Here is a 138,229-nt window from a genome sequence, read left to right as displayed (position 1 = left end):
TTATATATATAAAATATTAAATGCATGAATTATTCAAAGAATTGTAACCAAAAATAACTTTGAAATTGTAATTTTTTTTTATTATATACATGCATGAAAAAAAATAATGAAAATAATTTATTTATTTTCATCAATTTTTTGAAATAATAAATTTCATAATTTTTATTTTGTCCTAATCAAATTGATGCGTAATTAAAGAGATTCTATTTTATTTTTGTTTTTACCACCAGTATCCGGCCCACTGTACCGTTTAAACCGGTTCGGGGATCAGTTCTAGAGTCAAGTGGCATCGAGTAATAATTAATGAGATTCTTGATTTCCTTTGAAAGTTTTTATATTAAATATTGACTTCCTATAAAAGTTTTTTAATTAATTAAATAGAAACAAATAAATAAATCACTTTTTTTTAAAAATAAATAAATTTTATTCCATAAATAAATAAATCACTGAATAGTCAATACAATAAAAATAATGAATTTTTTTCATAAACTTATACCGTAATTTAGTTACTAAATTCAAACAATATACATGTTCAAATATTTTAGGGGTTTGAATTCCGACCCATTCCTAATAATAACTATTAATTGGATTACACTTATAAACACCTTTTTTATAAGAATGGAAAACAACTTTAATCCTATTATTTAATATGATATCTGAATTTAATTATTTATTTTATAAATTCATTAAATTATAGTAAATAAAAAAGAAAATAATTTTTTGGTAAATTATAAGCCTAAAAGCATCAATTTTATTTTTGGTAAATTAATAAAGGAAAACAAATTTGGAATAATTTTCTTTTTTGTTGCATCTTCCAAATTTGTTTTTCTTTATTAATTTACCAAAAATAAAATTGATGCTTTTAGACTCATAATTTACCAAAAAAATATTTCCTTTTTTAATTTACTATAATTTAATGAATTTATAAAATAAATAATTAAATTCAGATATCATATTAAATAATTGGATTAAAGTTGTTTACCATTGCTATAAAAAAAAGTGTTTATAAGGGTAGTCCACTTAATAGTTATTAGGAAGGGGTTGGAATTCAAACCCCTAAAATATTTCAACACATGTATTGTGTGAATTTAGTAACTAAATTACAGTATATGTTTATGAAAAAAATTCATTATTTTTATTGTATTGACTATTCAGTGATTTATTTATTTATGAAATAAAATTTATTTTTTTAAAAAAAGTGATTTATTTATTTGTTTCTATTTAATTAATTAAAAAACTTTTATAGGAAGTCAATATTTAATATACAAACTTTCAAAGAAAATCAAGAATCTCATTAATTATTACTCGATGCCACTTGACTCTAGAACTGATCCCCGAACCGGTTTAAGCGGTACAGTGGGCCAGATACTGGTGGTAAAAACAAAAATAAAATAAAATAGAATCTCATTAATTACGCATCAGTTTGATTAGGTTTTCATCTTCAAAAAACCTTCCATTTAGGTTTTAGTCTCCGACATTACAAAATTTGTTATGCTATCTCCAATGGGGAGAGTTTGGCTCTATTTGGTAAAAAATAGCTGATAAGTTAGCTTATAGCGGATAGCTTATAAGCTAGCTTTTAGCTTATTGCGAATAAACTAGTCGATTGAATTTGTAATTTTTGGTAAAATTAACGGTTGAACTAGCTTATAAGTATGAAATTAGCGGTTGAACTAACTTATAAATATGAAATGACATAATAAAAGATTGAAGACATACTAAATTAGCGGTTGAATGTTTAATTAATATTTAATTTTTTTCAAGTAAGATGATAGGGGTAAAATTGAAGATAAAAATAATAAACTATAAGCTCATAAGCTATTTGAAATAGCGTTTAGAAAATAAGTTATAAGCTCTTTTTTAAAAACCGTTAACAAACAAAGTTTTTAACTTATAAGCCATGACACCCCAAGATCAAACAACACACTGATTTTAAAAAAATCACTATTTGCCATCTAGCACGGGAACACTTCACCAAGTTCGCATTCTAGAAAGCAAACTATTGTCGTATATAGCACTGCCCTATATACCATGAGGTCTTACTATTATTAGAGTCAGAGGAGGGGTATAGGGGGTTCGTCTACGCAGTAATGTTTTGCGTCTGTAATAATAGTTTGCATATTTAAACTAATTTAGGTATATGTCTGCATGATTATGCATTTAAATTTGTCAAAACAGGTTCAGTAATACGCGAAAAATAGTTCATGTCCAGTTTTGGACCTTTGGTCTGGGATGTGTTTGCTAGCAAGGTTCGTCACATAGCAACGAACGGTGAAGGTTTTCGCCGATTAACCAACGAACCCTTCTATTATAGACAACAATATCAGCAACATAACAAAACAGTAACGTCGACAAATTGAATATAAAAAATTTTCTTTATATTTCTGTCTAATCTTTTAATAATTTTTTTTTTAGTATTACATCAATTTAGATACTTCTAGTTCTAGGTTAACGTAACAATATGCTCAACTTCTATTTAATATAATAAGGAAAATGCTAAACAGTGCCCACTGTTCTTAAAATTGAGTGTTAACTCGTAAACTCGTACGTTTACGAGTTTAGGTATGAAAAACTGGTTAAACTCGAAGGTAAACTCGGTTTTTAGTAAAATGGTGGGAAAAACGACTTTAACCGAGAACTCGGAGTGAAAACGGTAAACTCGGGTGAGTTTACATGTTTTTTCAAGTTTACCATTTCAAACTTTTCTGGCCCAATTTCATTTTTTTGGCCGTTAGACAAAAAATTTCCTACACGTTTTTCAAAAAAAACACTTTTACTTTTGGTTAAGTAGCCTAGCGGCTAGAGTCTCGCACATTTAAATGTGGAGAAATGTGGAATCGATGTTCGAACCCCGGCCACTCCAATAATGTCCCCGGTAGTTCGAACCCCGGTCATGTTAACTTGTGCCCTAAGGACACATGTTAAGCTACCTAAAAATAGAAATATAGCATTTAATGATACAAAGAATTTAATGTTTAGATAATTGAATACACCACAAGTTAAATAAATGTTTTCCACATTTATCTTCTTAACATGTGCCCTTAAGGACATAAGTTAACATTCTCCTATAATTAACTTAGAAACTTATGAATCTTCTTATTTTGAATAGATTTGGGTGTTCAATTATATGATTTTGTTGGGATAATTATGTATTTTGATGCATGTTTATGGACATATGCTGTTTATATGGTTATTTGGTATATTTTGGCTTTATAATTAAGTTAATATTTAGAAATATTGACATTTTTATAGTATTATATTAGTATATATGTCATATACATAATAATTTTAATATTATTTTAATTTTAGGTAAACTCGTACGATTTTACTATTCGAGTTTACTTGTCGAGTTTACCTATGCAAAACGAGTTAAGGTAAAAACTCTGATCCTGACAACCTGCCCCAGGGGCACTCTTTAATTATCTTAAATAGTAAGTTTTTGTTAAGATTTTATGGAAATGTGTGAAGTCAACGCATTGGAAATTAAAATGTTTCACTTTTTGAATAAATTATTTCTTTAAATGGAATGCTTAAAGAGTGTCCCTAGAGCACTGTTTAGCGAGACTCATATAACAATAAAGTCCTAAATGGGATGTCCCCCTGGAAATCTTTAGGTGTCAAATGGAAGAGTTGGGCCTATAAGTGCAGGCCGGCGGCACTTAGCTAGTGCATGTGCATCTTCTGTTTTTGGTCCAACAGAAGCCAACTTAGCTGCTCCACCATCCATATTTCCCAGCATTACGCCAAGTACACGGACCGAGTTTTGACTCCAGTGCAGAGAGGTAATGTCCCATTTGAGTGGCCTTCGTTTCAGTTAGTCATATCGTTTCCAATTTGACCACAAAAAGTGTCTCATCAATTACAATATTGTTCCTAGCCATGGTGACGAAAGCAGGCCGATAGGAACAATAGGAACAATATATAAAGCTTTGAAGTATGGATACTCCAAAATTCAAGTCATAACCGTACCTGGTACTCTTGATACTCATGGGTGAGTGCAAACTACGTACCAACTTTTTAAAAATGAAAATTTGGGTAATTCATTTGGGTACACGTTTCTTCCTTCGAGAATTAAGCTTTTCCAACCTAGACTAGACTTCGACAATAGAAACGACGGTGTCATAGTTACTTCATCTGATTTGTAAGTAGAGAAATGACGTATAACTATTGAAAACAAGGGTCTCACACTTTAGAGTCATAGAGAGCATTTGAATGATTATTGACAACTAGGCTTCAAGTTAAATAACAAAGACTGGAGATCAAAACCACCATAAAGCACGTGAATGACTTGCAAATGTTAACGCGGGACATGAAAGGAGCAGACAGCCAAATCAGAACAACAGAAAAAATAGGAAGATCAGACAGGATATCTGCAAGATGCAAAGGCAGCCGAATGGCCTACTACATGAAACAATAACAATGATGTGGGGCACACTGATAAGGGCTCATTGAAAAGAACCTTTTGGGCTCTGTCTCATACGGGTGACTAAGAGTCTAGTGATGGAGTCACCTACCAGAAAGGTCGCCAGGGGTAAACTGTATAAAAATGCAAGTACTTGAGAACACGGTTGATTGGGGATAAAAAACAATCACGAGCACACCAGGTAGGCATCGTTTGGGTTGCCACTTTAAAGTCTAATACTATGAGACAGATTGAAAAGAGGCATAGCCAGAAAATCATTGACATGTGTAATGCACAATAAGAACAAAAACATATATTGATCTCAAAGAGAATACACAGGTCCTAGTTTCCCTAATTAACGCGTCTAAAATGAACCCAGACCTAACTAATCACACTACAAGGAATTTTGATGCTAGATTAAGGTAACGTAATAAAATATGAAATACAAGTATTAAAGTAATTTGTTTATTAACGTAATTAAATATGATAGTGATTGGTGGAAGTGTACTTTGGAACCGGCGGTTACTTTTCCGTCAAATCTTTATACAAGGCTCTTAGCGATTTACTCCTTCAACCTTGTCTTTTAAGTGAGGATTTTCGGAGAGTTTTAAAAGATAATTGGAATTCCTTGGCGACCTCAAAGGTTAAAACTTTTTCTTGGCAACTCTTTCTTCACCGCCTACCAATCCATGGTGACTTGAACGACAGGAATGTCCTGAGCATCGGTCCTGACTCCGATTGCCTTTGGTGTCCGGGAGTGGTGGAAGTTGAAGACCGTCTGTTTTGTAGATGCAGCTTCATCTCTTCTACTTCTGGTTCAAAGTCTCGGAAAGGATTATCTCTCATTTGGCATTCAACTTTTGAAAATTTGGGAAGCTAGGAATGAAGTAATTTTGTATTCTAAACCGGCGGAGGTTGACGAAACAGTTGAGGCTATTAGGCTTATCTCTTGGAAGTGGTTTGTATCTAGAAATCAGAGGAGGCGGTTTGGTTTTATGTGTCGACTACAAATCCTCACCTTTGTTTTTAATCCTAGTCTTTTTTGGGTGGCTAGAGTACCCCATTGTACTTTTCTCAGTTATGGGTCTATTACTCGTACTTTTCTCATCTCATTTAATATATTTTGCCGTTCAAAAAGAGTAATCAAGATTAGTATAACAATTTTTTTCTTGGAAACTAATTGCCACTATTTGTTCTTTTATACTTACAGATATAATAAACATCACCAAGAAACCACTGGACTAAGAATAGGCAGAGCAAAAATTCCACAAGTTAAAAACAACAAAGAATATACCTTCTTTCAAAGGAGTCAACCATATATGGAAACTTCGGTTGTATGCTTGTCGCTTTCCGCAACCACCTATTACCCAAGAGTGCTTTGTCAACATTATAATGGAACTCGAGTTCCGCAGCTTTCGAAATAACTAAATGGTATACTAGGATGGCCCATTTCATCGAGCACTTCTTGAACCTGTTAGGAAAAATGAACAAGAAACTTAACAATTTTCCAAGAAAAATAAATATGGGTATTAATGATACGTACACAACTTGTTTATATTCAATAATAAGATATAGTATTAGTAGGTATCCCAGGCTATGCTTTATCCATTGTTATCAATCATGCCCCCCCTTGTATGACTTGAATCACATGTGAAATCGCAAATTGGTAAGATCATAGTGAAACACGAACAAGATCGTAAAGAACGTGAGATCTCTTGCGATCCCAAAAATGGGCCTTTCCGAGCCAGGGACGGGGGATCCCCTAAACCCGTCCTAAAACTCCCAAAAACAACACCTATCTCCCTCCACTTGAATCTCTTGACCCTCTCTACTCATCTCTTAACCTTCACACATCTTACCCCACCACTCTCGAGTTTCAATCCTCTTTGCTCATCTCATATCTTCAAATCTACCCTCACCGCTTTGCTGTGCTGCCATTGCTTGATCTGCATTCAAATTCATTGGAAATGGCTTCTGTGAAAGTTGATAGTGGGGATGGATGGCAGTGGCTCGTGATAGTGAGGCTGCTGAATGTTATTCTGATGGTTAATATTTTAGTTGAATGTGGAACGTATGTTATGTATCTGACTAATTATGACTTGTTTTGGATGTTTTGGTTATAATACTTCACTTTTAACTTTGCTTTAATGTTCTTCTTTATAGGTTTTTTTTTCATATTTAGTAGCTATTAAAAAAAACTTATGTTCATATTTAAAATAAATGGAACAATAAAAAAAAAAATACTTGCACTTAATATTTAAACTAAATGGAACAATTGAAAATATGATCTCTTTTTAAATAGGAAAAGTACTACAAAAAATCCTATACCTATTTACACTATATAGCCCTACAACCCTTCAGTTTTATCACAATCTAGCCCTACAACAATAACAAAAGGGGCACTCCACTCACTATTTGACCAAATACTCCACCTTACCCTGTAAAATTGCCACCAACAAAAATAAAAGTCAGGCATAAGAAACAATTGGACAGAAAAATCATTATTATACTCCAAGACATATAAGATATAAAAAATAAAAACCCTGGAATGAAAATGAAAAGAAGCAGAAACATGACCCTGCATACCCTCCTTTGACGAATAGATTCGGCTTCATAAAAGCCATCACTGAGAGATGGAAAATTAACGGCTAGAACACCTTTCGGAGGTTCCGAGGTTATCTTTCGGAATATCATGCGACAAGAGAAGATATGACAAGAGAGAAAGCGAAGAAAGATCAGTATGCAGCTTTGATGAACGTTATGTGGTTCGGAAAAGAATTTAAGGATTCAAATTGTGGCTAGGGTTTTGATTAAAACCTCATTGAAGTATAGATTAAGTAATGGGATCCGTTACTTGACTTGTGAAACCATGTGCTCGAAGCAAAATCAGATTGCTTGCACAAAGAAAGTGGTCAAAGATATATTAAAAACTTAGAAAGAAGGTATATTCTTTGTTGTTTTTAACTAGTGGAATTTTCACTATGCCTATTTTTAGTCCGGTGGTTTCTTGGTGATGTTTATTATATCTATATAAGTATGATCTCATATACAAGTTAATGGTAAATTCTAATATGGACCACTTCATCAAGTGGTCCATGGTGGACCAGTCATGAATAACATTATAACGAATATGAATTTTACAAAATCCACCGTTGGATTGAAAGTTTATATCATATAGATCATCCATAGAAAAATTTAGGAAAATTGAAAATCATTTGATATGTTATTGAGACCCATCAAGATTAACGGTTTATTAAATACCGTAATCTTATGATATAAACTTTCAATCTAACAGTAAATTTTGTAAAATTCGTATTCAGTAGATCACTTGTCCACGGTGGACCACTTGTGAAGGTGGTCCACCGTAGCATTAGCCACAAGTTAATGCCCTCGTTGCTTTGGTATTTGTTTAACGTGGGTTTTTTTTTTCCTTTTTGAAATTGAAGTTTACAGTTGTGTATGACGTTATGTTTTTGAGACGAATATTGAAGTGTATAATAATTAATTAATGGTCATTAATGTTCCACTATTATCTTTCCCACCCTTGCAGTCAAATATGAATGAACGTGAATACTGTGAAATATTTGGAAAATAGCCTTATTTCTTTTACTTGTTTCCAACTTTGCCTCTATAGTCACAACAATGTAAAGGGGAAATGAAATTGCGTAGACACAGCGGAAATGTTAGAATAACATCATTGTCGTATTCTTTGCGAGAGAAACACAAATACAAAAAGTTGCATCTGTTTATGACCAGGTATATGAATCTGAGTTATAAATGAATCTATCTAAAATCCATCGCTCTGCACTGTTTTATTAAAAATATGAGGGATGTCAATGAATTGCACTTTGAATTGTTCAGAATTAATTTTAACATCCTTATGTCAAAAAGATCTATAATGTTTTTCCTTAAAAGACGAATATAACATCTCTGCATAATATATATATTCTATTAAACAAAACTAATAATAACGTCATACACAACTGTAAAAATAATAATAACGTCATACACAGCTGTAAATTCAATTTCAAAAAGAAAAAAACAAAAACCATGTTAAACAAAAAGCGGAACTTGCGTAAGATAGAAAGATTGATTATCCCATTTCCAACGTTCTGCGCCTTTTTCCATTAACTTGTATATGAGATCATACTTATATAGATATAATAAACATCACCAAGAAACCACTGGACTAAGAATAGGCAGAGTGAAAATTCCACTAGTTAAAAACAACAAAGAATATACCTTCTTTCTAAGTTTTTAATATATCTTTGGTCACTTTCTTTGTGCAAGTAATCTGATTTTGCTTCGAGCACAGGGCTTCACAAGTCAAGTAACAGATCCCATTACTTAATCTATACTTCAATGAGGTTTTAATCAAACCCTAGCCACAATTTGAAACACTAAATTCTTTTCCGAACCACGGAACGTTCATCAAAGCTGCATACTGATCTTTCTTCGCTTTCTCTCTCGTCGCAAGATGTTTGGAAAGGTAACCTCGGAAGCTCCGAAACGTGTTCCGGCCATCAATTTTCCATCTCTCAATGATGGCTTTTATGAAGCCGAATCTATTCGTCAAAAGAGGGTCCGCAAGGTGATGTTTCTCCTTCTCTTCTTTTTTAAATCCAGCGTTTTTATTTTTATTTTTTATATCTTATATGTCTTGGAGTATGATAATGATTTTTCTGTCCAATTGTTTCTTATGCCTAACTTTTCTTTTTGTTGGTGGCAATTTTACAGGGTAAGGTGGAGTATTTGGTCAAATGGTGAGTGCCCCTTTCGTTTTTGTTCTTGTTGTAGGGCTAGATTGTGATAAAACTGAAGGGGAAAGGGCCAATGTGATATATTTAATAATATTTTATTTCTTTGTTTATTTATCGTTCAAGGTTCGGATGGGATGAGACAGATAACACTTGGGAGCCTCGAGAAAATTTAGTTTGTGCTGCTGATCTTGTTGAAGATTTTGAGAAGAGGTAATCCCTTATTCTCTTGTACAATATTTACATTTTTCTTTAGATACGGTAATTATGAGTGATGATGAATGATATATTTTCAATTATTGTGTTGTGTTTGCTATGAATATGAATGTGTTGTCTATAAGCATACATGGACGACTGCGGTTGTCAGAAACTGGACTTCATGACAGGGCTATATAACTAAAAATTATAATAGCATGTTTTCTTGCATCAGAAAAGGATCGGAAAAGCATCGGATGCTCAAACGCAAGCATGATGATAGGTCTGCCAATGCTTCGGAAGAGGATACTATGAAAGCTTCCGAGAAGAGGTAATCACTTATTTTTCTGTACAAGGTTTATAATTTTCTTAGATTCGGTAATTATGAGTGAGGTTGAATGACATATTTCAATTTATGTATTTGTTTTGTGTTTGCTATGAATATGAATGAGTTCTGTATAAGCATATGTCGACAACTGTGGTTGTCAGAAACTAGATGGACTTATGACAGGACATTAAAATTATAATAACATGTTTTCTTACAAATATTTTTTTCTTCATTATTTTGAAGTTCGTCAGCAAGTTCGTCAGCAAATAATCGGAAGCTCAAAAGCAAGCACGGGGAAGGCAGCAGTCCTGGCACAGCCAACCATGCTAATGACGATAATGCACAAGCGTTTCCGAGGAGGTAATCCCTTATTCTTCTCTACAATGTTTACGTTTTTCCTTAGATTCTATAATTATGGGGAGGACGAATGACATTTCAATTTATGCAGTGCATTGTTTTCTTTTGCTACGAATATGAATGGGTTGTGCATAACCATAGGTTGTGCATAACCATAGGCCGACAACTGTGGTTGTCAGAAACTTGACTTAATGATAGGACTTTATGATTAAAATAACTTGTTTTCTAACCAAAAAAAATTCTTCATTGTTTTGAAGGTTGGCACCAGGAAAGTTTTGGGGGAGGCAGGTTGTGTACGAGCAAGGTGGTAACGGGACTGAAGGTCGGCCTGTTTGTAGTGAGTAGTGGCTGCTAAATGCTATGGTAGTGGTTATTACTGTAGTTAGATTTTTGTCTTTGTCTCTTATGTTATGGTTTTTTTTTTTTGACTTGGGATGTTTTGGTTCCGATACTTCAGATTTAAATTTGTTTGAATAATGTTATCATTTATTAGTTAATTACGTTTAATGGGGGCATATCTAGTGAGAATAGCTATTTTATGTGAGTAAGAGAAGTCATTCTCAGCCATTAGATCAAAGTAAATGACTGAGATTAGGATTCTGAAATCAAAATATAACACTCATTTTCCTCTAGGTTATATATATATTAGTATAACTTTTAATAAGGATCTTAATATATTTTATGATGTTGCAACCCCCCCTAGGTTCAATCTTGATCTTGACAACATTGTTTTCTATAACAAACATCATCATCATCATTTACTTGAATGTCAAACAATTACCAAATTAGGCGATACATTGAAATGCTCAAATTGAAAACTGTATTCCATGTCAGATTGTTACTCACTAGTCACTACATTGAAAATTTCTTCCACAACCATGTACTTTCATTAATCAATAAAATAAAATGTTCAAAAAATTAGTCATACCTCTGGAGGCTCCCATAAACTATCTGCAATTTCCTCAACCACTTCTGCCGCCAAGTTGTCATCAACCACATCTCGCCGCAGCAGAATTTGCCGAGGTTGGATTAATGTATGGAATTGTTGATCAACAGCTTCTTCAAGAATGTTATCAAGCATATTTTTATCAAAGAAGTAGGGAGTATACCTATTCAAACCAAAGCAATAATGTCGGCATAAATATTCTGTTGCTTTGGTAAAAAATACTACATTTGCTCATTTGACGCAAATGTTGTAAATACATAAATAACACTATTTTAGGATAAAATATTTCATTCTTTCTTTCATTTTCTCTTCACTACACTTCACCATGATCAGTCATTTTTGGGAGAAGATTTTATTTTCATTTTTTTATTATCAACTATTAAGATTAGTCCACGTAATAGTATTTGAGCCCGTCCTTTAAAATCATCAGAAATAATAAGAGTGAATCACCATTTTATTGCATGATATTGTGGGTCTGGCAATTTATCATTCAAATTTACGAAATGGAAAAATAGTCCCTCAAATTGAAGCCTGTCATCCAATTTAAATCTTTCATCGTCTAAAAGGGACATAAATGCCAAATCGATGTTGTCAATGACATGCTCAAATGGAGTATATTTTCATAAATTTGTTTATGGTTTCAACTGAACTTTTTATTTTGTAATCCAGATTCATCAAAATTGATTGACAAAAGGACTAATTGATTGATGATCTTCAATTTAATGGAATATTTACTATTTTGGAAATTGGAGAAAACAAATTGGTCATCCTTGAAATAATAATAATCAGCATTTTTCTCTTTCGAGTTTCAAGTAAACATAATGGGATAATTAATCAAAATAAGTTCAAATCATAATAGCATATCAAAAATCAATATTTGTAAAAAACTGCTAAAAGTACTGTAGAACTAAGAAAACCAAAGAAGAATCAATGGCAAAAAAAAGGAGGCTAGTCTATGGCAATTATATTCTTGCATGTGTAAAAGAAACATGAGAAGGGATATCCCTGTTGAGTTACTGCTCTAAATGAGATTTCAAGATATACAATAATCATTTTACTGATATTACATTTCGAATAAACAACTTGTAAGCAAGTTCTATGACAACAGCACCAATTCACACAAAACCAACTTAGATGAGCAATACGTACCGTTTAATTCCATTTGTAGTTGCTATTGCTATATCCATCGACCTTTTTCCCAACACCATTGTGAGGGATTGTCTTCAGAAGTTTATTAGCTGCCTTGACCTGAAGGTAAAATATTTATAATAGGTAAAGATTGTAGTCAAAATGTCAAATAAAATTAAAATATGTGCAACAATGAAAGAGAAATAATACCTGTTTCTCGTTTGGAAAAATGAGGCTTTTCCTGCATGGTATGTAGTGAGCAACATTATAAATCAAACAAAAAATAAATCAAGTAAGAATAGAATATTAACATATTCAATTTCATTCTCTGGAACAACCATCTGCATGTATATGCGTCACTACGTCTTTCTAAACGACCAAATAAATAATGGATCATATATAACCCGTAAATGCACTAACTCAAACCAGCACAACTACATCTCAAATTGCAATCTGAAAAAGTCAACCGTACCTTGAAATGTTCATATGCTAAATCAAGACGGCAGGCACCCACCACGCCACTTGGTATATTCAATTTTTTGACATATGAAACTAAGACGATTAAAAATTAAAAAAGGTCAGTATTTGGTGTTAATTGCTAATCAGAGATCAACATTGATCAAAACATGTGATTGTAAACATATAATGATAAAAGTACAAAATATAGCCTGTGTTCAAGGGAATATTTTAGCACACAAAATGTGTAGTGCAAGGATCAGGTTCGGTCATAGAAGGTCAGAAATGTCTAATTCAAGTATGAGGTTCAGTCACAGTAAGTAGGTCACTTATTTGCATTGGAAAGCTACTTGAAGTTCGAAAAATCCCTTTGGAATTTATTTACTCATGGGCTTTGAGTTTGTCTCTTCACTTTGGAACAACGGTGTATCATTAAAGTTTGGAAAAGTAGGCAAGTAAAATTTTATGGCAGTATACATGATATGTCACACAATCCTGCCTATGCTAGCCTTGCTATGCATAGCTGGTCCGAAGCCCGGATAAAAGGAGAGGGTTGTGTTAGGCAAACAACGGCCAATGTAAAACTTAATCCAATCTCTATGACCTAGATCAAATACATTATATTGTGAATGCTAGGTCATTGCCCTGAAGCAACAATGCACCGTAAAGTTAGAGTAGCCCCCCACCACCAAATTGGTACTAGAGGGAATCGAACCTGAGACCTTGAGGATGAGTACATTCCCAAGTCCCACCGGACCAAATTGATCGATTATGTTACAAGCAATGTCTATAGATTCTCACCTTAGATAGCACAATGGCAGGACAATCGCAATTCTTCCCCAGCGATCTCCTCAAAGCCTCGATTCTGGCCCTCACCATTCCATTTTCCCCCAGCACCGTATCCCAATACGATCTTCCTCGTACATCATTCTCGTTTTGCAGATCTATCAAATCACTATAGTCAGTCCTTTGCCAATGAAGAAGACTCCTCATATACTACGTTGCTGAAGGTCTTCTAATCTACTTTGGATTTTTCGGTGCGTTCGGTTTTTGCAATAATCTACAGAAGAAAGAAAATGATTGAGCGGTAGGGTTTTTATTTTCTGATTTTTAATATAAATAAAAAATCTTTACTAATAAATATTTTTGTTTAAAATCCATCATGGTGCTGACATGTGGCTATTCGTTAGTCAACTAACACTTTTTGTAATGTCGAGGTTGGAGATAAATTATAACGAACATAAATAAAACTAAAAACCTAGAGTACAAGGAAAGAGAAATGACATGATAAGTTTTATAATGGTTCACTATTAAATGATCAGTTAGTCAATTTCAGCACTTACAGAGTGATTTTTCTCCCTAAACTAAGAGAGACTTCTTCAATCATAATCAAATTCAATCGATTACAATTATTTAGGTAAAATATCTTAGATTTCCTTATTTCCCAAACTAGGAAAGACTTCAACCTCACAAAAGAGGATTTCCATCTAGTGTTGCACATCAGGACTTTTTGCCTTCCAAGAAGGAATACCTTGTTGGGTTACAAGTTGTTTCCACTAATGGGCGGTTTCCATAATCTTTGAGTTTTTATCAATGTGATACAAAGTAGGGTTGTGCACAGTTCGGTTTCGGTCGGATTTGGCCCAAAAAAGCCAAAACTGACGAACCACCGATGGCAATATTTGAGACCCATTTTCGATTGTAGCATTGTGCGGGTTTTGACGGATGACGGGTTAACGGGTGAGTTTACACGGGTAGCAAGGGCACAACAAAGAATGAGAAAGAAGAATATAGAGGGTTCATAACTGTGTCGCATCTCCAGTAGAGAGTGGTAGTATCGTCACTTTTAATATTTACAATCTCCTTTGTAGAACAATTGAAGAAGATAAACAGAGAAACGTACTAATAAATAAATAAAATGGACAAGTAGCAGACAATTATGCACATGACTTCTTAATAAAAAAATAAATTTACTAACTAAAAGTAGAGTCACATCAAAAGAATTGTTTTTCTTTAAAACACTATTCAATCTCTGCAAAAGACAACTCATATAGATAGGGTCTTTTGACAACAATATTCAACAAATGATACGTGTCCCAAAAAAGGTAAAAAACAAAGTCAAATTATGCAGTTGTGGAGCAGTCGCCAGTCACTTTCACCCATAGTTTTAAAACTCGGACCGGTGATCAACCTGGTCGAAGCTCTGAGTCACTAGGTTAGTGGTGGGACCAATGAGTCACTGGTCGGACCGCATGATTGTTGACCCGGTCTTTATTAAAAAAATATATAATTATATTAAAATATTGATCAAATATAAAATTAAATATAAATATTTTTTCAATGTTTTTAAATAAAAAATCATATGTTCAAAAACTCCTCATTCTATCATTATTTTTATTACAATATACTTTCTAATATATATATATATATATATATATATATATATATATATATATATATATATATATATTTTAAATTAAACAATATTTCAAAAATGAAATATACAGAAAAAAACTAACAATGTCTTTTATTATTAGGTATTCATAAAACAAAACAAAAAGATGTAACATAATATTAATAGGTATTCATAAAACAAAACAAAAATGTTAACATAAGTCTCATAATTGTGCTGGCTGGGGTTTTTATGTTACCTATAATATAATAATTATATATTAATTAGATGCATTATTATCACAAAAACTTAATTGGCCAACTCGTAAATTTTCCTTCTTATCATCTAAAGACCCTGTGTGTTCAACACCTGGCAACATTTAGAATATTTTGAAAATTTATTTATGCTTAACCCGTCCGGTCCGGTTTAGTCTGGGTTTCTACGGTTCGCAGTTCAACCGGACATCCGACCGGGTCACTCTGGTTTTTACCGGTTCAAATGCAAAATTGGTCCTGCAACTGTCCCAACCCGTGTACACTGCCGGTTCCCGGCCGGTCCGGTCCGATTTTAAAAACACTTCTTTCACCAATGTATACTGTAAATATTAGCAGTCATGTTCCCTTATCTGTCGGATTCGGTCATCAATAAATTTAAATTACGGGAACAGAGCCCGCCCACCAATACTCATGTCAACCTAATTTTTATAATCTGAAAACCCGCAGACCCGATTCAACCGACCCGAAAGCATGATTATGGATACAGGTGTTTCGATTCTCGGTCGGATCATGTTGATGTGCACACCCCTAATACAAAGTCATGCTCTAGGATTCTAACTTTCATATATAGAGTATCCAATGAAAATCTTATAATCAATCTAAATTGTATTAATGACAAACTTAGTTGATTTTACAATGATCTAAGTTACTCTCAAATTGAGTGGATCTAACTAAAGCTCATAAATCATTTATATTCTAGGTTTTTTACGATTCTCCTAGAGAATCAATTAGGATTTGGATCCTCTCCAATTTTTTCTCTCGTGTTGGTTATATTGTAGTAATCTTAGCTATTTATTCACTTTTCTTATATATAAATGTTTTTTAGCTCTTTGTGATTTACCAACCATTGGATTAAGAAAATGAAAGACAACATGAGAGAGAAAATTAGAGAGAATCTAAATCCAATCAAGAACATGTCTTTTGCATATCAAGAGGTTGAATGCTTAACATAAACATAAATGCATTCATTAGATTACCTCATATATTTATCATATTGTTTTTGTGATGCCATCATCCTATTATGTGCGTACTTCACACTTGAAAAGCTGTTGCGTAGTCATGATTGCACATTATTCTTGATGCAAAGGATGGGAGAACTTCTTGAAGGTTTACACAATAGACCTTTGTGTAACCTTGGTGGTTTGACCGGTGATTTCCTTTCACTCATCAGAAGTTGACCATGCACCATCACCACTTATGTTGGTGTGATTTTCATACAAAATCTCTCTCACTCTCTCTCACACACACACATATCATTACAAACAACTCTTCTATTATAGACGAATACAAAATAGATATGTTGTAATAGTCGTTGTGAGACTAGCTCGTTGCAGCACGGTATGGAACTTGTCTGCAAAATTTTATCCTAACATTTTTACAAGGGGTACTGCAGAATATGTGCGAGCCCCCTCGAACGGAAAAATAAATTTTAATGAGGATTTAGTTAACCCTTTTTTTTTTGGGAAAAGCAAAGGGAATAATAAAGGATTTAGTTAACCCTACATGTACACATCATGGATATCCTGCTTTTATATGTAATATAGAGTTGTATGTAACTATCAAAAGTCACGACGATGTCCACCAAAAAGTTTTCTATTAGTTCAGAAATGATCAATATGTAAATCGAAACAAGTGATTGCCAAGATCCACGGGGAACATATACCGGATAATTTAGGTTAAATTTTTTATCTTAATTTTAAAAAAATTACAAATTACAAAAATATACTATAATACAATAATAAAATTAACATAATAAGAAAAAAAATTAAACATTTACTATATAATTACAAATAAAAAAAATTCATACAATACTTTAAGTAAAAAATATTAAAAATAGAGAGATATCTAGTGCATGGCATGAATATCATCCTAGTATACAACTAATTAGAAAAACAAATAAACTATGATTTAGGGTTTGTTTGGTACGTCCAATTTATAGCCTATTGGACTAGCTTATAAGCATGTTTGTTAAAAATGAACGGTGTTTGGTAACGAGCTTCTCTAACTAGCTTATAGCATATTTTGAAATGCTATTTCAAGTAGCGTTTGAGCTTATAGCTTATAGCTTTTTACCTTTATTCCATTTTTATCCTTAGAGCTTCTCTAACTACCCACGTTATTTCTTTTAGGAACTGAACAATAACTGCACTTGCCTTATTGATTTTTTTTCAACGGACTCCTTTTGTTGAATTCATGTCAATGTTTATATTTTTATTTTTTTTTTACATATTTACCATTTTAAATAAAACCATATAATTTTCCATTAAAACATAAAAATATAAAGATTTGATAATAAAGTTAAACAATATCAGTTAAACAAATCTCAATTAAATTTTCATATATCACATTTATAATTTTCAAACTATAATTTTAAATAAATTAAATATTTAAAATAAATTATAGTTAAAAATGTTTATAAATATAATATTTAAAAATTAAACATACATGTACTTTTATGTCATTTTATATTTATCAGCCACTTGAAAAACTAATTTTACCAAACACTTCAATTTAAATCAACTAGCTTTTCAGCTATCAGCTAGCTTATAGCTTAATTTTACCAAACAGACCCTTAGTGTTATAACTACTTACACACCCTTGAACTTAACCTTGAAAACAGTTTATATCTATTTAAATTTTCTTACTAAACTTATACGTAAGTGTCACAAAATAAGCCATAAGCCATAAGGGATCTAACTTCAGGCTAGTCTGATGGATAATACTTTCATTTTTTTTTTTCACAGAACTAAGTATAAGTTTCTAGCTAGTTATTATTCTGTAATACAAGATTTTTATTCAACATCCCAGAAGTCAGAAAAATGGGAAACATTGATAAATTACATAGATGATGATGATGATGATGATGTACAACATTATGATCAGACATAATCTCAAGATTGATCATCCAACTTTAGTTAAACAGTAACCTGATTTTCCCAATCTTATTTGTTTGGAGACACCAATAAATATCCAAAACAACCTCCAAATGAAACATTCTTCTTGACAACAAAAAGGCTTTAGTTAGACCCTCCTCGAATCAAATCCAATGTGTAGTTTGTGAGTTTTCGACCAAAATGAGAAATGGTTACCAAGCAAGTTTTAGTTCGATCCTCCTCAAATCCAACGAGGATTTCCTCTCCTTCCAACGCTAGAATAGTAATCACCCACATTAGCTACAAACAATGGATCCCTATCTTCTAATTTGCATTGGTTGCTACCACCACCAGAAATATTATCTAGTTCTGTCTTCTCCAACTCTTTTGTCAAATCATCCATTGTTTTTTTCAAACTAGCTTTACTCATCTGACCTGCTTCTTCTGTAGAGAGACCAACCATTGTAATTTTTGGAATTAAGGTATTTTGTTTCAAATCTTCTTTATTTACACCATTTCTGGATAACCCTGATTTTTCAGGTGAAGGTTTTGGATCTGGGTGATGAAACCAATCACCAAAAGGTAGCCTTAATTTGGAATGATGGTCTTTGGCTGCTTCAGTGCTGTCATCCAAATTATATTCAGAAGAGTCTGTACAGTCAGTTTGTTTAGCTTCATCGTCGAATTTAGGATTATCGGGGCAGCTGCTTGATCCTGTAATTCTCAGAAACGATGCTTCACTTCTGCATGATTAACAAAAAGTGTTACAAAGAGAAAACATAACATTGAATCAGACAGTATTCTTGTCATTATTAATTAAAAAATAATATAGAAACAAAAATAAATTTCGTTAAATCAAATTGGCTTCAGAAAATTCCCCCCGTTTTCATTTCCTGTTTTCCAAGTAATTAAAAAAGAATCATCTTGTTTTCATACAGAAAAATAGTGAAATTAATAAATAGTTGTTTTCATTGCTTTTTGTACGAATCTTTGGAAACAGGAAACAATGAAAACTAGATGGAATTTTTATAATAATTAGTGAAAATAAGAAATGAAAAAGCTATTTTCTCTGTCTAGACTTTCCATTTTCACTCTCCAATCCTGTTCATTCTGCATCTATAAGAAATGTTTTTAATAAATAGAAAAAGAAGTTCTTTGTGGTTTGCACAACAAATCTTTTTTTTTTTTGGTACATTGCACAACAAATCTATTTAGATGAGGTGCTCAACATCTCAAAAAGAATTGTCAAAATTTGAATCAGAAGCATATACTGAACTTTAGAAAGTACAATTATAAATTGTATTCAAGTCATTGAGGGAGAAAATAGAAGCATATACTGAAAACCGTGTTAAAACGTGCTGCAAACAACAGAATATATATTTTTAGTTTCACATATATACAATGAACCTGGACCTAATCAATCATTTGTACAATGAACCAGAATATTAAACTAGGCTAAAATAAATTATTTGACCTGCATAGAGCAGATTAGACTAAGCTGTAGCCAGAGTAGGGATAATTGGAAAACCCAAAATCTGACCAATGTAGCACTCCAGAGGTAACCAAACAATATGATTATTTTTTTTGGCCTAAGACAATTTAATTTTACTGGGGCTATATAAAGCTATGAAGTATGGATACTCCAAAATTCAAGTCATAACCGTACCTGGTACTCTTTTGATACTCATGGGTGAGTGCAAACTACGTACCAACTTTTTAAAAATGAAAATTTGGGTAATTCATTTGGGTACACGTTTCTTCCTTCGAGAATTAGGCTTTTCCAGCCTAGACTAGACTTCCACAACAGAAACGACGGTGTCATAGTTACTTCATCTGATTTGTTAGGAGAGAAATGACGTATAACTATTGAAAACAAGGGTCTCAAACTTTAGAGTCATAGAGAGCATTTGAATGATCATTGACAACTAGCCTTCAAGTTAGATAACAAAGACTGGCACACAAAACCACCATAAAGCACGTGAATGACTTGCAAATGTTAACGCCGGACATGAAAGGAGCAGACGGCCAAATCAGAACAACGGAAAAAATAGGAAGATCAGACAGGATATCTGCAAGATGCAAAGGCAGCCGAATGGCCTACTACATGCAGCAATAACAATGATGTGGGGCTCACTGAAAAGCACCTTTTGGGCTCTGTCTCATATGGGTGACTAAGAGTCTAGTGATGGAGTCACCTACCAGAAAGGTCGCCAGGGGTAAACTGTATAAAAATGCAAGTACCTGAGAACACGGTTGACTGGGGATAAAAATCAATCATGAGCACACCAGGTAGGCACAGTTTGCGTTGCCACTTTAAAGTCTAATACTATGAGACAAATTGAAAAGAGAAGCATAGCCAGAAAATCATTGACATGACATGTGTAATGCACAATAAGAACAAAAACATATATTGATCTCAAAGAGAATACACAGGTCCTAGTTTCCCTAATGAACCCGGACCTAACTAATCACACTACAAAGAATTTTGATGCTAGATTAAGGTAACGTAATTAAATATGAAACACAAGTATTAAAGTAATTTGTTTTTGGAACTGTGGAATCTTATTAGTGGGATTCCCATTCATATTGATAGTTATTGGTGGAAGTGTACTTTGGAACCGGCGGTTACTTTTCCGTCAAATCTTTATACAAGGCTCTTAGCGATTTACTCCCTCAACCTTGTCTTTTAAGTGAGGATTTTCGGAGAGTTTTAAAAAATAATTGGAATTCCTTGGCGCCCTCAAAGGTTAAAACTTTTTCTTGGCAACTCTTTCATCACTGCCTACCAACCCATAGTGACCTGAACGAAAGGAATGTCCTGAGCATCGGTCCTGACTCTGATTGCCTTTGGTGTCCGGGAGTGGTGGAAGTTGAAGACCATCTGTTTTGTAGATGCAGCATTGCAGGTAATGTTTAGCGTATAATCTTTTGGTAGATGCAGCCTTAACTCTTCTACTTCTGGTTCAAAGTCTCTGAAAGGATTATCTCTCATTTGGCATTCAACTGTTTGGAAAATTTGGGAAGCTAGGAATGGAGTAATTTTTTCTTCTAAACTGGCGGAGGTTGACGAAACAGTTGAGGCTATTAGGCTTGTCTCTTGGAAGTGGTTTGTATCAAGAAATAAGAGGAGGCGGTTTTGTTTTATGAGTGGACTACAAATCCTCACCTTTGTTTTTAATCTTCTAGTCTTTTTTGGGTTGCTAGAGTACGCCTTGTACTTTTCTCAGTTATGGGTCTAGTACTCATTGTACTTTTCTCATCTCATTTAATATATTTTGTCGTTAAAAAAAAAAAGAGTAATCAAGATTAGTATAACAATCCTTTATTCTTGGGAACCAATTGCCACTATTTGTTCTTTTATACTTATAGATATAATAACATCACCAAGAAACCACTGGACTAAGAATAGGCAGAGAGAAAATTCCACCAGTTAAAAACAACAAAGAATATACCTTCTTTCAAATGAGTCAACCATATATGGAAACTTCGGTTGTATGCCTGTCGCTTTCCGCAACCACCTATTACCCAAGAGTACTTTGTCAACATTATAATGGAACTCGAGTTCTGCAGCTTTCGAAATAACACTAAATGGTATACTAGGATGGCCCATTTCATCAAGCACATCTTGAACCTGTTAGGAAAAATGAACAAGAAACTTAACAATTTTCCAAGAAAAATAAATACGGGTATTAATGAAACGTATACCTCAACTTAATCCGTTTAGAAAAATGCAACACAACTTGTTTATATTCAAGAATAAGATATAGTATTAGTAGGTATCCCAGGCTATGATTTATCCATTGTTATCAATCATGCCCCCCCTTGTATGACTTGAATCACACGTGAAATCGCAAATTGCTAAGATCATGGTGAAACACGAACAAGATTGTAAAGATCGTGAGATCTCTTGCAATCCCAAAAATGGGCCTTTCCAAACCGGGGACGGGGGATCCCCTAAACCCATCATAAAACTCCCCAAAACAACACCCATCTCCCTCGACTTGAATCTCTTGACCCTCTCTACTGATCTCTTCAACTTCACACATCTTACCCCATCACTAGTCTCGAATTTCAATCCTCTCTGCTCATCTCATATCTTCACATCTACCCTCTCTGCTTTTCTGTGGTGCCATTGCTTGATCTGCATTCAAATTCATTGCAAATGGCTTCTGTGAAAGGTGATAGTGGGGATGGATGGCAGTGGCTGGATAGTGAGGCTGCTGAATGTTATTCTGATGGTTATTATTATAGTTGAATGTGGAACGTATGTTATGTATCTGACTAATTATGACTTGTTTTGGATGTTTTGGTAATAATACTTCACTTTTAACTTTGCTTTAATGTTCTTCTTTATAGGTTTTTTTTCATATTTAGTAGCTATTAAAAAAAAATTATGTTTATATTTAAAATAAGTGAATCAATAAAAAAATACTTGCAGTTAATATGAAAAGTACTCCCAAAAATTCTATACCTACTTATATTTAAAATAAATGGAACAATTGAAAATATGATCACTTTTTAAATAGGAAAAGTACTCCCAAAAATCCTATACCTATTTACACTATATAATATTAATAATATATATATATATATATATTGTGTTTGAATGTGAGCATATACAAAGAAAAAACAGTTTTCTTTAGAAGACAACTAAAAGAAAAGTCAGGCATAAGAAACGATTGGAGTGAAATATCATTAGCATACTCCAAGACATATAAAGATATAAAAAATAAAAACTAAAACCCTGGAATGAAAAAGAAGAGAAGGAGAAACATGACCCTGCAGACCCTATTTTGACGAATAGATTCGTCTTCATAAAAGCCATCATTGAGAGATGGAAAATTGACCGCCAGAACAACTTTCGGAGCTTCTGAGGTTATCTTTCGGAACATCTTCCGACAAGAGAAGATATGAAGAGAGAGATAGCGAAGAAAGATCGGTATGTAGCTTTGATGGACGTTCCGTGGTTCGGAAAAGAATTTAGTGATTCAAATTGTGGCTAGGGTATGATTAAAACCTTATTAAAGTATAGATTAAGTTGTTACCATCCATATACAAGTTAATGCTCTTGTTGCTTCTGTATTTGTTTAACGTGGTTTTTGTTTTTTTCTTTTTGAAATTGAAGTTTACAGCTGTGTATGACATTATGTTTTTGAGACGAATATTGAAGTGTATAATAATTAATTAATAGTCTTTTTTTTTTTGGCTTTTCACCACCAGTTTAATCTGTTTCGGGGATCAGTTCTGGCATCAAGTGGTTTCAGCTCCCTCCCGATCGCAGTTGCGGGGATCGAACCGTGGTCCTCCCTACCATGTTCAGCGCCAATCACCACTGAACTAACTAACAATTGGTTAACTAATGACCATTAATTAATTATTAAACACTTCAATATTCGTCTCATAAAAATAATTTCATACACAACTCTAAACTTCAATTTCAAAAACAAAAAAAACAAAAACCATGTTACACAAATACATAAGCAACAAGGGCATTAACTTGTATATGGATCGTAACAGCTTAATCTATACTTCAATGATGTTTTAGTCAAACCCTAGCCACAATTTGAATCACTAAATTCTTTTCCGAACCACAGAACGTTTATCAAAGTTGCATACCGATCTTTCTTCGCTTTCTCTCTCGTCATATCTTCTCTAGTCGCAAGATGTTCCGAAAGATAACCTCGAAAGCTCCGAAAGGTGTTCCGGCTGTCAATTTGCCATCTCTCAATGATGGCTTATATGAAGCCGAATCTATTCGTCGAAAGAGGATCCGCATGGTCATGTTTCTCCTTGTCTTCTTTTTTCATTTCAGGGTTTTTATTTTTATTTTGTATATCTTATATGTCTTGGAGTATGATAATGATTTTTCTGTCCAATCGTTTCTTTTGCTTGACTTTTCTTTTTGTTGGTGGAAATTTTACAGGGTAAGGTGGAGTATTTGGTCAAATGGTGAGTGACCCTTTTGTTTTTGTTTTTGTTCTTGTTGTAGGGCTAGATTGTGATAAAACTGAAGGGGAAAGGGCCAATGTGATATATTTAACAATATTTTATTTCTTTGTTTATTTATTGCTCAAGGTTCGGATGGGATGAGACAGATAACACTTGGGAGCCTCGAGAAAATTTAGTTTGTGCTGCTGATCTTGTTGAAGATTTTGAGAAGAGGTAATCCCTTATTCTTCTTTACAATATTTACATTTTTCATTAGATACGGTAATTATGAGTGATGATGAATGATATATTTCAATTATGTATTTGTGTTGTGTTTGCTATGAATATGAATGTGTTGTCTATTAAGCATAGGTCGACGATCGCGGTTGTCAAAAACTGGATGGACTTGATGACAGGACTTTATAATTATAAATTATAATAACATGTTTTCTTATATCAGAACAGCATCGGATGCTCAAACGCAAGCATGATGATAGGTCTGTCAATGCTTCAGTAGAGGATATTGTGAAAGCTTTCGAGAAGAGGTAATCCCTTATTTTTCTGTACAAGGTTTATATTTTTCTTTAGATTCTATAAATATGAGTGAGGTCGATTGACATATTTCAATTTATGTATTTGTTTTGTGTTTGCTATGAATATGAATGAGTAATAGTGGAACAGTAAATATCAACGCCTTTCTCCGGTATTTCTTCGCTCATTTGCGGAGAAAGGAAAAAGGTAGTAGGGTCCATGGTTTCTAGTCTCGTAATTCTTTGCTGAAAAAAACAGGAGAATTTTGCTCTTTCTTGTGTTGTTAATCTCAGATAGCGGCGCATAGCGTCGACCCAAAAAAATGCTATAGCGGTATAGTGGGTAGCGGAATGACCGCTACTGTGAAGACCAAAAAAACATGTAGGAATTAAACATAAATTCCAACAACATACGTAAATACTAAAAAATAGAAAAATACACAATATTAAAGGGACTTTCATACTTAATAATTATATTAAATATTGTCATTTACCATTAAAATAGGTTATAAATAAAGACTAAATAACATTTCATCAAGTTCTAGAAGTACTCAAAATGACATCCCATTAAAATAAAGCATAAGCAAGTTCTAAAAGTAAGCAACATGACAAGCCATTAATCTAAAATCATGCTTCCACAACTGCATCTCCCTCATCGTCACTTCTAAGCTCCACCACATTAACATTATCCTTGCTCATCACTTGATTCAAATTCTTCTTCATCCAGAGCGTTGAACAGAGTAGTCGATTTGGAGAAAGGAGAGCGTTGAAGGAAAAGAGGAGAAGAGCGTTGAAGTTTTTGAGAAGCGTTGAAACGGCGCATGATTAGTGCATTTTGATGCACACTCTTCTACTATTGTACTTGGGAAATCCTATAGTTTATTCTATTATTTTTACTATTTTAGTGTGTTTTTATATTTAAGATTGTTTCTAGCTTTATTTTATTTTCGTACTCTATTTTTCATCTTAACTTTTAATTGACACCTTCTTCGGAGCGCAAACGAGTCGTTTATTTATGTTTTACTTCCAAACTTAGTAATAATAATTAAAATTCGGGTTAAACATATAATTTTCGGCCCGATGCTTTATAGCCCAATTCCTCAATAACATTAAAAGGAAAAAACGCAGCCTAGGGTTCATTCATTTAGTATCCACGAAATTCACAGAGAAAATACGGCTGCTGCTCATGGAGAACTAAAACTCTAGATCAATTCATTGGCGAAGGGTACTTTATACAGATTCTTGAGGTTCTATGTTAATGTCAAATTCGTTTTATGTTTTATCAATTTCATATTATTCTTGTGTGAATTGATTTGTCGTATGATGCTTAATCATATGTAGTTTCGTTTTGTGCAATTCATTGATATTTTGTTCAACCGATTTATTGCTTGTTTAGGTTGGTTGAATAGAAATTGATAAAGTCTATGATGCTTAATTATAGGTTTGATCAAATTTGGATTTAGATTAATTATGTTATAGACGCTTGTTCTGCCATGGTTAATTGAACTAATTGATGCTTAATCAATAGGAATTCGAATAGAAATTACTCGACGCTTGTTCGGTTAGTTTCTATCAAACAAGAATAAATTCATAGAACGAATGATCTTTTGAAACCTGTGATAGAAATCCAAAAGTACTGAAGCTAATAGATTGGTTATCTTTATCATATTGATTGTTTCTCTTTAATTGAATATCGTTTCCAACCAAAAACCCCAATTCAATTGTTATTTATCGTTTCCTAACTTTATGATTTATTTCCAAAATTAGGGTTCTCATCAATTTTTCCCCACAAAAGGAAAAAGCGGCTAGATACCACTACAAAACTAGCGCCGCTATTAACATCATAGGCTCTTTCTTCGCTTTCTCTCTCGTCGTATCTTCTATCGTCACGATGTTCCAAAAGATAACCGCGGTAGCTCCGAAACATGTTCCGGCCTTAAATTTTCCATCTCTCGATGATGGCTTTTATGAAGCCGAATCTATTCTTCAAAAGAGGGTCCGCAAGGTCATGTTTCTCCTTCTCTTCTTTTTTCATTCCAGGGTTTTTATTTTTATTTTATATCTTTTTTATATCTTATACGTCTTGGAGTATGATAATGATTTTTCTGTCCAATTGTTTTCTTATGCCTGACTTTTCTTTTTGTTGATGGCAATTTTACAGGGTAAGGTGGAGTATTTGGTCAAATGGTCAGTGCCCCTTTTGTTTTTGTTTTTGTTTTTGTTATAGAGCTAAATTGTGATAAAACTGAAGGGGAAATGGTCAACATGATATATTTAATAATATTTTATTTCTTTTCTATTTATTTATCGCTCAAGGTTCGGATGGGATGAGACAGATAGCACTTGGGAGCCTCGAGAAAATTTAATTTGTGCTGCTGATCTTGTTGAAGATTTTGAGAAGAGGTAATCCCTTATTCTTTTGTACAATATTTACATTTTGCTTTAGATACGGTAATTAGAAGTGATGCCGAATGATATATTTCAATAATGTATTTGTGTTGTGTTTGCTATGAATATGAATGTGTTGTTTATAACATGTTCTCTTACATCAGAAAAGGATCGGAAAAGCATCAGATGCTCAAACGCAAGCATGATGATAGGTCTGTCAATGCTTCGGAAGAGAATATTGTGAAAGCTCCCGAGAAGAGGTAATCCCTTATTTTTCTATACAATGTTTATATTTTGCTTTAGATTATGTAGTTATGAGTGAGGTCGAATCACATATTTCAATTTATGTATTTGTTTTGTGTTTGCTATGAATATGTTAGATAGTCGGTTTCTCTGTCAATTGGAACTTGGAAGTTAATGTCAATGGGCAGTTATTTTGGACAGTTAGTTATTATTAACTAGCAGTTATTGTGAGCAGTTATTTTCTAGTGTGTGTATTTTCGATTGTAAGAAGAATAAATAGGAAAGGGGTCAGACAAAATAGGATTATCAGAAAGTTATTAAGTGGTTTGTTAGGGGAGAGACCCAACTCTCGAACATTTGGGAAGGGGAGAGGCCAAGCTCTTGAATCTTGGTGTAGTTATCCAATACTATTTCCTATAATTATTGTAATGTGTCTATGTGTAATATTCAAATCATTCTCCAGAATTATTATCGATAAAGTATTTGTATTGTCAATCTGTTTCTCTTTAGTGCCGGTTTCTTTGAACTGGTATCAGAGCAGTTGCCTTCCGGGACTGCATCATGGTGTCTGCACGAGAAATGGAGGCCAGATTGGAAACTCTGGAACGTGGATTTGAAGGTTTGTTAACAATGAGAGAAAATGTCGAGAAAATTCTGGAAGAAGACCGTAGAGAAAGGCTGGAAGCGTGCCAACAAGTTGCAGAATTGACGGCTTTAATGTGTCGCAATTTACATATGCAGGGGGAGACACACGGTGATGGCGACCAGACTGACAGCGACGACACGTCGGTGCATCACGACCATAACAGGCCGAGCGAAGAACGTTGGAGGAAGTTAAAAATTCCGGTGTTTGAAGGTACTGATGCCTACGAGTGGTTAAACAAAGTGGATCGCTATTTTGAACTGAAAAAGTTTAACGATAGGGAAAAATTGCAAGCAGTGATGGTAGCGATGGAAGGAAAGGCTCTTGCTTGGTACCAATGGTGGGAGTTTTCTGCCCAAAACCCAAGTTGGGAGGAATTTAGAACTGCTGTCCTTAAAAGGTTCCAACCTTCAATGATTCAAAGTCCTTTTGAATTATTGTTAAGTCTTACACAAACGGGAAGAATAGAAGAATATCGGGAGCAGTTTGAATTGTATGCGGGACCCCTAAAATGTACTGAACCAGCGTATTTGAAAGGAATTTTCCTAAATGGACCCAAAGATGTGATAAGGGCTGAACTCAAACTCCACCCTGTAGAAAAATTAACTGAATTGATGGATTATGCTCAACGGGTGGATGAGAAAAATATGTTATTAACCAAAGGGAGTATTGAAACAGGTTCAATTGGAAGATCAACGAGAACTTTCAATAATTCCAAAACTATAACTTTGGAGCCAGAGAAGAAAGTACAAACAACCCAATTTGTGGTTGGAAGTTGTGTGGGAGAGGGGAATAGTTCAAAATCTTCTGAGGCGGTTAAGGGACAAATATTCAAGAAATTAACTGATGCAGAGTTGCAAGATCGAAGGGTTAAAGGACTATGTTTCCGGTGTGACGAAAAATTTGGTCCAGGTCATAGATGTCCCAGCAAACAGTTACAAGTCCTGATAATGGCTGAACACGAATATAAAGAGAGAAAGCCGAAAATGAGGTGGTTGAATTCATGTTTTGGGATCCTGGTGGACACTTACGTAATTCCTCACCTTGAGGACAAGGTGATTCTTCTAGGGCGGGAATATTGTTAGATAGTCAGTTTCTGTGTCAATTGGAAGTTAATGTTAATTGGCAGTTATTTTGGACGGTTAGTAGTTATTAATTAGCATTTATTGTGAGCAGTTATTTTCTAGTGTGTGTATTAGAGGTCAGACAAAATAGGATTATCAGAAAGTTATTAAGTGCTTTGTTAGCGGAGAGACCCAACTCTCGAACATTTGGGAAGGAGAGAGGCCAAGCTCTCGAAACTTGGTGTAGTTATCCAATACTATTTCCTATAATTATTGTAATGTGTCTATGTGTAATATTCTGGTTTAGAATCATTCTCCAGAATTATTATCAATTTTATTGATAATAATAATATTACACATAGACACATTACAATAATTATAGGAAATAATATTGGAAAACTACACCCGGTTTCTATCAGAATATGAATGAGTTATGTATAAGCATATGTCGACAACTGTGGTTGTCAGAAACTGGATGGACTTATGACAGGACTTTAAAATTATAATAACATGTTTTCTTACAAATATTTTTTTCTTCATTATTTTGAAGTTCGTCAGCAAAGAATCGGAAGCTCAAATGCAAGCATGGGGCCGGCAGCAGTCCTGGAACAACCAACCATGCTAATGCACAAGCGTTTCCGAGGAGGTAATCCCTTATTCTTCTCTACAATGTTTACGTTTTTCCTTAGATTCTGTAATTATGAGTGAGGATGAATGACATTTCAATTTATGTATTTGCATTTTTTTTTGCTATAAATATGAATGGGCATGGGCTGTGCATAACCATTGGCCGACAACTGTGGTTGTCAGAAACTGATCGTAATGATAGGACTTTATGATTAAAATAACTTGTTTTCTAACCAAAAAAAAATTCTTCATTGTTTTGAAGGTTGGTACCAGGAAAGTTCTGGGGGAGGACGGTTGTTTACGAGCAAGGTGATAACGGGGCTTAAGGTAGTGGAGCCTGTTTGTAGTGAATAGTGACTGCTAAATGCTATGGTAGTGGTTATTACTGTAGTTAGATTTTTGTCTTAGTCTCTTATGTTATGGTTTTTTTTTTTGACTTGGGATGTTTTGGTTCCGAAACTTCAGATTTAACTTTGCTTTAATAATATTATCATTTATTAGTTATTTTTAATAGGGGCATATCTAGTGAGAATAGTTATTTTATGTGAGTGAGAGGAGTCATTCTCAGCCATTAGATCAAAATAAATGGCTGAGATTAGGATACTGAAATCAAAATATCACTCCTTTTCCTCTTTTTTATGATTTGGAAACGTTCAGTGGGAATAGATTGGAGTGTTAAGGTAGCATTCCTATATTTTATGATGTTGCAACCCCCCCTACATTCAATCTTGATCTTGACAACATTGTTTTCTATAACAAACACCATCATCATCATTTACTTGAATGTCAAACAAATACCAAATTAGTCAATCAGTATGAAAGGCTCAAATTGAAAACTGAATTCCATGTCAGATTCTTACTCACTACTTTGAAATTTTCTTCCACAACCTTGTACTTCATTAATCAATAAAATGTTCAAAAAACTATTCATACCTCTGGAGGCTCCCCTAAACTATCTGCAATTTCCTCAATCACTTCTGCCGCCAAGTTATCATCAACCACATCTCGCCGCCGCTGAATTTGCCGCGTTTGGATTAATGTATGGAAATGTTGATCAACAGCTTCTTCAAGAATGTTATCAAGCATATTTTTATCAAAGAAGTAGGGAGTATACCTATTCAAACCAAGCAATAATGTGGGCATAAATATTCTGTTGCTTTGGTAAAAAATACTTCATTTCCTCATTTGACGCAAATGTTGTAAATACATAAATAACACTATTTTAGGATAAAATATTTCATTCTTTCCTTTTTTTTCACTACACTTCACCATGATAGCCAGTCATTATTGGGACAAGATATTATTTTCATTTTTTTATTATTAATTATTAAGATTAGTCCACGTAATAGTATTTGAGCTGGTCCTTTAAAATCATCAGAAATAATAAGAGTGAATCACCATTTTGCTGCATGATGTTGTTGGTCTGGCAATATATCATTCAAATTTACGAAATGGAAAATTAGTCCCTCAAATTCAAGCCTGTAAACCAATCTAAACCTTTCATCGTCTAAAAGGGTCATATATGCTGAATTGAGAAGTTGTCAATGACATGCTCAAATGAAGTATATTTTCATAAATTTGTTTATGGTTTCAACTGATCTTTTTATTTTGTAATCCAAATTCATCAAAATTGATTGAATTGATAGACAAAAGGACTAATTGATTGATGATCTTCAATTTCATGGAATATTTGCTATTTCGGAAATTTGAGAGAACAAATTGGTTGTCCTCGAAATAATAATATTCAGCATTTTCTCTTTCAAGTTTCAAGTAAACATAATGGAATAAATAATCAAAATAAGTTCACATCACAACAGCATAATGCAAAAAATGCTAAAACTACTGTAAAACTAAGTAAAGGAAAGAAGAATCAATGGCAAAAAAAAAAAAGGAGGCTAGTCTAAGGCAATTATATTTAATCACCGAGAAGAAAAAACAGAATTTCTGTTCGTACATGTGTAAAAGAAACATGAGAAGGGATATCCCTGTTGAGTTACTGCTCTAACTGAGATTTCAAAATGTACAATAATCATTTTACTGATATTAAATTTCAAATAAACATGTAAGCAAGTTCTATGACAACAACACCAATTCACACAAAAACAAGTTTAATGAGCAATATGTACCATTTAATTCCATCTGTAGTTGCTATTGCAATATCCAAGTTCTGAGCACTAAACACAGGCACTCCATCGACCTTTTTCCCAACACCATTGTGAGGGATTGTCTTCAGAAGTTTATTAGCTGCCTTGACCTGAAGGTAAAATATTTATAATAGGTAAAGATTGTAGTCAAAATGTCAAATAAAACTAAAATATGTGCAACAATGAAAGAGAAATAATACCTGCTTCTCGTTTGGAACAAATTGGAACAAATGAGGCTTTTCCTGCATGGTACGTAGTGAGCAACATTATAAATCAAGCAAAAAACATAGAAGTAAGAATAGAATATTAACATATTCAATTTCATTATCGGAACAACCGTTTGCATGCAATATGCATCTCTACGTCTTTCTAAACACCAAATAAATAATGGATCATATATCTCAAATTGCAATTTGAAAAAGTTAACCGTACCTTGAAATGTTCATATGCTAAATCAAGACGGCAGGCACCCACCACGCCACTTGGAATATTCAGTTTTTTGACATATGAAACTAAGACGATTAAAATTTAAAAAAGGTCAGTGTTTGGTGTTAGTTGCTAATCAGAGATCAACATTAATCAAAATATGTGATTGTAAGAGAACAATTCAAGGAAAAAAGGAATGTAAACATATATTGATAAAAGTACAAAATATAGACTGTGTTCAAGATAATATTTTAGCACACAAAAAATGTGCAATGCAAGGATCAGGTTCGGTCACAGAAGGTCAGAAATGTCTAATTCAAGGATGAGGTTCAGTCACAGTAAGTAGGTCACTTATTTGCATTGGACAGCTACTTGAGGTTCGAAAAATCCCTTTGGGATTCTTTACTCATGGGCTTTGGGTTTGTCATTTCACTTTGGAACAATGCTGTATCATTAAAGTTTGGAAAAGTAGGCAAGTAAAATTTTATGGCAGTATGCATTATATGTCACACAATCCTCCCTATGCGCCGTGCTATGCATAGCCGGTCCGATGCCCAGATAAAAGGAGAGGGTTGTGTTAGGCAAACAACGGCCAACGTAAAACTTAGTCCAATCTCTATGACCTAGATCAAATACATTATAATGTGAATGCTAGGACGTTGCCCTGAAGCAATGCACTGTAAAGTTCGAGTACAGTGCCAATTGAGCAAGGACCGCTGCATCGACGCCTAGAGATATGATATATGAATAAAATAGAACGTTATGGTGTCGTTTGATCCATGTAGCTGACCCCACATAGTGGGATAAGGCTTGATTGTTGTTATTGTTGTTGTATGCATTTATGTCACATTAATGCACTTGCTTGGAGCCAAATGCACAAATCTTTAGGGGTACCTTTTTGCCACTAAAATTATGAGATAGGGTGTTGTTTTCAGATTACTATTGGTGTAGTGCACATGGCTGCTTTAATGGAGTTGCCATTTGAATATGCAGAGATTGGTCAGTCCTGTCACATACTTGATTCTTTTGTCGTGTTTTTTATGTTTTGGAAGACCACTTAGCTTTATTTTTCTTGAGTTCACTCAAATGAAATTTCATTTTATATTTTAAAAATAAATAAATTAAAGCCGAACCCCATCCCATCCCCTAGCCAAACAAATAAGAAAGGAGTGAATAACAACTAACCATCAGCTTGTTAAAATGTTCTATTTTACAAAATAAAACTGAATAAGAGACTTTTTCATAACATCAAAAAAGCTAATTAGCATTCAAAAGGTGTTTGACTAAAAGCTGAATACATAAGAATTAAGCTTATCTATAATCAGAAACTGATCAGTAAGGCCAAAAGTGCATACATAGACAGTAAGTTAAAGTCAGCCGAGAATCAGCGATGATAATTAAATAACATCACAACCATAGACTCAACAAGTTATAAAGAAAACTTTAAAGAATATGATAAGAATAAATGGATCGATAATGTTACAAGCAAATTAAAGGACAGTAAAAAGGGGTACTATCGATGAGCTAACCTGCATCTCCTAGATCAATAAAAAAGCGAAATACAGGACCATTCCTCTCACTCTTGGTGATTGATGCAAACATTTTTTTCAGCCACTCTGGGGTTCTGCAGAAAATAAATTACATGCGGAAAAAAAATTATGCCTTTAAAAAAATGATGGATGGTAACAGCTTACTCTATACTTCAATGAGGTTTTAATCAAACACAAGCCACAATTTCAATCACTATATTCTTTTAAATGGTCTTAAATATATAATCAATGTTCCCCAACACCCAAGCATCTTGGATTTCCTAAGCAAGATGCCCCGTGTTCATTACATCGGTATGAGAAATGAGATTAGCCTTACTCTTAACATCTCTATTGGATGCCTAGATTTCTAAGAGAAACTAAACACTTATAGTAAAAAATATTATACAATCTTGCAACAACTGTCAGGTTTTAAATAACAGCTTATCATATAAGCTTATAAGCACTTTTTGGCAGTGTTGTCAATCGCTAATTACAGAAAACAGCAGTTTATTCAAATTCTGCTATGCTATAGCCACTATTTGACAAGGCTTTGTGCGAAATCGCATATCGCATAACCCCTTTGATCGAAGTCATTCTGGTGTCTAAAACCGACCACGACACTGTCACGTGCGAATACATTCAATTGATTTATTTTCTCAAAGGATAATGCTCTTTATTACGAAATCATCAAAAACAAAATACACGAACTTGTTTTGTCCGTAGATCTAAAACGCATGATTTCCATCAAAAGTGGCTTAAGTGCTTTCAATTTCTTTAAATCATTACACATTGTATATTCTTTCCCTTCTTGTACAAATACCTTCGTCATATTTAGCAGTGCTGTTTCTCAAATTATGACCGGTGGTGACGACGGGTCAATGTCTTGTTCGGTGTCTAGTGTTTGTTTGGGTGCTTCATAGCAAATAACATTACTAGATCCAAAGTGGATTCCACAAACTATTTTTTACTTAACTATGCAATAACCTAATCAAACTTATCATCTTATCCACAAATTAACAAAAACATTACAAAATTACAACAGCAAAATAAGTTACAACTTTAATCTTAATATTTAGATGAAGTGTCAAACACCGTTTAAACTCGCGCGCGCCACACACACACATAACTATCTAGGTTTGAACCCATGTCCGACCTAACAATATCAACATTATCAGTTGAGTTAGGTCTTATGTGCAACTTTAGTCATAACTTAATTTGACAAAGATAACATCTTAAAACAAACACAATCTTCAATTTCTATTTCAAAGCTGAATTGAACAAAAGGAATAACGAAAATTGGAATAAAACTAAACCTTTTAGTGATAAATGGAATATCAAAGTGAGTAGAAACAGCCATGAGACCAGTTCCAGAGAGGTCACACATACTGAAAACCTGACCAACAAAAGCGGGACCACCACCACCACTTTTACCATTGGAATTGAGTCTCGATACTCTAACCGATTTAGCGGAAGGACGAGTTGACTCGGCGGTGGAGTCGAATGTTACGGCGGAGAGAGGTGGCGCGAAGAATAGAGGGAGGGAGATTGTGGAGGGAGGGAGAGGTGAAGGTGGAGGAGGAGGTGGATTGAATAGAGAGAGGAAATTTGAAGTGGTGGATTGGAGGAAGGAGGAGATGTGGTTGTTGTTACGGCGGCGATGAGGTTCGGACGGTTGAGCCATGCAGTTCGCATGAACGGACGGATGGGATTTGTGTTTGGGTAAAGGGATTTCTTGGTTGGTTACTGTGTTGTTTTAAAAAATTGAAATTTTTTGTGGTGTGATAAGTGTTTTTTTTTGTGTGTGTGATAAGTGTTTTTTGTTTAGCAACTAAAACAAACAAATAATCTTTGTAACAAGTTGAATTATGGAAAAAAATATTTCATTTAATAAGATAAATCTAAAATTCATAGGTGGAATTTGATAAACTCCTATCAAGAGGCAAGGACAACAAATAATTTGAATAAGAAGATTCTAGTCTCTTTGAAGCTTTAAAATAAGATGAAAAAAATGTAATATCTTATGTCCTTACAAATATTGTGGTATTGCTACTTTTATCGGTAGCAATCGCAGAAGATGTTTAAGTTGTTAATCACATTTCATTTGTGAGATAGGAGTTAAGGAATTTTCTTCCTCGGATCAAGTAAATATTCCTAAGAATCGTGATGAAACATCTGATACAAACTCAATTGATATTTTCTTTCGACAGGAGCAGCACGAGGATGTTGTGGTTGATTCGCTTCCTTTTGGGGCTCTATATATGACTATAGGTATTAGATTCTAATTTGTCAAATTTTAATGCAAATGTTCCTCGTGACATGCAAGTTTTAGGGCTTGCTCAGTTGCTCCTAGTGCAACCTAACCAACTATGATTTTGTGAGTGTTTCATGAGCTAACATAGTTCAAAAGGACGAGAATGTTGATTTAGATGAAAACACTAATCAATAATTTTAGTTTGTAGTAACAAGAAAAAAGAATAACATGGCCTAAGATAGTTTGTGCTTTGTTGGTTGTTTGTTTGCAGTTCGTAATTTGGTTCAAATACATCTTTGAATTTCATCAAGTCATTCACAAATTGGTTTCAATTTTAGCCATGTGGAAATTAGTGTTTTCGCGAAGCGGCTAATATTTGTGTTGGTTATTGGTCTGTATATACTCAAGTAATAGATATAAAGAATCGACTAACATCGATCAATGAGAAAAATAATCATGTGATTGTGTATTTGTGTTGTTACTAAATCAATACTTATGAATGTATTATAGAGTTGGGATCCTAATTATTTTCATTTCTTCCATGAGTATATAGTTTTGGAAAAATAAATGCAAAAATGTAACATTAAACGAGATTAAATCATTTTCATACATCCGAAAATATTTAAAAACTTTGGTAATGGAAAAAATGAAAATGGTTGAAAATGGAGAGGATTCCAACTCTATTTTATAGTTTGATTTCTTTTTTATTTGATATCTTTCTCATGTAATTAATACTTACGTTGAAAGAGATTTGTTCAACAATATAGATAATGAGTTGGTTATTCAGCGATTCCAAAATAAAACGGCATAGCAAACAATTGTAAAACATATATATGTAATTGTTTTAGTACAACGTAATTTTTTAATATATTATATAATTTTTAAAATATTGATTTAATTTTTTTTTAATAATTTGCACCCCTATAGGCTGATGCTAGCAAAGGGTTCAAGTCAAGGTTAGTGCTTCAACTCGTCTGCATCACCGATGCCCCTTTTGCTTCAGAGTTTGATGATGTTGATGATGATGGTCAAAATATCGAGGAAGATGATGATGTTAGTGGTGGTGGTATCTTTAAAGTTTTCGATGTAAATTATCAAATAAACTATAGAGTATAAGCTCAAAATATGTCTGTCAAATTTATGCATTATTTTCTATGAACCGCCTCACAACTGTAGACACATTTTAATTTGAAAACAAAAGAGAGAATTGTTTTTTGTTTCTTTCTAGGAGTTTTTTTTTTTGAATAAGCTAAATTAGTGCACTCAAATTGGCACTAGAGAATTGAACCCGAGACCTTTCTAGGAGTATTTAATCATCATGGTTTAAGAATTTGAGTACAATGCAAATTTTATGACCAACAATATAACACAAACCTGCACAACTATATCCTAATCAAAGCCTATATGCATTGAAAAATTACCCTACAATCTCCATATATTATGCTTTGAAATTTTCAAGCCAAAGTACCCACTTCGAAATCAGCATTGATACTGCCTCGACAGAAGAGCATAACAACTTATGATCCTGGAATTCACCGAGGCAGGAATCTGAAGTACTAGTTACATTTCTTGGTTTGTAAATGATCTGTTACCCTCATAAATCATAAATGAAATGTCTACCACCAGATTCTCAGGCTTACATTTTTTTTGAAACTTTAAAAGCATGTTCTCCTAGAGTGTCTTCACCTATCTCCTAACAAGGTGTAGAAGTTGGACGCCGATGTAATGATTCTCACTTGTAACTAATAATAACCGCCAACCGAAACTTATCTTCTAGTCATAGTAAATTGTCTTTCTGTTGTTATATATCTAAACTTGGTTCTGTGCTCTCAGATGACTCGTCAAAAATCTGTTCAGGTTCCATGCGTGTTACATCAGCATCTTGTTCGAACTGTTCATCATCAGTTAACTCTGAAGTCTCTTCTGAACTATCATCCTCTCTTAAGCCTGAATTTGGTTCAAAATTGTCATTCTTTCTTATGTATTTGTCGACATCATTAGACTGAATTTGCGCCTTGATTTTTACACGCTTTCCTTTGATGTATCTATATTCCCATCGGGGTGGTGGATATTTTTTATGTAACCTCTCGTATTTGTCCATCATACCTAGCTCCTTGAAGACATCGCCAACCATTGAGACAACAGATATACTAGGTTTAACAGTAAGCTCCTCCATGTCTGCAAATACCTACATGAGAAATTAAGTATTGAGCTTGAATTCAATTCATAATACATCATTTGTTTGTTTACTATAATATTATGTGCTTTAGAGTATATGTTTTTACTAGTTTCCTCGCATAACTGTAATTAGTTACATTTTGCAATCAGTTATTTCGGTCCAATGATTTCCCACTGAACTCAAATTATTTTCAAACTCCTGTTATCTATTGTGACAACTTTAGTATAGTATATTTCACAATCCAGCCCTATATTCTAGGACCAAGGATACGAAGCCGTACGTTTACTTCTTAAGATAGAAAATCATCATCTTAAGAGAGAAAATCATCAACCAGAGTCTTCTCATCTACCACACTATTTGTTTGTTTACTATATTCTGCATGTATCATATATGTGCTTATTAGTGTATAGGTTTGTAGAAGTTATTGTTTGTTACAGTTGTTAGATTAGTGAACTAACAATTAAGGCCATGTTTGTTTCAGATTTTCCAGCAAAAAAAAATCTATTTTTTAAAAAAAAAATCACTTTTTTTTTATTTTGTTTCATATTTTTTCAAAAATCATTTTAGTAAAAAACTCATTTTTCTCTTCAAAATGAAAAGCTAATAGCTTTCTTCAAAATCTATTTTTTTTAAAACCATTTTCTAAAAAAATAGATTTTTGTGATCGTAAACAAACGGAAAATAACTTTAGATTTTCTTCAAAATCTCTACAAAAAAAATCTCTGTTTTTTTTCAAAAAAAATCATTTTTTTAAAGCTTAAACAAATAGGCCCTAAATCAGTTAACCCTATGCCGAGTCTATAAATAATGACACTACTGTATTCTAATGTAACAATCAACATTCCATTACAGATTCCATAGAATCCTATCCATATTACTTTTCCCTGAGATTTTATCATGTTTTCCCTCATTTTCTTACCACCTTCACCTGCACTGAAAAATCACAACATATGTGCGCTCATTCTTAGAATAGTACAGCTGAAAAGTCAAACTCCTCTCGCATATAATTAAACCTTAACTCTTTAAATATCTAAGCGTATTGTGCTTTGCCTCCATTCCATTCACATCCTCTTCCATCTCCAGCAAAGTATCCGACAAGTTGTTTTCATTTCATTTCCTATCTCTGCCTCTGTTCTATCCTATCCTATCCTATCCCTTTTCTTTCTCTGTTTTCATTCGGTTCTTTCCTCTCCTCTTCCTCTGTGTTTTCGGTTTCTTTCATCTCCCTTCCCTGATCAGAACAATGTCAGGTTCAGCAAACATACTTTGCCATCCAACGGAATACAGAGGTCTTGTTAGCTGATTTCGGGGGATTTCTTGGCTGTATATTTAGAGAGAAAGAGCATCTTTGCTTCATTAATTAGCATGTCTGGGTTATGCAACTCTGCTATATTTACAGTCGATATATTATTATTTATAATTGTGATTGTTCTCTTTCGTCTCCAATAACTTATCTTTTATTGAATATATATACTTTGGCATATGAACTTTGAATATCCAAGAATTTGACAATTTCATGGAATATAATGAAGTAGAAAACCAAAAATACTACTCAACTATCTATAAGGTATATCAGAAACACATTATAAATACCTCAAACATCTTGTCATGCATGCTTCTTTTGCGGTAGATAGATATCATTTTATCGAAGAATCTACGAGGCAAGCTTGCCGTGTACTGCATTAATAACTTTGTCCAAAGCTCTTCTGCTTCATCTAGTCGATCATCCTCTGCTAAAGCATTAAGTAATGTGAAATAGCTTCCCATTGTCTTTCCTTGACCCTTGCTTAACATCCATTTTGTTACCTATAGTGTGTCATAAGTAATTTTCATAATTTTATGTTAGCTCGGAAGCTATCCTAAGAATAAGGGAAAATAGTAATAAATAAAATAAAATAAAACTCAGAAAACAAACTAAATATAGGCTAAACATAAACATTTTATCTATAGATATATCAAACCACTCGGTCAGTACAACTTAAAAGAGACACAAATATAGAAAATAACGAACGTATAAAAATTCAGCACTGTAGTAATCACGGATCGCAGAAAATAATGGTTTATTGAAATTTTGCTACATTATAGCACCTCAATAATGAACATAAAAAATCATAAGGATAAAATTGTTATTTTGAAATACCTGTATTATCCGCTTCCACTCTTTCTCATATTCTAGAGTTTTGAGTACCTTTTTCACCGTAATTAAAGGAAATTCTAGTTCCCAAGCGACATAGGTATCAAGAGCTCCGTAAACTTCCTCTTTCACATTTGAAAGTTCCTTAATCTGTATACAAGACAATAGAAATATTATTTTTCCACAAATGCAAATCATCCAAGGAAAAACCAGACTGAAAATTTATGTATAAAATGAGAGTTCCACCCCTGCTTTTAAAATAGCTATCACAGTACTAACAATTGTCCCTCTCAACAACAATAAAAACGTAATATTACTTTCTTTTTTTATTTTGCTATTGGCCTAGTAGTGGCCAACACATGCTAAAATAAAACACACACGGGGAGGGGAAAGTGTGGTGACCCTAGATCGAACCCGGAATTCCACATAAAATCTCCTCACAGCCAAACCACTAGGCTGTAACAATGGAGTAGTAATATTACATTTTAAAACCAAATATACATTGTACCACATAAATAATTCAATCAGTTACCAAATAATATTGACCAAAATTTTGCATTTCATATTGCTAATGAAATTGGGAGTGTACCGATTTTATCAAAAGTTTACATGAAACCTTAAGAGTTAACCTAAAAGAAGACCTAGAATTGGAAACTCTTAGAAGTTAAGATGAGTGTTTGACAACCATGGCGGTAATGTTTGTAGTTGCATCGCAATTCTAGATATTGTTTAGAATCACATATTCAATTGCAGTTTCGACAACATTAAAGAGAGTCTACATCGCAACCTAGACCGCAATTGCAGTTTATTTAAAAAGCTGGTTCCCACATCCAAGAAATTGGACTCAAGTGAGCTCCCCTTGGACGGATCGTTCGGGAGAACCCAAGTTCGATTCCTGGTGGAACAATTCTTGGTCAGACTTTACTTATCTCGCATCAGAACTCTAGATTATCGAAGCCCCTTCGTCTGGGAACCAGAGGGTTAATACAAGGAAAAAAAATCAATTCCACCATCACAATCACTATAGCATCACACTTCTTATGGAAGGCATGCTAATGCCGGACACGTGCCAGTGTCCGACTCCGACATTGACGGTTAGGTTCAATTAATTCATTATTTTTGTCAATTTTTTACCGATGCCAACGTCTCAGTATGTGTCTAGTGTCTATGTCATTGCTTCATATATCACAAATTTCCAGCAAAGTTAACAATATAAATGAATAGAGCAAATGCAATGAAGAACTTACAGATTGAACAAGCTTAGCAGCTTTAGAAATGGTACCAATTTTTTTATTAGTCTTCCAAACTCGTGGATATCTTGGTCTTGGACCTTTTGCAGCAGCACATACCTTATAATAAAAACAATAAAAATTCAAACAAAGTCACAAAATTATTTCATTTTATATAAATAAATTATATCTTAAAAAGTAATAAGTTAATAACTATAGAACTAAGAATAAGAATATTACCAGAAAAATGCTTCGTGTACTTTTTATTTTAATTTCTTCATATGATTTAGCTATAAGTAGAGGCGAATTAGTGAGTGCAAGCATTATGGATTTTGTTACTGTTTGTGGTGGCGGCGGTCGATAACTGACTGCGCCGGTGATTTCCGGCAAGCTTTTGGTTTCAACGGGGAGATGAGTAGAGTTCAGTTTGACTCCGACTTGCTGCTGATACAAGGCCGGTGAAAGCAGCAGTGATTGAAATTGAATGATGATGCACAAGGAAGCACCTAAGATGAAAGAAGAGAGCTTTAAAGAAAGGAGAAATATGGTAATGAATTAAGAAGATAGAATGATTTTAAAATACAAAGACAAAACCAAAACTCATTATAAAAATATGGACTTAAAACATATTTTAGCTTTTTATAATATAGCATAAGCCCAAGATGTAGAAAAATAAGAGTATATTTTAAGATAATTTCTGACGTCTTAACAACTCAACTCATGTGATTCTCAAGATGACAATGAAAATTGATTGATGTAAGCAGGCTTATTTTAATGGTTGGCCTCAACAAAATGATATTACTTTATTGTTTGGAAGTGTTCTGGTGAACACTCAAGGGGAGTTGTATTATTAATAAGTTTGGATCAGTGATTGACCACCCATTATTTTTACAATGAATATGCAATGCTATTTATAGTCTTTTGATTTCTTCTTCTCCAAGCTTAGCTTCCTTATTTTTCGGTAACTACCATCTTCTCCGGCGAGTCCACGTTTAAACAGGGGCAATTATTCTTTCCTTCGTCTCGAAGCTATGATAAATCGTGGGATGGTGATGATTTCTTCCTCGTGAAGCTAAATAGTTAAGAATCTTGGAGAAGGTGATATTTTGGCGTGACACCGACTTTTGGATTGCTGGCGCCACATGCTTTCATTCTCACCCTCGTGTCTTTTAAATTTCATGGACCGCCTTTGATTGGGCTTTGCTTTCTTGGATCTATTGAGCCTAGTCAATTTTCTCTTGGTCCATTGCCCAGTCCAGGAAGCAATGTCGAGAAAGATGGATCAAACTTTACTGTGATGATACAAATAAAAGACCAATGAACCTTTTAGGGTGTGACGGTCTTGTTTAAGACAACAATTTCATCTTTTTGAGTAATTTTGCCTGTATAATTGATTCCTGTGATGCCCTCCATGTTGAGATGTGGGCATGTAAATCGGAATGGATTTGGCTAGAAGACAAATAATTACTCATCTTCAAGTGGAAAGTTATTCGAAGGTGTTGGTTGAAATGATAACACGAAATAGCAATGTCAACGAGAATATTTCGACCTTGATTAGACGTATTCATGATCTTACCAACTTGTCCAAATTAATCACACTTGGTGTGAAGGAAACAAATCAACTAATTGGTTAGCTAATTACGATCAAATTTTAAATTCTTTTGTTTTGCATGTTTTGGAGACACCTTCTAGAGAGCTTCAGAGTCTCATTTTTTATGATATTTCCGATACTTGCATGCCTCATAGTGTTCGTTTAGTTTCTTAGGACATCTATTATATATGCATCTCTACTTATTCACCTTTAAGATGAAATTTTTAGTCACTTGATTATTAGACAAAAAAAAAAACTTTCGGTCATTTTAGAATTGATCGAGTTTGGTCTGTGTGAGCGTGTGCATAAGTCAGTTGGTATGGACATTGCATGCAATATGCAAGATCAGAGTTCGAACCTTGATATTCGTAGGTTTTTATTATATTTTAAATGGTATTGTATAAATAAAATAGAAAAAAATCATTTATAAAAAATATAATAAAGTTAAAATAAAAATAAATATCAGAAAGTTGAGCATGTTTGCGGCTGCATCCAATCACGACGAAGACAAATCCAAAAGCATAGGGTACCTCATCTCCTTCTTTCTTCTTTCCACAACTATGCATCTCTCATAACATAGCGTAATAATAATAATAACACTCTTCCATTTCCAAACAAACCAACTATGATGATAATCGATCCTCCTATCGCCGCCCGTTTCCACCTCGCCGCCACCGCCACTCGCTTTTCCTCCGCCGCACCTCGTACTCTCCCTCTCTCTGTTCCATTTTCCTAATTTATTCTATATTCTCTGACTACTAACAAACTAAAACGGCTTCGTTTTGATTTGATTTGAGTTCAAATGGAGTTATTATTACTACTACTACTTACTGGTTAATTAGTTATACACTTGCTCATTGATATTTGTCACATTCTTCGTTTGGCAGATAATAACCGTTCAATGTGGACTACGGAGGATATGAATGGCGGATTAGGCTACGTGGCGTCGTGTCGACGACTCGCTTGTAGCTGCGGTTTTGATGTGCCTTGGTATGGTTATTTAAGTGTATGTTTGGTTCTACTGCTGGAGGAGTCAAAATTGATTCTAAAAGTTTAGAATTCATTTTGACATTTTGGTTGCAGTTGAGTAGAATTAATTTTGACTTGAAGCTAGAATATTGAGATATTGAAATCAAACACAATAACTATTCTTGTGATTATGTTTTTTTTTTTTAGCTTAGTGGCTAGAAAATCCACCGGTGGAGTGTCCGGGGTTCGAACCTCGGATCCTGCATAATATATGTGATGTCCCTACTAACTGAGCTAAGCTCAAGGGGACGATTATGCTTTTTTTTTTTTCCTGGATGATTTAGTTGTGAAATTATTGAAATCAGTTACGGTGGTTATTCTAAAATAAAAAAGGAAGTAAAAAATCACTGCATTTATTGAGGAAAATTATAGTTTATATGATATATTTACTAATTGTATGAACTATTTTCTTTTGATCACTATTATTATATGGTCATTTCTTTGATTTTCTTTATATGAGTTTTTGGTTAACTCAGTCTTGTCTTGCTTAAACCCATTCTTAATAAGACTTAGACTTTGTTGAGTTTCTTTGGGTTTATAGTTGGTTTCATGTCTAAAGAACTGACCCGATGAAAAAATTAGTGCAAGGTGAGCGACTAGCAAAACCTGTTTTAAACCGTCACACAAACATCCCTACTTGAGACTGTTGAGTTTTACGGATAAACTTTTGTGATAGTACCGATTTGTTGAGATAAACTTTCATGTAAGATGCAATTCCCTAAAGTGGCATAATTTCGAAACACATTTATCTTTAACCTGAACAATGAATTCATAAAGCAAATTTTGCGACTTCTTGTTTTACCTGTAATGTATATTGACAAATTGTCTACCTTTCATGTCAAAAAATACTAAATGTTATGAGAGGAAATAAATAATAATAAATGGATATAATTACACAGGATAAGAAGTAAAAAGTACCCGGGCGCTCCATTTACAAGAAGAAACAAACTTCTGAAGAATAGAATTCGAGTATCATCAGAACATCCTGGCTCAGATCAGGAGCCTGTAAAGAAAAACGAGAAGCCATCCTATCACCCATTTGAGGAAATAGCTGCTTCGACATTGGAGAATAGTGAAGATGTTAGACTTACTGCAGCAGAAACAAGTAGAACTGTTATTGAGGTACTAATTTGTATTACTTTTTCTAATAGTGAAGTAACGTCACAATGAGAAAATCAAATTTGGCAAATATTTAGGTTTTCTTATTTCAGTGCTATTTTTGTTCAATATTGAAACAAAACTGTACTGCTTGTTTTAAATGATGGCTAGACAATAGACATTATCCTATGCGGCAACGTGTGTAATGTTCTTACATGAAGGAAAGTTAATAATGATAAATTTAGATCCTAAAACCATAGTCAAGGTCTCCATTTCATTTTAGCAAATACTGTTCTATGCTGTGCTCATTTAGGATTGCCTGCCCTCGAAAAGGTATTAAAGATAAATAGGAGATTTAATTGGCCATTTAAAGTATTATTCTTTGTTTTGAATCCATGTGTTTATTCCATAGTCACCTGATTCACAATTCGCTTTGGTATGTGGTACGGGTGTATGCGGTATGCAACTCTTGAAGTGTTGTTGGGTACTTGGGGGTTATATATAGCTAGTATGTTATTTAGATTCGTTGTATGTTCTTCTACTATTTTAATTGTTACGGTATCATTAACTTTTCATCTTGTCTAGTTAAAAATAATAAACTACATCCTAAAATAAAAATATAAAAACCCAACAGCTAACAATTATAAGATAAGAATAGTTCCACATGGAAACTTTGCAGCATACAACATAGTCCCCCCCTCTAGTTTAAGCTTTTACACTAATGTTAAATTGTTCCACATAAAAAGTTTCTAAACTATAGAAAGGATGATTAGCTATATAAAAAGGCAGCGCACATTGCACCAGGGAAACTATTGGAAAATATATTACACTGGTTCCCATACTCGGTTTATGGTTACAGACCAGTTTTTGTTCTGTGAGCTGTTCCCGTGCTCATTAAAACCCGAAGTGAACTGCTTCATTGGTTCATTATTTTCTGCAAATTGGGCACGGATTTGTGCGATCGAAGACCGAATTGTGTTATTATGGTTAACTCAACTGTTAGAGCAAACTGCTCCATAGTTTTCCTTTCTGGTGCAGCCTGATTTGTCTTATTGAATTTGCAGAAGTTGCCAAGATTGATGGCAAGTTTGCAACCCTAATAGAGAATATCAGAAGTGTGAAAAGTCTAGTTATGAAATAATGTATAATTTTTGTTGGGATTTGCTTAATGTATGTGACAATAACCCATTGTTTCTTTTTACAGAATTATTGAAAAATATGTCAAACGTCACTAACATAATTTTTACTGAATGTTGAACCTTTTATGACCTCAACTGATGTAATGAAAATTCTGTATTTGAGAAAATAACTATATCTAGAAGCATGTCAGTTGCTTTTATTCTCTGTCGAATGCATAGCTAATGATGATTGTGGCATATCATTTATATTTATAGGTTAACAGCAAAGCAACAATGGTGTTCTCAACTTATGTTAATGATGATTTTCATGAAAATGTTGTTTGGCCAGATTTGCCTTATTTGACTGATGAACATGGAAGTAAGTGATGGCTATATGATTGTCCTCTACTATGTATTGAGTTTCTTGTGCTTGGGAAGTTTCACCCCCCTAATTAAATTCTACAAGCATTGCAGGTATATATTTTCAAGCAAAGAACGGTGAAGATATTTTGCAGTCCCTAACTTCAGAAAATAATTTTGTGGTATGACCATGTCTCTAACTTTGTAAGTAATGGTATATAATTTTCTATGAAATACATACTAACAGTTCATTTGAGGCATTCACACATACTTACAGTTTTGTGTACTTTCCTTCTACTATAACAAGTAGACAATGCACTTCTAACAGAAAAAAAAACCAAGTAGACATGTACTGAGGAAAACTCATGATACCTAGATTTGATGGCCTGATTCTTTTATTAATGGCATTTTTTAAGCAAGCAATTATAAAATTACCTTCATTTTGTTGATGTTCATTTGTTGATATCAAGAAACTTTAATTTGCTACCTTTTGGGCTTTTACAATAATTTAATATCCTCACCTTTTGTCTTGTTGTGTTTCATTGTACTATTTGATGTATTAAGCCATATCCATGATTTGTTTGCTACAATGGCTTAAGTATATTTCTCTTTCATCTTTCATTTTATTTTTCAAATCCTTTTGTTCTAATCTCAATTCTCAAGTTCTGTTTCACTCTACAAAGTTTGCATATCTTAAAAGGGTTATGGATTGTCTTGTTTGTGTTGTTGTAGCAAGTCATAATTGGTGTGGATACCATGGAAATGATCAATGAGATGGCCTTATCAGGTCCATCAGAAATTGACTTTGGGATTGAAGAAATTGATGATCAAGATACTGATGATTTAGATGACAGCGATGATGAAGATGACGAAGATGAAAATGAAGATGAGAATGAGGATTATGACTCGGTCTGAATTTTTCATTGTTTTTAATGTAATTATGAGGCTTATGTTCACTTCTCAACTGTAATCATACATTATTGAAACAAAATAATATCCACTATTATTCATTTTCTTGTTTGCAGGGATGGATGGCTATTCTTTCAGATGAGGATGAAATGGATGATGATGACGATGAAACACTTGCAGACTGGGCAAAATTGGAGACAATGCGATTTTCTCATCCAATGGATTTTGCTAAAAAATTGACCGAGGTAGATGTTAATGTTACCTAATTTGTGGCTTTTGGAGACTACATTTTAATGCCTTTTCTATCGCAGTTTTACTTTGATTTTATTGATATTAATTAACTCCATATTTTTATTACTACTGCTACTCTCTATCTAGATTGCTTCAGATGATCCAGTTGATTGGATGGAGCAGCCTCCGGCTTGTGTAATCTTCCAAGGAGTTATAAGACCTGCATTTATCGAAGAAAATTCTCCAATACAGAAGCATCTAACTGCCAATCAATCCAGTACTGCCGACATTAGTAAAGCCACAGAAAATAAAGACGAAAGTATTGGTGCAATTAATGGTCATGAGCACAATACAGAGTCATCTGAAGATAATACATCAAAACAGGTGGAAAATAATGGGAATAGTGATATACCTATAGATGATACTTCCTTCTACAGATTGGAGATGGTTAAGATTCAAGTGTTCTCTGCACATGGACATCCTGTAAGCTGGCTGATTTGTATGTGTTTGATTGTTTAGAGACATGTTCTAGGAACTCGTCAAGTTGATTGATCATGCACTTTGTTCATATATTGGTGTTTTATGATGCAATTTGGTGACTTCTTTAGTCGGTAATCATAGCCAGTTGGCTAAGAAATGATGGATATATTTTGTTTAAAAAGGAAAAATACAGAAATAACCAAAATAGCTTTTATAAATATTGACCTGACATTTTGACACCAATGGTATTTTTCTCCCGCAACAAGCTCAGATTGTTTCTCTAATTAATAACTCAATTGGTTAGAATCTTTAAACAGATAGGCACACAGATAATTCAAAATTGTGCTAATTACCTGGAAATTTATGATGTTTCTATTTGCTGGCTTTTAGAAAGAAATATGAGGTAAATGACCCATCCCAGGGTTAAGTTTGCATGATATAAGAACATTTCATTTGTTGGAAACTAAAATTTCTGTTCTGATTCTGCGCAGATTATCCTTGATTTGGAAGACTACATGAAAGCTCAACCTGATGCTATTGCAAGGTCATCTTCCAAAATTATATCTCATTTGAAAGCTGGTGGAGAATCAGAAAAGACTTTGCAAGCCCTTAAGTCTCTCTGTTGGAGGTGTAAGGGTATTCAAGTGGAGGTAATAAGCTCTTGGAATATTTTCTTTGATGCACTTTTGTTGAGTTGTTTTCTCAAATAAATCTCTTGATAGTTGCCACGGTTAAATAGTTTTATGACCGAATTTTGTGTATTTGGTTTGGAGTGTCATTAAGAAAGTTGTGTCATTCATTTACAACCAAAGGTACAAGTTAATGCAAGATCTGATTCTACAGCATTTCACTACCATGATTTGCTAAAGGACATCTATCTGTCTTGAAAGTAGAAATGATTAAATACAATTTTGGAATTTTATTACCTTCCTCGTCATCTTTTACATTCTTTTTAGAACACTTAAGTACAAGCATTAGTACATTTGCTATGTTACAGTCAGTGATCAACTTTGATTGCAATTCATTGCAGGAGGCACAAATTATCTGTGTGGACTCCCTTGGGATTGACGTAAGGGTTTGTTCAGGAACTCAAGTTCAAACACTGAGATTCGGATTCAGGAAAAGGGTACATCAGTTGTTTCTCATAGCTACAAATTTAAATGCCTTTTATATAAGTCATGATATCGTTTGTATTATACCACGAAATACAAATTCAAGGTAGTTAAGTATATTTGTCAGATTTAGGGTTTAGTAAAAGGCTGGTTCAAAACTTTATAGATCACAATTAAACTAAACTTTATAATTTTCTGAATTGCTCCATTGTGTTTAGATTTTGTGCTGAGAATTTGTCTTACCTTGACAAACACCACCTTCATATAGCTGATTTTAGTTTAGTTTGTGCATGATGTTGCAACTTACTTAATGTTTCTAATCTTCCTAATATTCACGCTTAAAATATCATTATTTGCAGGCTACATCAGAATACAATGCTGAGAGACAACTCAATGATTTACTATTTTCAAGAAATCACCCAAAGCAACCAAAAGCGAAGCAAACACATCAAAATGAATGCTAAAATAGTAAAATGTCACAAACCGGACAATTTTTTTGTACGGCTTGTATGACTTCGGCCAATGATTGTGTACAGTAGTGAAGGCAGGGTAAAATGTCCCATGCAGATGACAATCAGGTTGTGTAATTTTTGTTGCATTAATCAATAATTGGAAGTAATGTTTTCCTCATTTGCTTTCATACTTTATTTGTTCAATTTTGTTGTTGATTAGTCTAATGCCTGCAAGTGCAAGTGCAACAAGTAACTAGAGACATTAGTCATGGGGACAAATATATTAGTAAGCTTTTTAAATTCTAATCAAATAATATAATGTAATGCGATGCAATGCATGAGTTGAGATCCTCTTCATTTCTTAAAATAGTAAAAACAGGTTTGAAAACTATAATTATAAAAGGATCTATCAAACAAGTTTTTTGGTTTATTATTTCTAAAAATTGAAAAACAGTTTTACAAAAGTGAACCAAACAAGGCCTTCATATGTTCTTTATTTTATGGCAAATGCTAAATAGTGCCCCCGGGACACTCTTTAAGCCCTTAAATAGTAAGCTTTTTAGGGAATTTTTATCGGAATGCGTAAAGTCAACGCATTGGAAATTGTAGTGTTTAACTTTTTGAATAAAAAGTTCCTTTAAATGGAATGCTTAAAGAGTGCCCTGGAAATGGACTAAAATTACGTGCATACAATTTTTGTAGGGATGAAAAGATGCAATTTTTTATAAGGACAAAAAATATGCACCGGCGATGTAAATATTTTTTACATTGTTAATCAATCCTAATTGTTATGGATCATTAAAAATATTTCACTTTAATCACATATACCTTAAATTCAAACATCGTATGCAAATTAATCTCTAAAAACTTATATACTTTTACTTTTATTTTTTTAAAAAAATGGGGGATGCAAAAATATTTACTAGTCCAAAGTGACACTAATAACCTTTTACAATCGAATCTGACGAGATTTGAACTCGGCACCTTTGATGTTACAAAGCTAAGCACTTACTAATGAGCTATAGCATATATATACAACAAAATACAACCACTGATAGGCTGCAAATGCATGACTTTATCGTCGTAATAAAATGTATCGTGTAACATACCGGATTTTTGATAAAGAGTTTGAATAGAAAAATTTTATTTATTTAAAAAGTAAGACATTTTTTTTGTTTACAAAAGAATAATAATCATCTAAACTTATAAATAATAAGTGTACAACGGAAAAATATTTACATATTTATAAAAACTCATTCTTTTATCCCCGCACGCATACAAGCAACATACCAACTTCAGACATCATCTTTAGTACTCATCATCTTTTATCGATGTGTGAAGTTGGTATGTTGCTTGCGGGGATAAAAGAATATGGGTTTTTATAAATATGTAATTTAAATGAAATACTTTTCCGTTGTACACTTATTATTTATAAGTTTAAATGATTTTTATTCTTTTGTAAACAAAATAAAATTTTTCTATTCAAACTCTATAAAAAATCCGGGATGTTACATATTGCTTCCCCAACTTGTGAAGAAAAGAAATATAGATTTAGCTAAAAAAAATAGAAGCGTTGGATATTTGATTTGTTTTTAGGCAAATGCTAAATAGTGTCCTAGGGGCACTTGTTAAGGATTCAAATTTAGAAAGTTTTCCTTAGAAATAGTGTAGTCAATACAACAAAAGTTTATATTTTAATGTTTTCCATGCACAACTTTTATTTTATTTCTTCTTTTGGTTCCTTAACTAGTGCCCTGGGGGCACTGGTTAGTAAGACCCTTTATAAAATACTAGTTTAGAGCCGATATTAAATAAATATTGTATCATTTTTGTTTTGATGTGTTTTGTTTTTAGCAAATCTACTGGAGTGATCTCTAGAAAAGGATGTTACAAATCAATATTTCGAAAAGATCATAAGGTTGAAGAAACATGCACATCAAAACATACATGAGAATGATGCCACAAGAGTTGAGACACAATCATGAGATCCACTTGAGAATGGAGGAAACATCAATCTCAAGCATAAGTACACATACCAGAAGTAATCTCAAGCTCAGAAATGTTCTGCTATGTCAGTAGAACACGAGAATGACATCACAGAAGCTGCAAAGCCTGTCTCAAGATCAAGTTTAGATTGATCTCAAAGAAGCAAAAATGAGATCAATATACAAAAGATCAAAACTTGTTGATATCAAGATACAAGCATTGACAAGGTGGAACAAGGTCTTTTCAATCAGTTGAAGTCAAATGGCAAAGCTCGACGTACATGAGAATGTAGATCAAAATGAAAATATCAACTTTGAAGTTGAGAATGGACATGAGAATGAACTTCAGAATGACAAATTTTCCAACATGTAATGTTCAAGCATCGTGGAATCATGATCATCCTTTCAATCTTCAAATTTGAGATAAGATCATCAGAATGGATATGAGATTAATTATCACATCATTCATTTTCACAAGAGAATGAAGAACACTAAGATGAAAACAAGAAGTTACATTGTTTCATCACTAAAGGACAAAAGTAACAACTAATTTTCTTGCTTGATCACCATATCCTTTTGCAACTGTCAACTAGCTTGCTATAAATAAGCCATCACTCAAAGGCGATAATAAGTCTTAAGAAAGAATCTCATCAAAGCTAGAAAGCATGAAATAAAGAAGAGATTGTCCATTCTTAAGTACTTAGATCAAATTAGCAAACTGTTGGGGATTTAAGATGAATTTTAAAATTTTAACCCTTAGTGGAACAATTCCAACCAGAAACTACAAGTTTATGTGTTTACCTCTAATCATTATTACTTTTTTCACGACTCTAAAGTAAGTCATCAATACATTTTAAGGGCAATTAAGTAAAAATCACATTCTCTTTAATTATAACATTTTTTTATGTTAAATTATTACATTTTTCTTAACTTGTGTGAAATGATCTAACAAGTCATCTAATATGCAATGGAGAGAGTATTGATTATGGTTTTGGTTTTTATTGGTATAAACTATTGTTATTGTTGATTACTTAATTCATAATTTAATTAGTTTAATAGCAAATTGATTTTAATTAATTATTAAATGTGACTAATAATATAATTCCTGGCTCAGTTGCCATGCAAACACCACATCACTAAAAATGTCCATGTTGTATCCTTGAGCACATCCACATCGCAATTCTATTTGTCCAGTCATCAACTTGACGGCAAAGATCGCTCCTGCAAACGGTAAAAATTCTCGTGACTAAATATTTATTAAAATTCAAATAGGGTTTAATCTTGAGGTCGCATAAATATAAGGATCTCAAACATATTTAATCCTTTATAATATTCTAACATCCATGATTTGAATTTGTAAAGAAAAAGGATGAGATAACAAAATAGGTTCTTAGAAAGTATGGTGTACAATGTGCATCCTCCTTCCTCTCTATTTCTCTTCTCTTTTCTCTCTTTTTTTACCCTCCCCTCTTTTCTCTCTCTAGTCCCTCCCTTTTACTTTCTGCAGGAGAGGATCCAAAAAGGCCCAATAGAGGTTCAAATGGTGAATGAATCCTTTGCAGCTGGTGTGCACCGCGCCACAGTTGTCGATGATCCAAATCCGCCAAGAAGTGATCACACTTTACACGGGCATGCAAAGGTCTTCATGTGCCCTGCACAACCATGAAACATTCTGCATGGCCTACAACCCTTCAACAGGGATGGGCAGTAGTTTTGACAGTGCAAAAATTGAAGTCTGTATCTCCAACAATTGAATTCATTTTCCTTCAGTCATTAAGCTCATTTTCCGGATTTTCTCCCAAACTTTTCTGCTTTTCAGGATCTCATCTTTATGTTGCTTGCTGCAGATAAGTGCAACAAACTCCTTTTCTGGCGCCAATCATCAAGTGGAGCTAATTTTGTTGATCCGGCATGTAGAGAGCCACGGAAACTCCTTTCATCCACAAGATCTTATGTAGAGAGCCACGAAAACTCATTGGCGAGCTGAATTGTGCCGCTAACATCCTGAATTAGTTGAAGTATATGCCAGTTCAGCCTGGGATGCAGTCCTTTCTACCGCCAGCCACCACTCATCATCATCATCTCCATCATCAATTTCCTCATTCTGTTAACACATTTATGGAACAGATATTTAATGTTGTGTTCATATGAACAATTAAGATAAATAAAACACCTTCAGAACAATCATGCTCTAAGATAATTTAATTTTTCCGACATTGAGTTAGTACACATTCACTATGAACACACACCCCACACCGCATAGGGAAAGGGTGAAGGGTCATTTTTCACTCCGCAGGGGTGAAGGCAGGATTTTATCACACCCTTGCACCCACTAGTAAAGGTGTCTTCACCAGCTGAGCTTGTAGACACGTCACTCATTTGATCCTTACAGCTTCAATTCAAATTTAAATAAGTCCTTTAGTTCAAAACATATTAAATAAAGGGGATGTGGTTTCAGTGCCATTTTTAAATAAGATAACGAGGGAGCCTAATGTCCATTTTACTGTAAATTGTAACATTGGAATGCAAATTAAGACAGACTAACCTTGGTGTTTAGTTCTGTTGCCGTTTGCTTATTCTCCACATCCTCAACTACTTTTATGGCTTCTAGCCACCAAGAATCACTGGAGTTGTCCTCAACAGTGTCTTCGTATTGTAGAAGATTGGGTTTGTTGTTATCATCAGGTTGACTTCCCCACCCATCATCTACTGGATATTTATCATCTAACATCTCAGATGAACCAATAGCAACTGAAGGATTGGAGAATACGTGAACTGGAATTGGTCGCAAGGGAGACCGATAACCTCTACAGTCAGCATCGTGACATTTTTGATAATACACTGCCCTTCTTAGATCAACAACGTATATCACTGGACCAGAAAAATATCAAACGTATTAGTAAGTTGCAATTAGAAAAAAAGAGAACATAGTAAAATGAAGGCTTAAATATGTTACTAGTCCCTGCAGTTGTAGCATATTTTGGTTTTGGTCCCTGCAATTTTTTTTGTTTGGTATTAGTCCCTGCACTTTGAGAAACTTTGTTTTTGGTCCTTGACATTAGTGAGTCTGTTAAAAAAAAGTGAAAGTTAACGGAGTACCACGTGGCACAATTATAATTTGTTATTTATAATTATTTTAACAATAATAATTAGTGACTAAAATGAAAGAAAAAAAAGGACCAAAATCATGGTTGTCTTCTTCTTCATCGCCCCACCCACCAATCCCCCATCACCATAGAGACACCATCACCAAAATCATGGCTACCTTAACTCATCGAATCACCACCACTCATAGTTCATCAAAACCCTTCAAATACAACAAATTAAGAAACCATCGGCACTCATATGGAATCATGAACCAACCCACTCTACCCTATTTCAATTCATTCAAAATTGGACTGCAAAATTTCGAAATTTATTCATCCATTTGCGAGCAGAGGCTATAGAAGAACCGGTTAGAGTTAATTTCGAAGTTATAAGTTCAATTCACGTTCAATTTAAAACTCAAGGTTTCACTCTTCCCCTTTCACAAAACCTTCTATTGGTGTTCATGTTGAGCAGACCCACACTCCTTCTTAACACTTGTAATAATATTAACAATGGAGGTGGTGATGGTGAAGATTGGTGATAAGGTGGTGATGGGGGGCGATGGTAGGATGAGGATCTGTGTTTGTTTTTGGTAATGGAATCTGTGTTTGTTTATTCTTTCTTCTATTACTATTAATTAATAATAATAAAACAAATTATAAATCAATTTTGTTATTTTATTTAATTAAATTTTAAAATAACAATTTTACCATGCCAAGTGGCATAAAATGATTGGGCCACGTGGTACTCCAGTTAACTTTCACTTTTTAACAGACTCACTAATGTCAAGGACCAAAAACAAAGTTTCTCAAAGTGCAGGGACTAATACCAAACAAAAAAAATTGCAGGGACCAAAACCAAAATATGCTACAACTGCAGGGACTAGTAAAATATTTAAGACTAAAATGAAAGACATAAGAAACACCATTTCTTACTGCAGACATGAGATTGGTCCCCAACATGCTAAATATACAATCATATCATAATCATAATAAAAGGAATCTCAACCCAAAAAGTGAAAACTCAATCAAGAATCTTTAACATTCAGACATGGCCAAAAAGTATTTTCAGGAGAAAAATAAGTGCATACTCTGCAATCTGCATACAAAAATAAGAACTTGAAGGAGATTACCGTTATTGCTTTTATGCTGTCTGCCAATTCGCTCACAGTATCTGTTTTTTGTCATGCTGTAGACCATCAGTCCAAATTCAGAGAATAAATACCAACTATGAATTTTTCCTATATATTCAGCAAAGTAACACAGTCAGTAGAATTACACTGAAATCTCAAGATAGGGACAGGTACCTGTCAGATTTTATATTGGGCCTAACTCAACTCTACAAAACCGGCTTGTAAAGTGAGGGTTGCCCAAGCTAGCTATATAAACACTACACAAGCCATATCTCTAAGCAATATGGGACTAAATCCACCCCTTCACACCCAACACAATGAAGGTGTTGGAGGCTGCAATGAAGGCAACCCAAATGCCGCAATTAGGCGGATGGCGACGGACCACAATGAAGGCAGAATTTCCAACAGTACCCAAGTGTTTTTTATGCGGAGAAAGCAAGCAAAAAAGTTCAGACTAACGAAATTTGAAAGAACTTTATTCTCGCAAACATCTCTGACTCCAAGCCCAAGGGAAAGTGGGACGAAGCTGTTACCGATGGATATCATGGGAGTTTGTGAAGATTTGCGAGGATAGAATACTTGCACCGGTGCAGGTATTGTTACTGAAACTCGTAACGGTAAAACAAATTCACACTCATTTATTTTTTCCATTTATTGCTATCGAAACAAGTTTTGATAACAATCACCTGGTATATTCCCAACAGAGGCAACCGATAATATAAATTCGTCGATAAATGGGAATGGTGACTTTCCCATGAAGTATGTTCCCGAAACATCACTTGTGCAAGTATTCAATGTAAATTCTGGATGCATTTGGACAGAGTTTCCAACATTATAATTCAACTGTCAAAATCAAATAAGCAGCAATCATTAATTTAAGGAAATAAACTTTATAATGTTGAAAGATATGACAGCCTTAAAATTAAACTGAGAAGAAATAAATAGATGCAATGGAAGTTTTACCTCTGTATCAAAATGCAGAGTCTTCACGCAATCTAAGTCTGGTTTGCAGACCAGAAGCTTTCCACAATCAACATCCATGTTGCAGATCAAGGAAGCCATGAACATGTCTTCTTCACTCTGTCACTTAAACAACAAAACTGAAAAATAAATAAGTGTCCGTTCTGTAACTCGTATAAGCTTATAAGCTTATTTGATAATATAAAATATGTTTGGTAAAAAGTTTTTTTTAGACCTTATAGCTTTTTGTATTTTCTCCCATTTTAACCTTTTATTTTAATATTATTACTTATTCATTTTGTAAAATAAAATAACTGACCACAAACTCAAGTTAAACTGCAGACATTTGTAATTTATTGCTTCATGTTACTTTCCAAAATCCTGCCACAGTAGTTCTTTTCCAGATTTCTTTTTTATCTTTGACTAAAGAGATACTACCCGTACATGAAAAATATAAATACCACTCATGCTGCTCTCATTCTCAATTCTGGATTTCTCTGTATCAAATCATCACAACATTTCATATGATAAATAAGACCATACTTAAATTCGCCAGTATACATCTTAACATAAAGAAAAGAAATGGACAAATGGAGTTAGGATCCTCTCCATTTCCAATTATTTCCATTTCCTCCATTATTATATAGTTTTGAGAATATAAATGTAAAAGTGTGATATTAAGTCGGTTCAAATATCATTTATACACCCAAAAACATTTAAAAACTTTGGTAATGGAAGAAATGGAAACAATAGATAATGGAGAGGATCCCAACTCGGACAAATGGTATTATTTTTCTTCAGATAAATCAAATTCTTTTATCTTCGCATAGAGATGATTTTTGGCTAAATTAAAACATGGAGTAGTGCTCTTAAGGAGTGTTATTATTTTATACAAAGTAAAATAATTTAAAAAACATGGACTTTTATGTCATTTTATATTTTCAACAGCTAAATTTACCAAACACTTCAATTTCAACTAGTTAGCTTTTCAGCTATAAGCCATCAGCAACAAGGCATCAGCTATCTTTTCAGATATAAGCTAGCTTTTGAGCTATCAGCAAGCTTATAGCTTAATTTTAGCAAATGGAGCCTGAGTATATATAAATACTGTAGTTAGCACATGGTAATGTATATATTTTTGCCTTTCTTTAAATAGAATAAGATACTACAACTCCTATCTGTCTTCAACAGAAAATCTTTGCTTCTCAGGTCAAGAACTAACAAAAACACACGCCAAAATCCTTTCTAATTGACAAAAAAAAAATCAAATGGTGACTGGTTATTCCCCATTTTTTATCTTCCAGTCGAGTCCCATTCTATTATATGCAAAGAGCAGTCCGCAACACTGACACTAGTTATTCCAATTTTCATATTTTTATTATTATTATTATTACTTCTTCCTTGATGAAAATCCTTTCTTGATAAAACTATTTTGATGGTAAAATTTGAAACCGCTAAGCCACTAGGTTTGGTCTAGTGGTGAGGGGTTTGGGTAGTATGCTATAGGTCCTGGGTTCGATCCCCAATTCATTGTAAACAAAAAAAAAAATTGAAACCGCTATATTACGTAAGAAAAATGCCATACCAAGTTTTTGCACTTAAATCTCTCTGTTGGCAAAAGAATTGAACTTTTTCCTGCCTTTGAAGATAGATGAAGACGGAAAACACGATTCCGAGTATATACAGCAGTATCCACAAAAAGTTGGTAAGCAGATTCATCGGTACTTGAATCTTTTGCTATAAACAATTTTTCACAACGTTTATCTTTCCCCCTTGCGTTTAGAATTCTTGAGCATATCTGTCAATATAATCAATAGTTGATGATTCTCCAAAAGAAATACTACAGAGAAGATTGTGTTATCAGCTAGTATAATTATCCTTTTTGTAAGTAATTTCAAAGCTTTGATAATTACTAAATTAAAAATATATATAAAATGACTCATTATGTGTGTTAACCGATTAAAGAAAATGATAGAAAATAATACAGATAAATTAAATCCCTCTTTTATTCATGAGAATATAGGAATCTCTACTGAAATAGTGGTTACCTTACCACAACAGAAAAAGCAAGAAAACAACTCTTAGTTCCCACTTCCCAGAAAAGCAGGAAAACCTCTCTCCTCTCTCTCTCTCTCTCTCTCTCTCTAAATTATTACCCTTTTCCAGTTTCTATTCCTTTCCATTATTCTCTTCCATTTCTATTTTTAAGTCCCCCTATTCCTCTTTGCCACATGACATTTTCTTTGTGTAAATTTTTTCAAGGCCTCGGCTCATGACTAATTTGGTCTACCAGTCGACCCATTGTAAATTTCTGATGTAATTTCCTATCAGAAAGATGAAGATGAAGAGTAGTGGATTCTCATGAATTAATAGGATATCACCCTAATTCCAAATTGGCTTAATTAGTATTTTGGTCCCTTAAAGACATTTTAGGTTTCACAATGGTCCCTTACAGAAAAAAAAGTTTGAATTGGTCCCTTATTGATATCTCTGTTAGTCAAGTTAGTCCCTGCCGTTAACTTTTAACATCAAAAGTTATTTTTGTCTAAAGTGAACCATTAGATATTTTTGTCCAAATCGGAACCATTGGATCTTGTATGTATATTGTTCGAATGATAAATCATCAACACCTAATTTTTTCCCCTTTCTTCATCATCTTCATTCATTTGTTCTTGATGTTCTTCTTCAACATCTCATAAACTTCAACAAAAAAAAAAACAAATCCAGATCTTCAAACAAATCCAAGAAACACAACTCAATCCATAGAATTTAAATTAAAAAACACATAAATTATTTCAACCCATCAAACTGAAAAGTTGAAATAAAAAAATAAAAATAAAAAATCCCTCTTCTTTAGATCCTTTGTAAGATATGGAAACTTCTCATCTTGTCAAAATCATTCCATTAGCCAAAATCATTCTCCTAACCAAACTGCTACTTCAATACCATCGCCATCAATGCTCACGAGGTTCACAACTTCAGCTAGCTATTTCACACCATTCATCATCATAACTTGGTGTTTTCTATATACCCAATTTTTGCAAAACGAAACCCACCCATAGGATGTTAGTGTTACAGAACCAAAAAAACATGGTCTTTATGTGTTTTCTTCCATTTCTCACACAAGCAGTTATTTTGAAATCAACAACAAATTTCTCACACAAGCAATTATTTTGAAATCAACAACAAAGGTTATCTTAAGAAAAAGATCAAATGGTTATAATTAAAAAATTTAATGAGGTCTATGGTGGACCATTTACAGTGTTAGTCCACCTTATACATTTGGGGTTAAAGTTTAACGGAAAGGACCTTTTTGGCTAACGGAATGTCTTTAAGGGACCAATTTAGACCTTTTTTTCTTTAAGGGACCATTGTGAAACCTAAAATGTCTTTAAGGGACCATTTAACTAATTAAGCCTTCCAAATTTTATCTCTAGCTTTGATGGGAAAAGATGAGTAAACTTGGACTTACTTCTGAAACAAATGCACCTGCGTGGGAGTTATCCTTAAAAGCAGCCTTTGGTATGCGAATTATTAGATGGCGAGAGAACTTATCTACAAGTCAAATTAATAAGAAATTATAAGGATAAAGATAAGGATCATTATACATGGGAAAACATTAGAATCCTTGTCATAGCAATACCTAACAATTGCTCCATTTTGAAAGCTAAAAACATATAGAACACTTAATTCAAATATAAATGTGTAATTGGCTCAATGGTAAAGCCCCTCAGCACTCCACACAATTACAAGGGATTGAATTACCTATATGGTGCAAATCGCATCAATCCACTAGCACATATAAGGAATTATAAAGTACTGAGAGAGAGCCAACTAGATAAAGCATGCAATTATAGAACCAATGAAGAGATGAACACCGGTTCTCGTGTGGTAATTAATATTTTCCAAAGCCAAACTGTCAATGCGAGTGTATGCAGTTTAACTATAAACTATTCCCTAAATCACAATTAAGAAACAATAAATAAAAGAAAATTTCAATGAAGATGGAACCCAAAATAAAAGGCATATAAGCAAGCAGAAAAATCTTATTCACTATAGGTTTCAGAACTACAGTTTACAAATGGAATAGGCATGAAGAAAAGCCAAACCTTCAGTTGAAGAGTCGAGTTCTACTATCCAATCGTGGTCTCCATGGATTTCATACTTTTCGTGTAAGGCTTCTAGAACTATTGATATCAAAAGATCAACCATTTCATCTCCATTCTTTCCTACGTTGACTCTTTTATTAAACTCCAAATCAAAATAAAGGTGGCATGGTAAACCCTGGGAGCAAAGAAACTTTTAAGACTGGAACAAACATGCATATGGCGCCCAGACCGCTCACATGACAATGTAACGACAGAACCATTTTTTCGTTAAATCAGTGAACATAAAACATGCAAGACTATTTACCTCTTGAATCACTTCATAATGATGACGGGATTTTGAATCCATGTTTTTGTACCTGAGTACAGAACTCAGCAATATGAATATACAGAAACAAGGATCTTAGTCATAACTAATCAGTCGAAAATGATGATGATTCAGACGAGAAAGAAAATTATATGAAGGAGACCTTCGCCAGAATTCTGTATATGTAGACGCAAGGAACCTTCTCTGGCCATTGAAGTGATCTTGATAACTAAAGAGATGGACATCTTCTTGTCCTTTGGCAAAGTTTATTGCTTCATCCTGCCTTGGGAATGTGGACCATACTTCCTTCCTAGAAAAATAAAGCTTTGATTCAAGTCATATTCTGATACATTAAGTACAAGAAAAGTAAACAGGTGGAAAAAGTAAACGGGTAGAAACCAGCTTCGGAAAAAGACCTTAAGTTCAGTTTTTTCCTCTGAGAGAGATCAATACGTATCTCATGCAACAATCTCCATAAACGGGTCGGTTTTTTCGGAGGCACACCATGAGGAGAACCGTAGAATACAACTGGCGAGATCTGCTTCCGATTACTAGAGCTTTTTGCTTTAGCTATTGCTGATTTAAGCTGAAATGCAAGAAAATTTAGTTGACACGAAGATGAAGTATGAGCCAAGTAGCACCAGTAATGATCTTGTGCATTATATAAAAATTAAAAAATATATGTAAAGAAACAAATAAAACAATTAAACCATAAGATGACAAAAGATACATACATACAATTCTCATAGCATTTGAAGACAAGTAGTAGTTAGGAAAAAGCAATAATTTGACAGCAACATTTTGTAATTTGTTCAGATTGTTTGGATAAACAGCTTAATTAAGAACTTATAACATAAGCTCTTAGTATATAAGTGCTTATGTATCAGCTATTTCTATAACAAAATATAAAATAACGTTTTCCATATACACTCTAAATTGTTCTCATAAGCTATCATGGAGAGCATACAGAAATAAGCTCTAAACAACTTATAGACAAGTCATAACTTGTTTCCATATGTTCTTCCAAACAGTCTCACATGCTCAAATAAGTATATCCAAACAAATCTTACGGAACAACATAGGACAAAACAACACAAGACAAACTTCGAACAACTTATTGTCTTGTATGATGTTTGGTGGACAAAATATAATTTTTTTTGTTACAACTCGTACTTGGGACAAAAAGTTGTGATGTAATTTTGCGAGAGACACGAATTTCAGTTTTTGTTCCCTTCCCCCCAATGTATCTAGTCTCAGAAACAATCTTAAAATCAAACACAATACAACCAAAATTGTCCAGTCGTAGCAGATTAAACGCAAAAATGTCAAAAACAAAAGAATTAGTTATTAATTAATAATTTAAAACTCTCAAAAACAGTTTACTAACAGAAATAATTACTTTCTCAATAGAAGATTCCACATTTGTTGTTTTGATGCAAGATAACGGAGTTTTCTCTTCTCCTCCAATTGATCCTGGATTTGAACATTCTCCCGGTGACCCATTCTTTGGAATTTCCTTCTCCAATTTCCTTTTCCTCCTTTTTCTTTCAATCAAAGCAGATTCTGAACCAACCATAATTTTTTCATCAATTATTTTTTTTCATTTTTAATTTCATACTCAGCAATAAGAAAATAATCAGCACTATTTTTTATAACACTAAAAAAAATAAAAATGAACACTATTAATTCACAAGGAAAATGAACCTTATAGTTTCCTAGGGTTTGTTTCAATTTTTTATCGAGAAAAACAAAAAAAAAAAAGGAAAAAAGAGAGAATTGAAAAACTTACTAGGGGGTGATAAACCGCATTTGAAGCATGCGAACAAACGATCAACATCGTTCATGTTGTTGTTTGAGGTTGATGACATTTCAATTTTCTGTGAAAATGAGAATTTGAATTTTCTGATTGTGGAATTTTCGATTTTCTTTCACTTTCCCGTTAGGCGGGAATTTGAATTTGCGGAAGAATTCACCAAAAAAGATAATTTTGCGGAGGAATTGAGATGAGAAAATTAATCATTAGGGCCCCCTTATTGCTCACGACTCACGACACGAGCCATGAAAAATCTATTTTTACCTCCATAAGCTATATTCAAAATCATTTTTTAAGCTAATATTTATAGCGGTTTGTTTAAGCTTAAAAAAATATTCAAAAAACATCTATTTTTTTTAGAGATTTTGAAGTAAATTTAAAGTTATTTTCTGTTTGTTTACCAACACAAAAATTTATTAATTCAAAAAATGATTTTTAAAAAAATAGATTTTGAAGAAAACTATTGAAAATGGCTTTTCATTTTGAAGAAAAAATGATTTTTGAAAAAATCTTAAACAACCATAAGTAAAATAAAAATAAAAATAAAAATAAAAAAGTGATTTTTTTTAGAAAAAATAAATTTTTTTGAAAAAAAATAAATCTGAAACAAATGACCCATAGTTCGAGATTGATATATTTCTTATTTTTTATCTTATGTTGTTAAGTTATAAGCTAGCCCCAAATTATTATTATTATTTTTTTTTATTGCAGCTTTATATTATAAAAAATACAAATTTGTCTATAATTAGAATTGAACTTAAATTCCTTACTTATAATGAAATCTTTCAACCATTATAACATATGTTTCAATTGTGAATTAAAATTAGAATATTAATATGTTAATCTTGTTTCCAATAAATTTAAACGCATAATTAATCACAATTTCTATTTATTTAATGTAAAATCTAAAATGTAAAATACTTTTAACTTTTATTTAATATATTAAAGCAGGATACGGTGTCGGTTTCCCTCCTAAACACTCAATCAACCCGCCTAATCACTACAAGAAAATAAGTACTTTGCGACGGTTAAAATTGCACTTTGCGACAGTTGAAAGTGTCACAATTGCTCATCTGCGACGGTTGTCCAACCGTGGCTGATTTGTGTGTTGCAAGAGAACTTTGCAACGGTTTTGAAAACCGTCGCTACAACTGTCGCAGTTCATGTTGCAACAGTTTCAAACTGTCGCTATGTTATTTCCATGTAAGATTAATAGTATAATTTGCAACGGTTATAAAGCCGTCGCAAACTTGTTTTTTATATATATATATATATATATATATATATATATATATATATATATATGTTAATTTAAAACAATTTTTATTCATTTTAATGGCTTATTAAATAATAGTTACTATATCCATAAAGAAATTAAATTGCACAAATATATAAATATAAACAACTTAATCTCATTTATATAATTCATTAAATATTGATAACATCCATACATCAAAAATTTAATTAAAGTGGTTAAACATACAAAATATTATGTCAAAATAAGTTCAAAAAATATCTAAATATTCCCTAGTATGTTGCTTGATAATCCTTAATTAATGCTAGCTAGACTCAAAATGTCTACCATCTCTTGACTCTTCATATTCGGTTACCTGGAAAAACATAAGTATATATTAGGATACTTTAAAAAAAACGAACAGAGATGTAGAAAATGACTTAGTTCATGACATAATTCCACAAGATAATGGTTTCTTCAAACATAACATAATGCATCTCTTTTTTCTTTTTTTTTTTTTGAAAACTTGGTATCCGGCCTTAGGACCGACTAATCCAAGGGGACCAATTCCACCACCAACTTGTGGGGGGCCATTTAAGGCCAGAGTTTTTTTTCATCTCTTTTCTAAGCACATGAAATAAATGAGTTACCATACAACACTCTAAACCATACAAACACAAATAATTACAATGTCAAAGTCACTCAATCATTATCCTGATTGTGCCATACTATGTTAACAAACAAAAATAGAAAATAGGCAATGGCACATTGTTATCAATCATAAATACTTCCAGAGTTCAATTCTTCAACATAATATTTAATATGTTTGCATAAGTACAGGGAAAAACCAACACAGACAGAAGCAGGATCCAATCATGAAAAATTCCAATTAGTTTCAATCTCAAAGCTATGATACTAATAAATAGTTATTTACCATTTCCAATTACACAAGGGAATAAAGAAGAACCAATTTCTAACCTCAATTTAATCACTAAAAACAACAAATAAGAGAAATAGACAAAGCAAAAAACTTAACTTCAGCACATTGTAAATTCACATATCTAGCAGAAAACCATTAGCAGTCAATATCAGTTTGTCTTAACATAGCAGTCAAGTACATAACACAACTATCATAACAGTTCAGCATTTTAATGGAAACTCGGTTCAGTCTATGTTTTAGAATATGCAGAAGGGATAACATACCATCCGTAAGGAGTTCTCAGTGAAAGATATTGATCCGCCAGTATGGACAGACCCACATTTAGCAGAAGCACGATTTTTCTTATTTCTCATTCATCCACAAGCTCTTTCCAAGCATCCTTGCCTATCCAAGATAGGCGTTTGTGCTTGTTCCTCACTTCCATGTATATCTCAGAAAGACGCCTTGAGCCTTTGGATTCAAAGATTTCTTAATCTGATAATCATGTTGATGCAGCCAAGCATAAAAACTCTACAATATTACATTTTGAAAAAATTAGACTATATATTCATTAATATTCACTATAAATATACTAGCGAGGGAAGAAGCAAACAAACCAGCCCATAAATATACTAGCGCATAGGGTTGCTGATATACTAGCCCATAAATATCTTAAATTCTCATAATTACAAACTAAACATATCTATTTTAGGGAGAAGATATGGCTGCTAGGTAAGATGGCTGCATAGGTGGGAGACTTTTTTGTTTTGAAAAGGATAAGAGAATTAAATTAATAGGTGTAAGATATGCCAAAAACAAGGATACAAGATTAGAATATCCCCACTGTCAAAACAAGAGGCATGAAACTCCCAATTACTGAAAGAATACACCAGAATACGTTAAAACAATGAGGATAGAGAAAAACTAGTATCATGTCTAAGATATCAATAAAACAAAGTCTATGAAGCTCCATGGCAGCACCAAAACTGAATAGCAGATTGAACACACAAGGAGGCACAATTCATACCAGAGCTGCATCAAAACTATGACTACACCAGGAACTTCAATGAAAATCTTCTAGATGATGGATATCTGTCACCTATTGAATTTACTCTCAGCCAATTCCACTAGATTAGATTATTAAAACTTCACAATCAATGCCAGCCGCTCCTATTCTTCAATTATCAAGACACAATGGATGTTCATAGGTGGGAGACTTGAGAATGATTTTCAATTATCAGAGTTTATCTATTTACTTTCTTACTCCCAAGGGAGCCATCCTCTCTAAAAAATTCTTACTTTTGTCATTTTTAGGTGTTGAGTTTAGCAAATAAAATATTGAGGTATCATAAAATATTGTTATACATTCATCCGACAATCATGACAAATACGTATTAAAGTAATAGCAATGTTACTTTCAAGTCCAAACTCATTCACAATTCCAGCAACATAAAGAATTGTGAAGTAGAAACAATTCAATAAATGTGAACTAGTATCATAGCTTTTTTCCCTCTCTTTGACCACATTCTCATCAAATGATATAAGCAAATATTGTGATAACACATTCAAATCTCAATTAGCAACAAGCAAACAAATATTTTAGCATATGTTAGCTAGGTAGAAAAAATACAAACTCAATTCCAAATCTTCCTTGCTGATATCACAATAGAAAGAAAATAGGTTCAAAATAGGATCACAAAGGAGATCTACAAAATAGGTTCAGAATAGAAACCTCATCAACAATAAGATCAACCAAAAGCACTTTTCAAGTTGTCAGTACATAAGCAAAAGACCGATCAATAAACGCACAATCCTTGCACACAGAAGATGAAATGCATTGACAAGTAAAGGAAACAACTCATCATTCAAAAAGGAGATCTACAAAATTGGACCTAAGCAATGGAACGACAAAATTGATTAACAAAATTCTCAAATTCAGATCTTCTTTAAAAACGTGAAAGTTTAGGACACTAAGATAGAGTTTTAATATCTTCACAATAGAAAGAAAAAACACTGAAACAAAAATAGATACAGAAGGCAAAGATAAAACAAGTCTCTAAACAAATAGATACAGAAAGTGACCACCAAATTAAAATAACTAAACAAAAACCAAAATCACCAAACCACCCCAACAAGGACACAAACCACACCAGTGCGGAACTATAAACCAAACTGCAAAACTACCAACAACACAGCAGAATTACAACAAAAATTGTCCCTAAGAAGCATAAAACAATCTAGAAAAAACACCAGTAGAGTAGCAGAAACCACACAACAGAGGAACACAGTGAAACAATTCCAACAACGATTTGAAGACATGCTCAAAGGGAAGGAGGAAGCAGGGGAAAACAAACCTGAACGTGTAACATGACGGCAATGATTTCTACAGTTGGAACGATAATAAAAGAGAAATTAGGGATTTGAGGTGAAGAGAACAGGACGACAACGATTTCTCTTTGGAGACATCGATGAAGATGTTGGAGAGAACGAGATTGAGAGAGTAATTTAGGGATTCGAGGCGAAGAGATCGAAGAAGACAACAAAGATCGTGGTTTTGGGATTTAGGGATTTGGTGTGAGTTTTTTGATAAACCGTGTCAGGTGAGCAAAATAATGTTTTTTTCTCTATGTTTTTTTTTTTATAAACCGGCAATAGCCAAAATAATGCAACGGTTAATATAACTGTTGCAAAATTTCAAAATTAAACCAAAATATTGCAACGGTTACCTAACTGTCCCATAAGCTGTTGCAAAATTTCAAAAATAAGCACATTGCGACGGTTCTAGCCAAATCGTCGCAATGCAAGTGTCGCAAAGTGACATTTTTTTTGTAGTGAATTACAACTAGCTTTTAAACTTCTTGCATTTATTTTTAAAATTATTTTTTATTTTTAATTCATATTAATGGACAAATATTAGTTTTACTTTATTTATCAATAAAAAAAAATCTATTTTACTTTATTCGTGAAAAAATCAGTTTACTTTACATTCAACCTATAAAAACATTTTAATTTCCCGCTTTCAGCAATTTTATTTATATCATTCGACCTCATTACAACTCTTCCTCATTCATTCTCATTCTCATTCACTTTCGCTACATCTCACTTTGTTCTTTGTGTTTTTTCTTTTGTTGAAAGTTCTTATTAGACTATTATTGTATTTATTAGTCAATGATTGTATTTGATTACCAATTATTGACTAATCAAATACAATAATAGTCTTATAGTTCTTTCTTATACTAACAAAGATATTGACTCAAGTGGTTAATGAGCTTAATGAGCTGCCCTAAAACAAATCGTTCGAAAAAAATCGAGTTTGATTCCTGGTGAGAACAATTATTTGTCAGACTTTACTTAACTCGCAGCCGAACACTAAATTATTGGGACTCCCTACTCCTAAAAACCTGAGAATTAATAACAAAGAGTTATTTTCTACTTTACCACAAGTTAACTTTTTATTTTTTTCGCTCATATAGTGTGGATATTTTTGATTGAAAAATTATATCTTTCATGTAGAAATGACAATAAATATAATAGTTATGGGTAGGGTAATATAGTACATATCTTTGTATCGACAATTTAAAAAACAATGCATATTTAAACTTATAGTATATTCGTATGGATAACAATATATCTTTGTATCCGTACATGTATCCTCTAGGTATTTAAGTATTCATATCCGCACTCATTATCCGCGTTTTTGAGTTACTATCAAAGCATACAGGCATGTTAGATCTAAATAAGTGCCGCTCCTTGTGCGAAAGCCCTCTTCATTTCCAAAAAAAAAAATTAAATAATTGCCACTCCTATTTTAGAAACTTCCATTTTAATTTCTTTTAACTTTTTTTCTATAAATGTCATTTTTTTGAGAAAGAGAAAAATGTGTACTGTGAATTTTAAACTGATTTTTTTTGTTGAGGTTGATGACAACACAAAATAATTTTGTCTACCTCGCTGTTGTTTGGTGTTCGCAATACCATAAGTCGATCTTAGGTCTTAATATTATTTTTGTATATTCATATTTTTCTGATTATCGTTAAGTATAACCTATGATACACAGGAATTCTACGGATTAGACATGTCTCAGTGTAGATAATGTGTCGATGGAACAGTGACACTTATAATTATATTGAATTGTGTCATTTTTTTAAATTACAATCAGTCAAAATAATATATATGTGTTGTGCCCAATATATGGGTATGTGCTTCATAAATTATAAAATTTGTCCTAAATAAAGAAGCAAACTTGTCCACACAACCTCTCGTTGACTACATTAATTAATTACTACTATGAAATTTGTCCTTATCATCCGCATTTAATTTTATCATAGAATTATACAATTATATTATATTTAAACTTTTACTTGTTTTCCTTTTTTTTATTGAAATTTATTCTTTTACTTATTCAAGCATTATAATTAATACAATTTCATAAAAAATGGTTGACTTTGTTTCTTCCATATAACAAAAAAAAGAAGGTAGCATTGAAACAATTTGCCTATATAAATATTTTCCAGAAGAAAGAACATAAGTATTATAATTTATAACTAATTAAGATGGAAACAACAAGACATTTTTCTCTCAAATTTACATTGTTTGTTGCTTTATTGATCATTGCATCAGGTTTGACAAAATATTCTTTTTGTTTTTTTGTCAGAGAGTCTAGTGATTAAAAATTCAATCTTTTTAATGTATAGTGGAATGTCCGAGGTTCGAACCCAACCCCTTCATGTAAAATGTTGATGTCCTCACCAATTGAGTTAAGCTCACGGGTCACAAAATATTATATTCTATTCATCATAACTTGATTTCAATTGATCTCACCCATCAAATCTAAATTTTGCACTTTAATTAATTTGTAAAACATTTTTTTATTAAAGATATAACATTATTCTTAATTTCATGTATCTTTTATGTGCAGATATGTGTATGGAACATGTAGAAGGAGGAATCAATGGTGAGATTGTAACCCCACAGAGAGTTACAGATTGTACGGCAGATTGTCCAAGCTCATGTCAAAATGATAATATGTGTTCAAATTGTTGTAATTGTCTTATAGGTATTAGTGGTGCTCCTCATTGTAGAAAAAACACATGCACTTGTATTTTAATTCCACCAGTTAGTCAATTCAATAATGTTCGTAATCCATTACTGACAATTGCAAATTGAGTTTTGCAATGGTTGTGTGTGGATGAGAATAATATATTAAATAAATACAAATAATTTAAGGATATGTTGCTTGTAGATTTGTGAATGAATTATGTGCCCCACAAACAAACATAATTTTTTTTTCAATTTGCTTTAAGCACTTAGGGTGTGTTTGGTAACACAAATAAGCTAGCTTATAGCTTATTATATGAGCTTATAAGCTTGTTTCAAAAAATTAGAGGTGTTTGGTAACAAACTTTTTGTACTAGCTTATAGCTTTTTTCCAGATGCTATTTCAAGTAGCATTTGAGCTTATAGCTTATAGCTTTTTACACTTTATTCCATTTTTACCCTTTAATTTAATAACTACCCACTCTAAAAAATAAACTACCCACTATCAATTATGTAATTTTATATTTAATAACCACTTTAAAAGCTAATTTTACCAAACACTTTAATTTCAATAAGCTAGCTTTTCAGCTATCAGCTATAAGCTAGCTTTTCAGCTATCAGCTAGCTTATCAGCTATCAGCTAGCTTATAGCTTATTTTTACCAAACGGACCCTTAGTCAGACCATCTCTCAACCGATGTGAGATTTCTTAACAGATTCTACTTCCTCTGTTTGTCAGAGTGGAATTTTCCGCAATAGGTTTAGCATACCTACCTTAACATTTTGTTAATTTCTCTTTTTGTGGATTTAGTTTATGTCCTCCACTTTCTTTGTACTTCGATTTTCTCTTTTTATTATTGTTATTCTTATGGCGTGTTGTAAATGATTGTTAGTTTTCGGTGCCAATCTAGTTTGGATTATTTTCTCTATTGTGATGACTTTGCATGCTTTATATTGGTTTATATAAATAAAAAACAATACTTCAAAAACAAAAATAGCTCCTCATAGTATGACAAGTATAAAGTTCTATGAAGTATATTTTTTCTTAAACGATTTTAATATATATATAATTTACATATATTTAACAAAGAAAGAATTCTGTCAAAAAAAAAAAGAAGAAGAAAGAATAGAGAGTCTAGAGAGATTTATGTCATAAATACTCAATAAACAAACATGAGATGAGACAGAGAAATTAAAACAATTGGCACAAATTTGTTAGCAGAACCATGTGAGAGCTAGTTAGTTTTAGTTGGAAGGAGAAATTGGTGAAGTAAATGTAGGAGTTGAAAATCGAACTCGAGATGCATCTGAACTTCTCCTTTGTTGATGAGAAGTTGAAGCTCTTTTGGAAGAACCTGATGTCCCTCTTCTTGGATGTTGCAATTTGATTGTGATACTGAAACAAGATATATAGCATAAAAAATCTAAGACTATAATAACTAAAGCAATGTGTTTATGGAATTATAAATTGTACTCACTTTTGATGGACATCAATATATTGATCAGTTTCATCCAATATATCTTCCTTGAATAATCAAAACAATTATGTATTAGCATCCTTATTTAAAATGCAGAGATAAAAAAAAGTAGTAGCTGTATTATACAAGTTAATATTAATTAACATCAACGGTGTACTTTGTATCACCGACACTTATGATCAAATGTGTGTTTGGTGTCTGGCACAACATATGTGAATACATTTAATTAATTCATTTTCTCAAATTATTAATAGTATCAATGTGTCAGTGTTAGTGTCTGTGTCGGCGATTCATAGTTAGTGCCTACTGAATTAGTACTATTTATCTATGCAAGGTTTGTGTAATGCTATGAAGAAGTGACATGACACCAAACATAACACTAACACATAGACATGAGTAGTAGTTTAAGAAAATAGAATTGATTAAATGCAACCACACGTGTCGGTGTTGTGTTTGACACCATTCAATTTGAAGTGTCAGTATATTAATTTGTATAAATCAGCAACCAAGTAAAATTGTTGGCTATCACTTGAATTGAAAACCAAATTTCTACCAAAGCCAGTTGGTCAAAGTGACAAGGAGTTTGATTTCTTTAAGTAAGATTTCAGTTCGAGTCTTGTGTATAGAAAAATTGACTCTAAAAAGAGATTTACGATGGATTCATACGACTCGACTCGTATAGCAGAGAGGGTCTAGAAGAAGAATTTTTTTTATAGTATCTATGATAGACAGTAATTTAACCTGAAGTAGCTCTTCCATGACATCTTCCAAAGTTATAATCCCAACAACTTCCTCATCAATTAGAAGAGACTCCATATTCTCTAAGGATATACTTGTGTCATGTTGTCTTGATTTATGCAGTGGATCTGACTCACTACTCTCTTGAAGCATGGTATTCTTCAATGTTGCACTGTAATATTCTGATTCTTCTGATGCCTCAGTTGAGATGCTAATATAATCATGTGGTAAAAATGAGCCAAGTCCTGCAGTTCATAGTTATAAGGTTAGATGTTTTTTATGCAAAAGTTATTTAGGCTGAAGCATATAAAATGCATAAACACTCCAAACACTATAAAAGTGTGGGAAATCTAAGGGCTTGTTATACTATGTACTGGAAGCCCGAAATTTTTTATGAATCATCTACGGTCAATGTACGGTGCAACAACCTATAGGATCGTCAGATCAAAATAGATCTATTGTTCTATAGATCACTGCACCGTGTTGCAGCCTACGGTGTATCTAAGTCCATCAAAATTTATTTTAAACTTTGGATACCATATCAAAAACCTATTATATTATCCAAAACATAAGCCAAAATAGATGATGATATTATATGTTCCTCCCATCTCAACCTTGCAAAATCAACATGCAATGTGATGACTGTCCAAGGTTTATAAACTTAACGTTGACCAACGTCACTCCTTAGAAGTAGAAGCTTGTTATCCTCCTCTCCGCTACAGTTGAGACGAGGACTTAATCGGTGTCAGTTTGAGAAAAACAAGAGAAAATGCATGAGTTCGGATTTAAGGCACATATATTCATTTTTTCTTTTCTTTTGTTGAACTGACACCGATCAAACCACATTCTCAGTTGTGAAAACAAGGAGAACTGCGAATTTCTACTTTCAAAAGGCAACTTTTGCAGTCACTGTAATGCTGAAATTTTTTAAAGTATTTATCCATGGTAGACAAGGGCCAGCATAAGATTTGCATTATAACAAACGACCGAGATGCTTATGCCATAAAATTTTCTTATGTGAAAAATGAAATTTGACATGTCATATATTTTGAATGTAAATAATTTATGAATGTACATCAATTATTCATACCATACCATCTGTATCAGATGCAGCAGTTGTTATCTTCTCTTTGAGGACAACAGCCATGTGACTTTGACCTTTCTTGAATTGATTCAGTATATCATATAGTGGCCAATTCTCACCTACTCTGTTAACCAAAAGTAACATCATAAGGCATAAGCTATATATATACATTATACAAATAACTGTCTATGCTTACTAGTGTAGCTTATTAATCAATTACAATTAGTAGTAAGATATACTTAGTTGTCATATTTCTCTATTTAATTTTTCTATTGAAAGATACTTTTATCATCATGGGAGAGAGATTTCATACCTTGGAACTCTCCTAATAGTCATAAACTTAATTGGTGTTTCATCTTCAGGACGGCAGAACATTAAATTCTTCACCTAAATCATATGGTTGAAACAAGCATTTCTATTATATTGGATAAATGTTTTGCATATCATAAAAATTAGCTAAATGTTTCAAGAAAATTAAGTCCTTAGAGAAAAGGGCTATTTGGTTGATTACCAAGATAAGACCAATAATATTTGTTTGTCTTGCAGAGTAGATTGGTATACGGCTGTGACCTTTGCTCATTATCATGCCCATTGTATGCCTATAAATATGGAATTTAGAAGATAAAAAAAAGTACTAATGCTTAAGAATCATTAATAGATATATATGAGGGTCATATCATACATATCAAGTTTAGAGTTTATGTCAAGTGAAAATGTTTCACTTAGAGGTGTCATAGCATCTTTAGCAGTTTTCTTTGTTAAGTCTAAAGCTCCAGCAATTATTGTTGTTTCATGGACTGACAACTCTCCACCTTTTCCTGCCTGATTGATTATATAAACATTAATTATTAGCATATGATATGATAAAATTAAATTTCTTGATTGAGTAAAAAATAAGCTGGTAATTAATTAACCTCATTGCCATGTAAACTGACTAAAGTCTTTAGCTCTTCTCTTCCTAAAAGTGCAGTATGTCCTTTGCCAAGAAGATAATCTAACAACTATCATAGCAAGAATTAATTGTCAGCTTACAAGTCAAATATTGAAAAGCAACAACACAAAGTATTTAGTACCGAGTTCGGTCAATTGTGTTTACGTCTCCAAGTTTGAAATGTTAGGCATTTGTTAGAACAACAATAATCTCGACTCTAAAGAAAATTTAATTACCTTACTAATTGGATATGCAACTGGGAAGAAAAGTAGGAGCAGAACTCGAACAAAAGGAGACATTGTAGCACCAAATCTTAAACCATATCGAGAATTCAAGGCTTGAGGGATGACCTGATGATATCAATGTCTCATATGAGAATTTAAATTTAAATAAAGTACATTCATTATTATATCAATATTTATGTATTAATTTTATTTGTTTATGTACATATAATGTATACAAATAAATTAGTAATAAACATTGTAAAATTAACTGAGCTATATAGAAGAAATTTGACCTCTGCAATGATACCGACAAGGGCAGCTGCAAGCAACACAGAAATCCACTCTGGGAACATTTCCTCCATAAGAACAGAAACACCCTTCAATAACACAAGTTTATTATAGTGCCCATTAACATAAGCATAGGCATGACTAAATATGTTTAGACGCAGATCAAGTGCCTATTATTTTTATTTTTTTTTATAACCCTCTGGTTCCTAGGGAAAGGGCCCCTAGTAGTCCAGAGTTCGGCCGCGAGGTAAGTAAAGCCTGGCCAAGAAATTGTTCCACCCAGGAATCCAACCCGAGTTTTCCCGAAATCCGTCCTTTTTGGTGAAGCTCATTAACGACTCGAGCCCAATGACTTGGTTAAATCAAGTGCCTATTAACTTTTTAAGTGGTTAATGAGATCAACTTAATGACAAATTTGATTTTTGAATAGAATAACTATTGTGAGATTTTACTCACAAAACTTGAATGGCAACTTCCTCAATAATTCTGGTAGATCCAACTTTGAAGGTATCATGCGCAACAATGTGGGTAACAGACTACTTGAATATTTTTCTAGATTTTTTGGGATTGCTACTGGTTTACAATCCAAGCTTCATGGCATTTGAAACGGTCTTTGCTTAGCAATCAATCAATGGGTTTCAATGTGGTTATTGAACCAGATTCTACGATTATGACTAGTTAGGTGGTACACGACACCTCTCCATCCTTATGCTTCTCTCATCAAGAAAATTTGATAATTCTAAAATTTGAATACGACTATTTCCTTCCATCATACACTTATAGAATGCAAAGAATGTGCATATTGGCTTGTCAAGACGGGCTCTAGCCTCTCTAAAGGCTTAGCATAGTTGTTCCCCTCAATTTAGTCATATTTTGATAGCCGATGTTTTAGGCATTGTTCGCCCTCAAACCTAGCTACTAGCTAGTTTTTTTTTTTTTTTTTTTTTTTTTTTTTTTTTTTGTATAAAAGAACTACCACTTTTATAGAAATTTTTTATTCTTATTTGTTTATGGTTTTCAAAGCTCAATACCATATTTTTTCATCCTAAATTTTAAGTGACTTTTTAATATCAATAAAATATTAATATTGTTTTCCTACTATATAATTTAGTACAATTTATTGTGTAAGTAAACGACAAAAGGAATGTAATAACATACCTCCAATGCCAATGATTTAGCCATGAGCAGGGTGCATAAAATTAAATGTTCGTTCTTAACAATGGACATAATCTTCGCTGTATATAAGATAGAGGAATACATATTTCAAGTTCCATATGCAAATATTATCTATCTTCAATACTAACATAACAATATTTTTTTTCTAGAATGTTAACATAACTTATTTTTTTAAAGGCCTCACAATAGAAGTTGTTTTAGGCCTCTCTATAAACATGTTGGCCGATCCCAATAGTCGGCAATATTCTCATTCAAGAGTTTTGACATTGCTGCATTTTTAGGAATATAAATTCGAATGCAAGAGCTATAATTAAATTGAAAGAGTCTCAAACTATCTTATTCAAGCGTTTATGAGTAACGCACCATAAAATTTGATTTTGCAAATCACTTATATGGTATAATTCTTGCATGGGGTAATTTGGGGAAAAAAGATGGTGGCAATGTAATTTCCAAATCTTTGTGATTTATTTTTTATCAAAAAACTATAGCGGCAAAACTTAGACACACTAAGTGCGGAGAAGATGACCATTGATGGTTTGAATCCGCACCCCAACACAATCAATTAATGTTGGTTTGAATCCACACATCCAATTAATGTTTCCGCAGCATTTTACCATAAAAACTTACAAGACAAGTAACTGTCTTTTTTATTTTTTGAGATAAAAGCTTATTAACTGGGATAAAAGCTTATTAACTAGACTCACTTTTTATTTTAATTGTGAAGAAGTGCGAAATTTTTAAATTTGAATCCAGGGCATATATATCAACGTCATTGTACGGAATAAAACTTTGTCCTTTAGTTTTGTTTGGTCAAATAATATTTCTTTGAGAGGTTTAGTGAGATTATGGATAAAATTACACTAAGAAGAAATCAAAGACACATATACCTGCATTTTTCTGGATTTGAGGTTGTCCAACTTTAACAAGAACTTCAAGATCAACTTGGCTGAAGGACAAAAGTCCTAGAGCAAGTGCTGATGAAGTTGCAGCAAATATCATAAAAACCCAACACATTAGTACTAGAAACCAAAAATGAGTTCCACAACAATGTTCACTTTCCTTATTATCGTATGAACTCATATTAATTTCTTTAGAATGGTTGAAATTAGAAGCAAAAGAAAATATACCAAAAACATATGCAAGAATATTGCAATAGGGAATGTATATCAAAAGTGTATATATAATACTAACATAACACTTTGTATATATTAAGCCTGCAAAATTGATAAAAGGTCACAAACTAAAAATTCCTAACTCTTTGGAAATTTCTAAGAGGCAAAGTTAAGACATTAATTTATTCAATATATTATTATTTGACAAATATAGAGTAGTGCCTGTCCATATACACACATCTATGTAATCATTTTCATCAAACATGTGTCGTTATTAAACTTTTTAATGTATGTCTTAATCCATATGTGACAAACATATTGATCGATTTTTTTATTGCCAACCGAATTACATTTTAATTAATTAGTCAGTATAAGATGAAAAATTCAACTTTGTCCATTAAAAATGGTGACGTCTAAGGTGAGGGAGCTATTAAGTCCCTCACCGGTGAACCAGTAAACTTATACCGTTAGATGTAATCAATGACTTAAATTTATTAATATTAAACAAAGAATATGTATAATTATTCACATACAATTAAACTCTCATTATTTTATTTAATCTGAAAACAAACAACCACAAACTAATTTTCAACAACAATTCCACGAACCCAAAAACTTCTTTTCTAATAAATCATCTCAACAAAACATTCTGAAATTGTGATGGTTTAAGCAAATCACTTTTTTAAAAATTTCCTCATTGTTTTCTCTCTCGTAGACATTGGCATCTCCCATAAATTAAGGAAAACAAAACAAAATTCATTCGTCCTTCTCTCACACCTCCCATAATCCTTCTATTTGAAAACCCTATATATTTTCTCTCTGTTAAATTCAAAAAATCACCATCTTTTTAGTTTTTACTAACATATATAATAACCCATTTTTGGAATTTCTGGGAATTTTCTAGTTCACTAGAAATTGGGTTTGTGGTTGAAGATGAATGTCTCGGTTTTGTTGGGTTCTCTGAAGATAGATTGAAGAATCAATGTTGGAAGATGATGATTTATGGTTATGGTTGGATTGTGTGTGAACAATAGTCCATGTTATCTTTTTTAATTTTAATAGATCTAAGCCATTGATTATATCTAATGGTAAAATATTAGTGATCCACCGGTGAGGGACTTAACAGCTCCCTCACCTTATACGACACCATTAAAAATTGACAAAGAAGCATAATGATAAAAGCTACAAAAGAAATTTTTAATATATGCCGCGACATAAAAGTTTTTCATGTCTTTGCAACTATGATAAGACCACAACTAATTAAGGGTCTGTTTGGTAAAAATAAGCTATAAGCTAGCTGATAGCTGATAAGTTAGCTGATAGCTGAAAAACTAGCTTATAGCTGATAGCTGAAAAGCTAGCTTATTGAAATTAAAGTGTTTGGTAAAATTAGCTTTTAAAGTGGTTATTAAATATAAAATTACATAATTGATAGTGGGTAGTTTTTTTTTTAGAGTGGGTAGTTATTAAATTGAAGGGTAAAAATGGAATAAGTGTAAAAAGCTATAAGCTATAAGCTTAAACGCTACTTGAAATAGCATCTGAAAAAAAGCTATAAGCTAGTTTAAAAAGCTTGTTACCAAACACCTCTAATTTTTTGAAACAAGCTTATAAGCTCATATAATAAGCTATAAGCTAGCTTATTTGTGTTACCAAACACACCCTAAGGTTGCATCAATCACACTTGACTTGAACTTGATCCTCCATGATATCAATGATAAAGACACAAATGTGATTTAAGAGCTGATAATAGAAAAGGAAACTAAGTATCTTAAAGATAGAAAGCAAAGAAACAAACAAAGAATGCAACTGAAAAGGGTCTCAAGCCATGTTTAGATAAACAACTTAATTCAGAATAAATTAAAAAAAAAAAAAGGTAAAGTAAAGTCAAACTTTTGTCATATAAGCTATAAGTTTTTTGTCATATAAGCTATAAGTTTTCATAAGAGTTTATGAAAATAAGCTATTTTCATTAGCTCTCCTGATTAAACAGTCTCACAAGTCATAATAAGCTCAAATAAATCAATCCAAACAGACTCTTAAACGCCTAGAACTAAGGAATCAATCTTAGAAGGAGCACTCCGACCACTACTAGAAAGACTCCATTGATCAGAAACAAAGCTTGTTCTTGATGAAATTCCACAACCACCAGAAGCAGCAGCAACACCACATTTGGCCACAATCCTCACACTCTCAATCAACTCTTTGGTTTGAGACTCTTGTGACAAAATTTCCAATAACTTTTCAGGTGTTATACACAACTTCACTTTCCAAACCCCAATACTCTTACCACTACTATTACTCTTTTTCTTAATTCCACTACCACTATTAGTCCTACAAGAGAGAGACTCTGTAGAAGCTCTTTTGAGCAACCCTACACCTTGATAGTATTGATAATCCAATGACATTCTATACGGTGCCGGGAGAGGAGTAGTAGGAACACTTTGAGACCTAATGTGTCCTTGTCGGATAATCTGGTTGTCGCCGCTGGTTAGAGCGGCGGCAGAAACAAAAGAGCGGTCAACTTTGTTGTAAGATGATAGGACAGTCATCGGCAGTAAATAGTATGACTGTCCTGCCACCAACTCATCAAATTGGGAAAGTTGTTTGGAAAATTGGTCATTGGTTGTGAATATGGCATGACCATGGAATTCATTTGTGATGAAATTGACTGTAATTGGAGGATAGAATTCCATGATGTTACCATCTGATGTTATGATTTTGACCAATGTGTCTGGATCTGACGTGGCACCTAACAAGCAATTTCCCATGTTGGATTATAACTATGTGTGTGTGTGTGAAGTAATTTTTGTGATAGCGATGATGTTTTTCATTGTTTGTATTTATGGTGATTTGATGAGTAATTTGATTGGAAGGTATTCAAGGGCGGGAAAATTTAAGTGATGAAAAGAAAAAGATGTTCTTTTGTTGATTCTTCTTCTTGGAAAACAATGCTTTGGAAAAAACTGCTTGTTACAAATAATCCAATACACTTTATACCCCATCCTTATTACTTTTTTTTTTTGTATAAAATAAGTATATTTTAAATGGATCCCTATTACTTTTTTGTATAAAATACGTACTCCCTCCGTCCCAATTTGATTGACAGAGTTGACTATTGTGCACTATTCACACATATTGTTTTGACCTTATTTTTTTACTAATAAACAAAAATAAATATTAGCATATAAGATGTTGTTTGATTTGTCTCGATGAGTATTGTCAAAATATCAAATTTTTATAATTTTTACTATTATACAATTAAAAATATTAATCGTCAAAGTTATGCATCGACATGCGTAAAACAATCAACCGTGTCAATCAAATTGGGACGGAGGGAGTATATGTTAAATGGACCCATATCTCATCCCAATAACTAACTCAAGAAAGCACATAATATCATACATTGTCGGCTTGGAAGGTGGATATAAATGATGATTGGTCCAATGGATTTTCGAGAGACTCTGATAACATATTAGAATTGAGTAATTAAGCTTAACTCAATCTTACAAAACCGATTTGTAAGGTGAAGATTGTCGCTTACTTATAAATCTTTTTTCAAGCCAACTCACAGTCGATGTGCAACTTCTTAACAATTTATACCTCTGACAATTTAGGATTTTACGCGATGCTATACTATAAAACAACTCCAAACAACTTTAATTGTATTAGCATTGTATATTACCAAAAAAAAAGTATCCTAGGATGTAAGTGTGGGAAATAATTGATATTAAGCGGATTTTCATTAGTAATATGTCTTGTTACTTCTCTGTTTTTTTTTCTTTCTTTTTTTTCAAACTCTAAGGTTGTAAGTTAAGACAAACAAATTGAGTTACCTATACTGCAACAAAAAATGGCCACAAATTGATTATTTTGCTTTGTATCTTGAATTTTAGAACATTGTATTAAAGTTGGTCTGAATAATCTCATCTGAATACTTTGAGTTTTATGGCTATTATTGACTGAATATATGTTGATATTCAGTCTTTGTTTTAAAAGCACATAAAGTTAGTTAATTATTATTCGATCTATAGATAGTTTGGATTAGAGTTTGCAAAAGCATAGCTAGAAGGATAAAGAATGTACTTCAATAGGTTGTGCATGGTTTATTTGCTGGCTTTGTCAATAGTAAAATTACATAAAATAAAAAATTATAAAATAATTATAATTATGCTTCATAATTCATATATGTTGTTTTCATCACCTCTATCTTATTCCATTTTTGTCATCACAATATGCTAGGCCCACTATATAGAGAAGAAAGTAAAAGGACTTGAACATATAAACCTGCCAATTTCTTTGGGCTTTTACTTTTTCTTTTTGCACTTTTTTCTTTGTGCTTTGATAAAGTCATAGACGTGTCAAGAAATTAAAAATTAATTCAGTTGTCAAAATTATAGAAAACAAAAAATAAAAATCAGAATGGTTTGATTTTGATTCCTTAATTTGAAATTTTATACTCAGGGTGTGTTTGATCTGCTAAAAAATAAGGGACTAGACAAGACAACTTTTGTTGTACCCTGTTTGATTTGAAAAAGGTTATGGAACTGGACAAAGTAGGCAGCAAGGGACAGGACAAAAACAAGATTTTTTGTCCCTCACTAAACCACAAGACAACTTTTTGTCCACAGTATAACTATAAAAAATACGAAAATACCCATTTTATTTTCGAATATAAAATATTATCGCCCTATATCTCTCCGGTACAGTTTTGTCCTGTGCTGTTTTACGAATCAAACGTACCATCAGTATTTTTTAACATATTTTGGTCAAATAATAGTTGCAAGTAGTCAATTTTTTTTAAAAAATAGTTGCAAATGCAACTTGTGATGTGAGGCCTTAAAAAATATTTCAACTACGGTCGGTGGAAGCTTTAATTGGTCATGTTCGACGCAAGCCAAATGTTTGTCTTGCTCTCTAATGACTTCAAATTTTCTTTAAACAGCCACAGACAGATTCCTAGGTAGGTTGTTAGTTCCATGACTGCCCTGGAAGGGCGGAATCTCCTTCGTCTCGAGGTTCCAAAAAGGATAAGAAGAGGAACAATCTCCCTTTTAGGTTGATTCAGGTTCGTTTTAAGGGATGATGAAGCAGTTATGCCATTAACTTGTTGAGGGTTTGTGTTTTCAAATATAGCATCGTACACATATTATGTTAGTCATTGGATCTTGAAACAAAAAGGGTGGAAAACTTAACACATTTCCCATAAACGACATCACTAATCCTTTCAGACTAAACACACCCAAGAGTGAGGGAGGTTGTAGCCGGTGGACGTAGTGACGGATCCAGGAGCTTAGTACACTGGGGGCCAAAAAATAGTAAAATAATAAAAATTAATATAAATTTTTTTGTTACACAGTCCATGTAATTTTTTTTTATGTTATAGTATTATTTTTATCAAGGTTGTCAGAACCGGACCGGTCATCAAACCGGTGAACTTACCGGTTCAAGGTTCAATTGGTCGGACCGGGGTTCAATCGGGTCGAACCGTTTTTAATTAAATATATATTTTAATATTTTTTATATTATATAAAATAATATTAAACAAAAAATTACATAATATTTTGTATTTCACATTATTAAATATTTTGTATTCAATTCTTTCTTTATTTTTTTTACAAAGTTGTACTCAATTCTTATCTAACAATCTAACATGTTACTAGTAATCTCCCTAAAAAAAAATAGGTTACTAATAGTAATCTTTTATTAAAAAAAAATACTAGTAATCCTTTATTAAAAATTTTAGTAGTAGTTTATATTTGGGCCAATGAATAGTAAAAACATTTTTGACCCAAGCCCACTTATATATCTCTTAACCCTAATATTGGTATTTGACTAAAGAAAGGAAAGAAGAAGCAGCCGCCACATTATTTTGTTCTCTTCCCAATTCAATCTCCAAACAACATGTTCTCTTCCTCTTCTTATTTTTCTCGTTTCATTTTCTAAACATGATGTTTTAATGGTTCCTTTATTAATGAATATTTACTTGTTGCTTCTTCTTCTTCTCCACCTCCTTGAAATTCAGAAACACGTTATTATTTTATTTCCTCCTCCTCCTTCTCCTTTTGTTTTCAGATTAAAAAAAAAAAAACTCAAGAACCGCTAAACCGCCCGGCCGGTACACCGGTTTGAACTGATTCGTAACCGGTCTGAACGGTTTTTTTCCGGTCGGCTTGCTGTTCGTTTTTTCTCCAAACCGAACCATCTTCATGCCCGGTTCACGGTCTGACCGGTCCGGTTCGGTTTTGATAACCTTGATTTTTAGGAAGTTGTTGTTTAATAGTGACTGATGACTAAACGTCTCCGGGGAATATGTGAGGCACAAAAAATGAGTTCTTCCCCCTCAATCGAATTTTGTTCATGTGCAAGAGCCAAATATCAATCTTTTGATCACTTACTTAAGAGACCCAAAACTCTTACCAATTGAAACAACTATTTTTTTTAATTAAAATGCTATATTTTTAATAATTCAACACCTATAATTGTTCGACAATATAAATATTTTTACACCATAAATACATATCAATTAAATTCTTATTTATATAATCTAAATGATAAATAATAGATATAATTACAAATTATAATATACTAATTATATATGATATATTATGTATATGTAATTAAGAGGGAGGGGGGGCCTTAGCCACTGCTTACCTCCTCCAGGTCACGTTGGCCAACAGGTTCCCAAATAGAGGGGGGTGTACCTACAAGTACGTAAGTGTCATTGTTGGAAGTTTTATTTTTCTTGATCAATAAGCACAATGGAATTTAAATTAAAATTTAAAAATTACAAAATAGAACTTGACAATTTATTACTTATAATATTGTCTTCACTAATAATTGAAAAAGCTACAATTATAAGGCAGGCTTTGTCACATGCATTGACCTACAAAGATTGAATTCTATTCATGTATAATATAATTCAAGATTTACATGTTGGTGTCTGTCTCATCTGAGGGAAAGTCATTGTCAACCTCTAAATAATTTTGTCTATTTAACATTTATTCTTTACTATGTAATCTCCACCAACACATATAGTTATACTTTCCCCTATTGTCTTCACTAAAAAAAATTATTACGTCAATCAAATTATTTTTTGTTACTTACCCACGTGGGCCCAATGATCCGGCAAAATGCATAAGTCTACAAAACTACATGCTTGAAATACTCATTTCTCCGAATTTGTAACTTTGACGACGTTAACGTAATTGATCGGATCTATACTAAATTAAAGCTAATCACTTACTCCTATTTAACTGAAAGAGAAAGAAAAAACGATTTGAAAGAGTGATTTAAAATAAAAACCGACTTTAAACCGCTCTTTTTTGATAGATAAAAAGAAGAAAAGTGATCTAGGTTAAAAGAGGGGGGGACAAATTTTTGCCAAATAATAGGCTAAGTTTGACAAATAAAAATTATTTAAGCAAAGTCTTATTCAGTCCAACCTATCACCATTCCATGACACCCCATCTAATAAATTTTGAGCAACTCCCTTGGCTGTCAATTTTTGTTTCAAAGAAGATGTAAATTCTTATATTTCAACAATGATATTTTTGTACTTTATTCAACTAGAAAAGCTTTCAAGTATTTGCCGCTTAAGCTATACATAATTTTGTACCTATCTTTTATCACTTTCTAATTGTCATTATGTACCTTACACAAGAATTAGTCATAACAATTTCACTTAAAATGAAAGCCTTGCATCCATTATTATTCTCTACAAGTATAGTACTATACTTCATACATCAAATATTAATTCACACAATGCATGAATATGAATATCCTTGTTGTGAGTATAATTTTTGGTTGTATCTAATTATGTGTCTAGTGATTGTGTCATTGGCAGGCATTACATCAGGCTTAGCTTTAGGAATATTGTCATACAATCCAGTTGATCTTGAAGTTCTCATTAAAGCAGGCAGACCAAAAGATAAAAAGAATGCAGGTTGGTTGGTTATTTAGATATGTCACTACATTCTTTGCTCATCATCCCCTGCATATATAATGCGATGTGATGTCCCTATGAGCTTAGCTCAATTGGTAGGAACGTTGCATTATATATATGCAAGAATCAGAGTTCAAACTTTGAACACTCCAATTATTCATTTTAAATGTGAATTTTTTTTTTTGACATATTAATGGTGAAATTTATAACCAATTGACTTCTTAACAAATACTTCTGAGGCAATTTGAAACGACGTATTGAAACAACTTATGACATGTTTGTTAGATAATAATATTATTAGGGCTTTAAGTATTGGGCTTTATATGTTAGTAGTTTAGTAGTCCATTAGGAATTATTATAAATTATATTGTAATCCTTATTTTGTTAAGTAATGCTATTATAATATTATTGAAACCCTAGCCGTCACTTTATGTTTCTCTCTGAACTTTAACATGGTATCTAGAGCAATGTTCGATCCGCCTTGAACCACATGTTGGCTTCCGTTGTGAGTTCCCAAAAGTTTGGGAATATGTTTGCTCTGCTCTTTGATGATTAGTGGTCTGGTTAGTCCTTTTGATTTGTTTTATTTTTGTTAGTTATTTGGTTGATTCGATTAGAATCTTGTAGGCTGTTTTGTTTTCGCATCCTATTGGTTCAAAGGTTCTTTAGGGATGGTGTTCTTCTCGGTTTGATTTGCTTTTGTTCGTGTTGGTATGTAATTGATATTAAGAACAATGATATCAATTATTGGTAAGTAATTGATTTGCTTTTTGTGTCCAATAAATTGATGTGGTAGAACACATATTGCACCAAATTCTAGAACAGTGATGAAAGCTTGTTCTCGGCTAAAATTTTGATTGGTTTGGTTGGTTTCGTTTGATTTGTTTTGGTTTGGATTGATTTGATTCTGATTGGTTCCATTTAGATCGGTCTATTTGATTCGTTCGGTTTAGTCATGTTCTGTTTAGTTTAGTTCAGTTTGTTGCGGTTTGGTTTGATTTGTTTGGTTATGTTTGGTTGAATATCTGAATCCGGTGAGGGAATACTCACATTGAATCCGGTGAGGGAATACTCACATTGAATCCGGTGAGGGAGTACTCACAATCTGAATCCGGTGAGGGAATACTCACATTGAATCCGGTGAGGGAATACTCACATTGAATCCGGTGAGGGAATACTCACATTGAATCCGGTGAGGGAATACTCACAATTTGAAATTTGAATCCGGTGAGGGAATACTCACATTGAATCCGGTGAGGGAATACTCACATTGAATCCGGTGAGGGAATACTCACATTGAATCCGGTGAGGGAATACTCACAATCTGTCCGTCTGGTGAGCGAAAACTTGCAATCTGTCTGGTGAGCGAATACTCACAATCTGAATATCTGAATCCGGTGAGGGAATACTCACAATATGACTATTTGAAACTCTGAAACTCTGAAGCCTGAAATCTGAAGCCTGAAGCTGAAGTTGAATCTGGTTCACCACTTCGGTTAATGCAATTAGTTAATTTAGTTTATTTTCAGGGTTGATTTTGTGACAAGCTCCAAGCTTAGTAAGCTTTAGCTTGAGGGGTAGTATTAGAAATAAAATATTTAGTTAGAGTAGTTTGATTTTCGTTTTTTGTTTGACAAACTCTCGATGATTATCTGATAATGCATCGTGAGTTTGAGGGGAAGTGTTAGATAATAATATTATTAGGGCTTTAAGTATTGGGCTTTATATGTTAGTAGTTTAGTAGTCCATTAGGAATTATTATAAATTATATTGTAATCCTTATTTTGTTAAGTAATGCTATTATAATATTATTGAAACCCTAGCCGTTACTTTATGTTTCTCTCTGAACTTTAACAATGTTCATAAGTTGTTTTCAACTTATTTCTATAAGATTTGATTTGATTTTTTATTATTGAAATAGCTTATATATAAGCACTTATATGATAATTGCTTAAATTGCATTGATGTGTTACTTTATTTGCAGAAAGGATTCAACCATTTGTAAAGAATGGACATTTTGTCTTGTGTACTCTTCTTCTAGGAAAATCATTGGCTATGGAGGTATATGTATACAAGTGATATAACACATTTTTACACCTATTTTTTGAGGAATTTGTTTGAACCCTTTTTTACCACTAAGTTGACTCTTCATAAACATACCAGATTTTAAAATAGTCTACATGTACGTTATCTATTCAATTGTACAATTTTGGTCTCCAAATTTTAATCGCACGAATTGGATGCTCAAATATTCCACTTGTATTACTCTTTCCATTTACCTTTGCAAGATTATAAATGATAACTGATCCTAAATGTTTCTGTTGAAGGCACTGCCAATTTTTATGGACACAATCATACCATCATGGTTTACTATTCTTATATCAGCACCATTGGTGACTGTATTTGCAGAGGTAATGTTTGTTTCAATAAATGAAGTTACATTTATTATATAATAAATCCAGTTTTTCTTGAATTTAACTTATATCATACATGTTATTTCAGATTTTACCTCAAGCTGTATGCTCTAGATATGGACTTTCTTTTGGAGCAAAATTGGCTCCTTTTACTCATTTGCTTTTGTTGATCTTCTTCCCAATAACTTATCCAGCTAGTAAGGTAAATAATATGCTTTTTGTATGTTTTTTTTGACTAAAAATAAAGGATATTCATTCATTCAAACTGATAGAGTACATCGATGTAATACAAATTCAAATTTGCTAAAAACAAAAAGGATGAATCTGCAAACAAACTCACAGCATCCATGTGTTGGGTCATCACGAGGGGGCAGCCGGGGGATCATCCACATTGGGCTTAAGAACAACTCTACAAGTGAGTTGGACACCACACTCTTACCCAAAACCTTAAGGTGTTAGGTTTATGGGTCATCTCACTTATAAAGTGTTCAACCTCCACTTTTCTAAGCAATGTGGGACTTAACCACTCACACTTGCTACAACAATCTCCCCCTCAAGTGTGAGTCTATCCACTCTTGGATATGCTCCCCCTCAAGCGGAAGCTTTCTTCATCCTACACTTGTACCGCCGTAAGCCACACTGCTCCACGGGACTCGCCGCCTGACCACCTTTGTCAGGAAGACTTTCGATACAAGGAGCCAGTTTAACCCTTCGTCGAACCATCGGCTCTGATACCACTGTTGGGTCATCACGAGGGGGCAGCCGGGGGATCATCCACATTGGGCTTAAGAACAACTCTACAAGTGAGTTGGACACCACACTCTTACCCAAAACCTTAAGGTTTTGGGTAAGAGTGTGGTGTCCAACTCACTTGTAGAGTTGTTCTTAAGCCCAATGTGGATGATCCCCCGGCTGCCCCCTCGTGATGACCCAACACCATGTTAATAGCATAAAACGGCAAATTACATAAGCCTACATATATGACTATATTGAAGTGTCTGGAATGTCCATGCCCCCAGATCTGCAGTGTTGATGACACAAAAGTCGACATTGGATAGATTTGTACTTGATCGGATCTAATCCTTCAACCTGAAACAAATGAACACCGCACAAAGACGGGAAAACAAAATACACCGCACAAAGACGGCACAACAGAATACACCGCACAAGGACGGGATAACAAATAACACAAAACCAAACAAATATGTGAAAAATCACACTTATTTAACAACGAGAAAGAAAAAACAATTTGGAGGGGTGATTTTAGGTCAAGATTTGACCTGAAATCACCCCTCTTTGATAAATTAAGAAGAAGAAAAAAGGTGACGGCTAGGGTTAGAACTTAGGAGATGAGAGAAAAAAAAATAGCGCACCCCTCTTCTATATGCTTTTTGTATGTTGTAAATTCTAATATGGGAAACTTCATTAAGTGGTTCATGGTGGAACAATATTCAAAATATTATCGACAATATACGTTGAAAGTATAATTTAATGGTAATTTTCATTTATTATTAAAATAAAGACTTAATTGACATCGGTTTGATTAAAAAAACATATAATAAAGATGTGACTCGTACTAAATTGACGTTAATAATATCATTTTTTTACTGTAAAAATGAGAAGGGTCGTAATTTTTATTTTAAAAAAATATTATCGACAGTTGTTAGGATTTATGATGATTTTAAGCATTGGTTCACGATGGACTACTTGTTAAACTGGTCCATGATAGCATTAACCCTATTAATTATATCCAGCCAATGTTATGTATTAAATTTGTAAAGGACACCGGCAGAGCAAGAGTTTAGACTCAAATGGTTGGTTAATAAGCTTAATGAACTTCAGTTAAGGTTTGGAACAGTTGTTGAACAAACTATTTACTTCTCGCTTAAACTTTGGATCATCGGGGTCTATTTTCCCGAAGAACCGAAGGGTTAAGAGAGAAAAAACAAGTAGGTTAAATTGCACTTTTGACTCTCTAATTTTTACGAATTTGCGATTTTGGCCCCCTAATTTTCATAATGGCACTTTTGGCCTCCTAACTGTAGCCCCTTTTGTCAAAGGCTGACCCCACTAATTTTGATCAAGTCAACGCACACGTGGACAATGACTCCTATGACATGCTAACGTGACATGTGAGTCCCTGTCCATGTGTGTTGACTTGGACAAAGATGCAATTTAGCCAAAAAAAAGTACTAACGCAGACATGAACATAGATACAAACAACAAGTGGTTGGTCTGAATGATAAGGGACTCGGACATTTTTTGCAAATGGTTAGGAGTTCAATCATTGACTGTTGTGTATGAGAAAATCAAGTTAAGTGTGGTCGTGTGGACCAGTTTTAAACATTGTGTGTCCAATAGATATCTCGACAGAGATTAGTTACTGCTAAAGATGATGAATTTTTGTGTGCCTGCCTATTACATAGTTATAAAAAGATTAATATTTCTAAGTCTCTTTCTATTTTGACAGCTGCTGGATTGGGCTCTAGGAAAAGAACATTCAGTTATTTTAAGAAGATCAGAGTTGAAGACATTTGTGGACTTGCATGCAGATCAGGTTTTCCCCCCTAATATATTCTATTTGGACTAAAGCCATGTTTTGATAAACAACTTAATTAAAAAGCTTATAGAATAAGCACTTATTATGTAAATGTTATAAGCTATATCTTGTTTCATAAGCTATCCCGAAGAGCTTATGAAAATGTTATAAACTGTTTTCATAAGCTCTCTGGAATAGTCTCAAAAGTGCCTATTCCAAGAAAAAAAGCTCAAAAAATTAATCCAAACATGTCCTTGATCATAAGTGATAAGCAAGTAGCTAAAATATTCATATGCAGGCAGGGAAGGGTGGAGAATTGTCACATCATGAAACTTCTATAATCACAGGTGCTATGGATTTGACTCAGAAGACAGCTATAGATGCAATGACACACATATCTGAAACTTTTTCTCTTGATATAAATTCCAAATTAGACATGTAATAATATGTCATTACTCTTAAATTTTAAGTCATTTATATAAATTTTCTTTTCAATCTGTAATGATTAAATGAAGTTAATTTTCTTCATCAGGCATACAATGACACAAATAATGAGTAAAGGTCACAGTAGAGTACCTATTCATTCTGGCAATCCCAGAAATATTATTGGCCTCATCTTGGTAAGTAATTGAAGAATAAAATATGATAAATGTAATGAATTTATGTAATTTCTGTTTATTTGAATTTATTTGAATTTAAGTAATTGTGGCCGCAACGTATCGGTTGTGGTAGCTCTTATTGTGTGGCAGCTACCGCATCCGCGCACGGCTGTGGATGTGAACTGCAGTAGTCATAATTGATCATTTTCTCACATATAAATTCATCTAGTATCAATTAATTTATCTGTTATCCGCTACTTTTCTCAACATTGTTTATAATTATATCATATATTCATATTCATATAATGTTACTAAACAATTAATTCTTTTGCATAGGTTAAGAATTTAATCTTCTGCAGACCAGAGGATGAGACACCAATAAAGAATTTGATTATCAGGAAAATTCCTAGGTAAGACAACTAGTATGACTACATTTTATAAGACAAATGTTATTTTAGACTCAAAATCATTATCTTGATTCGATACTAAACTAAACCCAATTGATACGAATCTCTAGTGTGTCCATTACTGGAGACGAAAGTTGCAATCCCTAATGCCTTGCCCCTCTCCCTCCAGCCGGGAGCTAAACCCGGGGAGTGAGAAGAGAAGGAAGGGAAGAATTGCCGTTAAGGATGTTGAGGGGACCCGTGAAGGTTATATTTGAAATGACAACAAATGTGAATTATTTTTGTGTGCGTGGTAACCCGATAGAATGACATTTTATCTATCACTCAAAAATTAGTTCATAAGATGAGCGTGTCCAACCACATCTATATTAAGTAACCCAGGAAACTTGGCAATGTGTACCGATTATGACTCAAAAAATAGGTCTTCCGAATTTAAGATTTGAATCTTGATTCGATAATCATGCTTTGAATTATTACTAATATACTAATCGAATGATTTACAACAGGGTATATGAAAGTTGGCCACTATATGAGATATTGAATCAATTCAAGAAAGGTCATAGCCATATGGCCGTTGTTTTGAAGGGAAAAATGGAAACAGAAAGCAATGAAGCTCATGCTGTGGATTCACCTATATTTTTGAATATAATAACTAATAAAGAATCAAACCAAGCTCAAATTAATATTGGAGGTAACATCTTACACAATTTTTTCACATAGTATCATGTCAAATCAAACAACATACTATATTTTCCCCTAATTATACATATGGGCTACACTCACAATTCAATCGCAATAATTTCGTTATAATGGTATTCACCGTAAGTAGCACAGCTCATTCGGAAAAAACTTGCCCTTGAATATAAGTACCTTTTTCAAATTCTTAAATACAGTTTTTTTTTTCTTTTTCTTTTCTAACATACCCTTTATTAATAATACTACTTCATCCGTACCACAATATATATCACTTTGGTACTTTTACGCATATTAAGAAATATAATTAATGTTGTATGAAAAAGAGAAATTATGAGTTAGTTTACAAAATTATCCTTCATTAATTGTATGAGAAAGATAAATTGAAAAATTGAAAGAATAGAGAGTAATAAATAATTAAGGAATAATAGGAAAAATAACATTGAATGCTTCATTGGTATTGTAAAATGACGTATAATTTAGTACAAATTTTTTCTTCAAAGTGAAACACATAATTTACCATATTTTTTTTATAAAGGATAATCTAGTAAAATTTTAAAATATACACATTAATTACGCTTTATATTTTTCTTAATATATGGTTGCGTTTGATTCGTAAAACAGCAAGGATTGTACAGAACAGTACATAACAGAACAAGATAATACAGGACAGGACAAAACTGTATTGGAGAGATATATGACGATAATATTTTTATATTCGAAAATAAAATGGGTATTTTCGTATTTTTTATAGTTGTACCGTAGACAAAAAGTTGTCCCCGTGGTTTAGTGAGGAACAAAAAATCTTGTTTTTGTCCGGTCTCTTGCTACCTAATTTGTCCAGTACCATAATCAGTTTCAAATCAAACAAGGAAGTTATCCTGTCCAGTTTCCTGTTTTTTAGCGGATCAAATGCACCCTATCTGACAACTACTAAAGCTACTAATAAAAAGGGAGTAAAGATGGTATTATTAAGATGAATTAATTCCTTGAAACAATTTTTTTTTCTGGAAAATGTTGGTTAATATTATAATAAATGTATAAACTATGTTTGTGAATATGGAATATGCAGAATCAAATTCTTCCTATGTACTGGAAATGAGTCAGAGAAGTTCAATTCCGGAATCAAGTGATGTGGAATTTCATAGTCCAACATTAGAAAATATGATGGTACTAGACAATGATGTTGGACAAGAATCAAAGCAATGGGATCAAGAAATTGGATGTATGACACATGAACAAATAATGTCTCTTAATTCTGGTGTTATGCATGATGAGGCTATTGGTATCATTACAATGGAGGATCTTATGGAGGAGTTATTACAGGTTAGCATAGTACTTTTATTTTATTCTTTGACAAATCATGCTAGTTTTTTTTTTTCTAAATTTTGTTAGTGAGCAGATTTCATATTTTTGTCAATTTTTTTCAAGTAGTCTAATGTTAAGACTCACGTACATTAGCATGGAGAATTGAAGAATCTCGTGGAGGAATACTTTTACATAGGCATAAAATTTAGACGCACACAAATAAATCAAAATAAAATAGTCACATCAATGAATATCACTTTAATCATTTTCTTTTTAATTGTTTTCATTTCATGTGTGTATGCCTAACATGTAATATTTGATGTTGTGCCTAGCAATTATTTCTCTCGTGGAGAGATTCTAATTTAGACCCCTACATTTCAATTTTTGTGATTAATTCACACTGCGAGGACTACAATCCATAACATGACATTCGTAACAGCTGAAATTGAAAAATATTTAATGCGACCATGATCAGATAAATTTTACTATTTAACGTGAATAGTTGAAAATTTATGAGTTCCAACTTATTGCAATATATCTACCAACTAAATTTTGCTCATAAAGACACTACGACCACTATTAACTTAAGACCTTTACAACTACCAACTAAAATTGTACTTAAATGTTACACTACGACCACTTGGGGTTGGTCGAGTGGTGTTGGCTTGGGCCCTTGGAGTATGCTCCTCTCAAGGTCTCAGGTTCGATTCCCATTGGTGTCAATTTCGGTGGGCTAAGTCCATACAGAGCAAAAAAACTCTGGCTTTAAATGGGGCCCTCGCAAGTGGGCGGTGGGATTGGTCCCCTTGGATTAGTCGGTCCTAAGGCCGGATACCAAGTTTTCAAAAAAAAAATGTATGTACCCAAAAAAAAATGTACTTACATGACTTTCTCAAGTTTCTATTTATAATAATTCAATTTTTTTGGTGTTATAATTATAATATATATTTTCAGTAATACTATTTTCTACCATGCACCATTGATGCTGATTTTATATGTTGTTGTTTTGCTTTACAAGGGAGACATATTGGATGAAACTGATGAATATGTTCACCTTCAAAAGAAGTGAGTAAATTCCTATTGAATTCCCATTGGTATCATATTTATTTCTAATTTTTCCCCTTACCCAAATAAAACAATAACAAATTTCTTGTTTCAACTTTTTCTTATTTTCAGCATTAGAATTAACCTGCAACAATCACATAGATCACAATCAAGATCATCAAGAAGAACATTTGGATCCAGTCGTCGTTGAACAACTTTCTAGCTAACAAATATTTACTCTCAATTAATTAAGATTTCATTTGTGGATACATTTGTTACAATGTTATATATGCTTTTTGTTTTTTAGATATATACTAAAAACAGCAAACAGTAACAATTCCAAAATGTGCTTTATTTTTTTTTTTTTTTACTACATTCATCTAAATTGTTACATTATCTTTTATAGGTTAAATTAACTTTTGACCTCCTAACTTTTATAAATTTACAATTTTGCCCACTTATCTTTTAAAATAGCACTTTTGGTCTCCCTAACTTTCACAAACTTTCAGTTTTGACCACCTAACTTTAGTCCATTTTGCAAAAGGATGACCTCATTGATTTTGACCAAGTCAATGCACGTGTGGCAAGTGACTCATTTGCCACGTCGACATATCTTGACACGTGGACAATGACCCGTATGACATGTGAGTCATTGTCCATGTGGCGATATATGCTGACGTGGTGTGTAAGTCACTTGCCACATATGCGTTAATTTGGTCAGAGGGCCAAAATTGTAAGTTTGTCAAAATTAAAGTGTCAAAAGTATTATTTTAAAAGTTAAGATGTTAAAATTGCAAGTTTGTGAAAGTTAAGCTGGTCAAACGTACAACTTATCTAATTAACTCCATACTTATGTGTTTTGTAAATCAAAATCAGTACCTCAACCAAATAAAGCACAACCCAAAAAAAAAGTTTAAGATAAGGATAATAGAGCGATGAGTTTCATTTCATGACCATTCATTAACATTTAGGATAAGATACATCTCACTAAAAATATCTCCATACAAAACCAACAACAAATAACCAAATTCAACACATTATCACACAAAAGATACCATGAAAACTCTAATTTTTGCATCAAACCCATCTCTCCATTTCTCAAAACATTCTCCATTCAAACCAAAATTACCAATTTTTCACCCCAAAACATCAAAAAAATTCAACTACCAATTAACCACATTGAAACCACAAGCAAGTGCAAAAGGCTTCTCCAATACAAGAAAACCATCATCAACAAATAAAAAAATTAATGATGTTACTATCATGAAGAATCCCAACAAAAAGAATAATGATGAAGAAGATGAGCTTCCTAAAGTAGTTATGTATAGAATAATAGGTAGAATATTGTTTAGTGTTTTAGTTCCAATGGCATTAGGATTATCATTTTTGCATCTTTATGGTGAGTTAAAAGAAAGAGAAATATGGAATGGTCCTTTATGGGTACCATTTATGACAACTCTTATAACTTTTGGAGCTTCTTCACTTGGAATTGCATATGGTGTACTTTCTAGTAGTTTGGATGCTGAGAGAGAAGGTACTTTGCTTGGGTTTCAAGAAATTGAGAAGAATTGGGTTGAGATGTGGCAACAAGAGGATGTAAGTGATGATTAAATTCGTAGCTAGCGCCATTATTATTGATGATACAACAATGTTTTATAAACATGCAATTTTTCGCTACCCCATTTTGTTAATCACATGTAATATTATATCGTAGTTAATTCAGTTGAATAGATGGTTAATTTAAACCACAATGATATTTGTGATTAATTTGATGGGAAAAACCGGCATAGAGAAAATAAATGAACGCAATCAACAACACAAGAATATAACGTGGAAACTCCAAAACCGGAGAAAAAACCACGGCCGTTGTCAAAACCGACAACCAGAGAATAAACACTATGTGAAAATTGTTACAACACATAGACTACCCTCAACCTTCCCTTGGCCCCCAATACACCCACACTCTCCAAAGCAAATACCTAACTACATCTCTCAACCCTCTAATACAAGAGTACAAGAGAAAAACAAAAAAATGTCAGATATAAGCTTAAAGTGCTACTGACTGGTGCAATTATAAACAAAGAACTTAGGTCCATTATATAGCTTTGATTTCCCCCTTGCTTCACAATTCTAAGCGATGTGGGACTTCTTCAATATAATTTCTTTGACCTTTTTTTTCTTCTTCATTAGCAATGTGGGACTTACATTGCAATCAACCCCAACAATCTCCACCTTGATTGTAATGGTCTTCAATCTTCATTGTCTACACCGACAATCATTATCTTATGCTTCCATTGTCTATACCGACAATCATTGTCTTCACCGACAATCATAATTCTTATTGTCTATACCGACAAATTAAATTATCATACTCCACCATAAAGAGTATACTCCACTTGGAACTAAACCATCCCAAGAATTTTCTTCACTTGAAACTAAACCATCCCAAGATTTTTCTTCACTTGGAACCAAGTCATCCCAAGAATTTCATCTCGAAACCTCGCTGAAAATTTATGGTGCAACTTCCATGTTGGCTTTCTCCGGAAGTTCATCAGCCATCGAGATAACCACGTACCTTGCATCAATGCCAACCAATGCCCGCACGCTATCATCACACACCTTGCATCCATGTCAACCGATGCCCATGTGTCACTTGAACAACTTCAAACATCTGTGAAACCACCTCAGGACATTGTTAGGCTCCAACAATTCCAGTTTAGTTACATCACCTAGTAAACCTTGTTTCACTAGTCCAACTAAACTCATGTCACTAACAAGTACTCACCCGAAGATCCACAACTTAACCAAAACATGAGAATCACCACTAGTAACATATGCATAACCAATAATAGTAGAACTATCTAACAAGTATCTACCTACTATCTATGCATCAAAGTTCAAGAAAATACCTCGCATTGTGTTAAAAGAAACTCACCCATACCTTGAACCTTACAAGCTTTCCGTCACCAAGATGAACAACTCCACCTTCAACTAGCTCTAGGGATTCAAAAGTATTTCTTCTTCAGAACACATGTGATAGGAGCTTCCAAAGTCCATGACTCAATACTCCACCGATTCTCAACTTCCACTAGCACCTTCGCATCATAATAAGTTGTTGTTTCAGACGTAACCCGAGTATTTTTATCACCGCCTCTCCAGACTGATGTTGAGTATTATTACCACCGCCTCTCCAGGCTGACCTTGTGTAACCCAGATTGCATCACCACATCCTTGACTTGATTTTCCACAAGCCAAACATCAATTTTCTCTAGCCTAAACTTCACAGCGGAACTCCCTCCTCCTGAATCAAACCAAGAGCTCTGATACCAGTTGATGGGAAAAACCGGCATAGAGAAAATAAATGAACGCAATCAACAACACAAGAATATAACGTGGAAACTCCAAAACCGGAGAAAAAACCACGGCCGTTGTCAAAACCGACAACCAGAGAATAAACACTATGTGAAAATTGTTACAACACATAGACTACCCTCAACCTTCCCTTGGCCCCCAATACACCCACACTCTCCAAAGCAAATACCTAACTACATCTCTCAACCCTCTAATACAAGAGTACAAGAGAAAAACAAAAAAATGTCAGATATAAGCTTAAAGTGCTACTGACTGGTGCAATTATAAACAAAGAACTTAGGTCCATTATATAGCTTTGATTTCCCCCTTGCTTCACAATTCTAAGCGATGTGGGACTTCTTCAATATAATTTCTTTGACCTTTTTTTTCTTCTTCATTAGCAATGTGGGACTTACATTGCAATCAACCCCAACATAATTATGTAGTTGAATCAATTATAATTTTAATCGTGGATTAAATTAATATTTACTCGATCAACTTAATTAATCACATTTTTGCACGTGTTGCAAGTGTAATATACTAGTAGTTTAAGTTGATATTGGTAACGTTCTTATAATAGGTAATGGAAACTTGAGTTTCACTTTTGCTAGATATGGATGCCGATCTTATATTTTTAAGTAGTGTTGTTTTCCTTTAATATATGCATGAATATATGTCTGAGAATTTTGTAAAGAATGTTTAACAAGATCATTCTTAGTGACAACCATTTCGCTAGCAATTTTATTTGTTGAATATCTTTTTTCAATGATTTGATGAATGATCGATAGAATTACAAGTAAAACAAAAGTAATCTGATGAATGACCACAATATAATTACAAGTAAACCCACTTGGTGTTGGTCTAGTGATGTTGGTTTGGGTCCTTGGAGTATGCTCATCTCAAGGTTTCAGGTTCAATTCACACTGGTGCCAATTTCGGTGGGCTAAGTCCATACAGAAAAGAAAAAAAAAACTCTGGCTTTAAACGGGACCCCGCAAGTGAGCGTGGAATTAGTCTCATTGAAATAGTCGGTACTAAGGTCGGATACCAAGTTTAAAAAAAAAAATAATTACAAGTAAAAGAAAAGTAAAGAGATTTTCATCACTTAGTAAGATTTCTCTCACAATCTAAGTATTTCTTTTGTCAAATTATCCCAAAAGCTTAAGCTGTTAGGATAGAGTCACATGAATGGTTTTATATTATTTTTAACACGCCCCATCACGCAAGAGCTCACTTGGGCTTGAAGCGTAGATAATGCATAGGCCCACCTATCATATGCTTAAATTCCACTTTTTAATTAGAAAGTGAGGTGAGTGAGGATCGAACTCTAGACCACTTAGTCATAGAGGTTTTGATACCATATCAAATAACCGATTATCCCAAAAACTTAAGTTGTTAGGATAGAGCTATATCAATGATTTTATATTATTTCTAACACTTTTGTTCTTGTTTCTCGAACATGTCTCATTGATGGTAAAATTGAAAATACTCCTCTAAAACCCAATGTTGGATTTACTCCTGCTCAAGTCGGCAGCTAGGTAGCTTGATTTACCTCACAGTTCATGGCCTCCTCTGGTACCACCAATTATGTTGATGTCCTCTAAATTATTCGATATATTACGGGCACTTAGTTGCATCCTCATTGAATCTCAAAGCCTACTCTGACTTCGATTAGGTTGTGATCCATAGTGATCTTCGATACACCACAAGTTTTTTTTTGTAAATAATTTTCCTAGGAGATTACCGGCTTAGCAAGAAACAAACTTTGACAGCCCGTTCTAGCACAAAAACATAATAACGCGCTCTTTCTGAAACGATTTATGAGATATTATGGTTTTTTTGTTTTGTTGGTACAGTATGGTTTTGTTAGCTTTTTGCCGATTTAGAGACATCTTAGCCTTTCCGGACAAATCTTATTGAAACAATCACAGTATCATTCAAAATGCCCACAATGATGCTTTCCATGAGTGAACAAAACATATTGAAATTGATTGTCACTTCATTAACCACCATCTTCTTCATGGAAAACTTCATCTTATCTCCATTGGTAATTTTGATCAACCTGCTAATTTATCCACAAAACTCCACCCACTTGAGTTTTAGGGGATGTTATGATATGTTATAAATCTCTCATTATTATAATTTATATTGTAATTATGTTAGGATTAATTAGTCTTTATGTGTAATTATTTTCTTTATTTCTTTGTTTTCAATCCTACAGTATAAATAGAAGATTTTGCTAGTACTTGAAACACACATAAAATACACAAATATTTCTCATATCTTCCTAAGTTTCTACACCAACAAGACTACCTACCATGCTTCAATCAATATTCATGAGAACAAATCATCATATCTTTGCAAATTCAATAGTTTTCTTCCCATCATGACCTTTGCTGAAGAAATATTTGAAATAGTCAGAAAACACAACTTGTTTATACTGTGGCTCATCCCCATTCTCCAACATTTCTGGTAAAGGGCCAATGACACTATCAGGTGTAGGGTTAACAAATATTGGCATGGAGATCCTAGTTTTATTTCTATTAGCAACCACTCTATGCTCTATACTTTTGTATCTTCCATTGCTCATTATCTGTAGCACATCTCCAATGTTGATCACCAATGCTCCATTAACAGGAGGAACATTGATCCAACTATTACCATCTTTGTCTCTTACATAAAGTCCACCAATACCATCTTGTAGAAGAACAGTGATAGATGATATATCAGAATGAGGACATACTCCTGCTACTAGTTCAGGTTCAGGACAAGCTGGGTAGTAATTGAAGCTTAATATCATTGCACCCATTAGGGTTTGTTCTCTTTCTTTGTCTAACTCATTCACATTTAGTTTCTTAAGAAGCACCTTAAGTAATTTTCTAATAAAAGCTTCAGCATGTTTCATATATTCTAGTGCTTCATCCCTGCAAATAAGATAGTCAATGAAGATTGATATCAATATTTATTTTCACATATTCAAAAGAAATTACAAGCAATTATAAGTTTATATCATTGTACTTAGGAGTGAGAAATAGGTAAGGTCGACCATCTGTGGCCTATGACCTTGCCTACATCCGTCTTGGTCAGACCTTTTTAAATAGGCAAGGTCAAAGGCTTTTTTAAAAGCCTATTGAACTAAAAAGACAAGGTTACAAGCCATATTAAAAAAAAGCATTTTAGGCCTACCTAATAAGCTTACTTAAGTTAATATAAATAAATTTGATTACTATTATTATTTATTAATATATCAGATTAGATTTTGTAATGTGTTAAATCATAAATTTGTTTATCTTTATTTTTAAGCACATTATCAAGTAGCCAAATAAATGTATGTTTGTAGAAAAGTGTACCAATTATTTTCTCCGCAATAAGCACAAAAGGGTACAATAATACAGTTTATGATTTAAAAAACATTCAGATATCATTGTTTACATATTCTTCTCTGTTACATAAACAATTGTCCGCAAATAAAATGGTAATTTTTCCAATCCTATCATCTCTTCCCAAAAATACAATTTCATTCTGGACTGGAATGGGGGATTATACCGCACGTACTCTGTTACACTTCAACCGCACAAGTTATTATGTGCTCCATCGCCAGCCACCGCCCAACTCGACCCTGAGCTCCACCTCAACACAATAAGCTCATCTTGGCCATCCAGGTCATGTTGAGCTCAAGTTTTAGATCAACTATGCAAGTCAATGAGACCTCGTCTTGGCCTGCCATGCGTTCTGTATGGAGAAACAGTGACATAAGCTATGCGTACCTCAGCTCCACGTGACCTACACAGACGAATGACATGAGCTACGCGTGTGTCAGCTCCACGTGATCTACACGTGAGTTACGTGTGTCAACTCCACGTGTACGCACGAGCTGCGTATGTAATCTGGGCCGTAGCTTATTGGGCTTGACATCCCAATCTAAGGAAAGCCCATTAGGTCAAGAAATGATGGACTATAAAATGAGGCACTTAGGAGGGAAAAGGGGCTAGATCCATTATTCCTATTGTAAACAGTGGGAATGACATGAGCTACGCGTGTGTCAGCTCCACGTGATCTACACATGAGTTACGTGTGTCAACTCCACGTGTACGGACGAGCTGCGTATGTAATCTGGGCCGTAGCTTATTGGGCTTGACATCCCAATCTAAGGAAAGCCCATTAGGTCAAGAAATGATGGACTATAAAATGAGGCACTTAGGAGGGAAAAGGGGCTAGATCCATTATTCCTATTGTAAACAGTGCATTGTAACAATCATTTTTCTAGAGGGCTTTAGAACTCTCTAGGGCAGCTCACCTTTTGTATTAACCTTGTGTTTAAGGTGAACACATACTATAACTCCGGTTTGTTTCTAGAGGGAACACTTCATAACTAAGTTTTACTTACCTCGCGGTCCAACCGTAAATTACCGGATCTCATTCCCCTAGGTCTCAGAGGGTTAATACCAATAATAATCCAGCATTTCATATTCTATATGTTAAAATCCTAAAAAGTTAAATTTCATGAAAACAGATGACATGACATCACATAAATTATAAATTCAATTTCAGGTGATGCACAAAGCAAATCATAGACAAAGAGAAGTATATTACTTACTTGCATACAGCAGGCCAATATGAATGAATTGTCTCCACTGAAGCATACACAAGCTGTAGGTAATCCTTCCACTCCAGCACTGACTCAGCATGAGGGCTAAAACTAGTGCCTAACCTCACAACTTCAGGAGGTGAATTCTCTTTCACAGATTTCTTCACCTTAACTGGTAATTCAAAGAATCTGTGGACAGAAGCTTTAAGATCATCAAGTAAATTAATGGGTATCCCATGATTCACAATTTGGAAGAAACCCCAGTTAGTTGCAGCACTAAAAATTGAATCTTGAACTTCTGGGTCATCCCAGTTTGTGAAATCAATGATGGGTATTGATTGTTCTGAGTCTTGTGGGATAATTTTGGATTTGTTTAATCTAGCTTGAATTGGTTGGAAATATTGGGGAGGAACATTAGGGAGATTTAGATCAGCAAGACCTTTTACACCATTAGCTTGGTTAACCAAGAAATCTATGAGATTTGTTGGTGTGGTGGACATGATTTAAGGATAGTATTGATTGGGATTTGAGAACTTGGAAGTTGGAATAATAACAAGCAGTGAAGCCAAAATTTCTCATCACATCCGCTCACTTTCTCACCTGCCCCTGTTTTTCCATTTTTGCCTTAGTCAAAAAATTCGGAATGTGTTTTTCGAATTTTTTTAGTTTAAATTTGAAAAAAATTCGGAAAACACATTTCGAATATTTTTTTAAAGACAAAAAAAATTCGGAAAACGCGTTCCGAATTTTTTGACCAAGGGCAAAAATAGAAAAATAGGGATAGGTGAGAAAGTGAGGGGCCAGAATGAGAAATTTTCCACCTAAGCATGTAATATTGAGAAGAGTATTTTTATATATTTCTTTTTTAAGAAATTGACTACATAAATTTTAAAATAACTTTATTGATTTGATTTTTTAACTAATGTTACATAGACATGCTTCAATAATTTGAGTAGAGATAAAAAAAAAGGAGCAAAATCTATCCTTATCAAACTTTAATGGTGTTAAATTTGGAGGGGACAAAGTATTTGTTTCATATTTTGATTACTTGATAGGTAAGAACACCGTGAGACCATTCAGGTCAGATATTACTGATCTAGAATGATAAGTATTCTCTTTCAAGTTGTCGAGTGAGGATTGCTGCATCTATGAAAAAGGACGCAGATGGTCTCTCTTATTATATTATAAAGGGGGTACTCTCTTTTCTAATGTGCGCTATATTATTTTGTTCTATTCCTGAAATAGTTTTCCGGATTAAGCCAGGTGGCGATACCCGCGAACGAAAGACATTTTTTTTCGGCTTAGAGGATGTGCATGAAAAGAAGTTGTGCATATTTTGTGTTTAAAGAAAAAAATTATAAAAGACTCAATGGGAAGATAGATCGTAACTGAACTTGTGCATATTTTTCGTGTTTTCGAACTATTCTTCACTTAAAATACACCTTAATTTTTTGTTTTTTTACTCAAAATATTCTTGCTTGGTTATAACAAATTTTTGAGAAAATTACAAAAATACTGTATGGTTGTGAATATTTTAACTGAAAAACAGCATAAAATACATTTAAATAAATACACTTATGTATTTTTTTCTCCTTCAAAATAGACAAACATTTAACCTTAATAACAATAATAGTTTTTAATCTAATAAAAATCAAACATGGAATCGTTATTAATAACCCTTCTGTCATTTACTTCAATATGCAAGTGTGCACTAAATTGACTGCAGCAGCTGTGTTCACTACCACTTGCTCACAAAATTACAGGAAATTGAAATAGGAACATGAAAAGTTCACACTAAAATGCCAATAGAACAAATGGCAATTTAAATTTCAAACAAATATGCCTACAGAAATCAAAATGGAAATGACAGGAAACCTAAGTTCATCACCGCACCACGACACTGACAAAACTGGATGATGATAAATTGATAATAGTTGTTAAAATCACTTTGCTGCAATTGCAATGCAAGAAGCTATGAAGTATTGATGCAGACCCTGGACATGATACTGATATGGCGGTGTCGGTGGCGGTGTCAGACAATGATATGTTGGAGTCGTGTCGGTGACTCGGTGTTGGTGTCGGACAATGATATGATACTGATACGTCGGTGGCGGTACCAGACAGTGATACATCGGAGTCGTGTCAGTGACTCGGTGTTGGTGTCGGACAATGATACGTGTCGTTGAGAAAATCATATTATTGAATGTAATTTCACATGTGTTGGTGTGTGTCGGAGTCGGACAATGATATGTGTTGGACACTGGACATGCATTCGATTCAAAGTGTCGGTGCAAGAAAGGCAAGAAGCACCATTGGCGGTAGGCTGAGGATAACAGACCAATCAAATGTTGCAACAGGCTGAGGATCCAGGTAGTAGTGCCCAATCAGATTCCAGCACAAAGTCCTGAGAAGTAGAATGAATACCTTATTAGAGAGATCATTTATATATATAATAATGACCTAAAAGTAACATAACTTCTCTGTCTTCTCTCTTTTCTACTCATCAAACAAAGGGATAGAGAAAGTTATTCTTTCTTTTCTCATTCTAACAAACAAACAATCTATAATCTTTCTCACTTTCAACCAAAAAAAAAAAAAGCACTTAACTCATAGACAACGTATTGATGAGAAGCATAGAAACAACTTTGCAGCCAGTGAAATTATATAAAGATTGATCAAACATTAATTAAACCACAAGAGAATGAGAAAAGCACAGAAAACAGATTTAAATGCTAAACATTCGGGAACAAAAGTACCAACAGAATAAGAACAAACAGTTTGAAAAAATTGGACAATATTTCGGTATCACAAAATATATCAAGGGTAGATTAAGAAAAAGTCATGGATAGTAAACCAATTAGCACAATCAAAACAAAAGACAATAACCTCAAATACCAACTTACTCAAACTAATGAGAGGTTGTAAGTGTTGCAGAGTTAAAGCAATGCTGCCTGATTCATAGGATCGACATTTTCACCGATAATCTTTGGATACCTTCCAGGGGAATGTGCACAAAGTCGGGACAATGAAGCAATAAAGAATTCTTGGGGATATCTTATTTCTTTTAGTGGGTCTTCTTTGTTCTTTCCAGCATTCTGAAGTCGGACAAAGGTGGCAGTGTAACCCACATTTTCTGGAATATCTGGTATGTCAGCTTGGTCCTCAACCCTATCTTGTTCTTGCTGGGTAAGAAGTGTCACAATTTACCCCAGGACACAGAATCCAAAAGAACTGGAGATTCACAAATGAGTCTGGTTGAAGCAACTGCAGTCAATTTGAGCTCTATATCTCCGGTAATCAGTTTAAGATTAGGAATCCAGAGCTGGGTCAAAATCACACTAAATAAATCAGGCTGGACGGCGTTGATAGTATCGACTACATTTGAAGAACCGTGTTTAATTAGAAAGAGTGAGATAAATATCAAGAGAGACTTGAGGAGCTTTACTGTCTGCCTTTTCTGGATCTCTCTAAAAATAGCGTTCCAAATGCAAGAAATATGAGGCTTAATAAATTCATACTGAAGACTTTCAATGACAGTGTTAAGCACATAAAATCCTTGTTCAGAAGTGCTTGATGATTGTATGAGTGTGTCGAATATACCAAGTACTTTGTTCAGTCTATCCCCTTGGCTTATCTCGTTTGGTGCCTTTTCAAGGAAGGCTTGCAGTAGACGCACGAGGGCAGGGACATTTGAAGCGGTTTTCCAAGAATCAGGTGACAACATACTCTCAAATATCTGCATGTAGGTTGGTGGGATGGGTGGTCTGTTTAACTCGACAAGCAGAGGCAAGCAACTGAAATGTGTATGGTAAAAACTCGGCCACATCATTGGAAAATATTATATCAAACTTAGGAAAAAGGCTTGTTTCAAAAACAGACACAAGAGATGGGTCCCTTTCCGAGGCACGCTTCACAAGAATAGCTACTGACTCGAAGAGATATTGATTGAAGAATGGATTTTTTGGATTTTTACAAACTTCATAAAGAAGTGACCCCAATCCCTCAATGCAAACTAGAGCATCATGACGTTGTATATCTGCAACACCAAGAACCGTCATTATACATTTCATTACATATTGATTTTCTTCAGACTCTGAGAGCTCCAAGGCACTAAAAAGATTGTTCATCAACATTGGGAAAATTGGAGCAATATCTGCCGAACAATAGCGTGCCCTACCTCCCTCATCCTTTAAGAGTTTCTCGATACAGCTTGCAGCATAAGAATGAACAAGATTTGACTCCGCAGTAAGGAAATGAACAAAATCTGGTAAATACTGCAATGCTACATGTTTTGATATTTGAGACCGGAACATAGTAAAGAATTTTAGTGCACCGGCCTTAAGCATTGGATACCCATTCACATCCAAACTTTGCAGCTCAGGGACAATCACAGATTGAAAAAAGCATTGAACATCAATAAGATTGTGGAGACATTACTGGTTCCAGCCTTCTTGTTTGAAAGAGAGACTACCAAGTATATAGCACAATCCTTGTGCTTCCAATTCACTGCCGGGTTTGCAGCATAGGAACTTAACAAACTCTGTATTTGCGTTGAAACAATGTGTCTTACAACATCTCCGTAATACTTGGTAATCCCCTTAAGAAGCTCACATGCAATCCTCCTCCTTGTATCAAGATCACTCCCTTCCATATCCCTCCTAATATACTCAATATAATTCATCACAAACTGCTCCTCGTCATCTTCCCTCAACATCACAACCGGGATCACAATGCCTTGGCAAATCTGCGGTATAATCCCATCAGCAGCAAACAAAGTATGGTGAGGACCAGTGCTAACCGTGGTCAAAAACTTGATAGCTGTGATGGCAAGTTGATCGCGACTAGTTGACTGCAACACAATCTGCAACAAAGTCCACACAGCATGTGCAAAACCTGTCACGTATTCCTTAAACTCCTCCTCATACTTATCCATATACAGATTAATATTCTCACAAATTGCAGCCCTAAGTTCATCCACAAGCGCAACACCATGAGCTCCACTCCCCTCGACAAAAGGGTAACTATTAGTAAGGTATTTTCAGAACTCAGTCATCCATTCCATCATGTTATCCTCAAAAAACTCAGGTAAATCTAGAAAATTCAGCGAGTAAATTATCATACAGCACAATTTCTGCGACTCAAAAAGGGGTCCGGTCGCAACAGTTGGCTCCGGTGCCGCAGCAGCAGCGCCAATAAGCAAGGAAAATTCAAGCAAAGGAGCCGCAAAATTATCTAGACAATGCTTTAATTCAAACAAGAGATCATTGGTTTTATACTCGCAACAAAATTTTTTGAAAATTGAATTAACACATCCGAGAATACCGTTAATGGAAACATAATCTGAATCCTGAGATGATTTCTGAAGATTAGAAACCAGTTCAGGGAAGAGTGAGGGTCATGATTTTGATAAATTACCATCAGCGATGATAGCTACGGTTTCCCTAAGCTGAGATTGGATTTTGGCAGTTGCAGAGAGCATGAGAGGAACGATTAGGGTTTTGATCTGCTCTTTCTCGGATTCAGTGATCGGATTGTCTTCCGATGACCATCGTAGATGGAGGTGGTTCTTGAAGTTAACGGCGGAAGCTAGTCGGATCTGCTCGTCGATGGATGATTCAATCTGCTCGTCTGGTTCAGCGACAAGGCGGAGGATGACAAGGCCAAAGTTGGTAAGGCCAGCGGCTTCTGATAGGCGAAATTCGGCAACACGGCAAGGCTCTAGCGCTGGGGAGAGAGTGTCGAGGAAGCATTGGCGGAGGGATTGACCAGTTTGAGGGTTCCATTCCATCTAAATGGCTGGCTAGTGCGAAATTTTTTCGTTTGAGGGATTGACGAGTTTATTGTTTCTTCAGCTAGGGTTTTTGTGTTTTGAAGTTTTATTTTGAAACAAGGAGATGAATTTATATATATAGGTTTCTATTATCACTATTATTATTATTTTTTGGTGAGCTTTTTTTTGGTGGGCTATATCACTATTATTAAATTAAATATTAAATAAATTAATGTTAAAAAATAAAAAAATAAAAAAATTAAGAAATAGAAAAACAAGGAGATGCAAGGTTAAGCAATAAATCGAAATCAGAGAACCCTAACCCCTAATCGAAAGCAACAAATCGAATACAGAAGAAATAGAAGAAGAATTTGAAAGAAACAAACAAACCTGGAAATTGAAGGCAGCAAAATCGTTTTCAAACTCTGTCGTTTCATTCTCACCAAAAATCGTACGCAGTAGAAATCTTTTCTTCATCTCTCGTTTCATTTTCCAGATTGTTTCTCTTTTCTAGATGTTTCTTCCAACTCTTCCGTTTTGATGTTTTTTGTTTGTTTCTTCTGTTGAGTCGTCGTTTCTCCTCGTGTCGTTGTTACTCTTCGTGCTTCTGGTTCTTCTGGTTTCATATGAGCTGCAATTTGTTTCTATATTGTCAAATTCTTCCTCTGAAAAATATCCTCACAGGTCATCAACTATATTGTCAAATTCTTCCTCTGAATGGTAATAGTCCTGATGGTGACGCCGATATTTCTTCTTCCATAATGACAACGTTTTCTCTGCACACAAAGTTCAATATGTTAAAAAACACCATAAATTTGATGATAAAACTAGAGATAAAGTAAGAAAGAAAAAATATTCATTAAATAACCATAAAATTAAGGGTCGGGTTAGTTGGACGTTGGAACAAGGATTTTAAGCTACTGCAACATTCAAAGCTAGAACTCAAACCTTGCAGTACACACTCGGGGACAGACTCAAGCTTATAACAACATGAAATGTGTAGTTCTTGTATGGAACTGAGAGTGTTGAGTTCATTTGGTAGTACCTCGAGTTCATGAAAATGTTTGATGGAAAGTATCTTGAGATTATACATACTAGCGGCAGTTTCCGTCAAGAAAGATGGAAAATAGTTCTTATATTAACAGGTTCCCCACTAGCATAAAGAATCTCAACAGATGGAAGGGATGCCAATGCAAGCTTGGGCATACCCTTTATGATGCAGATTCATAAATATAAATCCTGGAAAAATATAAATTGAACATTAACAAATGACAAGATTAACAAATGACAAGGAATAAAAAAATCCTTGAAAAATATGACGCAGATTCATAAGAAAATTAGGAAGAAAAGGATAGTTATTAATGAAATAAGTCTAACACAATTGTTGTAACAAATATCATAAACAAATCACCAAAGTATAACTTTTAATTAAAATTGAAACAAAAGTAATAGTGAGTCAATTGCACCAACCATCTTTTATAAATATGAAAAGAAATAAAAATTAGATGGTCGTTTTCTAATTCAAAATAACAAATTGTAGCTTGCAAGCATCTCACCTAGTTAGACTCTTATAAAAGACCTCTAGCAATCATTTCACGATAAAGTTTCATCGCCTTCTCATTCTTTCCATTTTTGGACAAAGCATCAATAAGAGTTGTGTAAGTTGTGCCGTCAGGGGTGCAACCATTATCTTCCATTTTTGACATTAAGGACAATGCATCATCAATCAAGCCCTCTTTACAAAGCCCGTTAATCATAGCAGTATACATCGTCACATTTAAATGGTAGCTTTTAATCAAAAGATCCTGATAAACCACTAGTGCATCCTTAAGTCTTCCATTTTTGCATAGTCCATCGACAAGTATAGTGTATGTATGCATATTTAGCTGAATTTGTTGGTCTTTGATCTTCGCCAATAATTCAATTGCCTTGTCAAACTGATGGTTTTTGCATAATGCATCCAATATAGAAGTGTAAGTGATCACATTAGCAGGATGGCCTCTATCATGCATCTCATCAAGAAGATACCACACATCAGAGATTCTCCCCGATTTGCAAAGCCCATCAATAAGCGAACTGTATGTTATAGTATCAGGAGAGATGTTTTTTAAATACATTTCTTTGAAGAGATCCATGGCTTCATCCACCATTTTATTCTTGCATAATCCATTAATCATGACTGTGTAGGTACAAACATCTGGTTTCACTTCCGTTTTAGCAATAGTGTTGAATACATATTTGGCCTCCTTCACTTCATTAACCAAGAAATACCCATCTATTAAAGAAGTATAAGTAACAACATCTGGTTTCACACCTTGTTTTATCATAACAGCTAAGACATTTTTAGCTTTTCTCAACTCTCCTTCCTTAGATAAACCATCAATCAATTGATTAAAAGGATGAACACCCGGGCTGATGTTTTTCAACAACATTTCATTTAACAAACTAACAGCTTCTTTGAATTGACCGACAATACAAAGGCCATATATTAAAGTATTGTAAGTGACAACATTAGGATAAATATTGTTGACAATCATTTCAGAATATAAATGAAAAGCATCACTCACAAGTTTATCCTTGCAAAGACTATTAATGACTATACTGTACATTACCACGTTTGGTTTAACCATTAACTCTTCAATCCTTCTAAGCAACTGCAGGGCAGCTGTTGTTTCTCCTTTTTTACATAAGCCATCAATCAAGATTCCATAACTAAGTTGATTAAGCTGAAATCCCTTTGATATAACATCGTCATGAAAATCCAATGCTTTATTAACCTGACCACTAAGACACATGCCTTTCATAAGTGTAGTCATTGTTACTGTATTAGGCTGATAACCTAGTTTAATAATCTTAGCCAATACAGAAAATGCAAAATTAAGTTGACTAAGGTGGCAGAAACAATTGAGTAAGATGTTCAAAGTAACAAAGTTAGGTTGAATTCCATTGAGCTCCATTTGATGAGAGAGTGAAATAGCAGTGTGAAACTGCTTGTTTCTAACAAGGGAAGTTAACATCTTACCGAGTTCGAAGACGGATGATGGTGTAGGGTTGACAAGATTGTGACGTAATTGGGAATTGGAATGAGGTTGAGAGTAAAATCGGGGACAATTGAAATTGGGAATTGGAAGACAGAAATTGTTGGAAGGAGAAAGAGAGATAGCACCGCTGACACCGTAACAACTTAACACTGAAAATGACATTCTAACGGCCGTTGAGAAGAAGAAGAATATGAGATGCTGCAACTGTGGTAGTGCGGTTGGTTGCTGCAACTTAGTTTTGGATAAGAAGAAAATCACTAGGGGGATGGATGGGTATGATTTAGGTTTACGTTGCAATAATTAATCAACAAATAACTAATTTAGCCATGTAATTATTCCTATATTTTTAATCAATTCTGTCCACTTTAATTAAAAAAAATATTAATTTAGAATGCTAATCAAATTTAATTAAAAATGTAATAAAATATTATAATTTATTCAATTCTGTCCACTTTTCAAACAATGGAATAATAAATTTGTTGTGTTCCGTCATAAAATATTTAATTTATTCAATTCCGTCCATCTTCATTTCGCTTTATTCCACTCCACTCCATTTCATTACATTTCATCAATTCAAACAGACCTTCACTTCATGAATTGCCATATCACAACCACGTATGCATACTTAACGTTTTTTACCCAAGTTAGTAGAAAGGACCAAATTGGCAAACAAAATATAAGTAAGGGGACCAATTTGAAACAACAAATAGTTAATGAGTGAAACGCCAAATACCTCCTGATATTTCAAAATTTGTCAAATACCCCATGAAATTTAGAAATAAACAAATACCCCTTGAAATATTAAAACGTCAATCAAATTGCCTCCTTCGTTAGTTGTTCTGTTAATTGTGATGATGTGGCTAATAAAGGTGACGTGGTGTACGGTGTTAGGATGCCATGTCGGGCAATTTGACTGAAATTAAAAAGTTACAAAATTATTAAAATAATTTTTTTCCCTCTTTGTTTCTATTAACGCTTCAGCCTCTCTCTCTCTCTCTCTCTCTCTCTCTCTCTCTCTCTCTCTCTCTCTCTCTCAATCAAACCCTTATGTTTCTCAAACAAACGTAAAAATGGAGTGAGAACGTTAAGTCGGAGAAAACAAAAACACAATATAATCTTCATCACCGTCGATCATCTTCATCATCGTCGTTCGTGCGATTACCATCTGACAGGTACAACATGCAAAAAACCCTATTTTGTTTATACTTTGGTTTATGGTTAAAAAAATATAAAATCATACTTCCTTTCTCTTTTGATTCTTCTAATATGTTGTTTTTTGTGTTGAAATTTCGTATTGGAAATGATTTTCAAGTTTTAGGGTTTATGTATTACATCACTACCTCATATACATAAAGCTTGTTTGATCTCTACTATTAGGAGGATACTCTGAAATCTACTAAGCACAAATGTATAGCAAAACATTAGCAATAATTCATTGAAATGTATGGTCATACATCATAACAAACCAGTTTTCTAGCATCATCTTTGGTCAATTTTTTTCCTCTCGATTACAAACTCAAGTTTTTAAATGGGTTGAGTGTATGGTTCACAGTATACATTTGACAAACCATGAAAGTAAGGTTCCAATATCGTCGAAAATCACAAGCATAACAAAGATAAACAGAACCTAGTTAACTTAGTTATCTTTCAGATGTTTCATTTGGTGCATTCAACAAAGTTTCCCCGTGATGAACTGTCAAGGTAAGTGAAGATCAAACTCTTCAGTTGTATGCATGTAACTATTCCAGCATATGAAGGGCGCAAAACTGGTTTGCTTTTACACATGCTACCAACGTAAGTTCTAGTGCATCCTTAAGTCTTCCATTTTCGCATAGTGCATCGACAAGTATAGTGTATGTATCAATGTTATAAGAACCGGACCGGCCGGTTCGACCGGTTCGACCGTGAATCGGACACAACACCGGTCCAGAACAAGTACCAGAACCGCTAGTCCATTAAACCGGGATAAACCCGCTTTGAACCGGTCTGAACCGGTATAAACCGAAAAAACCGGCGAACCGGAAACCGGAAAAACCGGCCGGTTCTCTTCTAATAAAAAAATGGAATTTCAAAAAAAATTATTATTTTCTATATTCAAACTAGGGTAGAGTTATTCTTTTCACCGGAACATAAGTGTCAAACGGAAACATGAAAATGCCACTGTTATTTGTTATAAGAAAAAGAAGAACAAAAAAATACACGGATGAATTTGAGAAATTAAGGAATAGATCTGTTGTAGTCACACAATAATTTTTTATTTCTTGATGGTCATACATAAGAAAGGAATGAAACAGATCTGAGTAAGAGAGAAAAAGAAGAAACAAGAAAATAAGAAGAAAAAGAAAGAAATTACGTGAGAGAAGAAGATAGAAAGTGGAGTGGAGGCTGCTCACTAATAGGAATGAGATGATATTTTAATTCTAGGGTTTAGCTTATAATTGAGTTTTTGGGTCAATACAATTTGATAAAATAATGGCCCAATATATTATAAAATAAAACTAACTTTTTTTTTTGGAGAACTAACTTTCTTTTTTACTATGTAAAAAAAAAATCAAATTATTGAGTCGAAAATTATTATTTATTCTTCAGCATCATATTTATTTTTAATTATTCGGTTCAATAACGGTTTAATAGCAGTTCAACCGATTGAACCGGTTGAACCATGAACCGGAGCTCTCACCGGTTCGATCTCCGGTCCGGTTTTTAAAACATTGGTATGTATACATATCTAGTTGAATTCCTTGGTCTTTGATCTTCGCTAATAATTCAATTTCTTCGTCAACCTGATGGATTTTGCACAAAGCATCCAATATAGAATTGTAAGTGATAAGGGAAACAATCTTGTTACGACGTCTTCTAACAATTGTTTTTGAGTGATAGTACTTCGTATTTCGATCACCATCAGCAATCCATTTCCCTCTTGACTTTTGGTACCAGGAGAATGGATTGAGGATCAAGAAAATCTCAGCAACATGGTAAGGAATTTCTACCTAAATTTATATCATGAAGACAAGCCAGTCCGCGACCCTGTTGTTTCATGGACGACTTACCCTCAGAATCTTGAGACCGAACATCACAAGTTGAGCTCCTTGGTGCATTACTTAGAGTGTAAGCAAGCCCTTTTTGATATGGGCCCTTATAAAGCCCCTGGTGAAGATGGATTTCCTGCATTCTTTTTCCAACAAAATTGGGATATTGTTGGTGGCTCTGTGTATCACTACGTGAATCAGGTGTGGTCTAACCCTTCACTTATTTCTTCAATTAATAATACACTACTTGTTTTGATTCCTAAAGTGGATAAACCCGAGTTTAGCTCTCAATTTCGTCCTATTGCTTTATGTAATGTTGTTTATAAAATTATTACAAAAGTGATTGTTAATAGAATCAAGCCCCTCTTGGATGGCATCATCTCCCCATATCAATCGAGTTTCATTCCGGGGCGTACTATTCATCATAATATTGTTGTGGCCCAAGAAATGATGCATTCTATGGCTAGAATGAAAGGTAAAAAAATGTTTATGTCCATTAAGATTGATCTTGAAAAAGCGTATGATCGTCTTAATTGGAACTTTGTTGAGAAGTGTCTGACTGATTGTAAGTTTCCCCCTAAGCTTATTAATATTATTCATCATTGTATCACATCCACTTCTTATAAAATTTTATGGAATGGAGATAAAACTAACACTTTTACCCCTACGAGAGGCATTCGACAAGGGGACCCTTTGTCCCCTTATTTGTTTGTGATTTGTATGGAACGTCTTTCTCATATTATTTCTGATCAAGTGGAGGCTAACTATTGGAAACCTATGTGTGCAGGTAGAGCAGGGCCTAAAATTTCCCATCTTCTTTTTGCTGATGATCTTCTTCTTTTTGCAGAGGCATCTATTGAACAGGCCCATTGTATTATGCATTGTCTGGATATGTTTTGTGAGGCTTCGGGTCAAAAGATTAACAACCAGAAAACTCAAATTTTCTTCTCCAAGAATGTTGACGAGGAACTCAAAAGTGATATTGTTCAACATACGGGTTACACACCAGTTATCAATTTTGGTAAATATTTGGGAGCCAACATTGCTCCCGGGAGGACTACTAGAGGAAAATTTAACCACATTATTGGGAAAATACAAAACAAATTGAGTGGTTGGAAACATCAGTGTCTTAGCTTTGCTGGAAGACTCACTCTCACCAAGTCTGTTCTTAGCTCTATTCCTTATTATCACATGCAATATGCTAAACTCCCAAAGACTATATGTGATGAGATGGAAAAGATGAAGGTGTGAAAACACAAGAAGGGGGGGGGGGGGGGTTGAATTGTGTTTTAGCTAAGTTAAAACTTTTTCAAGTTCTTAACTTAACTACGTTAGCAGCGGATAAATAACACAAATAATAACAAGATAGAGAGAGAGAGATCACACAAGCAATTTTATACTGGTTCCTCTCACAAAACGAGAGTAGTCCAGTCCCCTTGCACTTCCAAGGGATTTCACTATAATCACACAAGATTACACCTGCTCAAGCACACAAGCAAGAGACTTCTTAACAATGCTCAAGCACACAAGCTTAAGACTTCACACTTAAGCACACAAGCTTAAGACTTCACACTTAAGCACACAAGCTTAAGTTTCCTCAAGTAATGAAAAGTATATAACAATATACAAATGCTCTTAGATGAACCTAAAGAGAGCCAATACAAAGCGTACAAAGTATCAGACTAAAAGTGCAAAAAACACTTGATAAGAGGTTCAGAGCTTGTATATCACAGAGTTCAGAGTTTGTTCAGCGCACGTTCAATTCTTGATAAAGATAGTTTATGTTGCAGCTGATCCTTCTAGTATATATAGTACCGGAAAAGAGTCGTTGTAAAAAGAACCGTTGGAGTTGATAATCTTTTGTCTTCAAGCAGTCTGTCTTGATGCAGTTTGGTTGTATCCAAAACTAAGAAAGAGTTTCATATACTTTGACTACTGCAGAGTGGACTTTCCTTATTCAGCTAACAAAACTGAAAACCCACGTTCTCAAGTTAGGACAGACAATCCAGAGGTAGCTGAACTGATCAGGCTTGAAAGGTCCTTTTCTTCATTGGTAGAAGAGTTGACTAGTAAAGAGAATCTTCACAGCTTTCAAAGAGATCTTCAGAGGTTAATGAAGCTTGTAGACAGACAAGAAGTTCTGAAGTCTTCATCCTCTGAATGTTGTAACTTCTGAAGTCCAACATCTTCTGAGCGCTTGTGAACTTCTGAATTCACATCCTCTGAACTTCACTCAGGGCTTATATGATGCTTATATCTGCGCACTTAAAATAAATTTTTAGTCCTTCCAATTTGTTAATTAATACTTTGTTATCATCAAAACCTTTATAGATTTAGGGGCAAACATTTTTTAAAATCAATTTTGTTCCAACAATCTCCCCCTTTTTGATGATGACAAACATAAGTATTAATTGACAATTGTTGTTAAATTAACTTATCATGTTTCTCTTAGGTTTATGAGGTTTGCAAGCTCCCCCTAAGATTGATACTCCATAAAGTCTGAACTTTATGTTTTATCCATGATATTTTAATTTAGTATAAGATTAAGATGGTTTGAAATAAAAACAAGTTTCATATCTTTCTTCAGAGTGAGAGGTTTGCAAGCTCTCCCCCTAAATCTCATAAGGCTAAGTTAAAATTGCACTCTTAACTCATCCTTACTTATGAAATTTATTTTAGTTTCAACTAACTTAGTCTCCGCATTAAAATACGTAAAACAACTTAAAAGTAACAACTTTTAACATAACGGATAAAAGCGAGATAAAAGTGGTTTCAGTTTTGAACTTATCACTTATCAATTAATGCGTAACTACTCCCCCTTTTGTCATTATCAAAAAGTAAAAAATTTATATAACCAAGACAGTCAAAGAAAGAAGAGTGGTTGTTACAAAGGTGAATTAATTTTCAAAAACAAAAACCAACGCGCTCAAAGGTTTATAAAAGGTGAGCGAGTTAACATGCCTTCTTCACGTAAAAACAAGAATAAACGAGTAAATCAAGAGAGACTAGGAAGAATGAAAAGATTTAGTTTACGCATCGCAGAGTTTAAGAGAAAGAAAGAAGACGAAAAACGCGAAGACGAGGAGAAAAATAAAGAAGACAACAAGAAACCACAAGATGCGGAGATAATAATCATCTCATCAGACTCTGAAGCTGAAGAGAATGAAGATGATGCTGACTATGTTGAGTTTTTGGCTAGCTATGTTCCAGAAGAGGAACAAGAAGAAGAAGAACAAGAGCAAAACCCGGATCCCATAGAAATTTCATCAGATGATGCTGAGGAGAAATCAGAGATTTCTTCTGAGTTTTATCCATCTGATTAGGATTAGGTTGTCTTTTTCTTTTTCTTTTTACCAATGTACTCAACATTGTTGGAGCATTAATAAAAAATTTTCGTTTTAAAGAGCATCTTGTGTTCTTATGTTCTTATTTATCAAGAAAATATAAATATCAAGTGAACATAAAATAAGTAATCAAGCAAAACATAAACAAAACAGCTTGAAATAGATAAACCAGAAAAAAATGTTCAGAAGGTAAAAAAAAATAAAAGAAAACTTAAAACAAGTGCATAGAATCCTAGGGTTTCTTAAGAAAGGCTAAGAGTTGATCAAATTTGTCGTTCAAAGATCCCACGTTGGAAACCAGACCATCCACTTTGGATTCCAAGTTGAGGTGAGCTGTCCTTTGCCTTTCTAAACCTTCTTGCTGCTCCCTCAGAGCTTCTTGAAAGATCTGCAACTGATCACCAATAACAGGAGCAACAACAGGAGCTTGATTTTGAACCAAAGGCGCTTGTTCTTCAACTAAAGGTGCCTTGCCTTTATTAGAGGGTTCACCTTCCTCTGGGTAATCAATCATCAGCACATCCTCTTGATTCTGAGAAGCCAGCACATCATCCTCTGAAATATCCTCTGGTTGCAACTCATTTGCCAACTGGGCAACTCTTGCAGCAGCTTCTTCCAGTCGTTCATTCTCAATCCGTTGATCCTCAAGACGTTGCAAAAGAGTAGAATCAACCCAGCAATCCTTGAATGCAGACAGACGCCTCACAGCAGCAGATATAGCGGCAAGCTTAGCACGCTCATGTTCGTCATGATTGAAGGGCGTTAACCTTTTCAATTCAGCCCTAGCCAGACTTTCCCTCATGAAGCTTATCACATCCAAGTCTCTTCTTCCAACCACAGCCTTAATTTCCTCAGCAGCACCATCCAAAGCATTGCAAATCCTTGCCTTAATGCTTGAAACTTCCAAATCCACATCAGAAGGACAAACTAGAAACCTGTCCTTTAGCAAAGATAATCTAACCAAGTCATCATGAAGCTGAGTGGATAGATTACGAAAAGGGTTGGATGATGAGGGTGAAGGATTGGGAATGGTAGAGAGATTGGTTGATTCATTAGCAGGATTGTCAATAATGACAACTTCTGCCTCTGAAGGCTTGGGAGCACAAGTGTGAATACGCTCAGGAGAAGCATGTTCAGCACTTGGGTTAGGATGGGGTTCAGGGGTTGGTTCAGATGATGAGATGTCAGAAGTTGATTCAGGGTAAATGTGTTCAGGAGATGGTTCAGGAGTTTTATGTTCAGCTGTTGGTTCAAGGGTTGGTACAGGAGATATATGTGGAGAGGGTTGTTTGATGGGAGAGGTTGGTTCAGCATGTTTAATTGGAGATGGTTGTTTTATTGGTTCAGCATTTGGAATATCTGGTTGAGGTTCAGATGGTGATGTGATAGGTGTGTCTTTTTGTGGTTGAGGTTGAGGTGATTTAGGTTTAGGTGGAGATGAAGGTTTTTGGGTAAAGGTTTGGTTATTCAGAGGATCTGGACTAAGATGTTTCTCTAGTTCAGACAAAGGGTTGTCAGAGGTTGGAATATCAGAGGTTGGTAAAACAGTTCTGAGAGGTTTGGTGTAACCTAATCCAATCTCATTTTCATTAAAGACATACTTAGTAGACTTACCTTTACCTTTAGGAGTAGGAGCAGGTCTTTTCCTCAAACGTGCAGCCAGAGTCTCTTCATCAGATTCAGTCTCATCTTCTGACTCAGATTCTTCAGATGAGCTGGATACCTCAACAACAGCAGGCTCTTTTAAAGCTTCTTCAGTAGCCTTGGTAGCAGATTCTTCATGTTTTCTCTTAGTCCTTTGCTCAGCCATAGATTGTTCAACTTTAACTTTCTTTTGAGCCAAAAGATCTGGCTTAGGTAGATCATCTTGAGCTTCAGCCTTTCTCTTTTGCTTCCTAGAAGGATTATACTGGTTTGCAGGAGCCGGAGGAACCATACTTCTATCAACAACAAATCCTTCTTTTCTGAGCACTTCTAAGTAGTCCTGAATCACATGCTCAGCATCGGCTTCAGATATAACTGGATAGCCTTCAACGTACAGACGATTTTCAAGCCTAACAGACAATTCTTTAGGAGGAGCAACAGGCTTGGATGCAATCAAACGCATCTTGGATAGAAAACTTGCATTCAGAATCTCTGGATAAAACTTCTTCTGAACTAGTTCTGGGTGGAACTTCTGCAGGTTCTGAATCACGTGACCTTGATATAGAAGATCTGACAATAACCTGGGATAAACTATAGTAGTTTTCCTCTGAGACTTACTTGCAAAAATTGCTTCACAAATTCGTTCAAAAAAGTAATCACCAAGATTAACTTTCTTCCTTGTCAGAAGGAAATATAACAGATGACGATGCGTCCAGGAGATTGTATCAGTCCCTCCAACTCTTGGACTGATAGAAGCAAGGATTATCTTGAACATTACTCTGCACTCGTCAGTCAATCCTTTGACTTTCCCTTTCAGCTTGAAGTCAGTGCAGATGAGATGCAGAAGATCATCTCTATATCTGGTATCCTTTTCAAAAGCATCTAACTCTATCCCAGAGTTAGGTAGACCAAGGAGAGCATTGAAATGAATTGGTGAGAAAGCCATATTCATCCCACAGATGTTAGACCTAATCTGAACACCTGTAAATTCCAGCAAGCCCATTTCCTTCCTAGTTTTACCCTTCAGACTAGGATTCCTCTCAATAGCAGCAATCTCTTCCTTCTTTGCTTCATGTTTGTCAAACACTCTTGCTTTCATCCAAAATTTCTTAAGCAAGTCTGGGTAGATAGGACCGTTAAGCATGTCGAAGTACTTATCCCATCCTTGTGATGTAAAGTACTGCTTAACTTCAAAGCCGTTTGCAGAAAGACTATCAAAGTCCACAATCTTCTCAGACAGAAACGTGAGTTCAGATTCTGGAAACTCCATCTCGTTCCCAACGATCTGAAGATTCTTGAACATAAACGGTGGAATCTTTGTTGAAGAAGATGACGAAGGTCCAGCCATGTTGGAGATTAGGGTAGGGTTTGGAAAACTAACGAGAGAGAAAGAAATTGTGTTGGAGGTTTAGAGAGAATATGAAAGTGTAGGTTGTGAAAGTGAATAGTGTGCAAGTGTATTGTGTAAGTTTATTTAAATGAGTACAGTTAACATGAAAATAGCAAATTTGGGAAGTTACGCTAATTGACAGAAAGTTGAATACCAAAAATCATCATTAACCACCCACTACCTGACACACGTAGACCACGTGCAAAAGTTTACTCGGTAACTGCTATTTTAATGGACAACTGTTCAGCAGTGAATACTAAACGTTTCCCACTTAAATAGTTCAGAGCCTCTGAGTTATTTAAAATTCTCTATCAGAGTTAAGTACTTCAGAGCTTGTGTTTCAGATGTTCTGAATCATAAGTTCTGATATACATAACCTCTTACACTTTAATTGCCAAAAACAATTTTTCATTCAGAGATTGAAAACATGTTCAGATGTTTCTTTATAAAATCAAATCTTTCAACAGATAAAGCTTTAGTAAATATATCAGCCCATTGATTTTCAGTATCAACAAACTTAATATCTATAATGCCTCTCTGAACATAATCTCTGATAAAATGGTGTTTAATTTCAATATGTTTGGCTCTAGAGTGTAGGATAGGATTTTTAGATAAATGAATGGCTGCAGTATTGTCACAATATAAAGGAATATTGTTACTGCTTACCTGATAATCTTCTAACTGATATTTTAACCAGAGTAGTTGTGTACAACACTTAGCTGCTGAAATGTATTCTGCTTCTGCTGTAGACAAAGCTATAGTAGTTTGTCTCTTACTAGCCCAGGAGATAAGGTTTTCACCAACAAATTGACAATTGCCACTTGTGGATTTTCTTTCAATTTTATCTCCAGCATAGTCAGCATCACAGAATCCATTTAGCACATAATCATTGGATTTCTTATAGAGAAGTCCAAGATTAGTTGTTCCTTTCAGATATCTAAAGATTCTCTTTACAGCTGTAAGATGAGATTCTCTAGGATCTGACTGTAATCTTGCACATAAGCATACACTGAATAAAATATCTGGTCTAGAGGCTGTCAGATAGAGTAAGGAACCAATCATACCTCTGTAGACCTTTTGATCTACTTTTCCTTCATCATCTGACTTGCTCATGTTGGTAGTTGAGTGCATAGGAGTGTTCATTATCTTGCAGTCATCTAGATTGAATTTCTTCAGAAGTTCCTTGGTATATTTTGATTGATGAACATAAGTTCCTTCCTTCTTCTGATTGATTTGAATTCCAAGAAAGAATTTCAATTCTCCCATCATGCTCATTTCAAATTCATCCTGCATTATCTTAGAAAAGTTCTTGCACAAAGCGGCATTAGTTGAACCAAAAATAATATCATCAACATAAATTTGAATGATTAAAATGTCTTCTTTGGTTGTTTTTCTAAAGAGTGTGCAATCAACCTTTCCTTTTTCAAAACCCTTTTCAAGAAGGAAATTACTGAGTCTATCATACCAAGCTCTTGGAGCTTGTTTCAGACCATACAGTGATTTCTTCAATTTAAAAACATGTTCTGGGTTTGAGATATCTTCAAAACCAGGAGGTTGCTTAACATACACTTCTTCAGAAATAAAACCATTTAAGAAGGCACTTTTAACATCCATCTGATACAAGGTTATTCCATGATTAACAGCATAAGATAGAAGTAACCTGATTGCTTCAAGTCTAGCAACTGGTGCAAAGGTTTCAGTATAGTCAATCCCCTCTTGTTGACTATAACCTTGTGCAACCAATCTAGCCTTGTTTCTTACCACTTCACCTTGTTCATTCAGCTTGTTTCTGAATACCCATTTTGTTCCAATAATGTTCTTGTGTGAAGGCTTAGGCACTAGAGTCCACACATCGTTCCTTTGAAATTGATTCAGCTCTTCTTGCATTGCTACAATCCAAGCATCATCCTTCAGAGCTTCATCAATCTTTGATGGTTCCGTCATTGAGATAAGACCAACTAAAGATTCCTCATTTCTCAGTTGAGATCTTGTCTTCCTTGGACTGTCCTTGTTGCCTAAAATCAGTTCCTCTGGATGTGATGATTTGTATTTGAAAGTATTTCTTGGGGGCTCATCATCTTCAGACTCATCAACATCAGGTTCAGCAGATGCTTCAGTTCTTGGTTGTTCAGAGTCTGTAGGAACTATTGTGTTCAGAGGTTCTTCAGAGAATGGATGTTCTGAGTAGTTTGGAATATCTGAATATTGATCCTCTGATACCTGAAATCTAGACAAACCTTCCACAAGCTCTGACACTTGGTCAGGCTCTTTGTCATCAAATTTGACATGCATAGTTTCTTCCACAATGTGTGTTTCAGAAATGTACAGTCTGTATGCTTTTGAGCGTTCAGAGTATCCTATAAAAATACCCTTATAACCTCTAGCATCAAATTTCTTTAGATGGACTTTGTTATTTAAGATGTAACAAGTACATCCAAACTGATGAAAATAAGAAATATCAGGTTTTCTTCCTTTGAACAATTCATAAGCAGTTTTGTTCAACTTAGATCTGATATAGATTCTATTTTGAACATAACATGCTGTGTTTACAGCTTCTGCCCATAAAAACTTTGCTACATTTGTTTCATGCATCATGGTTCTGGCCATTTCTTGCAGAGTTCTATTCTTCCTTTCTACAACCCCATTTTGTTGAGGAGTTCTGGGAGAAGAGAATTCATGCAAAATGCCATATTTTTCACAAAAGTTTTCAAAAGGTTCATTTTCAAATTCTCCACCATGATCACTTCTAACTTTTAAAATAGTGTAGCCTTTTTCATTTTGAATTTGTTTGCAGAAGATGCTAAACTCATCATAAGCTTCATCTTTTGTTCTAAGGAATTTTACCCAAGTCCATCTACTGTAATCATCAACAATTACTAATCCATACTTCTTTCCATTGATAGAGGCAGTTTGAACTGGCCCAAAAAGATCAATGTGAAGAAGTTCCAATGGTCTTGAGGTAGAGACAATGTTCTTAGGTTTAAAAGATGATTTTGTAATCTTCCCTTTTTGACATGAACCACAAAGTGTGTTTGAGTGATATTTGATTTTAGGTAAACCTCTGACAAGGTCAAGCTTACTAAGCTTAGAGATTAACCTCCAGTTAGCATGGCCTAACCTCTTATGCCAGATCCATTTTTCCTCACTCAAGGTCAAAAGACACATCACTTTTTGTTCATTCAAATCAGAAAGATTAATTTTATAAACATTGTTCTTTCTCAGACCTTTGAATATAATGGAGTTATCAGATTGTTTAGATACAGTACATGATTCCTTATTAAAGACAACTACATAACCATTGTCGCAAAATTGACTTATGCTCAATAGGTTATGTTTGAGTCCATCTACTAACCAAACATCATTGATAGATAGGGAAGAATTACCTACTGTACCTGTACCTATAATTTTTCCTTTTTGATTACCTCCAAAGCCAACAGAACCTCCTTCTTTCATGGTTAGCTTGGAAAACAGTTGTTTGTCACCAGTCATGTGCCTTGAACACCCACTATCCAGATACCATGAATGATTCATGATACTTCTTTGAGTGATAGGCTGTATGAGAAATAACTTTAATCACTAAGGTGGAACTCTTTATCACAGTTAATGATAAAGTCATCCCAATATTCTTCCTCTTCATTTATCAAGTTCTGATTGTTAACTTGAGAACTTGTCAGCCATTGGTCTAGGACATAAGCCCTTCTTCCTTTGCATAGGACTTGTTTCCATACTCTAGGTAGGACATATCCTTTCCTAGTTGGTAAATCTGAATGATACATAATTTCAGCTTTTGGTACCCATCTTCTGGGTCCACGCTTGTTAGTCCACAAATGTTTACTGTGTTGTTGAGTGTGAGAGAAGGATTTTGGTTTGGAATAATAACTCTTTTGAAAATGTTTCTTAGTATGAGTTTTGTTATTATTCCAGGACTTGAGTTGTTTATGATTCCAGAATTTGTATTTATCACCAGTCCAATGATTTGACTGGTTATCTTTACTGACTCTAGAATCATAAATAACCTTAGTCCTATGTTGCCTCTGAGGTTTGAGGTTTGACTTCCTTTTAAAAACTTCTGAGCCTTTAGGTTGACTTTTCTCATGAACTAGAATTCCTCTGGTTCCAGAAGTTGAAGCCTCAGATTTTGAAAATTTCAGAACATCTGAACTAATATTGTCAAGTTCTGAATAGCTTTCATCTTCTGAGCTTTTCTTCCCAGATCCTGAGGAACTTGGTTCCTCTGAGTTGTCATTTCCCAAATCTCTCAGATTATTATCCTCATCTTCCAGAGTACCAAATTTCTTTCCTTCTTCACTCTGAGGTACAACATAGTAAACCCAAGATTTTCCAACCTTTTTGGGATAGGTCTTTAGCTTTGAATATGTTCTACCATATTCATAGCCAACTCCCTCTCCTCTATGTCTCATGACATTATAAACAAGATTAGCAGCTTTGCTCTTACCAAGGTTGAGATGCACAAACTGTTGAAGAGCCATTTCTTGCTCATCAGTAGGTTTGTGACAAACAGCACAACCCTTTTCAAGGTCATTTACTCTATTCAGAGTTTCTTGATATAGACCTTGAAAATGTTCTGCTTGTTCAGTCAGAGTATTAAGTTTTTCTTGTAAAAATTTTTGTTTACTTAACACTCTGAGATGTTTCTCAATGACCTTGTTAAGTGCAGTTATAAGTTGAGATTTAGAGCAGTCGGAAAATACCTCATCAGTTACTTCTGAATCTGATTCTGATTCATCGTCTGAGTCTACATCTGAGTCAGTTGAAGCCATCAGGGCTAGATTTGCTTCTTCTTCTTCCTCAACTTCTTCCTCAGATGATAGCTCTTCAAAGGTAGCCATCAGACTCTTTCTCAGTTTACTCTTGAATTGTTGCTTCTTTGAGCTGTATCTTTTGCTTTTGTCTTTAGCAGACATTTCTGGACAATCAGCAATAAAGTGTCCTGGCTTCTTACAGTTGAAGCAGTTCTTCTGATCATCCTTTTTGCTGACAAAATTTCTGGAGCTGTTACCTCTGAAATTTCTTTTGTTAAATCTGTTCCATTGCTGAAACTTGGTGAATAAAGCAAACTCATCCTCATTCATCTCATCCTCTTGACCATCAGCAGAAGATTCTTCTTCAATATCAAGAAGCTGAGTCTTAAGAGCCTTAGAAGTAGTCTTAGTTGACTGTAAAGCCACTGACTTAGACTTCTTCTTAGTTTCTGAGTCAGCATCCAGAACCATCTCATGGCTTCTGAGATTGCTTATCAGAGCTTCAAGACTCAGAGTCTTGAGATTTTGAGCTTCCTCTATTGCAGTGACCTTAGGTCTCCAAGCAATAGGAAGACTTCTCAGAATCTTCTGAACATGATCATAGGTTGAATAACTTCTCTTAAGAGCTTTAAGACCAGATACAAGGATTTGAAACCTTGTAAACATAGTCTCAATGTTTTCATCTTGTTGCATAGTGAATAGTTCATATTGCCTTATCAAGAGACTAGCCTTAGCCTCTTGAACCTTTTCATTACCATCATAGGTAGCACACATAGAATCAAAAATAGATTTAGCAGTAGACTTGTTCTCTATTCTGACATAATCCTCATGTCTAATAGCACCAACAACAATGTCCTTTACTCTATGATGCTTAGTGTAGGTTTTTAGGTTAGCTGGTGTGAGTAACTTTCTATGCTCAATGGACAACCTTCCATGTTCATTTAAGTTTTCAAAAGTTACTCCCAACTCAACCAAATCCCACAACTCATGATCAATAGCAGTAATATTGCTATACAGTCTCTCTTCCCACCACTCAAATAATGAAGCATCACCATTGAATATAGGGGCTTTTCTGTTGCCACTATGTTCATGTGATTCATTACTTAAGTAGTCAAAACCAAAAGCATTTCTAGGACCACCACCAGCACCACTGGCCTCACCGGCTTCACCGGTTGTTCTAGTGCTACTATCGTCTCCTCCAGACATAGTGTTCTCACAAGATCTTTACTGTCTCACTGTTAAGTGAAAGTAACAGACCAGGTGCTCTGATGCCAATTGAAGGTGTGAAAACACAAGAAGGGGGGGGGGTTGAATTGTGTTTTAGCTAAGTTAAAACTTTTTCAAGTTCTTAACTTAACTACGTTAGCAGCGGATAAATAACACAAATAATAACAAGATAGAGAGAGAGAGATCACACAAGCAATTTTATACTGGTTCCTCTCACAAAACGAGAGTAGTCCAGTCCCCTTGCACTTCCAAGGGATTTCACTATAATCACACAAGATTACACCTGCTCAAGCACACAAGCAAGAGACTTCTTAACAATGCTTAAGCACACAAGCTTAAGACTTCACACTTAAGCACACAAGCTTAAGACTTCACACTTAAGCACACAAGCTTAAGTTTCCTCAAGTAATGAAAAGTATATAACAATATACAAATGCTCTTAGATGAACCTAAAGAGAGCCAATACAAAGCGTACAAAGTATCAGACTAAAAGTGCAAAAAACACTTGATAAGAGGTTCAGAGCTTGTATATCACAGAGTTCAGAGTTTGTTCAGCGCACGTTCAATTCTTGATAAAGATAGTTTATGTTGCAGCTGATCCTTCTAGTATATATAGTACCGGAAAAGAGTCGTTGCAAAAAGAACCGTTGGAGTTGATAATCTTTTGTCTTCAAGCAATCTGTCTTGATGCAGTTTGGTTGTATCCAAAACTAAGAAAGAGTTTCAGATACTTTGACTACTGCAGAGTGGACTTTCCTTATTCAGCTAACAAAACTGAAAACCCACGTTCTCAAGTTAGGACAAACAATCCAGAGGTAGCTGAACTGATCAGGCTTGAAAGGTCCTTTTCTTCATTGGTAGAAGAGTTGACTAGTAAAGAGAATCTTCACAGCTTTCAAAGAGATCTTCAGAGGTTAATGAAGCTTGTAGACAGACAAGAAGTTCTGAAGTCTTCATCCTCTGAATGTTGTAACTTCTGAAGTCCAACATCTTCTGAGCGCTTGTGAACTTCTGAATTCACATCCTCTGAACTTCACTCAGGGCTTATATGATGCTTATATCTGCGCACTTAAAATAAATTTTTAGTCCTTCCAATTTGTTAATTAATACTTTGTTATCATCAAAACCTTTATAGATTTAGGGGCAAACATTTTTTAAATCAATTTTGTTCCAACAAAAGATTCAAAGAGGTTTCTTGTGGGGTGATACTGATCAAACTCGAAAACCTCATTTGATTAACTGGGAGGTTTGTTGTTTGCCAAAAATTAATGGAGGGCTTGGCATTAGGATTCCTCATCAAATGAATGAAGCTTTCCTTATGAAAATGCTTTGGAATATGATCAATAGTCCAAATGATCTTTGGTGCAAAGTTCTTTATAGCAAGTATGGAAGAAACACCGATCTTCGAGTTTCTATGAACATGCAGCCCTACGATTCTCCTTTATGGAAAGCCTTGGCAGGTATCGGGGATCAGTTTCGATGCCATACTGTTTGGCAAGTGGGGAATGGACAACGAATAAATTTTTGGCTTGATAAATGGATGCCTAATGGACACTCTCTGATGAATTTTTCCACTCAGCAAACCATTGATACGACACTTACAGTGAAGGATATTCTAACTAATATGGGAGAGTGGGACATCAATTTTCTCACCACTCATCTTCCTCACACCATTGTGAACCAGTTGGTGGCTATACCGGCTCCGAAGGATACAGATGGCCCAGATTTGCTAGGGTGGGGTGGCACAAGTACTCGTCAATTTACTGTGCAAAGCGCATATAACCTTCAGCGAGGAAACAATATATCGATTGCGGGAAATTGGGAAAGTTTGTGGAGTTGGAATGGACCCCATAGAATCCAAACCTTCTTGTGGATTGCTACTCATGAGCGCCTCTTAACGAACTACAGAAGAAGCAAATGGGGGAATGGAATTTCACCCACTTGTCCTTCTTGTGGGAATGATGATGAGACAATTATTCATGTTTTAAGGGATTGTATACACGCAACCCAAATTTGGATCCGACTAGTGGCTTCTAATCATATTACTAACTTCTTTTCTTTGTCTTTGTCTTGCAGGGACTGGATCTTCGATAACATATCGGGAGCACACAATAAGGATTGGCAGACTATTTTTATGGTAACATGTTGGTACTTGTGGATGTGGAGAAACAAGAGTATCTTTGAGGAAGGTTTTCGCCGCCCCAGCAACCCAACTCATGTGATTCTCAAGATGGTTACCGAGATAGATAGATGCAAGCAAGCTCATGTGAATGGAAGGCCTCAACAAAAAGATACTATTTTTATTGGGTGGAAGCAACCTCAAGAAGGATGGATTAAGCTCAATTGTGATGGCGCTCATAAAAGCTCAATAAACCTGTCAGGGTGTGGCGGTCTCCTTCGAGATAGCTATGGTAATTGTTTGAGCAGTTTTGCGCGTAAAATTGGTTCATGCGATGCGCTCCATGCTGAGATGTGGGGCATGTACATCGGAATGAATTTAGCTCGTAGGCAAAGAATTACCCATCTTCAAGTAGAAAGTGATTCGAAGATGTTGGTCGACATGGTAACAGGAAACTGCAACGTTAACGGAAATATTCCTACTTTGATCAAGCGCATTCGCGATCTCAAGAACAAGAATTGGCATGTTCAGTTTAACCATACATGGCGAGAAGGAAACAGATCAGCTGATTGGTTAGCTAATTTCAGTCTAACTTTGAATTCTTTTGATTTGCATGTTCTAGAGAGTCCTCCTAGAGAACTCCAAAGTCTCATTTTTGATGATGTATCCGGCGCCTGCATGCCTCGGAGTGTTCGCATAGTGTTCTAGTTTCTTTTTTGGGCTCTGCCCTCTTTTTGTAACAAAAAAAAAAAAAAGAATTGTAAGTGATCACATTAGCACGTAGACCTCTATCATTGATAGGAAGATGAATTTTATCAAGCTAAGAAACTAGGTTTCTACACTAAACTAGGTAAAAGACATTAAAAATTACTATAGGAAATAAAAGACAATAAATAAAGATAAATTGATTCATTTCATTGATTATGTTAAAATGTTACAAACCCTACGAGTGCGTTTGATTCGTAAAACAGCAAGAACTGGATAGAACAGTACAGGACAAAACAACATAATATAGTACATGACAGAACTGTACCGGAGAGATATATGGAGATAATATTTTTGTATTTGAAAATAAAATGGGTATTTTCGTTAATATAAATTTTCGTTAATAATATAAATTATTTAATTATTAATTATCTTATACTCTATCAATCATGCATCTTATCAAGAAGATCCCAAACGCAGAGATTCTCCCCGGTTTGCAAAGCACAACAATAAGTGAATTGTACATGTTATAGTATTAGGAGACATGTTTTTTAATTACATTTTTTTAAGAGATTCACGACTTCATCCACCATTTTATTCTTGCATAATCCATTAATCATGACATTGTAGCTAGAAACCATTAATGCAAGGCATCACTCACAAGATTATCCTTGCAAAGACTATGAATGACTGTACCGTACATTACCATACCAAGTTTGGTTCAACCATTAATGCTTCAATCCTTCTAAGCAACTGAAGGGCAGCTGTTGATCAAGGTTCCATAACTAATTTGATCAAGCAGAAATCCCTTTGATATAACATCGTCATGAAAATCCAATGCTTCTTTAACCTAGCTGTTGATCAAGGTTCCAACTGAAGACACATGCCTTTCATAAGTGTAGTCATTGTTATTGTATCAGGCTGATAACCTAGCTTGAGAATTTTTCCCAACCACTAAGATGGATAATCCTCATCAGTTCAAATCTCTGAAATAAAATTTACTAAAAATAAGTTAGCTTTTTCCGGAATATTTATAGCGGTTTTTTTTTTTTATAAACCCGTTTTTTCTTCTTTACAAAATTTGAACTTATTTAATTTATTTCAAAAGAGTGTTCCTAACAAATGATTGCATGTGAAAACAGCTAGAACATCAAAGTAGCCACACCTAAACCATATAAAATTAAAATAAAAACAATTGAACACTTAAGTACACATCTTATTTGGATATGAACCATACACTGCGCTGAGTTGGATAATTCTGATATGTCCACAATAAATGTTTAATATAGATCCTTGCGCAAATTCCTTTTTGTTACGAAGTAATTGATGTTACCGGATGATACCTAGTTCGATACCTTCTTAATTTATATCAACTAAGTTTTCTCTTTTTGCTTGAAAAAAAGTGTTTAATATAAAAAATTAATAAATACTATTTGTGAACCTATTAGAATTATCCACCTTAACGGATGTACCTGTACATATCCAAATAAAATATGTAATGAAAAATAAAAAAACGATTGGACGAAAATAAGAGATGGCATCGAAGGCTACATGAACAATATTTGCTTCTAAACTATCATCACATTTATCATTTTCTTCATTGACTTCCTCCTCATTAGAAGTCATACAAGTACCTTTTCCACTAATGCAATAAATTGAAGGAAAAAAACACATATTAATTGACTAAAAAATAAGAAAGTGATATAGGAAGAAGATAATAAGCTTTAAAAGAAAACATGGGCTATGCATTTCCCTTCATTTTGGAAATTAAATTATTGCATCATAATTTGATCATTGATTTCATCCCTACATTCTGTTTCAGTGTCAAACTTGTCAGCATGGGTATGCATTTCCTACATAATCACCACAACATATTCCAGGCACTTTAAAGTGTTCATTGTAGATGAATTTCTCCTTGTATATCTTGATTTAACAGTGTATCTCATTTACAATTTGAAAACTGAGATGAAATGCTAAAAAGAACCAAATTTGAAAAATGAGAATAAATCCTAAAATGCTTTGTCAACTCGATTTCATTTACAAATTTGTTGAAATTCTAGTTTACAGCAGTCAACATAAAATTGATACATAGACTTGTGGAATACGATTCTGACTTAACTCGCGATTTTAACAAGCTTGGACAGGAACATAAGTGCTCTGAAATTTCTATTCCTTATGAATTTTAATTAGACACCAACAAAAGTAGCATTCCTTTATCAAACAATTCTTTCACCGGTTAACACACGGTACAATATGCTTCTGAATGTGAGAAAATGAATATGCACTTGGCACCCAAACACACTCTACAACAATGATTTGAATAATATACTCACAGGTCATCATCAATTATATTGTCCGATTCATCCTCTGAATGGTAATAGTCCTGATGGCGACGCAGAAATTGCTTCGACTTCTTCCATAATGACATCGTTTTCTCTGCACACAAAGTTCAATATGTTAAAAACACCATAAATTTGATGATAAAACTAGAGATATAGTAAGAAAAGAAAACTATTCATTAAATAACCATAAAATGACGGTTCAAGTTCAACAACAAGTTCCAATTTAAATTTTGGAACATGATCTATCTTATGCCATTTTTCCCCTGTTTCTTTCTTGCATTGGTTCACCAACATAGGACAGTCATAAATACGTAATTGATGCAAGGTTATGAGTTCTTTAAAGCTAGCTGGTAATGCGGTTAATTTTGGACGCCAATTGATTTCTAATGTTTGAAGAGAAGTCATGGTCTCCAACCAGCCTGGCAAGGTTACAAGAGAAGGAAAACTTGACAAATATAAATTTTGCAGCGAGGGAATACCTTCTAAGAAATTTGGTAACGTTCCATTTTTATCTTCGTCATAGATTCTCACTTGACAAAGGGAAGTTAGCATGTTCATAGTAGCTGGTAAAATGAGATCGGGACAAATAGCAATTTCAATTCTCTCAAGACAAGTCAGGTTTGTTGGACGTTGGAGCCAGGATTTTAAGCTACTGCAACATTCAAAGCTCAAAATTCAAAGAGAACTCAAACCTTGCAGTACACACTCAAGCTTTTAACAACATGAAATGTGTAGTTCTTGTATGGAACTGAGAGTGTTGAGTTCATTTGGTAGTATCTTGAGTTCATGAAAAAATTTGATGGAAAGTATCTTGAGATTATACATACTGGCGGCAATTTCCGGCAGGAAAGATGCACCATCATCAACAGTTTCCCCACTAGCATAAATAATCTCAACATATGGAAGGTATGGCAATGCAAGCTTGGGCATACCCTTTATGATGCAGATTCATAAATATAAATCATTGAAAAATATAAATTGAACACTAACAATGACAGTGAGTGAAAAAAATCCTAGAAAAATATGATGCAAATTCATAAAAAATTAGGAAGTAAAGGATAGTTATTAAAGAATGAAAAAAGTGAAACACAATTGGCGTAACAAATATCATAATGAAATTACCAAAGTATAACTTTTAATTAGCGTCAAAAAAAAAAAAAAATTAAAATTGAAAAAAAATGTAATAGTGAGTCAATTGCACCAACCATCTTTTATAAATATGAAAAGAAATAAAAATTAGATGGTCGTTTTCTAATTCAAAATAACAAATTGTAGCTTGCAAGCATCTCACCTAGTTCGACTCTTATAAAAGACCTCTAGCAATCATTTCACGATAAAGTTTCATCGCCTTCTCATTCTTTCCATTTTTGGACAAAGCATCAATAAGAGTTGTGTAAGTTATGCCGTCAGGGGTGCAACCATTATCTTCCATTTTTGACATTAAGGACTGTTAGAAGTCCCACATTGACTAGAGATATGACAAAGATAACCTTTATAAGTGTAGTGCAAACCTCAACTCTCAAGCTAGCTTTTGTGGTTGAGTATAGGCCTCTAAAATTCTGACATGGTATCAGAGCCTATCCTAGATCTATTGTTGGGCTTCCCGCATCATCCACGCTTCAGGCCCATAGGGCCTGAGCGTGAGGGGGTGTGTTGGATATTCTGCCTTCATTGCGGTCCGCCCCCATCTGTCTAATTGCGGCATTTGAGTTGCCTTCATTGCAGCCTCCAACACCTTCATTGTGTTGGGTGTGAAGGGGTGGATTTAGTCCCACATTGCTAAGAGATATGGCCTGTGTAGTGTTTATAAGTAAGTGACAGTCCTCACCTTACAAGTCGGTTTTGTGAGGATGAGTTAGGTCCAATATAAAATTTGACAAGGACAATGCTTCATCAATCAATCCCTCTTTACAAAGCCCGTTAATCATAACAGTATACATCGTCACATCTAAATAGTAGCCTTTAATCAAAAGATCCTGATAAACCACTAGTGCATCCTTAAGTCTTCCATTTTTGCATAGTCCATTGACAAGTATAGTGTATGTATGCATATTTAGCTGAATTCGTTGGTCTTTGATCTTCGCCAATAATTCAATTGCCTTGTCAAACTGATGGTTTTTGCACAATGCATCCAATATAGAAGTGTAAGTGATCACATTAGCAGGATGGCCTCTATCATGCATCTCATCAAGAAGATACCAAACATCAGAGATTCTCCCCGATTTGCAAAGCCCATCAATAAGCGAACTGTATGTTATAGTATCAGGAGAGATGTTTTTTAAATACATTTCTTTCAAGAGATCCATGGCTTCATCCACCATTTTATTCTTGCATAATCCATTAATCATGACTGTGTAAGTACAAACATCTGGTTTCACTTCCGTTTGAGCAATAGTGTTGAATACATATTTGGCCATGTTCACTTCTTTAACCAAGAAATACCCCTCCATTAAAGAATTATAAGTAACAACATCTGGTTTCACACCTTGTTTTATCATAACAGCTAAGACATTTGTAGCTTTTCTCACCTCTCCTTCCTTAGATAAACCATCAATCAGTGTAGTAAAAGTAAGAACATTTGGGCTGAGGTTTTTCAACAACATTTCATTTAACAAACCAACAGCTTCTTTGAATTGACACACAATGCAAAGGCCGTATATTAAAGTATTGCAAGTGACAACATCAGGATAAATATTATTGACAATCATTTCAGAATATAAATGAAAGGCATCATTCACGAGTTTATCCTTGCAAAGACTATGAATGACTATGTTGTACATTACCACGTTTGGTTTAACCATTAACGCTTCAATCTTTCTAACCAACTGTAGGGCAGCTGTTGTTTCTCCTTTTTTACATAAGCCATCAATCAAGATTCCATAACTAATTTGATCAAGCTGAAATCCCTTTGATATAACATCGTCATGAAAATCCAAAGCTTTAGTAACCTGACCACTAAGACACATGCCTTTCATAAGTGTAGCCATTGTTATTGTATTAGGCTGATAGCCTAGCTTGAGAATTTTAGCCAATACAGAAAATGCAAAATTGAGTTGACCAATGCGGCAGAAACAATTGAGTAAGATGTTCAAAGTAACAAAGTTAGGTTGAATTCCATTGAGCTCCATTTGATTAGAGAGGGAAATAGCAGTGTCAAACTGCTTGTTTTTAACTAGGGAAGTTAACATCTTACCGAGTTCGAAGACGGATGATGGGGTAGGGTTGACAAGATTGTGACGTAATTGGGAATTGGAATGAGCTTGAGAGTTAAATCTGCTACGATTGAAATTGGGAATCGGAAGACACAAATTGTTGGGAGTGGAAAGAGGGATAGCACCGGCGACACCGTAACTTAACACTAAAAATGACATTCTAACGGTTGTGAGTGAAGAAGGAGATGTTAGTTTTGGATAAGAAGAAAATCACTGGGGGGGGGTGGGGGTGGGGGTGGGGGTGGGGGTGGGGGTAACAAGCGTGTGTTTGGATGGGGGTGATTGAGCTTTATGTTGCAATAATTAATCAACAAGCGTGTGTTTGGCGGTCACTAGAATTGGTTTTGATAATTGATTTCGATTAAAAGTAAGTTAAAGTAAATTGATTTATTTTATTTTTTTTAAGGAAAAAGATTTGTAAAATTGTATTATTAACTATGTTATCCATACATATGGATACATCAATAAAGAGGTGGAAACTAGCTAGAGATGTGGTCACCCTTGCAAAGGCATGAGCAACCTTCTTGGCTTGTCTCCTAATAAACTCGATACGAGAGTTTCTAAAATAAGTGTTATAGACACGTACGCAATCCTTAATAATATCTCCGAGAGCTCAAACGCGTTAGGATGCTTACTATGGAAACTGGTGACAACATTTTTTGAATCAAGTTCAAAATCAACATTTTTCAGCTGCAAGTCATTGACCCAATTGAGAGCACTGAGTAAGCCAAGAGCTTCTCCTATATCGAGATCAGTAATGGGCGATAGCCATTCTGTTTTGGCCAAAACAAACCTTCCTTGATCATCTCGGATGCGCATACCTATTCCAACTTTGTTCTGCTGTTTGGAGAATGATGCATCTATATTGCATTTGTACCGACTAGTTGGAGGTTTTGACCAACGAATTGCAGTATTATGTTGTCGTTGCTGAGAGTGCAAGTTCTTGTGATTCTGCGCACCTTTTCAATATGTAAGCAAGTTGATAGCACGTGCATGTACATGTTGAAACGGTTCAACCTTGTCTCTCCAAACCTTGTAATTTCTTTGTTGCCAATACTCCATAACAAAGCCATGAAAAATGACACTTGATCTAAATTGAAAATCTGTAACACAAAGAAGATAATGCCTATGTTTGGTTACGCGTTGAGACCGGCAAAAGCGCGTTCAAAAGGGCCAAACGCAGGTTTTTCATTTTTTTAAGGTGTTTGGGTGTTTGATGCAAAATCACTTCTAACCATCCAAAATCGATTCCAAGTGAAGCCAGGATTTCTAGCTTCCACGTTGAAGCAAATTGATTATGTGGGTACTGTTGGATGACAGTTATAGATTTTCACTTTATTCCCGTATTGCCCTTAATAATAATAGCCATAAACAAGAAAATCAAGCTTCCTCCTTCTTTCACCTCATCACCTGCAACTTGACAAATATATTTTGTTTTCCTCAAGCTTCAATTTTTTTTAATTCTTTGGAACACACTCTCCTTAGATTTGCATATTTGGTAAAAGAGAAAGTGGGGGAGGAAGAATTGTGAACACCCATGGAAGCTTCAACCAAACAACAATAAAAACACAAATGAAAAATTACAAATTTTGGCAACCTAAAAATTGAATTAAAGGGAAGAAAAATTGATGTCATCCATGGAATTAAACATCTTGCGAGAGGTGGACATTGCAGAAATATTGAGAGATGAATGTTTGCAAAAGAAATTTAGAGCAGATGGTGTGTTCTCATCATGAAAAAAAATTAATCACTTTCTATTTTTTTTATTAATTAAATGAGAAGTTCCAGAGAATTCTAGTTTTATTTTAAAAAATTATTTTAACTAGTGGAATATTATGAAAGATGGGTCATGTTAGTATATATTAAAACCCAAATTGGTAATTATACTTCTAAAAGTCATTTTAAATTAAATTATTCAAACAACATCAAATATTTAGAATCACTTTTAGTTGATGCATCCAAACATAAAACCAATTCACACTCAAATCACTTTTAACTAAAATCAATTCTATGAAACTCAATTCTACAGGAATCAATTCTTTTTACCCAGAACCAAACACATACAATGTCTGCAATATTAATATGCTACAAGTGATAATGTCTTGGATTTTAAAATTGGACAGTTAAGTAATAACTAATAAGTACTACAAAAGATACATAATGTGGGCCAGGAGTTTGTAGAATTGATTTGCTCTAGCGCAAAAGCTACAAATCGTTGTGTCAAGAAGAATCAATTCTAGGAACCAAAATTGCTTCTTTCTAAAATGCCCAAAACCTTTTTAGCACATGCAAACGTGATTTTAAGGAAAAAACGTGAGTTTAGAGGATGCAAACGCACATCCAAACATATATTAAGGCTCTGTCCGACAAAAATAGCGGTTGGCTGATAAGCTAGCTGATAGTTTGTGGCTGATGACTGATGGCTGATAGCTTCTAGCTGATAAGCCGATTGAAGTATTTGGTAAAAATTAGCGGTTCAACTGACTAATAAATGTAAAATGACATAAAAGGACATTTTTAATTCAATAATTTTTTTATCAAATTAATACTATTTAAGATATTTAGAATTTAATATTTTAAGTTTATTTTATTTTTTGGTACAATATTTTAAGTTTATTAATTCAATAAATATATCTTTCAAATATTATTATTAAACTAATTTTTATATGCTGAATTTTTTTAAAAAAAAATTATTTTCATTTCAGTTGATATACTTTATGAAAAAATAACAACAAAATATATTCACAATATAGTATAATGGTTAATTATAGTAAGGTATGTTGTTTTAAAAAAAAATTATAGTAAGGTACGTACCTATAAATTGATAAAAAAAGAAGTGTTTTAGCCTTCATATTTGAAAATAGATAATAAGGCAACATTAAAACATACTATATACATGTGATTTTAAAAGAAGCAACGTTAAAACATATATTTACTTAATTTATTTTAAATTCTAATGACAATAAAATATAAAGGGTAAATGTGGATTTTAGTTAAAATAATAAGGGTAAAAGAGGAAGAAAAAATGAAAAGCCAGAAGCTACTTGAAATAGCTTCTGAAAAATAAGCTATAAGTCAGTAAAATAAGCTATAAGCTCTTTCTAAAAAGACTATTATCAAACAGGTCTTTTAGCTTATAAGTCATATGACAAAGCTATAAGCTAGTTTTTTTGGCTTGCCAAACAAACCTTAACTAAAACATTGGTTTCAATCGGAATATAATTTTATATATATATATATATATATATATATATATATATATATATATATATATATATATATATTAATTCTCCTAATTATAAAATTTAATTAAAAATGTAATAAAATGTTATAATTTATTC

General features: G+C 33.9%; 12 protein-coding genes, 1 long non-coding RNA gene and 1 pseudogene across 19 annotated transcripts in view; 3 read left to right on the top strand and 11 right to left on the bottom strand.

Annotated features, from left to right (window-relative positions):
* The window catches only part of LOC123905881 (probable WRKY transcription factor 27), a 17,785-nt gene extending 4,127 nt beyond the window's left edge, over nt 1–13,658 (bottom strand). Inside the window, exons 1-6 of one of the 2 annotated variants that reach the window (XM_045955658.1) lie at nt 13,371–13,658; nt 12,586–12,665; nt 12,324–12,354; nt 12,135–12,233; nt 10,968–11,148; nt 5,697–5,873 (exon numbers count right to left, since the gene is read on the bottom strand). Coding sequence is in view for 1 of the 2 variants with exons in the window: in XM_045955659.1 (XP_045811615.1) it covers nt 5,697–5,873; nt 10,968–11,038 (248 nt within the window). In the remaining variant the exon portion in view is untranslated. The remainder of the gene's footprint in view (nt 1–5,696; nt 5,874–10,967; nt 11,149–12,134; nt 12,234–12,323; nt 12,355–12,585; nt 12,666–13,370) is intronic. The other variant, XM_045955659.1, reaches the window with a different exon arrangement.
* Nucleotides 13,659–17,934: 4,276 nt separating this feature from the next.
* Nucleotides 17,935–35,465, bottom strand: LOC123908204. Its single transcript, XM_045958763.1, has 8 exons — nt 34,945–35,465; nt 33,632–33,726; nt 32,109–32,188; nt 31,877–31,918; nt 31,659–31,786; nt 30,466–30,646; nt 21,562–21,740; nt 17,935–18,852 (listed from the first exon to the last, which is right to left on the bottom strand). The coding sequence occupies exons 1-8, from the start codon at nt 35,310–35,312 to the stop codon at nt 18,351–18,353; spliced, it is 1,575 nt and encodes a 524-aa protein (XP_045814719.1). The 5' UTR covers nt 35,313–35,465; the 3' UTR covers nt 17,935–18,350.
* Nucleotides 35,466–37,008: 1,543 nt separating this feature from the next.
* On the bottom strand, nt 37,009–42,026 carry LOC123910858 (pentatricopeptide repeat-containing protein At4g21190-like). Of its 2 annotated transcripts, XM_045962143.1 has the most exons (6): nt 41,839–41,936; nt 41,665–41,752; nt 41,443–41,544; nt 40,202–40,345; nt 39,655–39,867; nt 37,009–38,070 (listed from the first exon to the last, which is right to left on the bottom strand). In XM_045962143.1, the coding sequence occupies exons 2-6, from the start codon at nt 41,746–41,748 to the stop codon at nt 37,684–37,686; spliced, it is 930 nt and encodes a 309-aa protein (XP_045818099.1). In that variant the 5' UTR covers nt 41,749–41,752; nt 41,839–41,936; the 3' UTR covers nt 37,009–37,683. The 2 variants fall into 2 exon arrangements, with proteins under 2 accessions (XP_045818099.1, XP_045818098.1); XM_045962142.1 differs by having other exon boundaries at nt 41,665–42,026.
* A 1,450-nt stretch (nt 42,027–43,476) lies between these two features.
* LOC123908848 (uncharacterized protein At3g49140-like) lies at nt 43,477–49,982 on the top strand. Its single transcript, XM_045959575.1, has 11 exons — nt 43,477–43,719; nt 43,903–44,005; nt 44,944–45,166; nt 46,537–46,639; nt 46,735–46,802; nt 47,353–47,529; nt 47,646–47,774; nt 47,908–48,243; nt 48,732–48,890; nt 49,271–49,366; nt 49,712–49,982. The coding sequence occupies exons 1-11, from the start codon at nt 43,641–43,643 to the stop codon at nt 49,814–49,816; spliced, it is 1,578 nt and encodes a 525-aa protein (XP_045815531.1). The 5' UTR covers nt 43,477–43,640; the 3' UTR covers nt 49,817–49,982.
* A 3,077-nt stretch (nt 49,983–53,059) lies between these two features.
* On the bottom strand, nt 53,060–63,471 carry LOC123909708 (DNA-directed primase/polymerase protein-like). Its single transcript, XM_045960585.1, has 13 exons — nt 63,171–63,471; nt 62,781–62,944; nt 61,798–61,967; nt 61,545–61,691; nt 61,382–61,433; nt 61,078–61,252; nt 60,441–60,523; nt 58,554–58,766; nt 56,972–57,088; nt 56,695–56,851; nt 56,009–56,116; nt 54,335–54,660; nt 53,060–53,893 (listed from the first exon to the last, which is right to left on the bottom strand). The coding sequence occupies exons 1-13, from the start codon at nt 63,247–63,249 to the stop codon at nt 53,786–53,788; spliced, it is 1,899 nt and encodes a 632-aa protein (XP_045816541.1). The 5' UTR covers nt 63,250–63,471; the 3' UTR covers nt 53,060–53,785.
* Nucleotides 63,472–64,586: 1,115 nt separating this feature from the next.
* Nucleotides 64,587–67,997, bottom strand: LOC123903999. Its single transcript, XR_006808236.1, has 3 exons — nt 67,702–67,997; nt 65,632–65,878; nt 64,587–64,804 (listed from the first exon to the last, which is right to left on the bottom strand). It is a non-coding gene; the product is annotated as an uncharacterized LOC123903999 (long non-coding RNA).
* Nucleotides 67,998–71,571: 3,574 nt separating this feature from the next.
* Nucleotides 71,572–77,412, bottom strand: LOC123909088 (DUF21 domain-containing protein At2g14520-like). Its single transcript, XM_045959863.1, has 12 exons — nt 77,190–77,412; nt 76,285–76,361; nt 75,132–75,215; nt 74,851–74,964; nt 74,598–74,684; nt 74,366–74,505; nt 74,195–74,282; nt 73,997–74,070; nt 73,695–73,807; nt 72,603–72,844; nt 71,862–71,908; nt 71,572–71,779 (listed from the first exon to the last, which is right to left on the bottom strand). Exons 1-12 carry the CDS (start codon nt 77,380–77,382, stop codon nt 71,629–71,631), a joined length of 1,410 nt encoding a protein of 469 aa, XP_045815819.1. The 5' UTR covers nt 77,383–77,412; the 3' UTR covers nt 71,572–71,628.
* A 1,812-nt stretch (nt 77,413–79,224) lies between these two features.
* On the bottom strand, nt 79,225–80,222 carry LOC123909469. Its single transcript, XM_045960310.1, has one exon. It carries the CDS (start codon nt 80,183–80,185, stop codon nt 79,454–79,456), a length of 732 nt encoding a protein of 243 aa, XP_045816266.1. The 5' UTR covers nt 80,186–80,222; the 3' UTR covers nt 79,225–79,453.
* A 4,881-nt stretch (nt 80,223–85,103) lies between these two features.
* Nucleotides 85,104–94,590, top strand: LOC123904806 (DUF21 domain-containing protein At2g14520-like). The gene is made up of 12 exons (XM_045954418.1): nt 85,104–85,359; nt 87,344–87,420; nt 87,687–87,770; nt 87,862–87,975; nt 90,244–90,330; nt 90,611–90,750; nt 90,845–90,932; nt 91,248–91,321; nt 91,825–92,009; nt 93,084–93,337; nt 94,338–94,384; nt 94,496–94,590. Exons 1-12 carry the CDS (start codon nt 85,104–85,106, stop codon nt 94,572–94,574), a joined length of 1,485 nt encoding a protein of 494 aa, XP_045810374.1. The 3' UTR covers nt 94,575–94,590.
* Nucleotides 94,591–95,312: 722 nt separating this feature from the next.
* LOC123911061 (uncharacterized protein PAM68-like) lies at nt 95,313–96,130 on the top strand. Its single transcript, XM_045962393.1, has one exon. The coding sequence runs from the start codon at nt 95,420–95,422 to the stop codon at nt 95,972–95,974; it is 555 nt and encodes a 184-aa protein (XP_045818349.1). The 5' UTR covers nt 95,313–95,419; the 3' UTR covers nt 95,975–96,130.
* Nucleotides 96,131–100,051: 3,921 nt separating this feature from the next.
* LOC123910291 (feruloyl CoA ortho-hydroxylase F6H1-3-like) lies at nt 100,052–103,120 on the bottom strand. Its single transcript, XM_045961390.1, has 2 exons — nt 102,312–103,120; nt 100,052–100,638 (listed from the first exon to the last, which is right to left on the bottom strand). Exons 1-2 carry the CDS (start codon nt 102,800–102,802, stop codon nt 100,065–100,067), a joined length of 1,065 nt encoding a protein of 354 aa, XP_045817346.1. The 5' UTR covers nt 102,803–103,120; the 3' UTR covers nt 100,052–100,064.
* Nucleotides 103,121–103,944: 824 nt separating this feature from the next.
* Nucleotides 103,945–111,405, bottom strand: LOC123908227 (putative pentatricopeptide repeat-containing protein At1g12700, mitochondrial). Of its 4 annotated transcripts, none has more exons than XM_045958796.1 (4): nt 109,629–111,360; nt 108,463–108,848; nt 105,206–107,323; nt 103,945–104,706 (listed from the first exon to the last, which is right to left on the bottom strand). In XM_045958796.1, the coding sequence occupies exon 1, from the start codon at nt 111,273–111,275 to the stop codon at nt 109,641–109,643; it is 1,635 nt and encodes a 544-aa protein (XP_045814752.1). In that variant the 5' UTR covers nt 111,276–111,360; the 3' UTR covers nt 103,945–104,706; nt 105,206–107,323; nt 108,463–108,848; nt 109,629–109,640. The 4 variants fall into 4 exon arrangements, with proteins under 4 accessions (XP_045814752.1, XP_045814753.1, XP_045814755.1 ...); XM_045958797.1 differs by having other exon boundaries at nt 105,206–106,338; XM_045958799.1 differs by having other exon boundaries at nt 105,206–105,624.
* Nucleotides 105,206–108,246, bottom strand: LOC123908226 (annotated as a pseudogene).
* Nucleotides 111,406–131,477: 20,072 nt separating the features above from the next.
* Nucleotides 131,478–135,104, bottom strand: LOC123909145 (putative pentatricopeptide repeat-containing protein At1g12700, mitochondrial). Of its 2 annotated transcripts, XM_045959919.1 has the most exons (3): nt 133,558–135,104; nt 132,968–133,121; nt 131,478–131,770 (listed from the first exon to the last, which is right to left on the bottom strand). In XM_045959919.1, the coding sequence occupies exons 1-2, from the start codon at nt 135,045–135,047 to the stop codon at nt 132,980–132,982; spliced, it is 1,632 nt and encodes a 543-aa protein (XP_045815875.1). In that variant the 5' UTR covers nt 135,048–135,104; the 3' UTR covers nt 131,478–131,770; nt 132,968–132,979. The 2 variants fall into 2 exon arrangements, with proteins under 2 accessions (XP_045815875.1, XP_045815876.1); XM_045959920.1 differs by lacking the exon at nt 132,968–133,121 and having other exon boundaries at nt 133,505–135,104.
* Nucleotides 135,105–138,229: the final 3,125 nt, after the last annotated feature.

This window comes from Trifolium pratense, linkage group LG2 (genome assembly GCF_020283565.1).
Source record: "Trifolium pratense cultivar HEN17-A07 linkage group LG2, ARS_RC_1.1, whole genome shotgun sequence".
In the NCBI taxonomy this organism is placed as follows: domain Eukaryota; kingdom Viridiplantae; phylum Streptophyta; class Magnoliopsida; order Fabales; family Fabaceae; genus Trifolium; species Trifolium pratense.
This window is presented reverse-complemented; position numbering and strand designations above follow the sequence as displayed.

What these genes read in the sequence shown, in the direction of transcription:
- LOC123909708 (XM_045960585.1), bottom strand. Translation starts at nt 63,249, where the DNA reads ATGTCATCAACCTCAAACAACAACATGAACGATGTTGATCGTTTGTTC. An exon ending in TATACAGAATTCTGGCGAAG is followed by an intron (nt 61,434 to 61,544) that starts GTCTCCTTCATA and finishes TTCTGTACTCAG; the next exon opens with GTACAAAAACATGGATTCAA. An exon ending in GATTTAAGTGCAAAAACTTG is followed by an intron (nt 57,089 to 58,553) that starts GTATGGCATTTT and finishes TTTAAGTGACAG; the next exon opens with AGTGAAGAAGACATGTTCAT.
- LOC123908848 (XM_045959575.1), top strand. Translation starts at nt 43,641, where the DNA reads ATGATGATAATCGATCCTCCTATCGCCGCCCGTTTCCACCTCGCCGCC. An exon ending in AGAATGAGGATTATGACTCG is followed by an intron (nt 47,530 to 47,645) that starts GTCTGAATTTTT and finishes TCTTGTTTGCAG; the next exon opens with GGATGGATGGCTATTCTTTC. An exon ending in TTGCTAAAAAATTGACCGAG is followed by an intron (nt 47,775 to 47,907) that starts GTAGATGTTAAT and finishes CTCTCTATCTAG; the next exon opens with ATTGCTTCAGATGATCCAGT.
- LOC123910858 (XM_045962142.1), bottom strand. Translation starts at nt 41,748, where the DNA reads ATGCTTGCACTCACTAATTCGCCTCTACTTATAGCTAAATCATATGAA. An exon ending in CTGCTAAGCTTGTTCAATCT is followed by an intron (nt 40,346 to 41,442) that starts GTAAGTTCTTCA and finishes TCTTGTATACAG; the next exon opens with ATTAAGGAACTTTCAAATGT. An exon ending in AGTGGAAGCGGATAATACAG is followed by an intron (nt 39,868 to 40,201) that starts GTATTTCAAAAT and finishes GACACACTATAG; the next exon opens with GTAACAAAATGGATGTTAAG.
- LOC123910291 (XM_045961390.1), bottom strand. Translation starts at nt 102,802, where the DNA reads ATGTCCACCACACCAACAAATCTCATAGATTTCTTGGTTAACCAAGCT. An exon ending in TATTGGCCTGCTGTATGCAA is followed by an intron (nt 100,639 to 102,311) that starts GTAAGTAATATA and finishes TCTTATTTGCAG; the next exon opens with GGATGAAGCACTAGAATATA.
- LOC123909145 (XM_045959919.1), bottom strand. Translation starts at nt 135,047, where the DNA reads ATGTCATTTTTAGTGTTAAGTTACGGTGTCGCCGGTGCTATCCCTCTT. An exon ending in TTGATTGATGAAGCATTGTC is followed by an intron (nt 133,122 to 133,557) that starts CTTGTCAAATTT and finishes CTTCTAACAGTC; the next exon opens with CTTAATGTCAAAAATGGAAG.
- LOC123909088 (XM_045959863.1), bottom strand. Translation starts at nt 77,382, where the DNA reads ATGAGTTCATACGATAATAAGGAAAGTGAACATTGTTGTGGAACTCAT. An exon ending in TCAAATCCAGAAAAATGCAG is followed by an intron (nt 76,362 to 77,189) that starts GTATATGTGTCT and finishes TCTTATATACAG; the next exon opens with CGAAGATTATGTCCATTGTT. An exon ending in TATATTGATGTCCATCAAAA is followed by an intron (nt 71,780 to 71,861) that starts GTGAGTACAATT and finishes ATCTTGTTTCAG; the next exon opens with TATCACAATCAAATTGCAAC.
- LOC123909469 (XM_045960310.1), bottom strand. Translation starts at nt 80,185, where the DNA reads ATGGGAAATTGCTTGTTAGGTGCCACGTCAGATCCAGACACATTGGTC.
- LOC123911061 (XM_045962393.1), top strand. Translation starts at nt 95,420, where the DNA reads ATGAAAACTCTAATTTTTGCATCAAACCCATCTCTCCATTTCTCAAAA.
- LOC123904806 (XM_045954418.1), top strand. Translation starts at nt 85,104, where the DNA reads ATGAAAGCCTTGCATCCATTATTATTCTCTACAAGTATAGTACTATAC. An exon ending in TGGTGACTGTATTTGCAGAG is followed by an intron (nt 87,771 to 87,861) that starts GTAATGTTTGTT and finishes ATGTTATTTCAG; the next exon opens with ATTTTACCTCAAGCTGTATG. An exon ending in TAACTTATCCAGCTAGTAAG is followed by an intron (nt 87,976 to 90,243) that starts GTAAATAATATG and finishes CTATTTTGACAG; the next exon opens with CTGCTGGATTGGGCTCTAGG.
- LOC123908227 (XM_045958798.1), bottom strand. Translation starts at nt 111,275, where the DNA reads ATGTCATTTTCAGTGTTAAGTTGTTACGGTGTCAGCGGTGCTATCTCT.
- LOC123908204 (XM_045958763.1), bottom strand. Translation starts at nt 35,312, where the DNA reads ATGGCTCAACCGTCCGAACCTCATCGCCGCCGTAACAACAACCACATC. An exon ending in TATTGATCTAGGAGATGCAG is followed by an intron (nt 32,189 to 33,631) that starts GTTAGCTCATCG and finishes TAATCGTCTTAG; the next exon opens with TTTCATATGTCAAAAAACTG. An exon ending in TTGTTCCAAACGAGAAGCAG is followed by an intron (nt 31,787 to 31,876) that starts GTATTATTTCTC and finishes TTTTACCTTCAG; the next exon opens with GTCAAGGCAGCTAATAAACT.